Source organism: Sus scrofa, chromosome X, assembly GCF_000003025.6.
Source record: "Sus scrofa isolate TJ Tabasco breed Duroc chromosome X, Sscrofa11.1, whole genome shotgun sequence".
Taxonomy (NCBI): Eukaryota; Metazoa; Chordata; class Mammalia; order Artiodactyla; family Suidae; genus Sus; species Sus scrofa.
In genome coordinates, this window is record NC_010461.5 from 26,630,400 (window position 1) to 26,774,578 (window position 144,179).

The 144,179-nt window shown below is 39.9% G+C and overlaps 1 protein-coding gene and 2 pseudogenes across 3 annotated transcripts; 1 reads left to right on the forward strand and 2 right to left on the reverse strand.

Moving 5' to 3' along the window:
• On the reverse strand, window positions 2,148-98,640 carry TAB3 (TGF-beta activated kinase 1 and MAP3K7 binding protein 3). 3 transcript variants are annotated; one of them, XM_021080830.1, is made up of 11 exons: window positions 98,442-98,574; window positions 59,033-59,105; window positions 58,671-58,783; window positions 57,480-57,576; window positions 38,516-38,707; window positions 32,594-34,055; window positions 31,539-31,699; window positions 25,864-25,957; window positions 22,453-22,536; window positions 16,060-16,161; window positions 2,156-6,287 (listed from the first exon to the last, which is right to left on the reverse strand). In XM_021080830.1, exons 5-11 carry the CDS (start codon window positions 38,615-38,617, stop codon window positions 6,139-6,141), a joined length of 2,154 nt encoding a protein of 717 aa, XP_020936489.1. In that variant the 5' UTR covers window positions 38,618-38,707; window positions 57,480-57,576; window positions 58,671-58,783; window positions 59,033-59,105; window positions 98,442-98,574; the 3' UTR covers window positions 2,156-6,138. The 3 variants fall into 3 exon arrangements, with proteins under 3 accessions (XP_020936488.1, XP_020936489.1, XP_020936490.1); XM_021080829.1 differs by lacking the exon at window positions 57,480-57,576 and having other exon boundaries at window positions 2,148-6,287; window positions 98,442-98,640; XM_021080831.1 differs by lacking the exons at window positions 57,480-57,576; window positions 58,671-58,783; window positions 59,033-59,105 and having other exon boundaries at window positions 98,442-98,640.
• Window positions 115,152-115,904, forward strand: LOC100518166 (annotated as a pseudogene).
• LOC110257667 overlaps window positions 131,079-144,179 on the reverse strand; it is an 18,145-nt pseudogene continuing 5,044 nt past the window's right edge.

Here is a 144,179-nt window from a genome sequence, read left to right on the forward strand (position 1 = left end):
TGTGGCCCAACCAGTTGCATTAAATACCTTCTTACTTATTTAGTCAACTGTGGTGCAAGTGAGACATAAGGCAAATTCCACAGTCTTCATGCTTTCTGCCCTACACAGATCCTTCCATTTGCCTGCTGCTCAGAATTTGGGGGTCTTCATGGGCTCTGTTGAGCAGTTCCATAGACAGGATTTATAGGTTGACCTTCGTGGGCAGCTGGAACTGTCTGCTGTTGTTACTGCCGTCAATACATCCCCCATCTGCATCCTGTCATTTCCTACTCCCTGCGGATATCCTTCCCTGTTCTCTTAAAAAAATGTTTTCACTAGTTATTTTGGTAGAATTTGGGAAGAGAAATGGTAATCTTGAAATAGGAGTACCCCTGCCAGCTATGACCATTTGATTTGTCGTGAAAGTGTATAGAGAATTTAAGCGATTTCAATATGTTAATCCAATTCTTTCCTCCCCCAACCCCAAATGTCTCTGAATTATGTACACCCAAAGCAGACTGTCTTTAGTGATTTAAAAGAAATCATAACTGGGGAATGGGATTTAGAAATGGTCATCTTAGTGGTTCCTACCTCAAAACAGATTCAGTCCCAAGAGAGTAAATAGATAAAGAATTCATGTAAAATACACGAAGTACCATTTCGTTTCCCAAGCACAATGCCAAACTGTAGTAAGTGAGGCTGCATCACCTGACTCTCCCTGCATTGTCTTATTTTTTGACTGGAATGTAGTGAGAAGCTAGTCAAAAGCATATCCAGTGCTCTTCCAGAGGCAGGACAAGTGAGATGGTTTGTCCACTCAGAGTACGGAACTGACAAACCAAAATCTCACCCACATATTATGTACCCTGTGAAACCCTTTGAAACCTCCATCATGAACCACCACCTGGAGTATCCCAAAGGCCAGCAGGTCAAAGGCAAGTCAGGAAGTCACTGGAGGAACTGGGGTGGGAGACAAACACTGGATGCCCTACACCCACCAGCCCCCCACACTTCTGTATGGGAAACTGAGGGGGTCAGTACTTTAAATTACTATCTGGGTAGTGGGGTTACAGGTAGATGCTATAGTGTTCACAGATGCCTCTCTACCAAAATGAGCAGCATAAGGAGTGACTATTATGGTAACCAGATTTAAAATAATTTTCTATTTTAAAATAGGTTGTTTAAAAGGGACAACACAGGTTGTGGGAAATGGTAAGAAGTGGAGGACAAGAATAAAATATACGTACACATGCTATTTTCAAAGTTATCTGTTCTTTCTATGCATGACTTTACACTAAGATGTATTATTGACTTTGCCAGTATTTGCTAAGGCAACGTTTCCTTATTATTTCTGAAAGTGGAAGAAAATATATATGTGGCTTTAATATGTTAAACATCAATTTCAAGTATTTTATTAAGACCACAAAGAAGACATGCTTACAAAAAATTATGAGACCATTTGGGAGATTTAACACTGGATATCTGATATATATTCTTATAAGGTGTGATATATGGTACTTATGTTAAAAAAAAGTTTATTTACGAATGAGTTGCTAGGATGTCTGGGGTTTGTTGCAAAGTAATAGTGGGGGTGGTGAATGAAATAAGATTGTTTATGTGTGGATAACTTTGGAATCTGGGTCATGAGGAAATGGGGGATTGTAGCATTCTTCTGTACCTGTTTACAATTTTTCACATATTAAAACTGTAGCAGAAATGACTTGAAGTATGCTTAATCATTGAAAGGGCTATCTACCATAATTCATCTGTGGTGTTTTCTGTGCACAAGATGGGAAAGCTAACTGCAGACCCTAGCATGAGGAAGGTGATGAGTTCCCTTTGAAAAAATTAGCTACAGATGAGATAAAGGTGAAAAAAGAAAAGCACCCATTCTTTTGTCAGTAACATATGGAATGAAAAATGTAAACTCTTAACATAGCTCACCTTTCATACGAAATTTGCTTACTTCTACCCAATTTTAATGTTAATGTACAAATACTTAATACCCCAAATCTGACATTACTACATTCCTAAAAGAGAAACAGAAATATAATAAAAGATGAGGTTTCTGAGACAGCATATTTTGGTCCAGAGATACAAGGGTGTTGGAACTAAGATGAGTTTGATATCGTAAATCATTTCTAACTACACAGAAAAGATGCAGAATGTAGTGTTTGCTTTTAGTTTATTGATTTATTTTGCAGGAATCTTTGATTTTCCGAGTATGTATTGTTTGGAGGTACGATGCATGCATAGCCTTTTAAAATGCCTTTGTACAATTTCACCTCAAAATAATTTGATTCACAGCATAACACAGCAATCTAAAAGAGACATGGTATTTACAAGATTTAATAAGTTCTTGCTGTTTTAGTGAAGAAACTGATCAATTCTTTTACAGTAGGGAAACATGGATATTGGGTGTCATTATAAATAAGAATTCAGAATTGTTCAGTCTCAAAGCAACTTTTCATGGCTTTAGAACTTAAAACTGAGTCATCGTTCTATTAATCTCTGAATGCCCAAGTCATGCAAAATCTATTTGTATTAAATATTTGGGGATGCAAATAATACAGAAAAAAATGGGTGTCTGGTGAGTGTGAAATCATCATCAGAATTAACTTTTACAATAAGAAAATATTAATTCTTTCAAAAAGATACAGTAGTGGTGCAACAGACAGTGCCCAATTTATTACGATTTTAAAGTAACATTTCAATTGTCATTTTCCTTTCTCTATGGATATATAGACACTATATAATGACTCATTTAAAGTCTAAACAATGATTACGATATTAAAATAAATCAATTTAAACTATAAGGGGACATCTTCACATTCCAGGATACATCATTGATATTTTCGAAGGACAATTTTTCTATGCCTAATATTCTTGCTTTTTGTTTATACTGTCAAAGACATTACAATTACCTTAAAATACTATGTAAAATTGAGTTGCCACAGAAAGTTGGAATATGAACCCTAGATAACTGGGACAAAGCAATGACAAAATTTAAGGAAACACTGATTTCTTATAATAATTATAAGTACTAAAATTGAGACCAGCTCCTTAAAAATTATTAAACTGCTCATCACACTCCTATTTTTTTCAGGGAAATAGACAAATTAGCAACACTTTCCCCACCATCATTAATCTGCTCTAAAACTACCTTTTTACAATGCATTTCCTTTGTATATTTAAAACGCCCTTCCTCTACACTCTCTCAAAACAAGGTCATTACTCTAAACATTTTACAATGCTTAGACAGTTTCTGGCTCCTCCATTACCACTTTAAACATTTAAGACGTGCTCCAAAATTTAAGGGCCAATGTACTTTAAAAAAATGGTAAAGGTGTTTTCTAAAAACCCAGTTAACAAAACGTGAAATAATGTAAAATGTATAGTCAGGTCTATATGTTACCAAATACATCAAACTAGTTGTATTTTAAGAAAAAAATCTTTACTAGAAATGAGAAGTGCACCAACTGATTCAAAAAGTACAGGCACCTCAGCAGGCAGGCATTATCCAATTTCTATCCTACCATTTATATGCCAATTGTTTGTACATATCAGTCCTACCGGGAGATCCTTTTGAAAAGGTATCTTGAAAGTTGACTGAATTCTTGTTCAAACGGATTACAGGCAAGAAGTCTATACATGGGACACAGTTAAATACATCAGATTGATCAGTGTCAAAGAATGTTGGTTATTTTAAAAATGAATACAGCCTATGTCAGCGTATGAAACTTGTGCACAACCAGAAATGAACACATACAAAACTTTCTTAAAAATCAGTCTCTGATGTCTCATACCCCACCCTCCATACCTATCAAATAGACTGGTTTCTCATTTTTCCTGGCAGGTGAAAACAATGATTTACTAGATATATCACCAAAGGACTGGAACCATGCATCTACTGTGTGATAACAGTTCAGTAATCTGGATGTATGTTCATGCAATAGTTCTAAAGTCATCTACATGGTTTTAATAAAGCATCAAACTGCTTTCATACATGCTACTTTCATTCTCAACTGACAACTGCCAAGTTAATTGCTGCCACTTCAGCATATCACTAAGAATACTGGGTAAAAACCTTTAGCTAGAACATCCATCAGTATATATATATACATATATATTTTTCCCTAAATTGTTACTTAATACCAAGTGGGGTTGACCATCACTAAAGAGATATGAAACCATACAAAGGCAAAGGCATTGGCATATTACAGAACAGTAGGACTGATAAGACTTATTGGCGACTGACAGACACCATTGCTATAACAAGCCTTTAAAGAATGAATGTTTTCAGGTCAATGCTTTTAAGCCCATCTGCTTTCTCACCTTTAATTTCACAGTTTTACCACAGTTATTGTGTGAGAGATGTTTTATCAGTGTTATTACACAGCCACGTTGACTTTGTAAGACAAGTGGATATTTTTCAGGACATTTTCTACATCTGAAAAAATGTTTTCAAAGCTGCAGGTACAATGTTAAATTACGATTTTGATGGAAAACTGTGATGAGTTATTATGCCTTTGGTTTCATTATGCTATTAAGTGCAGCTTGTTTTTCCAGGTCTGCCAGAGATGACTGCTAAATTAGCATACAATGACAGCTTGAAGCGCGTGTAGGGGAACACCTAGTTTGGGAGAGTAGATACTCCTCAAGTTATAACCTCAGGTACAATCCTTTAGGATTAGGAAATCTACCAATTATTGCTCTTTATATTTTACCCAAATAAGGTGAAGAGTCAAAAATCCAATTTTGAGCTTGGAAGAAAAGTCAACAATTGTAAAGAGCTTAATTAACGTCCTATTAATAATTTTCCAGTGGCGCACCTTAGTGAGTCAAATGATTTTATATCTCTTCAGTTATTTACACCCTAAAGTTCTAGTTTTATAAAGGAGTGCCTTAGTATCACCTGAACTATTTGAATACAGTATATTTTAAAAGTTCGTAGTTTCACAGTCCTTTGTATTTACCTTTCTCTTAATCATATTTCTTGAGTCGCCTTCTCTTCCTCCCCAAATAATGCAGTGTGCAACTTTATGATATTGGCCAACTATAATTTTTCACACACTGGTTTATTAACATATGTGCAAATACATCTTTATTGAACAGCTAATATTGATTTTTTTCAGCTACATTAGGATTATGGCACAAAATATTATCTGTGCTGTAAACATCATGAACTTGTCACAAACTGGAAGGTGGGGAAAGAAAAAGGCTAATTTATGGACTGCGAACATCTCTTACAGAACCACAGCTGAGCTCAAGATTCCAAGTGGATTTCGGAATGGATTTACATTCAGCATACATTCACTGTGCTATTTGCAAAGCGCAGTTTGATGAGATCATTCATGAAATTTTAATTTGTAAGGACTTGTTGGTTATTTTAAAAACCAGTGGCCTAATAAAAGCATGCAGTAACGTAAAATACATATTATGCAGCGTAATTAGGTCTTGGTTACCAGTGTTGATGTAGCTTGATGAATCACTGTACAAGCAAAAGGGTTCTTATCACCTCCGATTGTACTTTCGAAAAAAGGGCATGATATGCCTAATTCCTGACCTGCTACAAATCACATTTTAAAACATCTTGTTTGTGTGTTGGAAATTACCCCTGAAAAAAGCAGCAATTACAAATACCCTTATTATTTTGCTCCCCCCAAAATCATCCTCTGGTTGCTTTTCCCTGTCCTTCTCTTGAGTAGGAAGCCACTGGAAGAAGCCTGAGGAGCCTGGGTTTTCCAGAGAGCTGTGACCAGGTAAGTCTGCTCTGGCAGTTCACAGTTTGTCTGCATAAACTGTAACATGTTATACCATGATTCAAAGTTATAGTTTATAAAATAAGGGTCACTCAGCAGTAACATTAAGAGCTCTTGACTTCTCCATGTACATTCTTTCAGGAGTGAATCCTTTCCCCATTTCAAGTATCCCTTTCTATCCCTAACTGCTATGAGTTAAGAAAGGGGTGGAAAAAACCCTCCCTATTTTTCCTTAAGTGAGCACAAGCGGCTGCAGTGTCATTCCTCCTCCCCCCTCCCACCCCCACATAATCTGAAATGAAAAGCCTGGGCAGATGGAACAGATTCCCGAGGTTTCCTTTTCTTCTAATGGGTTGCTCAAAGTTTCACTCTCAACCAGGTGCAGACTCCTCAGAATTCAAGTGTACCGTGGCATCTCACACTGCTCACAGCGATTTAGTGCAGGGTGGTTTAGAAAGGTGCAGCTGTCACAATTCCATGGAGCCCCTTCATAGTCTTCATCTCGGGGTTGTGTCCGAGGACTCTGTTTGGAGCCACCTGGATGCTCTAAGAAAAAGAACCAAATAGTAAGTTTATGACGCATACTATATTTTGTTATAAACGATTCACTTCTCAGCTATAAGAATCAGGGAGAAGTCCAACACAGATTACCTTCCTAGTTTATTATCTCTGGGAATAGTTATGGTATATTCCAGCCAAATATTTTACAAAAGGAGAAATGTTACACAGCATGTTAAATTCTACCTCCTAAATTTTCCCTCACAACCTTAATCCATTTGTGACTCCCCCATAGTATTAGTCATACTTATATCAAACATCTGATTAAATGTGTGCCTTCTTCCATGAGATCTTCAGCTCCACAATTTGTGTGCTTTTACTAATAATGATTTTTAAATGGCATGACAGTTCATAAAAAAGTTTCTCCCAGCATGGTTAAAAGAGACTCTAGTTTTGCATAAGGCTAAAAAAAGATACAAAAGATTATCTTTTGATAATAAAAGGTTACTTTGATAGAAAGGCTTATCTTCTATCCTTAATTCTTCTCGACCTTTTGGGCATTAAAAGGTCTTTAAATGTTAGTTATAAAACTTGAAAGATATTCCTCCTTGGTCTTCATTCTTGCTGGCCTTGTGCTCAAAAAGGCTCTTTGCTTTTAGAGTTAGGTTTACTTCTAGAGTTGCCTTTTAGGAACAGTCCCTATTGAAAATAGGGTCAACGACTAGAAAGAAGTCTCAAGAGCTCCAGATGAAATTCACCCTAGCATGTGAAGCAAGGCCAGCAGACTGGGAAAACCTACCTGGAAATCCTACAAACTACAAATGAGATTAAGATCTAAGGTAAGCAGGCTTCCTAAGCAAGTGACAAAAGAAACTGAGACCTGGGGAAGCTTTAATCACTTACCCTGTGGGGTTAAGCACACCTTCCTTTGGAAATGCCCGTTTTATAATTTGGTCTTTAAGACAAATGACTGGTGTGAATATTCCTCCAGAAATGAAGAGAACTGAGTTTGAGACCCTGAACCCTACTGCAGGCATAAGGCTCAAGCTCAGTCAGGAAAGTGCTCTTAGCCTTACAAAAGAGAAAACTCCTAAATTTTTCAGCTTATTCCTATGACTATAAAAAGGAGATGGGCTTGCTATTCTGGATTCAACTATTGCTTTTGACTGCCATTATCATCCACCTTGTATCTTTTGACTTAATGAAATAAAAATTCATATTTTAAGGTAGGGCAAAAAAAATATAAACATGAAAGTATTCACTTCCAGTTTGGGCCTCCTCCCTTCCCTTAGTGTATATGGTGTGACTGTAACAACCAAACCTTCTTAGAAGATAATCTTCCTTCTTAAGCTTGTAAAGGGTCTAGATGACCCACTACTTGCTTTATACATCCAGTTCTGGATTGTGTAAACTGCCAATATGTCATTTAAGCATATCCTTTGTGTCAAAAACCAATAAAACTGTGCTTTGACCTCTATTTTCAGAGCTTTCTGACTAAATCCCAGGTTATAATCCTCAGGCTGGCCCAAATAAAATTTTCCACTTCATTCTCAGAAAGACTGATCAATTTTTTCGCTTAACATATACATGGTGTTGCTGGCAGGACTTCAGAGACACCCACCAGAGGACACCTGGTGTCCACCCCTCGAACCAACACTCGGTACCAGTATGGGGCCACTGAGCAACCCCCTACCCCGGCTTCTTGGTACTTCTCAGGTGTTCCAGTGAGTTCTTTTGATATCTGGATCTCATTGCTTTTAACTGATGGTCCTTTATTTGACTTGGGGTCTCAAGGGACACTGGTGCATTTCCTAGGCAAGGATCTACTGGGACCTGGGCAGAAGACGCAGGGGAACATAGGTGCCTGAGTTTTTGTTAAATTGGCTTAAACTGAAAAAAACACGTTTCTCTATGGTCTTAAAAATAACTTTTGGTGTGAAACAAGAGACAGAATTATTCAGCTCCTAAGAACAAGGGACATTTGCTCCTTCCATCCACGTGCTATTGTTGGCTGACTGAGAACCTAGTGTTAAGGGTCTGAGGATCAATCCTTGTGACATGCAGTAGTCTAACAAGGAAACCCCACTATAAACAATGAAGTAAATAGTGCTGTTGTGGCGATACAGGAGATAAGGACTGATCTGGTGCTTCCATCACCTGTAGCAGTATTAGACTGTCATAGGGAGAAACCAAGACCCATAGAAGAACTAAAACAACTGAAGGGTAACTCACTGGGGAGCTAGACTCAGAAGTAGCACATGTCTGATCAACCACAATGTCCCCAGAAAGTTGTTCAGAACATATCTCATATCCGAATTAGACTACCAAATTAATGAAGGGAAATTGTGCCTCAGGTCAAACAGCTTCAAGATGGACAGCCACCTATTGGGTTTATGCATGCCTGCAAGCCCTTAACATAATTGGGGAGTAAAATGACCAAGATGGGAATCAGTAGCCCTCCAAAACTGCAATTATGCTAAGTCCATAATTGGGCTTACCATGTCAGTCTCCTGGATCCCAGACCACAGGTCTACTGTAAACAAGAGTGGTTTTCCTCTTTTAACATTTTAGACAGCTCTCATCTTAAAATACTGTACCTATTTTAATTAGTATGTACAAGACCCAGAAGCTTTCAAAATTCCCAAAGAGCCTCAATGAAATATTTGTTGACATAACTATTGTTCCCCTCTCTCCTTCCTTTAACACTTATTCCAGCAATCCTGTCTGAATTGTCTTTCCACTCTGAAGAGACTATTAAATGGTTACCTTTAGAAGTGGGACCACTTGAGATGACAGGCGAGCCTTTTCAGATCAAGGCTGAACTGTCATAATTTCTTAAACTCAGGGAGGATCCTCAAATGTTTTTGCAAATGGATGATCAAGATCAGAGGCCACTTTTGACTACTAAACTGACCATATGCTTGATATTCAGAGCCTGATGAATTTCTTTTGCGGGGGGAAGGGCTTCTCTCTAAATTAAATGAGGGAAAGAAAAACATTCCTCCATAGGTGGATGGGTATGTCGGCCCTTTGATATCATTAAGGTGGCCACACAATTCTTTGAGAAATTAAAAAAGAACTATCCTTGTTTTACAAATCTAGTTTACAAATCTAGGACCCCAGGAACAACCCAAAGTTCACAATCCTTTTAACCATTCCCCTAAACCTCCCGTATTTATCTTAAAAAGATTCTAGTATTGGGGGAGGGGGATCTGGCCTTAAGGGAACAAAGTCCTCCTAAGAGGAATTTGGATTTCTCCCACCTATGCCTTTGAGATGCAAAAGTTTTATCAGGTCTTCTCCAGAAATGCTTATCTAGACCATCTTTTCAAAATGCAAATTTCAGGAAGGAATCAGCCTGAGCAATAAAGGGAGGCCAGGTAAGTTGGAAAAAAGACTCCTTAAAAACAAATACAAATCTTGAGATTCTTCTCTATAAATATTAGTAAAAAGGGTTCAACTATCTAAACAGGTGGCCTTTATTTATTTCATCTGCCAGAAATCCAATTTGAATCCAGCCTCTTTGGGCAATGGTGGGTTTTGTATTATTGTACCTAATTCAGGGCTGAAATTTTGGAATGGGAACTACTGGGTCGCTGTTTTTGTATATATGTATGTGTGTGTGTGTGTATTGTAGATGTGTGGTATTGCCAAAATTAACTTGTAAAAGAGCTCTATTTAAGTGGCTTTAATGAAATTAAGTGCTTATATAAATACTCAGAAATATAAAAGAAAACAAACCAGGAGTTCCCTGGTGGCTCAGTAGATTAAGGATTCCATGTTGCTACTGTTGTGGCTCAGCTTCCATCTCTGGCCCAGGGGGAACTTGTGCATGCTGCAGGTGTGGCAAAAAAGAAAAAAAAAAGCAAACCAAACAAAATGAATTTTAGGACCACGTGATCTAACAGTAATTGTAATGAATGAAAACAAGTTTGTTGGTTTAATTAATACAGACTTTAAGAGCCATCAGCATTAACTATAAAATCAAATAAAATCTTATTATTCCTGTTATTTGTGAACAAGAAAACTTATGCTAAAACTTAAGTAAATTAAACAAGATAAGACTTTTTAGGTGAACTCTTTAGGAATAATTATGTTTTAAGACTGTACTTAGAACATTTTCTCCAGATACTTCATAACTGCAAACTGCTAAATGATGGGAATTCACTTAATATCCAGATCATTTCCAAATAAGATACTAGAACAGTAATTGCTGAACAAAGCTAAATTTACCTATTTTTGTCTTCTTATTAGAGAAAAACTAAAGATGTTTGGGTTTGTTGTGCACATCTTACAACCCACTAAGAAAAGAAATTATGGGAATATGTTCATCTTGGGACATACCAGCATTTCCTGACTGGCAAATAGCTCATAATTACTTGCTTTTTCATTTTTGCTAGAAATTAAGGTTCTGAAGGCTAAGAATTCTAATTTTAAAATGTAATTAAAACTACTAAAGAGTAATAAGAAAAATATCTTTATGCAAGGAAAAGGAAGGTATAAGGAATAAAAATGAGTTTTGTTAAGGGACTAAGATAATTTGTTGTAAAGCTGGTCATTTATAAATGGGGAAGAAATAAGGGACCGATTAATATAAAAATACAGGAAGTTGTAGATGTTTTGTGAGAAAAATGTTTTTAGAAAGGAAGTCTAATGGGTGGTCAGGACTAAGATTAGATTAAATTTGAGGAAATGAGTTTTAATATTAAAGGAAAAGAAGTACAAAACCTGAATCTGGTTTTCTGTTAAGAGCATAAAGTTTTCTGAGACTATTAATGTGCTTTTGATAACAGACTGTGGATTCTTTACATTTTAAGCAATCTGTTATAACTTTTTTTTTTGGCTTTTTGCCTTTTCTAGGGCCACTCTCATGGCACATGGAGGTTCCCAGGCTAGGGGTCGAATCGGAGCTGTAGCTGCCAGCCTACGCCAGAACCACAGCAACGCAGGATCCGAGCCGCGTCTGCGACCTACACCACAGCTAATGGCAACTCCGGATCTTTAACCCACTGAGCAAGGGCAGGGACCGAACCCGTAACCTCATGGTTCCTTGTCGGATTCGTCAACCACTGCACCACGACGGGAATTCCTGTTATAACTTTCTAAATTTGGTTTTGAAATCTTTTATTGTCACTTTGGTTAACTGAATAAGTACTGCTCCAGAGTGACCCATGATCCTGTTTCTGACCAAGTGTTTTGAAACCTTTTTGTTATTCTTGACAAAATTCTCAATATTCTAATTGAAATTCATCTGACCTGTAGCTTAACTTTTAGGTTTTCCAAAAGTCCCCTGGAATATGTCAAGAAAAATGTTTTATCTCCTTATTAAAGATATAAAACTTATTTAGTATGTTAAGTTATATGGGCAACTTTGTCAAATGAGTGGTGATAAACCTTTTCAGGTTAATTATATGAATAGATATTTATAATGTAGCTATTCTAGAAATTACATGGAACTCCTAAAAATCTGGTACACACTAGCAAAATTAACAGTCCTAATTCTAGTTATTATTTTAAAATGTTGTATGCCACAGCAATAACCAAATTTCTTTGTCATTTGTATTGTAATCTGATCTTTAACAGTACCTTTTAAAGTCTTTTGTCATTCATAGACAGATACTGTTGTACTAATAAGATCAGAGCCTGTCTAATCACTTCTCTTCAAGAAGATTCATAGAAAGGACTTTTTGATAAGTACAGGTTTCTAATAATTGTTGGATTATGCCACTGAACTGGGTAAGAAATTAAAAAATTCTAATGGAAAACCTCCTGGCTTCTTAAAACTGTTAATGAAAGAATAAGGTCAAGAATTTAGTCACGTAGGACTTAACGATGAATGAATTTTTTTTTTTTTTTTGGTCTGAAATACTACTCTTTTAATCTGTTTTTCAGATGTAAGGAAATCCTTCCCCTTCAAGCTGACTTACAGCAGTTTGGTAAATTTTACCTTGTTAAGTGGAATTGAAACATATTTTCACTCTACCTGATCCCTCTAAGAAATTGGAATCCTATGTTTTCAGCAGGCTTATCAGGTGAATAAGAAAGGCTGCCTCGTGGAAGGTACAGGATTCTTGATATTTTGGGGCCCTTCAGAAGAGGGGAATCTAATCAAATCAATAGCTATCCCAGGCTGAATCTGACAGCAAGCCCTTAGTGTAGCTTTCATGGCCCTGAGAGGCTTTTCAAATGTTGAAATTAAGATTCCTTGTAAAGTATCCAGCACAGTTAACTTAAAAGAGCCTGTCTGATTAATTACACTTACCTAATAATCAGGCCAAGTTTATTGAAACCAGGCTTAGTTTGCAAATAATTAGTCTTAATTTGGCTATATTCAGCAGAAATGAAGGTAATTCTAGAGGGAAAAAAATTGTTTCAGTGGACATGAAGTTCTAGTATTGCTGTCTTTAAGGTTTTTCTATGTACTGCTCTAGACTCACTTCTGAGATGGCTCCTTGTTACTTTGTTAATTATGGTAAGGTTTGTTTCTTTAGCTTATCATAGTAATCTATCTTTGGATGTAGATAGGAGCAACTATGAGCTTTTACGCATACTGGAAAACATACTCGATTTTCACAGCCACGTTGGAAGAGGTCATATGCAACCCCTGTTCCTGACACCTGAAACTGACCAAGACCAGCACTACACAAGATGACAAAAAGACACATTTGAAGTAGACAGCTGATTCAAGATGCTGGACACCAGGCCAGTGTACTAATTACTTTGATAACTGCTTTTCAACCAAATGTATTACTCCTAGGCTATAACTGGATGACCCTTAAGAATTTTTATTTAAGAAAGAAACCAATACCATGCAAGCTAACATTACTGGCATTATCACTAAGCGGGACCTGCTTACCTGGCCAATTAATGACACTTGTTCTTAACGTTTTCACTATGTTATATATTGGGTAGCTCCTAACGAGACTCTATGGATTTTTGGAACAAGTTTATGACCTTGGCTTTCCCCAGGTTGGTTAAGATTCACAACTGGTTTCACTTGGGCTCCAAGGTATCCCTGGAAAGAGCCCCTGCCAATCTGGTTTTAACTCAAGTACACTGAGTTTTAATCAGTTTTCCCATGGTATGACCATTTGGCTGAAATATTCATTCCTTTTCTTGGAATAGAAGAGATCATTAAGTCACATAGAGGCTTTAACAAAATTTACTCTGGAATGATTAAATGACAGTGATCAAGCCATTACCTTACTCAACTCATAGTAACAAAATACTAAATTTGGAGTTCCCGTCGTGGCGCAGTGGTTAACGAATCCGACTAGGAACCATGAGGTTGCGGGTTCGGTCCCTACCCTTGCTCAGTGGGTTAACGATCCGGCGTTGCCGTGAGCTGTGGTGTAGGTTGCAGACGCGGCTCGGATCCCGCGTTGCTGTGGCTCTGGTGTAGGCCGGTGGCTACAGCTCCGATTCAACCCCTAGCCTGGGAACCTCCATATGCCGCGGGAGCGGCCCAAGAAATAGCAACAACAACACAACAACAACAAAAGACAAAAAAAACAAAAAAACAAAAAAACAAAATACTAAATTTGTTCTTTTCTTACTGCTGCTAGTTTTTAATAGGCTCTAAAACCCAATTTTATACTTTGCTAGGGCAGGGGACTTATTATTTTATGAAGAATTTATCAGAGTCAGGTAATTTAAGATGTTAAACTCCTAAATTGTTACATTCCATCTTTCTGTGCTAACTCCAATCATAGCTTTCAATTTTGAGATTGTGGTGGTGCCCATGTTTCATATGAAAAGTTTTTTCAAATTTCTTTTTTCTAACCTTACATAAATAACTGGAAATCCTCTTTTAACCTAACTAATGCCAAGATACCTGGGGACTCTCTTCACTGTTTTACCATAGGGGGGGAAAAATTTTTTTCCTTTACCCTTCTGAGTTCTTGGCTGAGACACCCCTGCAATAAAAAAACAGATTAAAAAGAGAAAAACAAAGTTTATTAACATGTATAGCTCCTGTATACATGAGAGCCAGCCAGGAAAACTGAGTAACTTGCTGAGATAGCCCAACTCACCACCCTAAATACCACCTGCAGCTAAAAACAAAAGGTGTGGGGGAAGGGGGGACCAGTTATAGGAGATTGTGAGTCTCTCTGGTGATTTAGAGTCATTAGAGACCCTTACAAAGGCATTTTGAAATAAAAATGTCTGTTATGAAAAGACAACTGCTAGTCTGCTTTCAGAGCTTTCTAGTGACTGCAGTTTCTCAAAAAATAATCCTGATGCCAAAGAGACATATTTTGGGGTGGTATATTCTGCTACCCTTCAGTACCATAACAGTTTAATTTGGAATAATAATTCACTCTGAAGTAACTTATCAAAAGGCACCTAAATTAGAATTTACTGTTGGTCCTAAAAGAAGACACTGCTGATTTCATCATAGGGAAGTATGGTGTAAATAGAAGCACCTAAAACCCCAAAGACACTTTAGATGTCTGGTTTCATTTTGACTTAAAGATGTGAAACCTTTTGTTTCTTCATTTTTGGCTACCCTGTGGCATATGGAGTTCCTGGGTCAGGGATCAGATCGAAGCCACAGCTTCAGCTGTGCCAATCCTGGATCCTTTAACCCACAGTGTGAACGCCTGAAACTTTTTTTTTTTGTCTTTTTGCCTTTTCTAGGGCCACTCTCACGGCATATGGAGGTTCCCAGGCTAGGGGTCTAATTGGAGCTGTAGCCACCGGCATACACCAGAGCCACAGCATCGTGGGATCTGAGCCGTGTCTGCAACCTACACCACAGCTCACGGCAACACCGGATCCTCAACCCACTACCTGATGGTTCCTAGTCGGATTCATTAACCACTGCGCCACAACGGAAACTCCGAAACCTTTCCTTTTTTATGAAATACTTAAAAAGCAACGATATTTCATGCCTTATGGGAAATATATTTGTACACAAAAAAGAACTGAATTAAATAAATAGGCTTTTCCTTTAAAGCTATATTCGTCATGTTTAGGGCCACACCACGGCATCTGGAGGTTCCCAGGCTAGGGTCAAGTCAGAGCTATAACTGCCAGCCTACCCCACAGCCACACCAGATGCAAACCGCAACTAAACCTACACCATAGCTCATGGCAACGCCAGATCTTTTAACCCCCTGAGTGAGGCCAGGGATCAAACCTGCATCCTCATGGACACTAGTTGGGTTCGTTAACCACTGAGCCATGATGGGAACTCCCATAAATGGATTAATTTTAAAAGGAAATTATCTTATAGGTATGTGTCCAATATTGTTGGCCACTTAAAATGCAGCCACTCTGAGATGTGTTCTAAGTATAAAATTTCAAATATTTAGTATGAAATATAGAATATAAAATAAAACCTCATTTATAATTTTATATTGATTTCACAGTGAATTGATTTCTCCTTTAGAGAAAATTTTAAACTACGTATGTGGCTCTAATTGTATTTCTTCTGGACAGAAAGCCTTAGAAACTCAATAGAGAGTAATTTTTTTTTTTAGGGCCACCACACCTGTGGCATATGGAAGTTCCCAGGCTAGGGTATGAATCAGAGCCATAGCAGCCAGCCTATGCCACAGCCATGCCAGATCTGAGTCGTGTCTGCGACCTACACCACAGCTGACGGAAATGCCGGATCCTCAACCCCCTGAGCAAGGCCAGGGACTGAGCCCACATCCTCATGGATAATAGTCAGATTCGCTACTGCTGAGCCACAACAAGAACTCTGAGAGTAATTTTTTAAAGGAATAAAAAGTTGACTTTTACTTATAACTCGACAGGGGTTAACACATGTGTTGGGACATTTTGCACAAACTCCAGACACACAAATACAAACCATCGGCAGCTGCTGCCTGGGTGTCATGAACGTCCTCCTGTACTTTGGAGGTTACACTAATTCTTCGAGCTTTCCTTTCAATTGTGCAGGGGTCTGACGAGTCTGCATGAGAAGAAGCAAAGCAAGGAAGAAAGGATCAAGCCGATCATTAGAACGGACAGGCTCACAAGGATCTTTCATAGGATATATACACAGTTGAGTATTTATTACTTCATGCTAACTTCAGTCCTCCTATGAAGGCAAGTGCCATATTTAATATGCCTTTACAACCTATACAGAGCAGTAGCTCTTAAAATTTTTTCCATTCTTAATCACTTGGAATACATGCCTGCTTTCACAAGTTTCCTACTTTCTAGCGGGTTAGGGGTATAAACAGTGATAATAATTAAAGGTCAATATGAAAGCAAAATTTGAGAGATTATACTTCAGCAATTCCCTAGTTAAGCAATAATTAAAGAACAAGAAATAGCAGTATTTGAAAAATCAGAACCAACTCAGACTACTATGTATGTACTGATAACACATACTCCCCAATCATTTTGTAAATTCCAGTCGCCTATGTGTGCAAAAGCGTAGTAGATACTTCACAGCATGGACTGCAGGCATACCAGTTTCTTGCTAGAATACTGTTTAAATGAGTAAATAGTGTTTTGTATTAAGCAAAAGCCAAAAACGGCAGACTTTCTATTATTTACCCTTAAGAACCAAAGAAAGATCTTGAATGTTCTCATCAGTTCTGAGCCCATAAGCAGTCCCCTAGTATAACTGACCTTTGGAAATCAATGCTCCACAATCCCAAGATGGTGCTTAGGCATTTAAACACTCCATTAGCACAGTAAACATCTTAGGCTCCAAAGAATAAGGAAAAGTTCTATTTCTTAGATTTGTAAGCACTTCTACAGCATCACATACCTCCTCACTGACTTTTAACACAAACCTGTAAAACATACAAGCTAAATATTTGGACTGATCACCTCTATGGTGCACAAACAGGATCAGGTGGCCAGGACATCCAGGACCAGCATCCAAGTCATAGGATAGCAAAGTCCAAGGTCAGTGCTCTTGCAACTATGAGTTACCAATGTTGGGGATGGGACAGGGTAGGGGAGGTGGAGACTTTCTGAACCAGCTGAGGCCGGTACATGCACACTGTGTTGCTTAACTACAAAGTCTAGTCCAAAACTGTTTCTCTGTCTCCCTTTCTTTTTTTTCTCATTCTCTAACTATCACACTTATTATTCAGATAAACATCTATATTCCACTTGGATTTCTACCGTGTACCTGTAGTAACTCCAAGACATTTACTGTAACCAATAAACCAATTCTTCCAGTTATTTACATTTTACTTACTTTTATAACCTAAGTATATGGTACCACAAGATATATGTGTGTATATATACACACACACAAGAATTCTGATGGCTCTATATCCTAACGTTTCATATCTTCCCTCTTTGGAGTTTTTGCCATTCTGGTGGGTATGAGGTGTTACCTCAGGGTTTTATTTTGCATTTCCTTGATGGCTAGTCAAATTGAGTATTTTCATGTGTTTACTCTCCAATTACATAGACTCTTTTTGTGAAGTGTCTGCTCAAGTGTTTTGCCCCTTTTAAAACTGTGTTGTAAAAGTTCTCTACGTATTCTGTTTACTGGTTCTATACCAGACTTGTTTTGCAAATATTTTCTCCTAGTGTGTAGCTGGCTTTTTACTTTCTTAATAGTGTCTCTTGATGAGCAGAGGTGTTGAATTTTAATGAAAGCTAATTTATCACTTGTTCTTTTCATTGCTTCCTTTGTCCCATCTAAAAATCCTTATCTATACCTAATTTTCAAAGACATTCTATGTTTTGTTCTAGCTTTGTAGTTTAGCTCTTATATTTGTAGTGTGAGGTAACGATCAAAAGTTGTTTTCTTCCATATGGATATTCAGTCCTTCCAGCACTAGTTGTTAAAGACGTTTTCTGCATTGGTGGCTTTGGTGCTTTTGTCAAAAATCAACTGTCAGTGTGAGGGTCTGTGTCTGGGCTCTCTAGTTTGTTCCAATTACCTTACTTTTTTCACCCCCATGCCAGTACCACACTGTGATTACTATAGCTTTATAGAAAGTTCTCTTTTTTTTTTTAAATAAATATTTTATTTAAGATAAGCATGCTACCAAATTTCTACTTGTTAGAAATTAGGTTAATAACATTTCTATACAATATATTTTTAGCCAGAGATTTAGGGTGCTATGGTCAATTTTACTTCATCTTTTAGCAGAAGTAACAGGGGACTTCTCTCAAGATCTGACTTGTTTTTATTCTACTTGGCTGGCTACAGGCCACAACAAAATGTTGGTTATGTAGTTATCTATTAATTACATGTACATTTTGTTTTTGTTGTTGTTTGTCATGCATTGACTTTCCATGGACTCAGCATTTTCCTAGAGTTGTCATTTATACATGTATGAAATAATTCAAGTTTGAAGGAAGTTCTGTTAAAATGATTTGTGTCACATCTGCATGATTTCCACAATTATCAGATGCAGTTACTTACAATTCCACTTTACTCACATAACTCTATGTCTACCTCTAGTACAGCACTTGAATTTTATACTTTAATTTTCAATCAATTTGGATGGAAATGAAGTAGAGCAAATAATTACAGGTTTTTTATCCAGTGGACACCAGCACATCTCTGCAAGTTTATTTCAGAGGTCTGTAAAACCAGGTGTTTTATTGAGAGGTCATAGTTTTTTTCTCTTTCTGACAAAAAGATTGTTTGTTTGGGTTTTTAATGCAAAATTTTAGTAGCTGTAGAAAACCGCTCAATTTTAGAAGCTGAAAAACATCTTTCCATGTTGGTTTCTAGAAGATAAGTGAGAAACAAATTGGAGCAGGATTCTGAGATAATTATGAGCAGGTAGGCATGGTTCTTTGGCAGTACACATCAATGTAGCTTTATAGAAAGTTCTAAAATTGGTTAACATAAGACTCAATTTTGCTCTTCTTTTTCAAGATTGTTTTGGATATTCTAACTCTTCTGCATTTCCCTATGAATTTATAATCAGCTTATTAATTCCTACCAAAAAAAAAAAAAAGCTTAGTGGAGTTGCATTGTGTCTACAAATCAATACGAAAAGAATAGGTATTTTAACAAATACCAATTTAATCACATGGTTTATTATTCTAAGTCCTCTTTAATGTATCTAGCTTAAGTTTTTAAATTTATCTTCCTTTTTCTTTATTTTTAAAAATTTGATTGGAATATAGTTGATTTACAAGGTTGTAGTAATTTCTGCTGTACAACAAAGTGATTCACCAGTTATACATATACCTACATCCATTCTTTTTCAGATTCTTCTCCCCTATAGACTACCATAGAATTCTGGGTAGAGTTCCCTGTGCAGGGCCCCACTGGCCAGTCATTCCATATACCACAGTGTGCATATGCCAATCCCAAAGCCCAGTCCATAACTCCCCTCAAGCTTTCCTCTCTGGGAACCATAAGTTCATTTTCAAAGTCTGTGAGTATGTTTCTGTTTTCCAAGTAAATTCATTTGTATCCCTTTTTTTAGATTCCACAAATAAGTGATAACATATGATATTTGTTTTTCACTGTCTAGGTACACATTCCTGATTAAAGTTATTAATATGTTTTTAGCTATTTTCCATTTTCCAATTGTTTGCTAATATATTAAAAAATATGGTTTTCGGATACTGACCTTATTAAATTTAACTTTGTTAAATTCACTTAATAGTTGCGATACTTGTTTTTAAAATATCCTTAGATTTTATTTGCAAATAATAATGTCATCCAGAAGGGCTGCTGAATTTGTCAGATGTTTTTCCTGTTATCTAACAAAATGATCATATGCTTTTTTCTTCTTTACTTTGTTAATACTGTATTCCTGAGCTAAACCCAATTTGGACATGGTTTACATTGTTAATATTTTATAAGGTCTTTTTTTTGCCTTTGTGTTAATGAGGATTACTGGTCTGTAACTTTGTTTTCTCTTGGGGAGGTAGGTAATACCTGGCCGGTTTTGGAATCAGGGTCCCACTGGCTCCATTTAAAAAAAAAAAGGAAACTTGCCCTCCTATCTTCTCAAAGTTTGTACGATTGGTATTCCCTCTTCCTTAAACATCTGATAGAATTCACCCGCTAGTGGAACTATCTGGGTCCGGAGTTTTCTTTGTGGGAAAACTTTTGATAATGGATTCAATTTCTTTCTTTTTTTTTTTTTTTTTTTGTTCTTTTTGCTATTTCTTGGGCCGCTCCTGCGGCATATGGAAGTTCCCAGGCTAGGGGTCGAATTGGAGCTGGAGCCACCGGCCTACGCCAGAGCCACAGCAGCGCGGGATCCGAGCCGCGTCTGCAACCTACACCACAGCTCACGGCAACGCCGGATCGTTAACCCACTGAGCAAGGGCAGGGACCGAACCCGCAACCTCACGGCGGCAACTCTGGATTCAATTTCTTTACTAGGAAATACTAATAGCTATGTATCTATTTCATCTTGTTTTCAGTTTTGGTAGGCTATATTCTTCAAGGAATGTGTCCATTTCATCTAAGGTGTCAAATTTATTGGCATAAAGATGTTCACTACATTTCCCTTGTTGTTTTAATGGCTAACCCATTTTTCATTTATGATTTTGGTCAATTTGGTTTTCTCTTTTTTTCCCTACATCAGTCAACTTTAGAGTTTATGGATTTTATCTGTCTTTAAAAGATCAAACTTTTGGCTTTGATAACTTTTCTCTGTTATTATTTCCTTTGTTTTATGTATGTTGTTCTTTTCTAGTTTAAGATAGAATTTTAGATCTGACTTTAGATTTTCTTATATGAGCATTGAAAGCTCCAGATTTCCTTCTTCTAAGCATTGCTTTAACTACTATATAGTAAAGAATGTGGCCTTGCCCAAGGAGAGGTCTAGCTTTGTTCTAGCTCCTGTAAGATAACCTCTAAAATCTGGAAATGCCTCAAGTCATAGGAGTGTTTATGGTGGGCCCTTTCAGACAATACTTTAGAGCTTATGCTAATAAGGTGGCTCATAGTGGACATAATGTCCATTATTTCTCATCAATTTGGTCATCTGTTCCCCAGTTAACAACTGTTCAATGCACTCCCTTAAACAGTGATTCCTCAATGACAGCTCTTACATCTATTAACTGGATTACTACAAGGTAATGCTTCCTGAGTAATATACTCAATCAATTTAGAGACTTATATATCTAATCCCAATGGTTAAAATGATCAATGACATAAAACCAGTGACATTCAATTTTGAAACTGCATACATTGTTACCACAGTGCCGAATCTGGTAGTTGGTAGTCATCTACTAGGATTCTTCTTTGTACCATTTTTAGAAATCAGTAGGCTATTTTAAATGCACATCAGTTGAAACATCCATAGTACTATTAAACACTGAAAAGAACAAATACTTAAAACACTCTGTACTGAGTGTTGAACAGAAAAGCTGTTCAACCAAAATTTAAGTAAAGTAGGTCATATAGTATTATTTTTGTAGAATTGATAGATTTGCTGATTATTACACCATTAGGTGATTTTTTTTTTAAAGTAAGGCATTCCCCACTATTGTATCTCTTCATGATCAATCTATGAAAAATGCGTACTTTAGCTCAGTCTTGAATTATAGGAATGGGGAAGAAAATGATTTTTTTTTAACATTCTGAAATGCCAACTGAACATCTGGTACATAAAAATCAAAACATTTAATATTACACAGAAATGATGTAATAGTTATTCAAAAGTGATTCATCCAAATCTTGGCTATAAAGGTTTCACTTTTTCCTTGATGAAAAAACACTCAGTCCCTATCTAATGTTAGGCTCACCTGTTCAGTACACAAGGATTCTTTTGTGGCTTGTCAATTCAATAATCTTAAAACAACTGCAGATCAAACTTCGCATTTTGTAAGAATTATCTTTTACGATTATAGTTTTTATAGCGCTGAGTAAAATTAAAATGTTAAGCAACTGAAATAGTACATTATATAGTTAACTTTTTTTCCCTGCTTTTCAGGGCCCACCCCCAGCATCTGGAGATTCCCAGGCTAGGGGTCCAATCGGAGCTACAGCTGCTGGCCTACACCAGAGCCACAGCCACACAGTATCCAAGCCACGTCTGTGACCTACACCACAGCTCATGGCAACGCCAGATCCTTAACCCACTGAGTGAGGCCAGGGATTGAACCCACCTCCTCATGGTTCCTAGTCGGATTCGTTTCCACTGTGCCATGATGGGAACTCCAGTTTCTTTTTTAAAAAATAAATTTCTACATCCCATTTTAATTTCAATAACCCTAGGAATTAATTTTAGTGCTTTTCTGGTGAACTTTCAAAGAACTTTGCTTTTTATTTCTATGATGTTTGTGACATTTCCCTACTCACCTTTTTTAGATGGTTTGGGTGGTACCACTGGGCCAGGTTCTATGTTGTCATAAAAATTATTCATGGCTTTTGGATCAAAGTTACCTAGAAAGAAAATAAAATCAGCAAGCATTTAGGCCTCTTACTCCTGTTATTTGAATTCTCTGTTAAGGAAAACAGGAAAATAAAACATGTAAGTAGGGAAACTACTTTCCAGGTTTTCAAAATGCATTATACTATCCTACCCTCCTCCCACTGGAACTGTTTTACCATTGTGAGAAAAGACCCAAGCCAACTACCACACCAGTAGCTGTCTCTATCACCTAAAGGGATATTTTTCGAACTATAAAGCTCATCTCTTTACATAGGATTAAGCATGTGGGACATACAGGGAGGTAAATGAGGAAGAGAAATGAAAGGATGACTGAACTGTTTTCTCTATTTGTTTTGATTTTAAGGAACAAACCATGAGAAAGGTCACTTTTATGTTTTTCATAATTTACCTTAAAGTTTAATCCATTATAATTAAACTATGGAAGAAGCGAAACATAGACATTTATAAAGATTAATTGAGTTGTTAGGTTATCAGCAACCCATAGATGAGTCTATCTTCAAGGAAAGGAGAATCTTAAATTATAGGGTCTGTTTCAGCCCCTTCTCCTACCACGACTCCTCCAAGGTCAGTTCTGATCCAGTGCCAGCTTTTGGGTCCTACTTGCACCTATCAGTGCAATGTGCTTGTTCTGCACCATTTCAGTTAAGCTTTTAAACTATATCCATGCTTGGCTATCTTGATTTCTAGACCTAAAACTTTTTTCCCCAAAAAAAGTTTTCCCCACCAAAACCAACAATAAAGCTGCAATTCATCAAATCATGCAATGATTTGCATTAACTTAAATGTCCACAAAATGTCCAGATTCCTTCTCTCACTTAAAAGTTTAGATTGGAAACTCAGTAGAATTTAGTACAAAATGGATATATTTGGACCCCTTATGAAAGGAGATGTAGAAATGCTTAAGCACCAAAAGGAGCTCTTTGTTGCCCAATGGAGACCAAAGCACAGGTTTTCACCTACAAAACCTTAAAAGTGGTTTCCCTTGCAGGTCCGATTACACAAATGCTTTTATCCATTTGGATATATACTATTTTATTTTTTTGTCTTTTGAGGGACGCACTTGTGGCATATGGTGGTTCCCAGAGTAAGGGTCGAATCAGAGCTATAGTTGCCAGCCTACGCCACAGCAACTTGGATTCGAGCCACATCTGCTACCTACACCACAGCTCACAGCAACGCCGGATCCTTAACCCACTGAGTTAAGCCAGAGATCGAACCTGCATCCTCATGGATGCTAGTCAGATTCGTTTCCACTGAGCCACAACAGGAACTCCCTGGCTATATACTATTTTAAAATAATTCCTATGATGGCTCATGAAAGCCACAATACTATTTGACTTATTAAAACTTTTTATACTTTAAGATGCTGCATATGTATTTCTTCAATTACTTTAGTTACACCTGATGAACTAATTTCTAGATCCCATACAACTTACTATATCCTAACCAAATGTTCAGTGTTTAGTTTCAAAGAACATACAAGCAAAAAAAAAATGTATACAACCTTCTAATACAGTAGCAACAGCTGGTATAAACCCCACATGATGCATAGTAATTCTTGCTTGCTTCAAGCTTACAGGCTGTAGAGTGACTCAGCTTCTGAAACTAACTTTAAAGGTACCCAACTAGATCATTCAACTTTCACAGGGAAATTTGTTTCTACCACATACAAGTTGGGTATCTTTTGGGTTCCCTTGCTTCTACCATTAAATCGTGCCTTAAAACAGCAATAGGGTACTTTCAAATACAGTAGAAGCTCTCTTGGCTACCATAATTAAGAAAAGGTAAGTGGTGCTGGTGGGGGGGGGCAATTAAAACACAGAATTGTTAATAAAAATTACACATCTTAACATTTTAAATATAACAAAACATATAGAAATATTTTGTTTTGTCTTTTCTGGGGCTGCACCCGTGGCACATGGAGGTTCCCAGGCTAGGAGTCTAATTGGAGCTGTAGCCCCCGGCCTACACCAGAGCCATAGCAATGGTGGATCCAAGCCGAGTCTGTGACGTACACCAGAGCTCACAGCAACACCAGATCCTTAACCCACTGAGTAAGGCCAGAGGTGGAACCCACATCCTCATGGTTCCTACTCTGAATCATTTCTGCTGAGCGACAATGGTTGGACCAAGACCTTTTCTTATACATCTGCTGGATAGACTTCTATATTGTCTCTCGTAAGTAAACTACACCCATCATTATGACCTAAAGTAGGGGTGGGCAAACTTCTCTGTAAAGGGACAGATAATAAAAATTTTAGGCTTTGTGGACCTGTAATACAGTTGTAAACCCTCAACTGTGCTGCTGAAACACAAAAGCAGCCCCAAACAATATGTAGGCAAATGGGTGTGGCTATGTTCCACTAAACTTTATAAAAACAGGTAGCAGACTAGTTTCTGAACCCCGAACTATAATTTTTTGCTTTGGAGTTTTTGAGAATGGAGCAAAAAGTATACTTTAATAATATTTGAAAATACAATCCTCTTAGATTATGATTTTCTTCCTTAACTCTTTTCAGTTGTATTCACACATATCTAATTCACAGTCTCTATTTTTTTAGTGTTTGCCTTTGTTTTTTATATAAAGAGCAGCTTCTCCTGCATTCATGTCAGTTTAAAAACATTAAATTACAGACTGGCATAAATAGGTTTGGAAACAGGCACAACTTACTCTTGGTAAGCAGACAATTCAACTAAGGGGAGCAATAGTACAAGGACATGCCAGAATGCAATCTCTTGGTCAGGAGTGTGCAGTGGCAGTCACTATATATACAGAGGAAATGAAGAATATCTCTAACCTGGTGAGCTGCATAAATCAAAAAGTCAATTAAGAGAGCTTCTACTGTAGTACACTTCTATAAGAAAGCAAAAAAAAAAAAACCTACTAATAATTGAATGTTTTCATGTAACAAATAATATTAAAACACCATATGGAATTTATTTTTAAACAAATCTAATGTTCTAATGTGGGATCTCTATTGTTACAGTTGACTACACATAATATGAATTTACTAACTTTTAGAATTAAAACCCATCACTTTATAAAATATTCACAGTAAATGAACAAAAGAGGATAAATGCAGAGTAACAACAAAAGTCTAAATGGTAAGACCCTAATGATGAAACTGCCAAAATAAAACTATTTTTTCATCACCCAAATCTGATCTATGACCATGGGGTGGAGGGACTGCTTTACCATGACTGTGATCTTTTTAGAGTTTTTATCCATTTTATCTGTAAAACCAAAATGATTGCTATTTAAGCAGCTTAAAACACCACACTATTACTTATGGTTTACCAAATAATCAAGTCTATACCTCTAGATTGAAGGAGGTCAACTTCTTTCAGTGTACAGTCAACATTTATCTGGAGTTGTCTGTTCATGCTTCTCAATCTTGTCATTTCCTCAGGCTAGTAAGAAAGGACCCAAAATAGCAATTGTGGGAAAGTCATTATCAAGCCCAACATTTAAGAACTGCTATTCATGTTAATTTTTCTGATTGGTTATTACCAAGAATAAGGCCTTAATCCCTAAGAGGGCATGTTTAAGAATTCCCGTATATTATGTTTTTCAAGGAATATTCAGGTAAAATGGTGATTATAAATATGGCCACAATGTTTCTGCATATAATGGTGGTGGGGCTATAATACTATATACTATGGTCTCTCATACAAATACTACAATTTTAATCACAGAGCACTGAGAATTTATTTTACATTTTCATGGTAAGGGAAACTTTAGGAATCAACCTTTTAAACAAGCAATGTTGATTTTATAATCTTATCCACGCTGGTTAAAATTGCAATAGTACTAATTTTAATTAATACTTGAGTGTCAGGCACTATGTTCACCAGAATTCTCTCATTCTTTCCTCTCAACCATCTTTCAAGGTAAGTACTGATATCATCCCCAAGTTATACATGAGGAACATGAGGCATAAACAGGTTACATAATTTTCCCAAGTTAATAAAAACCTGTAATCGGTAGAGCCAGAATTTATAAAGGAGTCTTCTATATAAACTTTTATAGAAATCTTTTTTCTTAGATCAAAGGAAGCAATTAATCCACTACATGAAAATTCCAGGAACAAATGGACTCTATTCTTCCTCCAACTTTGTTTCCTCCTGCCTTGACCTTTCTAATCCATTCTACTCCCTAGGCCGCCTACATGAGACACTGAAATATGAAGAGTTAAATCATGCATTTGGGAAGCCTCTACTTCCCTCAACTTTCCAAATGTCTTTATTATTGCCATATATGTACAGTAAAAAAAAAAATAGTTTAGACTCCAGAGGCATGGGTACTGAAGCTTTCAGCACAGCCCAGCTATCAACTTAATTACTAAGGTGATTTCTCTATCTTGATCCGAGCCGCGTCTGTGACCTACACCACAGCTCACGGCAACGCCGGATCCTCAACCCACTAAACAAGGCCAGGGATTGAACCTGCATCCTCATGGATGCTAGTCAGGTTTGGTAACGGCTGAGCCACAACGGGAATTCCAGTTATTAAGGTAATTTCGATTACATGAAGTAAAACATGTCTGCTCTGATAGGAATACAGAATAAAATCCTATCCTGTTAAAAACTAAATATAAAAGTGAAGGAAAATAAGCAAAAAAAAAAAAAAAAAAAGAGGTTATCGTAATTCCTAATAATGCAAGATGTTATGTTAGGACATATTATCAGAATAACTGGGAATGCCCATTAAATTAGCAGCTGTCTAGTTTTTAAAAAGTGATATAAGACGCAGGATATAATAAAAGCTACAATCCTTTAGAATGCTAGGGGAACAAAAACATCACTGAGAAATACTTATTATGGACTGCTTTTCTTTTTTCAGACGAACCATGTTATGTTAGCATGTAAAATGCCTGCACCCTATCAAATATTATTGTTAAAGGTTCAAAACATTAGTATTTATATTAAAGACAAAGCACTTGTTCAAAGGTTTCAAAGAGTGATGCTGTCTTCCTAAGAGTATAACTGCAAGAACCTATTCTTTGCATAATTTTTGGAAAAGTCGAGCACCTTAGGGAGCAAACCTTTCCTATGCATTTGGAAGGGAGAAGGGAATGTTTCAGCCACTGTGGTCCTGGAATAGTAAAGCTCGGTAACTTAAGTGTGGAAATACTATAATACACTTCATGCTCAAGAGGCTACTGTACATTTGCTTTTAACAATAAGAATAAAAAAGCTCTCATCAACCTGCTCAGTTCCAAAGACAGTAGAACTCCCTAAACTAACAATTTATCTGTAAGATTCCTATGTCCTTCTTCATAGCTTCTGATTAAGGGAAAAAAGCCAAGTTTGGAAATGTTACTATAATTTGTATGCTGTACTTTCAGGGAGAAGGGGTTTCAAGAGTGGCTGTGTATAATTTAGACTTCTTTGTAAAATACCAGGATGTTTATATTCGACATTTCTGAGTTTATAAAAGGTGGCAGAAATACCTAAAGTCAACTGTTCCCACATTTTAAGAAGTTATCTCAGAGACCAAGGTTGAAGACCATTGATATTCTTTCATGCTTGGCCTCCAGTATGCATCTGGGTATATCTCTGACTTTTCACAGACATCTCTTTAAGAGAGGACCTCCTACAGCATTTTATACAATACTTTGCCAATAGCAGATTGAGAAAAATGATGGCTGTTATGCATCTGTCACTTCTGCCCTCCTTGGAAAGATTATTTCACTGCTCCTTTAAGCTTCTGCAACTGCACATATAGATGGTCATAAAAATGCATTCCAGTCTCACGAGAAACATGGGTTTCGAACCAATTTTTTTTGTCTCCTTAGGGCTGCACCCGCAGCATACTGAAGTTCCCAGGCTAGGGACCGAATCAGAGCTACAGCTACCAGCCTAAGCCACAGCCACAGTAATGAGGCATCCAAACTGCAATTGTGCCCTAAACCACAACTCTCAGCAATGCTAGATCCTTAACCCACTGAGTGAGGCCAGGAATCAAACCCGTGTCCTCATGGATAGTAGCCAGGTTCGTTAATCACTGAGCCACGAGGGGAACTCCTCTAACTAATTTTTTATACACTAGTTGGTAATAAATTAATTTAAAACTTAAAGTAGGCAATGTGTGTTTAGTAGCGAAAAAACTCAATTCTCTTGTATAACCCCACACAAGTGGGGCAATGATACGGAAAGCCATTTACTGAGCATCCACTTCACACATATTGCCTCTTTATCTTGACAGTAATATTAAAATGTACTGCTTATAATTTCCTTTTATACATAGGGAAAATCAGAGGCAGAGAAGTTAGAACCAGTGAGTACAGAACTATTCTGGCTTCAGAGCCTATGTGACCACCCTTTTATGTCACGCCCATGAATGGGTCTCTATAAACAAAAAGTGAATTCTGACTAAACGCTTTATTTCTTAATTTCCTACATAATACATACCCTTATATTACAGATGTTCCTAAAGTTAAAAGGAAATAAAAATTGTGCAAAATATTTTAGATTTGTGTTATGTGTATATATCTCAAGCAGGTTTTTCCAGTGTCTTGTAAACAACATTTTGTAAAAATACTATTTGTTGGGCATTGTATAAATTATTTAATGTATATGATCTTATTTAATTCTAACAAAAGTCCCATGAGGTAAATACTGATACATATTATAGATGAGAAAACTAGCATAAAGAAAGTCGCTTATTCAAGGATATGTGAGTGACACAAAAGTAGCAGAAATATGATTCAAATTCACATCTGAATAGAGAGCCCATGTCTTAACCACCATGTATAATTGTTCTTCAGGCATGTAATCCTATTAGTCCTCTATTTTATTCTAGGCCTGGCAGTGGAAATAAAAGGGAGCCACAGACTCAAATTTCTCATCTCTCAAATATTATCACCCATATCTCTAAGGATTATGGCTACATAAGAGTTCACTATAGTATTCTGTCGAGTCTATGCATCTTTGAAATTCTCTAATAAAAAGTGAAAAATAAGTTAAAGCCTAGGTCAGCTGTTTCGCTAACTGCCTTCTTTTTCTAATGAAGTCTCATCAATGAAAGCTCTCATGTAAAATCTGGGGGATTTTGAAGCACTAATCTATCCTACCCTAGACAATTCTCTACTTCCAACAACAAAGAAATCAATCAATAGGGCTTTAGCAGGGGTTATTATATAGCAAGAGGTTGGTTAACAATGTTTATATATATATATGTTTAGAGAAAATGTCTTCTATACTAGGAAGATCTGTTTATAATCTACAAGTATCTAAAGGACTCCAAAATGCCCAATATCCACTGGTGGATTCCCATTTGGGTTATGATCTTCGGTACATTCACTCAATTAGAGGATATAATTTAGATTTCAAGTGGGGTATCGCCTTTCAGTTAGATAGCTTTGTAATTTCTCACATGTTTTAAGTAATGCCTTCCCCTTTCCTCTATGCCTATATAGTAGTACTGTACCATTTAGTATTAAGTTATGTTAAATACTGATTTTCTTAAGGTTATTAGATTGAAGGGAAAAGGAAGTTCTAATAGCCTTATGAAAATCAAATGAACGCTACAGACCTGCTTCCCATATAAACACACATATGAAACTCTGCATATAATTTTAGGGACTCACAGACCTACTTTGAAGCCATGAACCTCAGTTAAAAACTCCTCTATGAGGGTATAGGTACAGACATGCTGTCTGCAAGAGGCCTGACATATATGCTAACTTCTCTAAACTTGTAAACTCAGAAATCACCCTCAGTTTAGACAGAATAGGAGCATGAAGAATGACTCCATGAAAAAGTAGAGATTAAGTTGAACCCTGAAGAAGAGACAATATTTATAAAAGCAGAGCTTCAGAAAACCACTCCAACAGAAGGATAATGTGATAGAACAAAGTGAAGTGAGTATACACGGAGAAACTAGATGTATGAACTCTCATTAACTGAGAGCAGACCCAGCACTTACCATACTATATTTCAGTATTATCTTTTTTTCCTTTTTAGGGCCAAACCTGTGGCATATGGAAGTTCCCAGGCTAGGGGTCGAATTGGAGCTAGAGCTGCTGGCCTATTTACAGCAATGTGGGATCCAAGCCACATCTGCGACCTATACCACAGCTCACGGCAAAGCTGGATCCCTGACCCACTTAGTAAAGACAGGGACTGAACCTGCATCCTCACGGAAACTAGACAGATTTGCTTCCGCTGTGCCACAATGGGAACTCCTACAGTTATCACTTGATGGATCTATTTCTCCCACTATCAGGTATACGCTAAGCACCTAACATAGAACCACACTCATAAACTGTGAACATTGCTTGTTGAATAAATGAATGTTCAAAGGTGAAATGATAATAGGTTGGATCACAGAAAGCTTGTGATGTCACAGTATTTTAGGACACTGGTTTCAAAATTTTCAGAATTTTTCACGAACTTGAGAACTCACAAATATTAACCAACATGTTAAAAAATGTATTACCTGAATCTTTTCATTAGAGTAGTTCCCGTTAGGATCACCGTTAACACTGTTATCTCAGTTTCTACAATTACTTACACTTAACAAAACTGCTCTGCTTTACAATATTCTATTGTCAACACTTTCTCAAAATGTACTTTAATCTTGTTCTAACTTATGTGATTTAATGTACTTAGACAAATAACTTTTAAATGTTTAAATATATATATAATATGCTTAAAAGAATAAATGAATACATGAAAACAATTTATAAAATATTTGGTCAAGGTGTATTTTTCATTTCTATTCTGACAGAAAGCAGTTTATAGTGAAAGAGATGCTAGGCCTTGAGTACAAACTGTCACTATTTGAAAATACCAATGAATCTATGGAATTCACACGAGAAAAAAATAAAACTCAAATTATTTTGACAAGGCGGCAAAAGTCCTTCATCCATTGTTTAAAAAACAAAACCCAAACTCTTCTAGGAACAGAATCTAAAATAAAAACAAATGGCCTGGACAGCCAACATGAACACCTTCCCATCCTTGCATCCTAATCCATCCTACTTACCGTTGGGATCGCAGTGGTGCAGCTGACCCTTCGGAGCCGTCTCTGCATCAGGTCATGCTCCATACCATTAACTTCAGCTTTCAATCGCTCTAGCTCCTCTTTCTCAAGTTTCAATTGCTTTGCTAACCTCTCCATCCTTGCTCGCTGATGTAACAGCAAGGCTACAGCATTACAGATAAAGTTATTGCAGAAAATAACACTGAACAGTGACTGGAAAATTTCTATATGCATTGCTACTATATGGAATACCCTTGAGGAACCCTGTCATCCAACTTCAGTTGACACTGAATCTGTCTTTCTAATGCTATTCTACCTTCATATCTGCTTTAATTTAGCTCTTCCAACATCTGCCAAAATGACATCACCTATACATTCCTCTTGTTCTAATGTCCTTAGTTTCCCTAAGATTCTCTTTAACTATACACCTGCGTGCATTTTAAACAGGCTCAAAACCAGGCATAATGAATTACAATCATAATTACTTCCCTTCTTATATACTAAAAGAGTACTACATTCTTAGATAACTTGAAACAGACTTTTAAAATACTTTATTCTCCTTAAACTTAGTTAGGTTCACTATACACTAATCCAACAATGTTCTTCATTGTCAATCCCACTTCTTACAAACATACAATACTTACAAAGATCATTATACCCTTCAGGCCATCCTCTTAAAAAATATTCAAATTGTTTCACTTTGATAAACTTTGGTCCACCCTCCATGAATCTCTTTTTTCCCACTCTATAGTTTGTATTTTTGATAATACTCATTTCACTTCTCTATATTTTTCTCCCAATGAATGTTCTTCCTAAAAAAAAAAAGGCTTTTGGGTCACTATTATCATCCACATACCTTTATATTTTAAAGTAGTCTGTAGATGATTCGAAGCAATAACCCTATTCTTTTTTTAACCATTTTCTTAATAGTAATGGTACTGCCCAATATTTAATAAATATTAAATATTTAATTAAAATTAAATATAAATTATTTTATTTTGAATAGGAGATTGCCACCTTACCACAAACATTAAATTTCATAAAAGGGCTAAAATTACCTTGTGTATAGGCATAGTCATCTGATCCAGAACTAGAACTTCTCTGATATTTATGGCTTCCCTTTTCTCCCCCAGAGCCTGGTATCACTGAAATGGGCTGAATAGGTTCTGGGGCTGCAGAACGCTCTTCTTGGTCCACTAAATTTAAAAGATTTTCAGTTGTTGCTCGGCCTACAGTAATTTTAAAAACTGTAGTTGGGTTTGGTATCATCCGAGGAGATGGTGACGGAGCACAAGAAGGTCCAGTTGGCTGTGTGTATGTAATATACACGGGATTAACACTAAATGGAGGTTTTGGTTGACTGGATATCCCTCTTGAAGGAGAACTTGAAGGTGGCGTGGTGGCTGTGTACAACGAGTGCTGATTCCGTGGAGACGGCTGATTACTGATAGGTGAAGGACTCCTATTAATTGCTGTCCCAGATCTCTGAGAGGGTTCAACTGTAATTTCTATCTTCTTCATGGATCCTTTGGGTAAGCTAGATGTTGTATATGGGAGATAGGCTACTGAATGGCTTCCCTGTTTCTGATAGCTAGGAGGTCCTTGTTGATATGGATGGGGTGGAGTTGCTGAAGGACTAGGTGGCATAAAGACATGGGAACTAGGGTGGCCCAACTGGGAAGGTTGTACTTGATGCTGTGGAGAGCTGAAGGGTGAAGGACACTGAGAAGGAGGTGGTGAATGGTAAGCAGGTTGAGGGATCTGCTGCTGTTTGGGAGAATACTGAGAAGGCTGATAGTTTTGCTGATGTGGGTAAACAGGTAAAGGACGTTGGCTATAATGAGGCACTGGGCCCTGTGGTGAGGACTGCCATGGAGTACTCTGAGGAGTCTGTCTTCCTGATGAACTCTGAGATGTCTGTCTAATATAAATAGAACCAGGAGACCCATAAAGATTGCTTGGAATTTGTGGAAGAATTTGTAAAGCTCTTGGTACAGTCTGTCCAGAAGGGAGGTTTTGGGATACTGTAACAGTAATTGGATTTGTACTATACCGAGGTATGTGCATGTATGAAGGAGGTGGCGGCGGTGGTGGTGAAGGCCCTTGCATAGCAGATGGAGTCATTCCTGTTTGAATGGAAGACGGCTGTTGAGGTGGCTGTGATGGAGGAGTAGCTGCACTTCTGTTCTGTTCATTCATAAAAAATGGATTGTAGTTGGGAGTAGCAGCCACAACAGCTGGAGCTGAGTGTGGTTCCTGAACTAAGCATATCAGCTGTTTACCTGCTGCATGCTGTGGATCAATATGTCCATCACTTGAGCTATGTACCAGTGTTCGACCACCGTTAAGTTGCACTCCATCTCCTGGGTGGTAGCTACCCGGAGAATGGATACCCAGGTTAATATGCAAAAGGCGATTTCTATTCATTCTGTTGTCATCCGGACTATGATATTCCATGTATAAGTACTTGCTACTCTCCTGGGAAAGGGCTCGGCAACAGGCTTCAAGATTGTTGTTATTCTAGGGGGAAAAATGGTAAAAGTAACATGAGCAAAATTAACAAATCCTAACAGTGGAAGCAAGCTTTGCCAGAGAATTATGTAAATACAACTGTCATAGAGTAAGTAGAGAACAGTATTTTAAACAGAAAAAGCTTTATGGTCATCTATCCTGAAAAGGAGATCCCAAATGATTCACATTATTTTATAAACATTTAGCTCATATAACTAGTACTACCACTACTGCTACAGCTACAGAAATGTAAAGTACCTACTAATGAACATTGTGACTCAACCCCAACTTTTCTGACTCCAAATCCAGGACTCATTTTACACTTGTTGCATCTCAACAAATTAAAATGCTGGGCTAATCTTGGATTCACCACACTTGCTGTAATATACAAGTATAAGTAATATCCATCATTAATATTTAAATTGATAAACATGAAAATAACCAAATGTTAGTTTTCAAAAGGCAATAAAACCCCAAAGAGAAGAAAAGTATAATAAAATTCCTAGAGTCCAAATAATAAAAATTCTAAAGCAGCCTTTACTTTCCTCTTAACCAAAGTCAGGCCTCTATAACTTCAACTGTCTATTTCATCATGAAAGATTAAGTTAAACAAATAAATCAGTCCACTTTTTGAATATGGTTCGGTGACTTTGCCAAACTTACGTTAATTTAACACAAAACCAGGTCCTGACCATTTTAATGAAATTCATTCACACTCAAGCAGTCTCAAAAGTTTTTACCTGCTCAAAGGCAGCTTAGTATACTTTCAAAATCATTTAAAGATGTGAATTTTTTGTTACATACACACACAAAGATACTAAATAGCAAACTGACATTTTACATGTTCTAATGAACAGTAATCAAATAAAAGGTTTCCTCTTTTTAAAATTTTAAGGTACTATAAGGTAGTTTTCCATTAATATATAGAATTCAGAACTATTTTACTGGCCTAAAACACAATTATTCACTGCCTTTGAAATAATCTATTAGTTTCCAATTATCATGACCTCTGTATTTCATAAATATATATACAGATATGCACGTAAATACATATTACTATATATGTATTTTAAGGAAAAGTGCTTTATATAAAAAAAGCAAAAGCAAACACTTTACTTCTGCTGAGAACCAGTAAAGCTAAATGTAGAAGAGAACAAACAGCGTTGTAATTTTGAGCTAAGAGAACTTTTAGGGTTCATCTACTTCAACTCAACTCATTTACAAATAAGGAAAGAGATGCCTGGGAAGTTATATGACTTGACAACAAGCACTTAACTACTTAAAGGGAGAGCAAGTTCTAGATTCTTGGTCTCCTGACTCCCAGTGCTCTTTCCACTACAACACAGTAATTTCAAGGGACAGGATGGTATTAGGCCAGAAAGTACATTACTATACTGAAGCTTTAGGAAGTAAAAGAAAATTCAGTCAAGCAAATCTTTGTAAAATATATTCTCAGAAATTCAAAGAAGTGGAGAATTATCAAAACTCAGTAATTTTTATCCTTTTTCTTACATAAAGCTTTTGATGCTAAAATTCAAATACTTAAAAAAATACTTTCTGAGCCATAGAAAAAAGTAACTGTTAAAATTTAAGAAGAAAACAATTAACTTTGGGCTTTTTATTATCCTGCTTGAAGCCAGGTTGATCAAGGGAGGGAAGTTAGATGTTAAGCAAATGTGGAGCCAAAGAATTCAACTATTTGCCAACTAGAAAATGTTACTGAGAGAAATCTGAAGTGGGGGGGGGAGAAAATAAAGTATTTCCTTCATGTTTTTTTTAAGAAACCTATAGATTACAGGGAGAACAAAAAAAACTAGAGTTTTATTTGAAACCAAAAGCAGTCATAGACACTTTACTATTTGACATTTTTATTCATTATCCTAAAATGCCATGTTTTCTACAATAAATTAGGTAGCCTAATCAGTATTGGCACCAAAAAGATTCACATTCAAATAATGCAAAGTTGGACTTGTCATCCTATTCAAAGGTATGTCTACAGTGACAAATTAAGTACTTTTTCTTAGAAAAAGTTTAAACCACAAATATAAGGTATTTAAGTATTAACTTTACGGAAGTACTTTAAAATAGGGAGAATGGGGAGTTCCCACTGTGGTGCAGCAGAAAATGAATCTGACTAGTATCCATAAGGACGCGGGTTCCATCCCTGACCTCGCTCAATGGGTTAAAGACCCGGCGTAGCCATGAGCTGCGGTGTACATTGCAGCTCTGATTCAACCTCTAGCCTGGGATTTTCCATATGCTGCAGGTGCGGCCCTAAAAAGGCTTTAAAAAAGAGAATAGATTCAATTCAAATATCCTACTTCACCTGCCAAATATCTTAAAAAGAAAAAAAACGATAAAAAATTATCAAACAGTAAATACGAATAAAGAAATCAAAATTGTTTGCGGGATAAAGAAATCAGAATTTTTAGGTATATGAATACTCATGAAAGGACAGAGGCAAAAAAGCATCATAACCCTAAAAAGTGATCCTAAACTGGGGGGTGATGGCCTAGAGAGAGACTTTAAGGCTTGTGTATTAACTGCAAACTGCTGGAAGGAGTCGGAAGGATAAATTAGGAATTTGGAATTAACAGATACACACTACTATACATAACACAGATACACAAGGACCTATTGTATAGCACAGGCAATTGCATTCAAAATCTTCTAATAATCTATAATAGAAAAGAATCTGGAAAAGAATACATATATATGTATAACTGAATCACTTTGCTGTACACCTGAAACACAGTAAATTATATAACTCAGTCAAAAAAAAAAAAAGGCAAACTACTGAGTCAAATATATTTTAATGTAAACAGAGAAAGTTTCTGAAGCCAGTAGGCATTAAAGTCCCCATACTGATAAATAACACTGGTCCTAAAGTAACAAAAAATTAAAAGATTTAGGACAACGTACATTATCAACAAATGTTCAGTGAGTTGAATTTAAAGTACCATTTCTTCAATTTAGTAAGATGAAGACACTAAACCACGAAAAAATACAGGTAACAGAGGGCTAAATAAAAGTAAATTAAAAAAAAAAAAAACCCAAGGTGAGAGGAGTTCCCGTGACTAGGAACCGTGAGGTTGTGGGTTCGATCCCTGGCCTTGCTCAGTGGGTTAAGGATCCAGCATTGCTGTGAGCTGTTGTCCAGTTCGCAGACTCAGCTCAGATCTGGCATTGCTGTGGCTGTGGTGTAGGCTGGCAGCTACAGCTCTGATTAGACCCCTGGCCTGGGAACCTTCATATGCTGCAGGTGCGGCCCTAAGAAGACAAAAAGACAAAAAATAAATAAATAAAATAAATAAACAGATAAATAAAACCAAGGTGAGAGCTAGGTGGGGCCCTTGGATAACTTAGAAAAGTGGTTTAAACTAGAAGCCTCACGCATGCTTGGTTTCACTCCAGCGGGAAGTACATTTGCTCTACTAGAGACCAAATTAGGGTCAAAGAGTGGAAACTTAGACAAGGAATGTATGTTAGAAAAAATAAAGACAAGCTATAGCACAAAAACCAGACAACACAAAGGAAGCACCTCCTTTATCACCACTGATGAGTGATCTTTTATCACCACTGATGTCTCCATTTGCAATTAACTTTAACTGTATACAGGTTTACATTATATCCTGAGCAGCTCACACTGTAAGGGAGAGCTTACATATAATGCAGAAGGTACAGTTTGAACTAACTGTCTGTATGAGAAAGTCCAGTGGGCAGGAGAGAAATGCTGATCCCAAAAGTCAACCAATGAGGGATATGTCATAACCCCAAACACACTGAGATTCTGTAAAGGATGATGCAAAATTCAACTGGGTGAGTGTTAGGTATATTTCTCTGTTGCCCCTTGAGTGGGAAGACAAAGTCTATCAGAGATGAAAGATTTCAACAGACAACAAAAGTAAAGTGATTAAAGAAAGTGGCCTTACACTTAAAATTAGCTCTTTGTAAGCATTTACCCACTAGAAAAATAGTAAGAAAGGGAGAGAACTTTTCTAAAAATTTAAAAAAAATAAGGCTAAAAAAAGTATACAGTCTAGGAAGTTATGATAAATTTGAGATTCAAAATTAAATTCTCAGCATTTAGGGACTGATGAAGCAACCCTCAAAATGACTTTATTCTTTTTTCTAAATCACTGGTTCTCAATAGGGGAGATGTAGGCTACCTTGGGATTTGGAGATTTTGTCTCCCACAGAGACATTTTTGGTTGTCACAACTGCAGGGATACTACTGGCATTTAGTGAGTGAAGCCCAGGGATGCTACTAAACATCCTACAATGCACAAGGCAGATCCCACAACAAATATCCAGCCCAAAATGTCGACAGTGCCAAGGTTGAGAAATGCTGCTCTAAATGTCCCAACATAAATAAGAAAACTTAACTGAGTTCTAGTCACCACAACATAAATCCAACTCTAAGAAGGAAAACTGTAACTTACTATCACTATTATGGGTGGATAATCTACCTGTAACATGTATTGAGACACCACACTCTCTGGAATCTCAGGAAAACGCTGTCGAAGGTCATGGAGAACCTGCATATCGAGCTGTGGACTGCTTTGCGCCATGCCAGGGCAAATGGTGGTCAAGTTTCTCTCAGTAAATCGTTGCTAACCAGCCTTCCAATAGTAATGATCTTCCAATACTCCAGTCATTTTCTATTAAAAGAAATTAAAATATGGTTAAATTTAATTACACATTTCACTTTATTCAAATAGAAACCATCAATACCTTAAAAGAGAAAGATTTGAATTAATTATACCAAATTCTAAAGCTGGAAAACTGAAAAAAATCTACTTAGCCAAAGACTTTTCTGATGTAATATAGCAAATAACTGGTCTAAAAACAACAACAACAAAAAACCTCCCAAAATTTCACTTCCATTTTATTTTATTTATTTTTTTGTCTTTTTGTCATTTCTTGGGCCACTCCCGTGGCATATGGAGGTTCCCAGGCTAGGGGTAGAATGAGAGCTGTAGCTACCGGCCTACACCAGAGCCACAGCAACGTGGGATCCGAACCGCGTCTGCAATCTACACCACAGCTCACGGCAATGCCAGATCCTTAACCCACTGAGCAAGGCCAGGGATGGAACCCGCAACCTCATGGTTCCTAGTCGGATTCGTTAACCACTGCACCACGACGGGAACTCCCTCACTTCCATTTTAATACTTAGAAAAAAGAGCAGCAGCTAAATTAAAAGTACAGAGTATTGTAATTTGGCAACTTATTTTTCTAGTCTTGAGAAATCCTACTTATGTATATCAAATCACTCATGTTTTCCTAAGGGCTATCACATCAGTCCTCTGAAGTAGGCTAGTCATTCTGATGTTTGAAATGAATTTATAAGAACACTACAAATCAAACCTGTCCTATTTGCCTTACATTCTCCCTGCACTGTGAAGCCAAAAGGTTTGAATTTGAAGTCTGAGTAATGGAAACCCAATGTCTAAATGAAACAACTGGGCAAACCAGAGTGGAAATACGGACTCCTTTGTTTTCAAAGATGATGCTGGTGGCCCATCAGTAGCCAGACCTGTCTAGATAGGCTTTCACTTAGTTCTGATACAACTGGCACAGGAGATGCCAGGGTCTGGGGGCAGAGTTTAAGTAGAGGAATGTGACCCCCATCTCAGCGGTACTAGTCAAGTTAGGCATCCATGTAAATAAAGGCACTTAGTGAAATAATAATGAAATCATAAATCAAGTGGCAACGCCAAGGGCCAATTAACTGATCCATTTTTAATCTATACTTCCTATTTTTTATAAGGGGAAAATTTATAGTGTCTATCATAATTTCTTATTTCTGCTGTGATCACTCATGAGATGGTCAAATATTTTTAACACTGAGAAGTAAACACCTGCATCTTCATAAGATGCATAGAAATCATGATTATAAGATACATGTCTAAACCACATGCACACATAAGGGAGGGTCATCCCACACCAAAACTTTAAATCTTGCAGTTCCCGTCGTGGCGTAGTAGTTGATGAATCCGACTAGGAACCATGAGGTTGCGGGTTCCATCCCTGCCCTTGCTCAGTGGGTTAACGATCTGGTGTTGCCGTGAGCTGTGGTGTAGGTTGCAGGCATGGCTCGGATCCCGCACTGCTGTGGCTCTGGCGTAGGCCGGTAGCTACAGCTCCGATTCGACCCCTAGCCTGGGAACCTCCATATGCCGCGGGAGCGGCTCTAGAAAAGGCAAAAGACAAAAAAAAAAAAAAAAAAAAAAAAAGCCATGTAATCTCAAATTTGACTTTTATTATAAGCAAGGAATTTCATTTTGCATGCAATCTGTTGACTTTTACTGGGCATCTAGCTCTCTCTTCTTCCTTCCAAGCCAAGACTGTCAAGAGTTATGTACACTCTTTCTGTCCATAAAGTGGCAACAAAGCTCCTATGTATAAGACTCTAGCCACAGGTAAAACTATCTATTAGGGACTGCTTTAATGACTTCCAAACACCAACATGGAAGGTATCTAGCAAACTTGGAGAAAAAAAATCAAAATATGGGAAGAGAATAAAGACAACTTCCAATATGCACACATATATAGGCTTTCTGGCCAGCTTCCACTATTCTGTTCCCTGCATCTCATTCCTTAGTCTGTTCCTATCTGGCTATATTGCTCTTCGACTAAAATACTCTGTTCAACATCTCTCTGCTAAATCCAAAGGATCTATCTTCTGGTCCCCATGCCCCCTGATCTTTGCAGCATCTGATACTACTCATCATTCCTTCCCTTTTTAAGCATCTGTGACATCACACTAACCTGGTTTTTTCCCACCTCTCCTGTCGCATTAATGCTTGCTTGGTTTTTACCCCAAGCTGCCTCCTCTTCTCATTCTACATCCTTGTGCCCAAAGATGACATCTACTTCTAAGGTTTCAATGACATTAAAAAGTTGATGGTTCCCAAATTACTATCTTTTTTTTTTTTTTTTTGTCTTTTTGCCATTTCTAGGGCCGCTCCTGCGGCATATGGAGGTTCCCGGGCTAGGGGTCTAATCGGAGCTGTAGCTGCCAGCCTACGCCAGAGCCACAGCAACGCAAGATCTAAGCCATGTCTTTGACCTACACCACAGCTCATGGCAACGCCGGAACCTTGACCCACTGAGCAAGGGCAGGGATGGAACCCGCAACCTCATGGTTCCTAGTCGGATTCGTTAACCACTGTGCCACGACGGGAACTCCCCAAATTACTATCTTAGGCATCATACTCTCTCCAAGAATCCAGACACACAGATTCTACTGCCTACTGCACAGCACCATCTAGATATACCCAAAGATATCAGTAAATATGTACAAAAGGGAACTCCTTACCGCAGCCCTTCGCCACACACTGTGTTCTCTCCATGAATGTTACCATTGTTTACTCAGTTAACAAAACTAGAAGCCAGGGTATGCTCCTTAACTTCCCATTCTGGCCCAACCAACTAAACTAGAATATTAAATCAAGTGGGTTATGGCTTACACCCTGGTTCTGCCATTTAATAGTATCTAGGAAATACATTCAACCTTTACTCCTTTGAAGCTTCATGTTTAAAGTGGAAATAACTGTAGAGTTATAGTAAAATTTAAATGGCAAAGAGTATTAAGTCAGAAAGCATTACTATTTTCAGGGCATGTCTGAATACAATTCTTATCAACATTATACCAGCAACTTCCTGCTTTTCTTCATGCCTCAGGGCTTATCTTCCCCGACATCACAGCCAGAGTATTTGTTTTTCTGATCTCAACAAAGCCATGTGAGATCCTGTGCATTAATGCCCCATGCGGTCTCTTCTCAGGGCATTAGCCCATGATCATCCATCTACCTGAGCTACTTCTCTGTCTTCCTCCCTTCTGCTGCTTCCTCAAGCCATAATGATCCTGTATACGTCAATAATGGTGGTACCCCATCCTCTAAGGTTTCCACTGACAGCCATCCCCACCCCCACTCCTCTGTTTGGTCCTGCTACCATAATTCTTTTCCACCTATACTGGGCTCAAGGACCCTCCACTGCTTCCACAGTAGGCTGTGCTTATCCTCATATGAGCACCAAACGTACTATAATGAAGCCACCTGTGTGTCTGAAAGTATTTCATATGGAACTGTAGCTCCACCTAGAATGCGTTATGCCAGAGAGTGGGTAAGTACTCAAAAAATGATGGGAGCTTGTTATAAGGACCTGAGAGTCAGCTTCAGAGGCTCCCACTGGTCAAATGTGTGATAATTTGAGCATCAAAATAATTAAGGACAGTAATGAATTATAGGCCTGTAGAAGAGAGTAACCCATAAATTCTTACACATAATAAATGTCCAATGATATATAGTTAAATACACAAATATACATATAAAGGAGAAGGGAGGGCTTTTGCTTGCAATGGAATTGAATGGGAAAATGTGTGTAGGAAGTGCTGGAGCTGGAAAAATCATCATTTTGGAGCCAATGCAGTACAGACTGCTTCAAAAGAGAATCATCAATGGATGCTAAATCTAGGGGAAGGGAGTTTGCACGGTGGCTCAGCAGGTTAAGGACCTGATGTTGTCTCTGTGAGGACATGCATTCAATCCCTGGCCTCGTGCAGTGCATCAAGGATCCAATGTTGCCACAAGCTATAGCAGAGGTCACAGATGCAGCTTGGGCACTTCCATATGTCACAGGTGCCGCCATAAAAAAAAAAAAATCTAGGGGAAAATTTAAATGAAGAGTAGGCTATATGAATGGACTTAAAGTGTCTCCCCAAAGAACTGCTTATAATTTGCAAGGGGGAAAAATTTACCTACACAATGGATAAATCAAACAATATCTTGACTGACTAATCAAAATAAACATCACCAATGAGGAACAGATGGACAGTATATACCTCCAGATGTGATATCCTAAGAATAACATATCACTTTATATGTTCTTTATATTCCAGCCAGGAATACATAATTTGAAACTCTTCCTGAAAAAAGACAAACCCCTCAATGAGAAATGTTTTATTAAAAATAAAAAGCAGGAAGTGGGAAGGTGAGAATATTGTCTTAAAAATATTGTCTTAAAAATGCCAATGTCAGGAGTTCCTGTCGTGGCTCAGTGGTTAACGAATCGGACTAGGAACCATGAGGTTGCAGGATCCCTGACCTTGCTCAGTGGGTTAAGGATCCGGTGTTGCCGTGAGCTGTAGTGTAGGTCGCAGACGAAGCTTGGATCCCACGTTGCTACGGCTCTGGCGGAGGCCGGCAGCTACAGCTCCGATTCGAACCCAAGCCTGGGAACCTCCATATGCCGCGGGAGCAGCCCCAGAAAAGGCAGAAAGCCAAAAAGCCAAAAAGCCAAAAAAAAAAAAAAAGCCAATGTCATAACATAATACTGTAAATTAACTATACCTAATTTTAAAAAGAACATAGGAAAAGCGTTAATAATACATGAATCTGGTTAAAGGGTATACAGAATTCTTTGTACTATAGTTATTACTGCAAATTCTACAAGTCTGGAATTATTTTCCAAATAGAAGGCCAAAGCAAGACAAAAATCAAATAGAAAGCCTATAGTTCTACTCAGGGATTATCCTTTGTCCACCACTGCATTTCCAGAGCCTCACCTAGTACCTGTTCACATGTTTGTTAAATAATGAAGAATGAATTTCAGTATACTAAACCAATCTATCCAGTAAGATAGAAAATATATCGATGAACCTTTAGACAAGCCTTGCCCCATATATTCTGCACACCCCCGCCCCACAATAAAATGTTGGGGGATCAGAGATCACCTATGTAATGATTTGTAAGTGCTTAGGAAAAATGAAAAATAGGTTTAGGCTACCTAATAAGTGGGTATATTTTTCTAGTTTGCCCCTTTAAAAGCATCCCAATTCTGAAATGCTAAGATATTCTACCATATTAACAATCTAGGAGTTCCCACTGTGGCTCAGCAGTAATGAACCTGACTAGCATCCATGAGGAAGCAGGTTCGATCCCTGGTCTTGCTCAGTGGATTAGGGATCTGACCTTGCCGTGAGCTGTGGTGTAGGTTGCAGACATGGCTGGGACCCAGTGTTACTTTGACTGTGGTGTAGGTTAGCAGCTGCAGCGCCAATTCTACCCCTAACTTGGGAACTTCCATATGCAGTGGGTATAGCCCTAAAAAGCAAAATAAAATAAAATAAAATGTAAACTATTCAAAGTCCTTAGTGTTAATTAACTTTTTTCTCAAACAAGGTTTGAATTATCCACTTTTCCAATCAAAACAAACACTACCTACCTTTTTCACTGTAAGGTGATCTATAATTTGCACTAGACACAGAGGTCCTAACTGGATAAGTAACCTTGCCAAGTCACCAATAAAGCACTGAGGCAGTGCTGTCCAATAAAAAAATAGAAACAGCCTGATAGATCTCAAAATCAAACTTGTGGTTACCAAAGGGGAAATGTAGGGGGAAGAGATAAATTAGGAGTTTAGGATTAACATATACACATTACAAAGTATAAATCAGATAACTAGCAAAGACTTACTATACAGCACAGGGAACTCTATACAAGATTCTATAAAATGGAGTTCCTGCGGTGGTTCAGTGGTTAACGAATCCAACTAGGAACCGTGAGGATGCCGATTCGATCCCTGGCCTCGCTCAGTGGGTTAAGGATCTGGTGTTGCCGTAAGCTGTGGTGTAGGTTACAGATGCAGCTCAGATCCGGCATTGCTCTGCCTGTAGCTGTGGCCAGCAGCTGTAGCTTCAATTAGACCCCGAGCCTGTCCATATGCCACTAGTGTGGCCCTAAAAAGCAAAAAAAAAAAAAAAAAAAAAAAGGATTCTATAAAAACCTATATGGGAAAGGAATCTGAATAAAGTATGTGTATGTGTGGCGTTCCCGTCGTGGCGCAGTGGTTAACGAATCCAACTAGGAACCATGAGGTTGCGGGTTCGGTCCCTGCCCTTGCTCAGTGGGTTAACGATCCGGCATTGTCATGAGCTGTGGTGTAGGTCGCAGACACGGTTTGGATCCCACGTTGCTGTGGCTGCGGTGTAGGCCGGAGACTACAGCTCCGATTTGACCCCTAGCCTGGGAACCTCTATATGCCACGGGAGCGGCCCAAGAAATAGCAAAAAGACAAAAAAAAAAAAAAAAAAAAAGATATGTGTATGTGTACACACACACGGATAACTGATTCACTTTTTTGGTGTACATCTGTAACTGACACAAGACTGTAATTCAACTATACTCCAATAAAATTTTTTTTTAAAGAGAGCAGTTCCCTGGAGGTGCATCGGGTTAAGAATCTAGCACTGTCACTTGCAGTGGCTCAGGTCATGGTTGTGGTGCAGGTTCAATTCATGGCCAGGGGACTTCCACGTGCTGCAAGTGCAGACAAAAAACAAAACCAAACCAGATTTAAACTAACAGACATGAAATATTAAATAATTATCCTGAATATTTTAAAGTCTCCAGAACAGTAGTTCACACCTGCAGGACAATTTTGACCCAGGGAACATCTGACAATACCTGGAGACATTTTTGGTTTCACAGCTGGTAGGGTACCAAAATGTGATTTATAACATTTTAGTAGCTACAGTAAGTAAAAAGAAACAGGTGAAATTAATTCTAATATGTTTGATTTAACCCAAGATATCAAAAATACTATTGTTTTAACATGAATTCAATATAAAAGTCATTGATAAGATACTTTAAATATTTTTTCAAACTAAGTCCTTAAAGTCCAGGGTATTTCATATTTACAGCAAATCTCAATTCAGACTAGCCACATTTCAAGTGCTCAGCAGTCACTTGTAGTTAGTCGTGACTACCACACTGGGGCAACAAGAAAACTACTAGCACTTGTCAATGAATTCGGTAAAGTTACAGGATACAAAATATACAGAAATCTATTGTATTTACATATACTAACAATAAAAGGTCAGAAAGAGAAATCAGGGAAACAATCCCATTTACCATCACATCAAAAAGGATAAAATACTTAGGAATAAACCTACCAAAGGAGGTAAAAGACCTGTACTCTGAAAACTATAAGACGCTCTTGAAAAAAATCAAAGATGACACAAACAGATGGAAAGATGTACCATGTTCTTGGATTGGAAGCATCGGTATTGTCAAAATGACCATACAACCCAAGGCGATCTACAGATTCAATGCAATGTTACCAATGGTATTTTTCACATAATTAGAACAAAAAATTTTTAAATTAGTGTGGAAACACAAAAGACCCTGAATAGCCAAACCAATCCTGAGAAAGTTAAACAGAACTGGAGGAATCAGGCTCCCTGACTTCAGACTATGACAAGCTACAGTATGGTCCTGGCACAAACACAGAAATATAGATCAGTGGAACAGGATAGAAAGCCTAGAAATAAACTGACCCAAGTATGGTCAACTAATCTATGGCAAAGGAGGCAGGAATATAGAGTGGAGAAAAGACAGTTTCTTTAGTAAGTGGTGCTGGCAGGGGGAAAGGGAGTTCCCGTTGTAGCTCAGTGGGTTAAGAACCCAACCTAGTGTCCATGAAGATACAGGTTTCATCCCTGGCCTTTCTCACTGGATTAAGAATCCGGTGTTGCTGCAAGCTGCAGCCTAGGTTGCAGATGTGGCTTGGATCCAGTGGTGCCATGGTGTAGGCCTGCAGCTACAGCTCTGATTCAACACCTAGCCCAGGAACTTCCATGTGCTGCAGGTGTAGTCCTAAAAAGAAAAAAAAAGGAGTTCCTGTCGTGGCGCAGTGGTTAACGAATCCGACTAGGAACCATGAGGTTTCGGGTTTGGTCCCTGCCCTTGCTCAGTGGGTTAATGATCCGGCGTTGCCGTGAGCTGTGGTGTAGGCTGCAGACGCGGCTCGGATCCCACGTTGCTGTGGCTCTGGCGTAGGCCAGTAGCTACAGCTCCAATTAGACCCCTAGCCTGGGAACCTCCATATGCCGCGGGAGCGGCCCAAGAAATAGCTAAAAGACAAAAAAAAAAAAAAAAAAGAAAGAAAAAAAAAGGTGCTGGGAAAACTAGACAGCTACAAATAAAAGAATGAAAGTAGAACACTCTCTAACATCATACACAAAAATAAACTAAAAATGGATTAAAGACCTAAATACAAGACCAAAAACTATAAATCTCTTAGAAGAAAACATAGGCACAATATTTTTTGACATAAACCACAGCAATATCTTTTCAGATCCACTTCCTAGAGTAAGGAAAATAAAAACAAAGGGGACCTAATTAAGCTTAAAAGCTTCTGCACAGCAAAGGAACCCGTAAACAAAAACAAAAAACCCACATAATGGGAGAAAATATCTGCATATGAAGCAACTGACAATGGATTAATCTCCAAAATGCACAAAGAACTCATGCAGCTCAATATTAAAAAAAAAAAAAAGAAAAATGGGCAGAAGATCTAAATAGACATTTCTCCAAAGAAGACATATAGATGGTCCAAAAAACACATGAAAAGATGCTCAGCACTGCTAATTATTAGAGAAATGCAAATTGAAATCCCAAGGTACCACCTCACATGTGTCAGAAAGGCCATCATCAAAAAGTCTACAAACAATAAATGCAAGAAGGAGTTCCCACTGTGGTGTAGCAGGTTAAGGATCCAATGTTGTCTCTGTGGAAGTGAGGGTTTGAACGCCGGTGCAGTGGGTTAAGGATCCAGCATTACCCCAGCTGTAACACAGATCACAGCTGTGGCTCAGATTCGATCCCTGGCCCAGGAACCTCCATATGCTGCAGGTATGGCCAAAAAAAGGAAAAAAAAAAAAAAACAGTAAATGCTGGAGAGGGTGTGGAGTAAAGGGAACCCTCCTACACTGTTGGTGGTAACATAAGCTGATATAACAACTATGGAAAACAGTATGAAGTTTCTCAAAAAACTAATAGAACTACCATATGATCCAGCAATCCCACTCCTGGACATGTATCTGGAGAAAACCATAATTCAAAAAGAAACATGCACCCCAATGTTCACTGCAGCACTACTTATAACATCCGAGACACGGAAGCAACCTAAATGTCTATCAAAAGATGAATAAAGATGTGGTACATACATAAAATGAAATATTAATAAGCCATAAAAAAGAACAAAATAATTCCATTTGCAGCAACATGGATGGACCTAGAGATTATCACACTAAGTGAAGACAAACATCATATGATACCACTTATATGTAAAATCCAGAAAAAGAGAAAAAAGGATACAAATGAACTTCTACACAAAGCAGAAACAGACTCACAGACTTGAAAAACAAAGTTATGGTACTACAGTGGACAAGAGGTACAGAGGGATGGATTGGGGTTTGGGGATTGGCATATGCACACTATTGTATACGGAATGGATGGTCAATGGAAACCTGCTATAGAGCACAGGAAACTCTACCCAATATTCTGCAGTAACCTATATGGGAAAATAATCTGAAAAAAAATGGATATGTGTATATATACAACCGAATCACTCTGCTGTACAGCAAAAATTATCTCACTTGTAATACGATACAAATGTGATATATAATCAATAAATATGTTAAATCAATAAAACTTTTAAAAAATGCAATTCAGGGAGTTTCCATTGTGGCACAATGGAAATGAATCCAACTAGGAACCATGAGGTTACGAGTTTGATCCCTGGCCTCACTCAGTGGGTTAAGGATCTGGCATTGCCGTGAGCTGTGGTGTAGGTCACAGATGCGGCTTGGATCTGGCATTGCTGTGACTCTGGCGTAGGCCAGGAGCAACAGCTCCGATTAGACCCCTAGCCTGGGAACCTCCATATGCCGCGGGTATGGCCCTATAAAGACAAAAAGACAAAAAAAAAAAAAGGCAATTCATTGAATCTAAAGATTAGAATGAACTTAGGTAATCAAATCTGCCTGTATTTATAGAAATAATAACATCTTTGCTACCAGGAAATGATTCCTCAGTATTTGAGGGGCTAACCATAAATACCTGACGGCTATTTATCATTGTCAATAAAGAGCTTCTGAAGCACCCAAAGGCTTAACTCAAGCTTTCCTAGTGGCTTCAAAGAGTGGTTTTTATTCATTTCTCCACCTTAATTTCAAGTCTTTAAAATATAAAGGCAATTCAGTTGTCTTTTTATGAGAAAGAAGAAAAGGTCACAAAGGTCAACAAGAAGAAAGATGTTTCAGGTATCAAGATCCTAGGCTCCACAGGTTACTTCAGAGCTTCTGACAACTGCTAGCTCTCTGCTAGCTTAATCAGCTTTTAGAACCTCCTGCTACTGAGAGAAAAATTACTATTAACTTTATCACTATTATTATTATTATCAGCTACCATTACTGAACAACTATGCCCTGAAAAGTAGCTGTAATCATCTCCATCTTACAAATAAGAAAATAAACTCATAGGATGTGCATATGGCAGAATCCTGACTCAAATCCAAGCCTGCAAAGCCTTTCCTTTCCACTCTGCCATTGGTAGGTATCCAGGACATTCCCAGCAGAGTGATGATGAGCACCCTTCTTTCACTTCTTTCCACCCCTCATCAGTTTATCATCCAAACAGGTGGTTACAGGTGTGTGGGAGTTGAAGGGCTGAGAGGGGAGGAAAGAATCCTTGTACAAATAAGCTTTTTTAGGACATACAAGAAATAGAGCTCAAAGAAAAAAGCTGGCTTTTTTTTTTTTCAATGGTTACAAATACTTGCCTTCGGAAAAACACTAAAAAGCAGCTTTATATACCACATTTCCTGATCCAGTCATCTATCAGTGGACATTTGGGTTGATTCCACATCTTGGCTACTGTGAATAGTGCTGTAATGAACATGCAGGTACACAATGGAATACTACTCAGCCATCAAAAAGAACAAAATCATGCCATTTGTAGCAACATGGATGGAACTAGAGACTCTCATTCTGAGTGAAGTAAGTTCAGAAAGAGAAAGACAAATGCCATACACTATCACTTATATCTGGAATCTAATATATGGCACAAAGGAACCTTTCCACAGAAAAGAAAATCATGGACATGGAGAATAGACTTGTGGTTGCCAAGGGGGAGCGGGAGGGAGTGGGAGGGACTGGGAGCTTGGGGTAAAGAGATGCAGAATGTTGCCTTCGGGATGGATTAGCAATGGGATCCTGCTATGTAGCATTGGGAATTCTCTCTAGTCACTTATGATGGAACACGTAATGTGAGAAAAAAGAATGTATACATGTATGTGTAACTGGGTCACCATGCTGTGCAGTAGAAAAAATATATATATAAAGAAATAAAAATAAAAAAAGAAAGAAAAAAAAACAGCTTTAAAATGAAAGCCAAACACTTACACACACACAAATATGGCTACCACCTGAAAAGATTAATAGTAGACCTACTCTTCACAGCAAGTAGGAATCTAAACTGATAAAAACATATTCTTCTCAAGGGATTATGTCAGCAGTCTTAAAAGTGATGAGCACTCTGCCCCATATAAACATTCAGTCACATAAGCACCAACTGACATGAATAATCATTAAGTACTTCATGATATAAAACACTCTTAAACTTAATCTTCTGATGAGTATAAAATTTTTAAATATCTATTCACAGCAACATAGATGCAACTAGAGCTTATCATACTAAGTGAAATAAGTCAGAAAGAGAAGGACAAATACTATATGGTATCACTTACATGTAGAATCTAAAATATGGCACAAATGAACCTATCTAGAAAACAGGCTCATCCAGACATGGAGAATGAATTCGTGGTTGCCAAGGGGGAAGAGAATGGGGAGGGAACGGGATGGACTGGGAGTTTAGGGTTAGTGGATGCAAACTCTTACATTTAGAATGGATAAGCAATGCAGTCCTACTGTATAGCATGGGGAACTATATCCAATCTTTTGGGACAGACCATAATGGAAGACAACATGAGAAAAAGAATCTATGTGTATATATGACTGGGTCACTATGCTGTACAGCAGAAATTAAAGGAACATTGTAAATCAACTATACTTTAGCAAACTTATGGTTACCAAAAGTGGACAGATGGTGGGGAGGGATGGATTGGGGGGTTGGGATTGGCATATGCACACTACTGTATATAGAATGGATGGTCAATGGGGACCTGCTGTATAGTATAGGAAACTCTACCCAATATTTTATCATAACCTATATGGGAAAAGAATATGAAAAAAATGGATAGTAGATGCAAAGTATTATATTTAGAACGGATAGACAATAAGGTCCTAATGTATTACAGCACAGGAAACTATGTCCAATCCCCTGGGATAGACCATGATGGAAAATAATATAAAAATAAAAGAATGTATATATATGTATAACTGAGTCACTTTGCTATACAGCAGAAGGTGGCACATTGTACACCAACTATAAATAGAAAAAATTAAAATTAAAAAATAAAATACTAAAATACTTTTTAAAAAGCAATTTCTGGCGTTCTCTTGTGGCTCAGTGGGTTAAGGATCTAGCATTGCCACTGCTGTGGTACAGGTTCTATCCTTGGCCCAGGAAATTCCATGTGCTGTGGATGCAGCCAAGAAAAAAAAAAATTCCTTTTTCTGCTTACTGGGAGGCTAAGAAAGACTGTTTATAAACAGAAAATACTCCAGTCAATAAGATGAATCTGCTTCTTCAAAAAAAAAGTTTTACAGTAAAGTAGTACACTGTATTTTTGTATTTAATCCCATAGAATACAAATAAAATGAAACACTGTCATATAGGATCGCACAGATTTGAACGGGAATGTTTGAATAAATCAAAACAATCTATTTTGTCCATATATATTAATGCATTCAACGATTATGCAAAATACATACAGACTTTGTTTCTGAACAATATTATAACTGGCTGCCACTTTTTATATAATATTTAAGTGATGAGTTATGATTTGACACCTTAAAACAGGCAAAGGACTCAAGTAATATCTGAACTGCACTGGCTAAGCTAGGAAGTGACCAAACTCCTGGAACCCCCATGAAACACTACTAAAGCACAAATGGCCACAGCTGTAGATTGTGGACTGTGTGGGCAGTAACCCTAGATCAAGAAGGAAGAAATACTGAAGGCATATACCCTACAATTGCCACACATTTCTGAAGCCACATAAACCAGGAGAATTTGTAAGGCTGAGCCTTTTGTTGCCTGTTAGCTTTGTGGGACTCCTAATTTCTGAAGGCAGTATGGAAACTGGGGGCTGGGACGGTATGCTTAGCAGTGGAGTCACTCTGAGGCTATCTCTAGTGGTGCAGCTACCCTCCTAATTCAGGAGTGTCGGCACCACAAGGCACAGTGAGATCTGTTCCTCAAAATACCAGCACTGGGATTCTTCTCAAAATAATTCCTCTTCCCAACCAGAAAGGAAGCTTACCTAGAGCTCTGCTCTGATGCAACAATGACCTCAACACCTAGTGCTTTGTTTCTAGAGTCTTTCCTGAGCTCAGCAAATACACAGGGCTCTTATGGCCCTGACTGTTAACCTCTGCCAAAATTTTAGCTCACCTCCTAAAATAATTACATCACAGGTTATAAATCAATGGTCTATGGGCCAAAACCAGCCCACCAATCCACTCAGTTTGGCTTTGGCATATTAAAAAAAAGTTGATAAGCAATGAGATCCTGCTGCATAACAAAGGGAACTATATCTAATCACTTGTGATGGAACATGATGAAGGATAATGTGAGAAAAAGAATGTATGTGTGTGTGTATATATATATATATATATATGTATAACTGGGTCACTTTGCTGTGCAGCAGAAATTGACAGGAGTTCCTGTTGTGGCACAGTGGAAACAAATCCAACAAGTATCCATGAGCATATGGGTTCGATCCCTGTGGGTCGGGTATCCAGCACTGCCTTGGACTATGGTGTAGGTGGCAGACGCAGCTCAGACCCCGCACTGCTGTGGCTGTGGCGTAGGCTGGCAGCTGCAGCTCCAATTCGTCCCCCAGGCCGAGAACCTCCATATACCATGGGTGTGGCCCTAAAGTGCAAAAAAAAAAAAAATTGACACAACAGTGTAAATCAACTATAATAAAAATTTTTGTAAGTTGAGCCAAAAAGATTTTAAAAAAGCAAAAAAAAAAAAAAAAAAAAAGCTGAGCCACACTTTAAAATAGGAGAATTTTACATAAAAATCTGAGTATCCAGCTTTTCTCTGACAAATTAGAAGATCTAGCAACAGTAGTCAACAACCAGCTGAAGCTGAAGCATCACTCACCCGTTTAGAAAGGACACATGCCTTCCAGATTGCCTAGTCCTCACACTCCCTCTGGTGTTCCAAATAGTGACACCTGGCCTTGCTTCATTCACTGGTATACTTGCTGGGCCTGTGATACCTGAACTGCGTTCAACAGAGAGGTTTGAAGATAGTACAGTTTGGGGGGTGGGGGGATGTGCTTGGACTGTGGGATGGAAATCCTGTGAAATCAGATTGTTATGATCATTATACAACTACAGATGTGATAAATTCATTTGAGTAATAAAAAAAATTAAAAAAAGATAGTACTGTACGTAATAGTCTAGTCTAGTATGTCTCAACTGTATGCTACTGATGTGGTAATTTGGGGTACAATAATTCATCACACAAGCCTGTTCCCATGTGTGAAAAAGTGTTTAGCATGCTGGTTCCTCCTGTAAAATCTCAGCAGCACCCCCAAGTGGCCCCAGGAGAAGCAACAGTATCTCAGGCTGACAAGCACAGCTAGCATATTAAGTTTGATGAAGTAAGTATTTCCCAGTTTGAAGAAAAGCTAGCCTTGTCTTGAGACAACTTAAAAAATAAAAGAACCATTCATTTTTTCTGATTAGTCTTGTCCAAGTAATAACTATTTAACAGAAACATGTATAATAGCATAAACCTTTGAACTTTCATCCATTTTCTTGTTGCTTTGGAGGTTCTCAGTCAAGGTTTTGATTTTTGATCATATTTATTGAGCCAAATCTGTGTACCAGGCTCTGTGCTAATGGGGATTATCTCATTTACCCCATTATCATCCCATGGGAGAGGTAATACTATCATCCACATTTTACAAGTGGAGGAAATGTAAGGCTCCGAGAGGGTAAATAATTTGCCTGTGGTCACAAAGTTAACAAGCAGCAACACCAGGATACAAACTTGAAGTGTATGCTTTAAACCATTACTCTCCTGTACTGTAAGCTACATGGTAAGATTTTGATATCATAACTCTTAAAGACATTATAAAACAAAATATGCCTTTAAAACAGAAGAGTTTCTGTATCAGACTGTGAATTCTTCAAGGTAAGCAGCAACAAGAAGTGACTGATACTGAAGCATAACAAGTGATATTTTACTGTAGGAGTAAGAATTCTAACTTCAGAATTTTTTGTGCATATGTGTAGGGATGCTACCGAATAAAAATAAGTGAGATATAGGAGTATGATAATTATTATTTCCCCAAATGAGCATTCAAAATAATTTCTAAAACTATTGTTCTACAGGATTTTCCTTACAGTGGAAACCATTTTGAAATAGTCACATAGTCACTGTAGCCATCTCATATTCTATTACCAAAGAGATAGGCTACACACCAAAATACTCATATTAAGTCACCAAAGGCATTTTAACGTTAACTATAATCCCCCAGAAACAAATAAAAGCAAGTTCAGATTAAATTTAAGTTTAATACACTCTCCCCATAAGGGAGTATCCATTTACCAGCTGTCCCCTATACAGGACATAACATTTGTCACTTTCTGCCTTCCCCTACTGACCTCCCGACAAAAATAAAAATAAAGGTACTTGGGATCTCCTCCCAATTCTGAGGTTGGTAACACAGAGGTAGGATATTAAAATATAAACAAAGCTTAGTGACCTTATTAAGTGGTACCTGAAAAAAGAAATGGGGAAGCTTTGATTCTTATTAGAAATATTTTGTTCAATTAAGAATGAGCTGACAGTTGGGAAAAAAATGTTATCTAGGTTAGAGAATTCAAAGGTTTCCTTTAAAAAGTCCCGTCATGGAGTTCCCGTCGTGGCTCAGTGGTTAATGAATCCGACGAGGAACCATGAGGTTGTGGGTTCGACCCCTGGCCTTGCTCAGTGGATTAAGGATCCAATATTGCTATGAGCTGTAGGTCGCAGACATGGCTCAGATCTGGTGTTGCTGTGTGTGTGGTGTAGGCCAGCAGCTGCAGCTCTGATTCAACCCCTAGCCTGGGAACCTCCATATGCCACAGGTGCAGCCCTTTAAAAAAAAAAAAAAGTGACTTTAAAAATGTTCAACATCACTAATTATTAGGGAAATTCAAATAAAAACTATAGTGAGGTATCACCTCAGATGGGTCAGAATGACCATCATTAAAAAGTCTACAAATAATAAATGCTGGAGAGGGTGTAGAGAAAAGGGAACCTCCTACACTGTTGGGAATTTAAGTTAGCACAACGACTATGGAAAACAGTATGGAAGTTCCTCAGAAACCTAAAAATAGAACTACTGTATGATCCAGCAATCCCATTCATGGGCATATATCTAGACAAAACTATAATTCATAAAGATACATATATCCCTATGGTCACAGCAGCACTATTCACAATAGCCAAGACATGGAAACAACCTAAAAGTCCATGGACAGATGAATGGATTTGGAAGATGTGGTGTATATACACAATGGAGTATTACCCAGCCGCAAAAGAGAACAAAAAATGCCATTCACAGCAACATGCATGCAACTAGAGATTATCATACTAAGTGAAGTAGTAAGTCAGAAAGAGAAGGATAAATACCATATGATGTCACTTATACGTGGAATCTAAAATATGGCACAGGAGTTCCCGTCGTGGCTCAGTGGAAACGAATCTGACTAGCATCCATGAGGGTGCAGGTTCGATCCCTGGCCTTGCTCAGTGGGTTAAGGATCCAGTGTTGCCATGAGCTATTGTGTAGGTCACAGACACGACTCAAATCCCATGTTGCCAAGGTTGTGGTGTAGGCTGGCAGCTACAGCTCCAATTCAACCCCTAGCCTGGGAACCTCCATATGCCGTGGGTGTGGCCCTAAAAAGACAAAAAAAATGGCACAAAGGAACCTATGTAAAAAACAGAAACAGACTCAATCACAGAGAACAGACTTGTGGTTGCCAAGGGGGAGGGAGAGGGAATGGGATGGACTGGAAGTTTGGGGTTAGTAGATGCAAACTATCGCATTTAGAATGGATAAACTATACATGTATGTATGTATTACTGAGTCACTTTGCTGTGTAGCAGAAATTGACACAACATTGTAAATCAACTACATTTCAATAACAAAATTTTTAATGTCTCAAGAACATCCTGTCACAGGAAAAACTATAGAGACAGTTAAAAGATCAGTGGTTGCTAGAGGTTTGTGTGGAGGAAGGCGGGGTTCAGTGGTAAAGTAAAGGAGATTTTTAGGGCAGTGAAATTATGCTGTGTAATACTATAATGGTAGATTCATGACATTATACATTTGTCAAAACCCATAGAACTTTATAACACAAAGAGCAAACCTTAAAGTATACAAATTTTAAAAAATCTTTTAGAAGGTCAGGGGATCCCAGGAAGGAATGAGAACAATATGAGAGAATCTAACTGTATTACAAATGTAGGGAACAGTATCACTGAATGAGATAAGGGGGAAAGCTGCTTATCTAAATAACTTTGGAAATGAGTGGAGTCTGTAAGAGTACAGGCAAAAAGAACTGTACATAAGCATTGTACTCTAGTTGATAAACCTGCTTCCCATGGGGTACAGGTTAACAATTCTGATATTACTGGGCATTCCCATGATGGCTCAGTGGAAACGAATCTGCCTAGTATCCATGAGGTTCAATCCCTGGACTTGCTCAGTGGGTTAAGGATCCTGAGTTGCTGTGGCTGTGGTGCAGGCCAGCTGCTGCAGCTCTGATTCAACCCCTAGCCTGGGAACCTCCATATGCTGTAGGTGCCACCCTAAAGAGACAAAGGACAAAAAAAAAAAATTCTGATATTATTACTCATGGGAGATTCAGGTTAATGAAACTCATACAACTATGCATGTACACTGGGACTGAACAATTAAGTAAATGGATGGTGAATGGTGGGAACCAGGTTTCTCACTGTTGAAGTGGGAGGTCACAGACTATCCAGGGGAGAAGGCTAGAATGACCTATGTGGTGACAGATTAGAGTTAGAGACATCAATATGAACTCATGTTTACCCTAATATTGATAGACAGATATACAGAAATGGATGCATAGGAATACTTACAGATATGCATAAATATACAAGATATGCATATATACACAGAATTTCAGCTAAGAGGACTAGAAAAGCTGAAACTCTAGCAGCAACATTCATGCCTAGCACCCAGATCTTGATTTCCAATACCATTCTCTAATAAAAGAAATCTGGGAGTTCCCTGGTAGCCTAGAGGTTAGGGATTCAGCACTGTCATTTCTGTGGCTCGGGTTCAATCCCTGGCCCTTGAACTTCTGAATGCCACAGGTACACTCAAACAAAAAAAATAAGAAAAAAGAAATCTGACCTTTGGGCAGAAATTGCTGATTCTAGAACTGGAACAGGGGATATATAGAATGAGCCTGGAGTATGTTGTACCTTGTATACCACAAAGTAAGAAAATGCTAAAAAATAAAAATAAAAAAAAGATGAGAGTATATCAAAATGACATAGGAGCCAACCAAAAGAGCTCCCAATGGCCAAAACAAAAAATCTGAGCAGGAGTTCCCGTCGTGGCTCAGTAGTAAACGAATCCGACTAGGAACCATGAGGTTGCGGGTTTGATCCCTGGCCTTGCTCAGTGGGTTAAGGACCCAGCATTGCCATGAGCTGTGATGTAGGTTGCAGATGTGGCTTGGATCTCGCCTTGCTGTGGCTCTGGCATAGGCCGGTGGCTACAGCTCCGATTAGACCACTAGCCTGGGAACCTCCATATGCCACAGGAGCGGCCCTAGAGAAGGCAAAAAGGAAAAAAAAAAAATTGAGCAACAAAATAAATAAGGTAGTACTGGATTATGACCCAAAATATAAAACAAATATAAAAAACAATATAAAATAAATATCGATAAGCCCACAAAGAAATGATGAAATAATTAAATAAATGGGGGAGAAGAGACAATCTCCCATGTAGAATTTCCAATAATTTATGTAGAACACCCTCAAAGAGATGAAGCACAACTTCCCACTCCTTAAGTGTGGACTATACTTAGTGACTTATTTTCAAACAACACAGCACAGAATGGAGTTTTTACAAAAAAAGAATGACTTTACAGGGGAGAAACTTGACAAACATGTTCTTAGCCAGGTGACCAGAGTCATCATTAACAGTGATAAATCACAGAGTTCCTATTGTGGCTCAGTGGGTTAAGGACCTGACATTTCTGTGAGGATGCAGGTTTGATCCATGGCCTCACTCAGTGGATTAAGGATCCAGCACTGCCACAAGCTTCAGTGAAGGTTTGGCTCGGATCTGGTGTTGCTGTTGTAGCTGTGACATAGGCCCACAGCTGCAGCTCCAATTTGATCCCTAGCCCAGGAACTTCCAATGCCGCAGGTATGGCCGTAAAAAGAAAAAAAAAATCATGATGATAGTATGTACCCTTGATATAATGTAATGAGAATGGCACTCTATGGTCCTCCTCCCAAAACCCCATAAAACTAGTCTAACCATGAGAAAAACATCAGATAAATTCCAAGTGAGGGACATTCTACAAAATACCTGATCAGTTCTCCTCGAAACTGACAAGGTCATCAAAACAAGGCAAGCCAATCAAAGCCAAGAGGAGCTAAGGAGACATGACGGTAAGTATAATATGGTATCCTGGTGAGATCCTATAAGAGAAAAAATACATTAGGTAAAAACTAAGGAAATCTGAATAAAGTATACATTTTAGTTAATAACAATGTTTTAATATTGGCTCATTAATTGCAGCAAATGTACCATGCTAATGTAAGCTGTTAATAATAAAGGAAACTGGGTGCAAGGTAGAAGGGAACTATCTGTATTATCATCTCAATTTTTTAAAAAAAATTAAAACCATTAAAAAATTACATCTCTTTTCTTAAAATGTTTTAAATTACCTCAAAACTGGCACTGGACTCTTTATTCACATCTCCAGCTCTGAAAGTACATTCTTTTCAGTAGACTGGAAATCTGACAAAATGAAGAGATTAAGTTATCCCTTAATAAACTTCCAAACTCAACATGGAAAAATGACAAAAACTCATAGACTTCTGATGTCTCAAAGTAACAGCAGACAGGATGCTAGACCACACTTTTAGGACAACTGGTTCTTTCCCAAGTATCATCACATTTTTCTTTTCCTTTAGGTCACAAATATCTTCTACAGTAATTAAATTATCCCACAGAAAAGAGTAGCAGTTCAGAAAGACAAACAGTCCACTGCCTGTTTTCTTAAGGCTTCTAAAGCACATCTGGTTGTGACTTATCATCCTGAGTCCCCCTTCTATCTAGAGAAGAAAGGATTAAGCCCAGGCCTACCAAGCATATATAAAATTTTCAACTGCATAGCCAAAATAGTACATAGCTTTAAAAAAAATGTACTGTATAAGTTCCCATCATGGCACATCGGAAAAGAATCCAACTAGGAATCATGAGGCTGCAGGTTTGATCTCTGGCCTCGGTCAGTGGGTTAAGGATCTGGCATTGCCGTGAGCTGTGGTGTAGGTCGCAATGCATCTGACATTGCTGTGGCTGTGGTGTAGGCCAGCAGCTCCAATTCAACCCCTCGGCTGGGAACCTTCATGTGCTGTGGGTGCAGCCCTTAAAAAAACTTAAAAAGACAAAAAAAAAAATACTACTGTATAACCCATTTCTATTCCATGAAGAGCAATCTATATATAGAATTGTGGCCTTACTGGCTTATTTTGACAGATGAGCATTCTATCTCTCCATCATTTAGAAACTATCCTCATTCTTGGTAAACCTAGTACTTCAATGTTAACCTTATCATTTTAGGGCAAAAACTGGCTTCTGTCAGAGCCTTCAGACATACAAGTTACTAATTAATCTACAGACTCAATCTCTTTTTAAAACCACAGTAGAGCTAAAATAATATATCCTATTTAAAATATTTTTAGTTCTTAACCATAATTTTTATTTTTTAATTTCCCACTTAAACAGTACCCTTAAAATGAACTTCAAGTATGAACACCTACATTAATGCTATTTTGAACCATGTGATATAGCTTTTAACAATCTCTGATATGACAATACAAAATCCATCCCACATTAATCTTTTCCCCATCAACTTGAATCAGAACATTTTTCTCCCCTTCCTAAATGCCTATAAAAGTCATTGGTGTGTTTGTTACCACTTTTAGCACCTCAACTAATGTTTATCAACTTTTTGTTTTCCTCTAGGCTTTATAAAATTTACACTTTGGGAAAGAACACCAAACCTGTTCTATGAGCTACAGTGTCTTTGCACACTAAATACTTAGTATAAATGACAAAATATAGGACTTTCAAATAACTGGGCATCTAATTTGCTCTGGCTGAAGTGTTCCAGGGTCTTTACTGGGTCAATTCTTCTTTTTTTTTTTTTTTTTTTTTGCCATTTCTTGGGCCACTCCTGCGGCATATGGAGGTTCCCAGGCTAGGGGTCCAATCGGAGCTGTAGCCGCCAGCCTACGCCAGAGCCACAGCAACACGGGATCCGAGCCACGTCTGCAACCTACACCACAGCTCACAGCAACGCTGGATCCTTAACCCACTGAGCAAGGGCAGGGACTGAACCCGCAACCTCATGGTTCCTAGTTGGATTCGTTAACCACTGAGCCACGACGGGAACTCCTGGGTCAATTCTTAAACGTCATTATCTAAAAAGACAGATAGGCAATCTATTGGTAACATACATGCCAGAGGCAGATCATCTTGACATTTTATTACTTAGAGATTACTTGGAAGAGTGTTTTACAAATGGTGAGGTGTGACCTATTAGTAAACCGTTTAATAAATTTACTGGGTGATGACAAGCATTTAAAAAAAAAGAAACATAAGAGAAAATATCAGGAGTTCCTGTTGTGGCCCAGTGGTTAACGAATCCTACTAGGAACCATGAGGTTGTGGGTTCGATCCCTGGCCTTTCTCAGTGGGTTAAGGATACAGTGTTGCCATGAGCTATGGTGTAGGTCACAGATGCAGCTCGGATCTGGCGTTGCTGTGGCTGTGGTGTAGGCCGGCAGCTACAGCTCTGATTAGATCCCTAGCCTGGGAACCTCCAAATGCCGTGGGTGAGGCCCTAGAGAAAGAACAAAAAAGAAAAAAAAAAGAGAGAAAATATCAGAGTGCCTCACACATAGTATGTTAAATATTGATTCAAAAAACTGAACTGAGGAGTTCCCATTTGCAGTTCAGCAGGTTAAGAACCCAATGTTGTCTCTGTGAGGATGCGGGTTCTATCCCGGGGCTCTCTCAGTGGGTTAAGGATCTAGTGTGGCCCTAAGCTGTGGGCCAGCCAAAAAAAAAAAAAAAGTTTGCAAAAGCTATGACTTATTTAGGAACTAATTTGGAGTTCTCCTATGGCAGGTTAAGGATCCAGTATTGTCATGGCAGTGGTGACTTGGGTCGCTTCTGTGGCATGGGTTCAACCCTTGGCCTGGGAACTTCTGCATGCCATGGGCGTGGCCAAAAAAAATAGGACACACAGATACAGAGATTAACAGTCCTTACCTCCAATGTTTCAAATGGTGAAACTTCAACTAAAACGCCTTGACCAGTTTGACATGCAACAACAATTCAAGGTAAAAAAAAAACAAAGAGGAGTTCCCGTCGTGGCACAGTGGTTAACGAATCCGACTAGGAACCATGAGGTTGCGGGTTCAGTCCCTGCCCTTGCTCAGTGGGTTAACGATCCAGCATTGCCGTGAGCTGTGGTGTAGGTTGCAGACGCGGCTCAGATCCAGCGTTGCTGTGGCTCTGGCATAGGCCGGTGGCTACAGCTCCGATTAGACCCCTAGCCTGGGAACCTCCATATGCCACGGAAGCGGCCCAAGAATAGCAAATAGACAAAAAAAAAAAACAAAAAACAAAAAACAAAAAACAAAAAACAAAGAAAAGGCTGAAGATGCTGCCCTCAATAAACGGAAGACTAAAGAGGTAAGATTGAAACTGTGAATTTATTAATCAGTTCAAGGAGTTTTGGGGTTGAGTCCTTAGGGTTTTCTAGGTATAGTATCATGTCATCTGCATACAGTAACAGTTTGATCTCTTCTCTTCCTATATGGATCCCTTTTATTTCTTTTGCTTGTCTAATTGCTGTGGCTAGGACTTCCAAAACTATGTTGAAGAGCAGTGGTGAGAGTGGGCATCCCTGTCTTGTTCCAGATTTGAGTGAGAAGGCTTTCAGTTTTTCCCATTGAGTATTATATTTGCTGTGGGTTTATCATAAATGGCTTTGATTATATTCAGGAATGTTCCCTCTATACCCACTTTGGCGAGGGTCTTGATCATGAATGTCCACCTCACACCAGTCAGAATGGCCATCATTAATAAATCCACAAATAAGAAGTGCTGGAGGGGCTGTGGAGAAAAGGGAACCCTCCTGCACTGCTGGTGGGAATGTCAACTGGTACAACCACTATGGAGAACAGTTTGGAGATACCTTAGAAATCTATACACAGAACTTCCATATGACCCTGCAATCCCACTCTTGGGCATCTATCCGGACAAAACTCTACTTAAAAAAGACACATGCACCCGCATGTTCATTGCAGCACTATTCACAATAGCCAGGACGTGGAAACAATCCAAATGTCATCAACAGATGATTGGATTCGGAAGATGTGGTATATATACACAATGGAATACTACTAAGCCATAAAAAAGGATGACATAATGCCATTTGCAGCAGCATGGATGGAACTAGAGAATCTCATACTGAGTGAAATGAGCCAGAATGACAAAGACAAATACCATATTATATCACTTCTAACTGGAATCTAATATCCAGCACAAATGAACATCTCCTCAGAAAAGAAAATCATGGACTTGGAGAAGAGACTTGTGGTTGCCTGATGGGAGGGGGAGGGAGTGGGAGGGATCGGGAGCTTGGGCTTATCAGACACAACCTAGAATAGATTTACAAGGAGATCCTGCTGAATAGCATTGAGAACTATGTCTAGATACTCATGTCGCAACAGAAGAAAGGGTGGGGGAAAAAAACTGTAATTGCAATGTATACATCTAAGGATAACCTGACCCCCTTGCTGTACAGTGGGAAAATAAAATTAAAAAAAAAAAGATTGAAACTGTGAAAGGTTTAAGGAAGACCGTAAGAGCAAGAGATACAGTGTACAAATAAAAGATGACCAAAAAAAGAAAGCAGTCATTTGTACACCTTACTATCTGAAATGTCAATAAATGAAGTTTAGATTCAATCACTAATAACAAAAAGTTCACCCGACTGCCTGAATCACCCTATTCCCCTTCGCAATCAGTCACCTCTAGTGCCTAAGGCAGAGCTGGCAACAGCAGAGATGATGGCCAAAGATTTTCTGAGGTTTGTGGCTTCAGGGAAAGTTAACAGGAACTTTAGATGCATCTCTGGCAAAGCATCAGGGGTCCCTGCGGCTTTCCATGATATATTAGACATTAAATTTAATGAGTTTGATTACAAAACAGTGCTGGGACACTTTAAGTACCACAGGTCTTTAAATTTATTTAGGTCTTTAAATTTAAATGACTCTATACTGAGTCTGACTTATTCTCTGGTAAAGTAGAAGAATGTTTAAAATTTCCAAAACAAACTGAGGTGAGTTCCTGCTGTGGCACAGTGAGTTAAGGATCCAACTGCAGTGCCTCCAGTCACTTCTGCAGCTTGGATTCACTCCCTGGCCCAGGAACTTTCATATGCTGCATGTATGGCCAAGAAATAGATGATTAAATTAAAAATTGTAAAGTGATTAAAAACAAAAAATTTCTACATCCCAAGTGAGCACCACACCCTCAGTACAAGGCCCAACATTAAAGGGGATATATGTTTCCTTTCTTTGTCCCACCACACTCCTCTGTACACACTCAAGAGAATTGTAACTGTTCATTCAGGACTGGGAGGCCCTCTCCAGAGCCCAACCCACAAAATCGCTAATCTACCATTCAGGTATAAGTTTAAGTTTCTCAAGAAGGAAGATATGTACTTTATCATAAGCCTTAGTGAAATAATATAAAGAGTCTTAACTTAAAAAAAAAAAAGAAGAAGTAGAGTCTTCTGTTCCCCTGTAGAGGATATTAAAATCAAGAACTGACTAGATATTTCAGTTTAACCAAGTGGCCTTAGTAAATGAGGAAAAAGTTCTTCCAGAGAGAAGTGTCAGATAATAATAGCAGAAGTGACTAAATTAAAACACTCATAATTTTGCAACTTTTAATAACTAACCCATGCAATGGAAATCAATAAATGCTAAAAGCATTGGGTGAAAAGTGGGGTTTCATGAAGGGATGGGGCTGCCACCACCTGAATCCTCTCATGAATCAAACAGACAAAAAAATGTTTTTAGACAACCAAGGAAATTTGAACATGGACTAAGTATTACATATGCAACTGGGCAATCATTATCAGGTGTGTTGTATATGACACTACATTGCAGTTATGTAAAAATATGTGTGGTTTTACATACATGTCATTTAGGGATGAAATAATGTCTTGGATATGCTGTAAATTCTCTGCAAAAAAAATAGGTATGGAGAAGATGAAATAAGTATGGTGAAATATTGATGATGGTGGCATAAAGCTTCACTGAACCTTTTATTTGTATACATTGTTCACAAATAAAAAGTTAAAAATAAAAACAATCAGGAGTTCCCGTCGTGGCGCAGGAGAAACGAATTTGACTAGGAATGATGAGGTCTTGGGTTCTATCCCTGGCCTCGCTCAGTGGGTTAAGGATCAGGCGTTGCCATGAGCTGTGGTGTAGGTCGCAGATGTGGCTCAGGTCCTGAGTTGCTGTGGCTGTGGTGTAGGCCAGCAGCTGTAGCTCTGATTGGACCCCTAGCCTTGGAACTTCTATATGCCACAGATGCGGCCCTAAAAAGCAAAAAAATAAAAATAAATAAGTAAAAACAATCATGGGAGTTCCCACTGTGGCACAGTGGATTAATGATCCAGCTTGTCTCCGTGGTGGTGCTGGTTTAATACCCTGCCCAGTGTTGATGCAGCTGTGGCACAGGTCACTGCTGTGGCTCAGATTCAATCCCCAGTCCAGGAACTTATATATGCTGTGGGTGTGGACAAAAATGAAAAGAATAGGAAAGGACACAATCAACTAGGAGTCACTAAAGAGTCTTTTAAGGAGGAAAAATCAACATTTTCAAAATAATACTTAAAAGCTAATAATTTTCGGATTTCCCGCTGTGGCACAGCAGAAATGAATCCAACTAGAATCCATGAGGATGCCGGCTAGATCCCTGGTCTCGCTCAGTGGGTCCGGGATCCAATGTTGCCATGAGCTGTGGGATAGGTTGCAGACATGGCTTGGATCCTGAGTTGTTCTGGCTGTAGCATAGGCTGGCAGTTACAGCTCTTATTCGACCCCTAGCCTGGGAACTTCTATATGCCATGGGTGCAGCCCTAAAAAGCAAAAAAAACTAATTGTTTTCATTCTTTTGTTCAGAGACCACAGAAAAAGAAGCTGAATATATGAAACTACTCAAAGAGTTCTTAAAGCAGTCCAGGAATAAAATCCTTAAAGAGTCAAAATCATTATATTTAAACATCAATTACTATTACTATTATGATTCAATAACTACATTACTTAGTAATTATCAGCATAATTTCTAACAAATTATAATATTAAATATAACTTAAATATTTAATGAAATCTTATATGCAAGGCCCTGAAATAAGTAATAAAACAAAAGGATAAAGCCCATGTCCTGTTTTTTTTTTTTTTTTTTTTTGTCTTTTGTTGTTGTTGTTGTTGCTATTTCTTGGGCCGCTCCCGAGGCATATGGAGGTTCCCAGGCTAGGGGTTGAATCGGAGCTGTAGCCACCGGCCTACGCCAGAGCCACAGCAACGCGGGATCCGAGCCGCGTCTGCAACCTACACCACAGCTCACGGCAACGCCGGATCGTTAACCCACTGAGCAAGGGCAGGGACCGAACCCGCAACCTCATGGCTCCTAGTCGGATTCGTTAACCACTGCGCCACAACGGGAACTCCCTGTTTTTTTTTTTTTTAATTTCCCATACCCTATCTCAAAGCTTACTCTCGAGCTGCTGAAAAATAACATATACCCTGATAACAAAGAGTTCAGAGAAGAGATGGATTCAAGTAAATTAAGTTTACTGAAGAAAAATAATCAAAGTAGACAAAAGAAAAGATGCAGGATTTTAATGGTAAAGAAGGAGAAAAATGCAAAGATCTGAAAGAGGAAATGCAAAAGATACTGGTACCACTCACGATTTTATCAATATTTTAAAGCATGACAGATTTGTGAGTGAGATGGGGGATAAAACTAATGAATGAACTTCCAAGAAAAGAATGGATAGGGAATTTTTTTTAAAAATTATCAAGAGAAAATGGAGTATTAGCAAATTTGAGGAGGCAGCATCTGCATACCTTTAAACATGCAGTAACTGAATACCAGGTAAGTAAACAAGGGGCTTTTGAGATTCACAGTCCTAATGTAAGATAACTGTTCACGGTTTTCATTACAAAGATGTTGAAAATGAGATGTGAGCACCATTCAGAAGCAAAGGCACCACCAGACATAAAGGGAACACGACTCTACTGCTGGGAACAGACCCTTTTCCTCTCCCTAAGACCAAGATCTGAGCAAACAAGATTTTGGCTAGGATCTTATTTAGAGTGATGAGAAAAGCAAGAACAACAGAATTAAAAAAGATACTTGAGAAAAGAAGCTAGAGAGTGTGAGTTGAACCCTAAGAGTGACAAAAAGATGGACAGTGTATTAGAAAGAGACATCTTTTTTAGAATTAGAAAAACTGAAGCATGTCTAGGAGTTCCCTTATGGCATAGCAGGTTAAGGACCCTGCACTGTCACTGCAGTGGCTTGGATCCCTGCTGTGGCATAAGTTCGATCCCTGGCTTGAGAACTTCTACACGCCCCAAAGGTGCAGCCAAAAAAAGAAAAAGAAAAACTGAGGTATATCTAAAGAGAGGGAAAGGGACTGACTGCACATGTAGGGTGAGAAAGGATTAGTGACAAATCAAGCTTTCCAACAGGGAAGAGGTGGCAAATTCCAGAGCTGGTGTGACCATATTCCAGAAAGGGGGTGTGGTGAGGGGCAGTGAGAATGGGATATGAAGGAGTAATCTCCCAATTTTCTCAAGCTTTAGGATGAGCCATGAGGTGATTATATTATATGGTATACAGGAAGAACAAAGCACAAAATGACAAAATTGGAAGGTCAATGAGTGTCTACAGACAAGCTTAAACTGGCCACAACAACTGAAATAAAACACTGTAATAGTCATAGACAACTTAAGCCACTCACCAGGTGTGGGGCCACAGACAAGTTACCTGACCTCTATTAAGTCCTATTTCCAAATCTTTTGCTTAGCACACTTCACAAGGAATTAATTTGTAAAGAAGGAAAATGTAACCTGTAAAGCACCATATTCATTCAAGAGGTTGTCTAAGAGCTTTCATATGGCAGCAAAAAGGAATCTCAGCAGAACTAACTCCTTTTTTTCTATTTCACAAGGACAGATATATATTATATCTACAAATAGGTACAGTAAGACAAAGTCATGATGTTAACAGTATAACTAGGAAAGCATTCCTTTCTACGAGAGGAAGGAAAAAAACTTAGTTGAGGAGTTTCCTGGTGGCTCAGTGGGTTAAGGATCCAGCTCTGTCACTACTGTGGCTCTGCTTAGTGCTATGGCGAGGGTTCGATCCCTGGCCTGGGAATTACTGCCTGCTGAGGATGTAGGCAAAAAAATTCAATCAGTTCACATTGTACACTCCAATTTCAATAGCAGTTAAGAGGGATTTCATGTTCTAAGAGTCATTCCAGAGACTATTTTTAGCTGAAACTTAAACACAATATATCTGTCCATTATCAAGGCTAGAAGCTGCCCAAGGCTGAAGAGAATAAAATCCTGCTGAGTATTCAGATAACAATTTATTTATAATTACACATATACACTATATAACCTTTTAATTAAAATGTACAAAATTATCCAGGTGAGTACAGCTATATAAAACAAAACTTAAAGAAAACCAGGGGCTGAGTCTGAAGTCCTAGAAAACATGAAAAAATCATATTCTGCCATAAAGAACCAATAGGAAGCACTCTCCTGATTATGCCACATTAGGCAACATGAACAAACTTTCCCACTAAAGACAAATAATAGAGTTGGGCAAAATACAAGAAATGGCTTTCTTAAAGAATCAAAGAACCAACAGGATAGTGCTTTCAGATCCATTAAAAGAGTGGAATTCAGAGAGATGACCCCAGCAATCCAGAAAAAACTAGAAGTTAAATTGTATTTGACAGACAGACCGTGAAGGACAAAATGAAAATCCTCCTTCCAACCCTCAGGTTAGGAACCTAAGGGCTACACCTTAGAAATATGGGTGAACTGGAAATTAAACAGTCCAAACACTGAATGCAATGTGGCCTTGAATCATCCGGTTGGCACACACAAAAAAGCTGAGATTAGACTAAGTAATCCTAGATTCCCTCAAGTAGATGCCACTCCCTGCCACACCCCTGCAAAAATCCTTCCTGGAAGATATCATCCTTGTCTCAAATGATTTCTCAAGTTATTTTTTCAAATCTAACACCCAGTACACAATGAAAGACAACCAAGCACATGGGGAGACAAGAGAATAAGATCAAAAGCCACAGAAAAAAACAAACAATTAAAAGATACTCATAGATGGAGTTCCTGTGTCATGGCTCAGCAATAAGAAACCCAACTCGTATCCATGAGGAGGCAGGTTCAATCCCCAGCCTCACTCAGTGGGTTAAGGATCTGGCATTGCTGTAAACTATGGTGTGGGTCACAGATGCAGCTCGGATCTAGAGTTGCTGTGGCTGTGGCATAGGCTTGCAGCTACAGCTCCAATTCAACCCCTAGCCTGAGAACTTCCATATGCTGCAGGTGCAGCCCTAAAAGGACCAAAAAAAAAAAAAAAAAAAGAGAGAGAGAGAGAAAGAGACTGATACAGATTCCAAAGTTTGGAACTACAAAACATAGATTTTAAATCATACATACGACATTCAAGAAGATGAAAACCAAACTTAAAAATCTCAGCAATGAACTAGAAACCATAAAAATTAATATACCAGATTTTTAAAAAGAAACAAAGAGGAGTTACTGTCATGGCTCAGTGGTTAACGAACCTGCCTAGCATCCATGAGGACGTGGGTTCGATCCCTGGCCTCCCTCAGTGGGTTAAGGATCCAGCATTGCTGTGAGCTGTGGTGTAGGTTGCAGACACAGCTTGGATCTGACATTGCTGCGGCTGTAGCACAGGCTGGCAGCTACAGCTCCGATTCGACCCCTAGCCTGGGAACCTCCATATGCCACAGGTGCAGCTCTCAAAAGACAAAAAAAAGGCAAAAATAAAAATAAAAAAAGAATAATTACGTTACTGAAAAATACAAAAACTGAAATTAACAACTCAATGAACGGGTTTAACAGACAGTGGTCATAGCTGAGACAGTGAATTAGAGACGGGTCGGGGGAAAAGCTCAGAACGAAGAGAGGATAAGAAACATGAGGAGACAGTGAGAAGGTCTAACTCACTTCTTAGAATGCCAGAAGGAAAGGAGAGATGATATGGGCTAGAAGCAATATTCAAATGGCTGAAAAATTCCAAAAATGATGAAAGATGTCAAACCACATTAAGAATCTCAATGAGTTTCTAGCTGAAAACCAACAAAGAAAAATTTAAAAGCATCCCGAGGAAGGAAAAGATAACTTTCAAAGAAGCAACCAGTTACATGGATACCTTAACTCTCAACAAGAAAAACAGAAGCTAAAAAACGTGTAATGGAATCTCTAAGGAACGGAAATAACAACATAGTATTCCACTGCAGAGAAAATAATCACCAAGAATGAGGAGTTCCCAATGTGCAGCAATAGGATTAGATGCATCTAGCAGCACCAGGTCACAGGTTCAATCCCTGGCCAGGCACAGTGGGTTAAAGGCTCTAACGATGCCTCAGGCATTGCAGCAGCAGTGGTGTCAGATCTGATTCCTGGCCAGGGAACTCCATATGCAGCCAGAGAGCCAAAAACAAAAACAAAAAAAGAAATATAGTCTCAAACCAATAAAAGCAGTTTATATACATCCAGCAGAACTCCACTAAAATCATACAAGAAAACTGATGCAAAATGGAAGGTCACAAATGCAAAAAGGCATGAAAAGAACCATTAAAGTTTAAATTAACATGTGAAAAACTTAGTGAAACACTGACTGTATAAAATATGTCTTGTGGGGTTTAAAATATGCACAGAAACTTATCTCCAAACCCATTAAATGATACACATTAAACAAGGAGAGCGTTTTGTAAAAAAAATATATATACAGAATATTAAGCTAGAGGACAAGAGCATGTATGTCAGGAGATGGGTAAATGGAACAATGGTGTTTCAGTTTTCTTACGTCAACCAGGAAGAAGATAAAAGTTATCAATTAACATTAAACTTTGATAACTGACATATACATGCTGTGAGTGCTAGGGCAATCATGAAAAGAATTAAAGTGAAGGTATTCCTATTGTGGCTCAGCAGTAACAAAAGTGACTAGTATCCAAGAGGATGCAGGTTTAATCTCTGGCCTCAATCAGTGCATTAAGGATGCAGCACTGCTGTGAGCTGTGGTGTAGCTCACAGACACAGCTCAGATCTGGCATGGCTGTGGCTGTGGCATAGGCCAGAGGTTATAGCTCCAATTCGACCCCTAGCCTAGGAACGTCCATATGCCCTGGGTGTGGCCCCTAAAAAAAATTAAAATGAATGTGATATTTGAATCAATAAAGGAAAAATGATATAAATATAATCAAATAAACAGAAGAGAAAAAGAAATACAGAACAGGTGGGACAAAAATGTAATGCTATCTGTCATCTCGAAATGTCAGTAATTATATTAAATATAAATGGATTAAATGTTCAAAAGAGAAAGATTACAGAACTTTATTTAAAAAATCTACAAATACGGAGATAGGATTAACATGGCGGAATAGAAGGACTGGAACTCAACTTCTCTCCTAAGAACAACAAAATTCACAAATAAAGGCTGAACAATCTTCACCCAAATGGACTGGAAACCTTAAAAAAGATACCCTATGCCAGAAGACAAAGAGGAGGCCACATCAAGAGGTAGGAGGGGAGGGAGTTCCCGTCGTGGCTCAGTGGTTAATGAATCCGGATAGGAACCAGGAGGTTGCGGGTTCCATCCCTGGCTTTGCTCAGTAGGTTGAGGATCTGGCGTTGCAGTGAGCTGTGGTGTAGGTGGCGGATGTGGCTCGGATCCCACGTTGCTGTGGCTCTGGTGTAAGCCAGCAGCAACAGGTCTGATTTGACCCCTAGCCTGGGAACTTACATATGCTGTGTGTGGCCCTAGAAAAGACAAAAAAAAAAAAAAAAAGAGGTGCGGTGGGGGTTGAATGATATAAAAAACTCCATTCCTCCCAGGTGGGAAGCCCCACAGACAGGAAACTAACTGGTGCACAGAGACTCACCTACAGGAGTGAGAGTTCTGAGCCCCACATCAAACTCCCACGTGTGGGGATCTGGCATGGGGATAAAGAGCCCCTGGAGCATCTGGCATTGAAGGCCAGTGAGGCTTGTGCGCAGGAGCTCCACAGGACTCGGGGAAACAGAGACCCCATTCTTAAAAGGCACACACAGACTTACACATGCACTGGGTCCCAGGACAGAGCAAGGTCTCCATAGGAATCTGGGTCAAAACTCACTGCAGTTCTTAGAGGACCTCCTGGGAAAACAGGGGTGAATGTGGCTTGTTGTGAAGGAAGGACATTAGAAGCAAAGCTCTCATGAATATTCAACAGCATGCCTTTCTCCAGAGGTGGCCATTATGGGAAATCTGGCCCCACCGATCAGCACTGAGAAGTCCCAGGGCAAACAACAATCCAGGTGGGATCACAGCACCACCCCTCACTAAAGAGGCTGCCTAAAGACCCCTCAGGCACACAGTCACCTCTAATCTCACCCAGAGACTAAGCCCCACCCACCAGAGGGATGAGAATCACCTCCACCTACCAGTGGGCAGGCATCAGTTCCTCCCATCAGGTAGACTACAGCAAGCCCCCATACCAACTTCGGCCACAAGGGGGGCAGACACCAGAAGTAAGAGAGGCCACAATGCTATTATCTGTAAAAAGGTCACCACACCAAAAACCTATCAAAATGAAAAGACAGAGAACTATAATTCAGATGAGGGAGAAAGAAAAAAACTGCAGAAAATCAGCTAAGCAAGAGGAGATTGTCAGCCTCTAGGAAAAAGACTTTAGACTGTTGATGCTGAAGATGATGCAAGACATTGGAAAGAAACTGGAGGCAAAGATGGATAACTTACAGGAAACACTGAGCAAAGAGAAACAGGATATAAAACTTAAATAAGAAGAGATGCAAAATAAAATAACTGAAAAAAAAATTGACTGTTAGAAGCAGCTAACAGCAGAATACAGGAGGCAGAAGAACAAATAAGTGAGGTGGAGGACAGATTAGTAGAAACTACAGATGCAGAACAGAAAAGAGAAAAAAGATTGAAAACAAATGAAGAGAGTCTCAGATAACTCTGGACAATGATAAACACACCAACATCCATATTATAGGGGTGCCAGAAGGAGGAGAGAGAGAGAGAAGGGGACAGAAAAAATATTCCAAGAGGTAATAGCCAAAAATTTCCCTAACACAGAAAAGGAACCACTCACTCAAATCCAGGAAGCACAACGAGTACCATATAAAATAAACCCAAGGAGGAATACATCGAGACACATATTAATCAAACTGACCACAATTAAAGACAAAGAGAAAATCTTGAAAGCAGCTAGGGAGAAGAAACAAATAACATACAAGGGAACCCCGATAAGGTTATCAGCAGATTTCTCAGCAGAAACTCTGCAGGCCAAAAGGGAATGGCATGATATACTTAACGTGATGAAAGGAAAAAACCTCCAACCAAGATGACTTTACCCAGCAAGGCTCTCATTCAGATTTGAAGGAGAAATCAAAAGCTTCACAGATAAGCAAAAGCTGAGAGAATTCAGCAACACTCAACCAGCCTTACAACAAATACTGAAAGAACTTCTCTAGGCAGAAAAGAAAAGGCCGCAACAGGAAACAAAAACACCACAAATGACAAGGCTCACCAGTAAAGGTATATATACAGTAGAGATACAAAATCATCCATGCACAATTATGCCACCAAAATCAGAAATCATGAGAAGAGGTGGGTACAAATGCAGGACACTGGAGATGCACTTGCCATTAAGAAACCAACAGCTTAAAACAATCTCATACATATAGATGTATATATAGACTCTTACATCAAAACGTCAGAATAACTGCAGACCAAAAATCTACAATTGATACACAAACAAATAAGAAAAATCAACTCAAATACAACACTAAAGATAGTCATCAAACCAGAAGAGGAGAGAACAAGAGAAGAAGGGAAGAAAAAAGAGCAACAAAAACAAATCCAAAGCAATTAATAAAATGGCAATAAGAACATACATATCAATAGTTGCCTTAAATGTTAATGGAATAAACGGCCCAACCAAAAGGCATAGAGACTGGCTGAATGGATCCAAAAACAAGACCCATACATGTGTGGTCTTCAAGAGACCCACTTCACTGATAGGGACACATACAAATTGAAAGTGAGAGGATGGAAGAAAATATTCCACGCAAACCAGAATCAAAGGAAAGCTGGAGTAGAAATACTCATAGCAGACAAAATATAGACTTTACAATGAAGAATATTTTTAGGGACAAGGAAGGTCACTACCTAATGATCAAAGGATCAATCCACGAAGAAGATATAACAATTTGAAATACTGACACACCCAACATAGGTTCACCACAATATACACGGCAACTGCTAACAACCTTAAAAGGAGAAATCGACAATAACACAATCATAGTGGGGGACTTTAACACCCTGCTTACAACAACAGACAGATCATCCAGGCACAAAATCAATAAGGAAACACAGGCCCTGCATGAAGCGTTAGACCAGATGGACTTAATAGGTATTTATAGGACATTCCATCCAAAAGCAACAGAATACATTCTTCTCAAGTGCACATGGAACATTCTCGAAGACTGATCACAAACTGGGCTTCAAATCAAGCCTCAGTAACTTTAACAAAATTGAAATCACATCAAGCATCTTTTCCGACCACAACGCTATACGACTGGAAATCAACAAGAAAAAAAAACTGCAAAAACCACAAACACGTGGAGACTCAACAACATGCCACTAAACAACCAAGGGATCACTGAAGAAATCAAAGAGGAAGTTTAAAAATACCTAGAAGCAAAGGACAACAAAGATATGATACTCCAAAACCTATGGGCTGCAGCAAAAGCCATTCTGAGAGGAAAGTTTACGGCAACACAAGCCCAAGTCAGGAAACAAGAAAAAGCTCATATAAACAAGCTAACTTGACATCTAAAGCAGCTCGAGAGAGAACAGACAAGACCTAAAGGTAGTAGAAGGAAAGAAATCATAAAGATCAGAGCAGAAATCAATGAAATAGAAAAGAAGAAAACCACAGAAAAGATCAATGAAACGAAAAGCTGGTTCTTTGAAAAGATCAACAAAATTGATAAACCCTTAGCCGGACTTACCAAGAAAAAAAGAGAGAGGACTGAAATCAATAAAATCGGAAATGAAAAAGGAGAAGTAACAACGGACATCACAGAAATACAAAGGATCATAAGAAACTACTGTATGCAACTAGATGCCAATAAAATGGAAAACCTAGAAGAAATGGACAAATTCTTAGAAAAGTACAATCTTCCAAGACTAAACCAAGAAGAAATAGAAAAGATGAACAGACCAATCACAAGAAGTGAAACTGAAACTGTGATTAAAAAATCTCCAACAAACAAAAGTCCAGGACCAGATGGCTTCACAGGCAAATTCTATCAAACATTTAGAGAAGAGCTAACCCGTATCCTTCTGAAACTCTTTCAAAAAACTGCAGAGGAAGGGATACTCCCAAACTCATTTGATGAGGCCACCATCACCCTGATACCAAAACCAGACAAAGATACCACTAAAAGAGAAAGAAAACTACAGGCCAATTTCACTGATGAACAGAGATGCAAAAATCCTCAACATTACACTAGCAAACCACATCCAACAATACATTAAAAGGATTGTACACCATGATCAAGTGGGATTTATCCCAGGCATGCAAGGGTTCTTCAATACCTGCAAGTCCATCAGTATGATACACCGCATTAACAAACTGAAGAATAAAAACCATATGATCCTCTCAATAGGCACAGAAAAAGCCTTTGACAAAATCCAACACCCATTTCTGAGAAAAACCCTTCAGAAAGTGGGCATAGCGGGAACCTACCTCAACATAATCAAGGCCATATATGACAAACCCACAGCAAACATCATTCTCAATGGTGAAAAGCTGAAAGAATTCCCACTGAGATCAGGAACAAGACAAGGATGTCCGCTCTCGCCACTACCCTTCAACATAGTTCTGGAAGTCCTAGCCACAGCAATCAGAGAAGTAAAAGAGGTAAAAGGAATTCAAACTGGAAAGGTAGAAGTAAAACTATCACTATCATCAGATGACATGATACTGTACCCAGAGAATCCTAAAGACTCTACCAGAAAACTGTTAGAGCTCATCCTTGAATTCAGAAAAGTCGCAGGATACAAAATTAATACACTGAAATTGACGGCATTTCTATATAGTAACAATGAAAGAGCAGAAAGAGAAATTAGGGAAGCAATCCCGTTTAGCATCGCATCCAAAAGAGTAAAATACCTAGGAGTAAACCTACCTAAAGAGACAAAAGACCTGTACTCTGAAAACTATAAGACACTGATGAAAGAAATCAAAGATGACACAAATAGATAGAAAGACATACCATGCTCTTGAACTGGAAGAGTTAATACTATCAAAATGACTATACTACCCAAGGCAATCTACAGATTCAATGCAATCCCTATCAAATTACCAAGGACAGTTTTCACAAAACTCGAACAAAATATTTTTTTTTTTGTCTTTTTGCCATTTCTTGGGCCACTCCTGTGGCATATGGAGTTTCCCAGGCTAGGGGGTCTAATCGGAGCTGTAGCTGCCAGCCTACGCCAGAGCCACAGCAATGCGGGATCCGAGCCGCGTGTGCAACCTACACCACAGCTCACGGCAACACCAGATCATTAACCCACTGAGCAAGGGCAGGGATCGAACCCGCAACCTCATGGTTCCTAGTCAGAATTGTTAACCTCTGCACCACGACGGGAATTCCCAAACAAAATATTTTAAAGTTTGTTTGGAAGCACTAAAGACCCAGAATAGCCAAAGACATCCTGAAAAAGAAAAATGCAGCTGGAGGAATCAGGCTCCCTGACTTCAGACTCTACTACAAAGGTACAGTCATCAAAACCATATGGTACTGGCACAAAGGCAGAAATTTAGATCCGTGGAGAAGGATAGAAAGCCCAGAGTTAAACTCACGCACCTACAGCCAACTCATCTATGACAAAGGAGGCAAGAATATACAATGGAGAAAGGACAGCCTGTTCAAGAAGTGGTGCTGGGAAAACTGGACAGCCACATGGAAAAGAAGGAAATTAGAATACTCCCTAACACCATACCCAAAAATAAACTCCAAATGGATTAAAGACCTAGATATAAGACCAGATACTATAAAACTCTTAGAGGAAAACATAGGCCAAACACTCTCTGACATAAATGACAGCAACATCTTCTCAGATCCACCTCTTAGAGTATCGACAGTAAAAACAAAAATAAACAAATAGGACTTAATCAAACTTAAAAGTTTCTGCACAGCAAAGGAAACCCTAAACAAAACGAAAAGACAACCCACAGAATGGGAAAAAAATCTTTGCAAATGAATTGACTGACAAGGGATTCATCTCCAAAATTTATAAACACCTCCTACCGCTCCATATCAAAAAAACAAACAACCCCATCAAAAAATGGGCAGAAAATATAAACAGACAATTCTCCAAGGAAGACATATGGATGGCCAAAAAACACATGAAAAGATGTTCAATATCACTCATTATTAGAGAAATGCAAATCAAAACCACTAGGAGTTACCACCTTACACTGGCCACAATGGCCATCATCCAAAAGTCTACAAACAATAAGTGCTGGAGAGGGTGTCTAGAAAAAGGAACCCTAGTACACTGTTGGTGGGATTGTAAATTGGTGCAACCACTGTGGAAAACACTATGGAGAGTCCTCGGAAAACTAAACATAGAACTACCATTTGATCCAGCAATCCCATTCCTGGGCATCTATCCAGAGAAAACCACAACTTGCAAAGAAACGTTTACCCCGATGTTCACTGCAACACTATTTGCAATAGCCACGATATGGAAACAACCTAAATATCCATCGACAGAGGTGTAGCTAATGATGATATGGTCCACATACATAATGGAGTAATCCTCAGCCATTAAAAGGAAGGAAATACCAACATTTTTAGCAACATGGATGGACCTAGAAATTAGCATGCTAAGGGAAGTCAGCCATACAATGAGACACCAACATCAAATGCTTTCACTGACATGTGGAATCTGAAAAAAGGACAGACTGAACTTCTTTGCAGAACAGATGCTGACTCACAGACATTGAAAAACCTATGGTCTCCAAAGGAGACAGTTTGAGGGGTGGGGGGATGCGCTGGGGTTGTGGGATGGAAATCCTATAGAACTGGATTGTGATGATCATTGTACAACTATAAATGTAATAAATTCATTGAGTAATTAAAAAATAAATAAATAAAATTTAAAAAATCTAAAAATAGGGAGTTCCCGCTGTGGCGCAGCAGAAACAAATTCGACTAGTATCCATGAGGGTGGGGGTTCAGTCCCTGGCCTCACTCAGTGGGTCAGGGATCTGGTGATGCCATTTAGGTTGGCTCGGATCTGGCGTTGCTGTGGCTGTGGCATAGGCTAGCACCCTTAGCTCCAATTTGACTCCTAGTTTGGGAACTTCCATATGCAGTGGGTGTGGCCCTACAAAGCAAAAAAAAAAAAAAAAAAAAAAAATCTACAAATATATGTCGCTTTCAAGAGACTAGTCTAAACACTTAAGATAGGTGGAAAGTAAAAGGATAGAAAAATACATCATGCAAACATTAGCCGAAACAAAGATGGTATAGCTAAATTAGTTTCAGACAAAACAGACATCAAAGAAAAAGCATGACTAGAGTTAAAAGAGTCACTTCAAGAATGAAAAAATGGGGAAGTTCCCTCTGGTACAGCGAGTTAAGGATCTGGTGTTGTCTCTGTAGTGATGCATGTTCAATCCCCGGCTTGGCACAGTGGATTAAAGGATCCAGCATTGCTGCAGCCTGGGAACTTTTATACGCCACGGGCGCAGACCAAAAAAAAAAAAAAAGGAACGATAAAATGTTTAACTCACCAGAACAACATAATTAAATTTATATGCACTTGACATCATGGCCTCAAACTACATTTAGAGGAAAAGTTGACAGAACTACTAGGAGAAATATGCATATGTTAATACCACAGTGGTAGACTTTAAGATATCTCTCAGTAGTTTAAAGAAAAAGCAAAAAGAAAAATCAATAAAGACAATACAACATAATTAACTAACTTGATCAATGGGAATAAACAGAACACTGCGAAATATATTCTTTTCTTTATGTATTTACAAAAACTGAACACATGCTAGGTAATGAAGATCTCAAGAAATTTTTTTATTTTTATTTTTTTTATTTATTTTTTGTCTTTTTGCTATTTCTTGGGCCGCTCCCATGGCACATGGAGGTTCCCAGGCCAGGGGTTGAATCGGAGCTGTAGCCACTGGCCTACGCCAGAGCCACAGCAACACAGGATCCGAGCTGCGTCTGCAACCCACACCACAGCTCACGGCAACTCTGGATCGTTAACCCACTGAGCAAGGGCAGGGACCGAACCCGCAACCTCATGGTTCCTAGTCGGATTCGTTAACCACTGCGCCACGACGGGAATTCCAAGAAACTTTTTTAAAAAGTCACTAAAAGAAAGTTCTCCAAGCCAGAAAACAATTAGAAAATACACAGAAAATTCTTATATTACTGGAAATTAAGAAATACACTTATATACAATGGAATACTACTCCTCCATAAAAAGAATGAAATAATGCTATTTGCAGCAATATAGATAGACCTAGAGATTATCATACTAAGCGAATTTAGACAGTGAAAGATAAACATCATGTACCACTTATAGGTAGAATCTAAAAAAAGGATATGAATGAACTTACTTGCAGAAGAGAAACAGACTCACACACTTTGATAACAAATTTATGGTTACCAAAGGGGAAAGCTTCAGGGGAGGGGTGGACCTGGGGTTTGGGACTGGCATATGTACACTGTGGTATATGGAATGAGTGGCCAACAGGGCCCTGCTGTATAGCACAGGGAACTCTACCTAATATTCTGTGATAATCTGTATGGGAAAAGAATCTGAAAAAGAATGGATGTATGTATATGCATAACTGAATCATTTTATTGTAGAGCAGAAATTACCACAACCTTGTAAATCAACTATATTCCAATAAAACTTTTAAAAATAAAAAAACTCCACATAGTTGAGAAAATTAATATTTCAAGTTAAAAAAAAAAGACATATATATGTGGAGTTTCCATGTGGTTCAGCTAGTTAGGGATCCAGTGTTGTCACTGCAGTAGCTTGGGTTGCTGCTGTCGTGCGGGTTCAATCCTCAGCCCAAGAATTTTCACATGCCACAGGCGCAACCAAAAAAAAAAAAGAGAGAGAGAAATACATGTCTAAATAACCCATTGATCAAAGAAGAAGTTATAATGGATATTAGGAAATGTTGTGAAGTTATAATTAAATTATTACATATCAAAAATTATGGGATACAGGAGTTCCCGTTGTGGCACAGCAGAAACGAATCCGACTAGGAACCAGGATGTTTCGGGTTCGATCCCTAGCCTCACTCAGTGGGTTAGGGATCCAGTGTTGCCGTGAGCTGTGGTGTAGGTTGTAGACGCAGCTCGGATCTGCCATGGCTGTGGCGCAGGCTGGAGGCTATGCGTGAATTAGACCCCTAGCCTGGGAACCTCCATATGTCGCAGGTTAAGCCCTAAAAAAGACACAAAGAAAAAAAAATTATGAAACACAAGTAAAACAATACTTGAAAATGAAATGTATAGTTTTAACTGCATATGTTAGGAAGGAAATAAAGGTGCAAATTAATACCTAACTACCCCCCATTAAGAAGTTAGAAAAATACGAAGTTCCCATGAGGTGCAGAAGGTTAAGGATCTAGCGCTGCCACAGCTGTAGTGCAAGTTGCAGCCAAAAGTAAATAAATAAACAAAACTGACAAGCCCTTAAAACAGATACCACAGAAATACAAAGGATAAGAGACTACAATAAGCAATTATACACCAACAAATTGGACAACCTGGAAGAAATGAATAAATTCCTACAAACATACAAACTTCCAAGAATGAATCATGAAAAATCAGAAAATTTGAACACATCAATTACTATGAAGGAGATTGAATCGGTAACAAAATCACCCAACAAACATGAGTCCAAGACCAAACAGCTTTACCAGTGAATTCTACCAAACATTCAAAGAATTAATACAAATCCTTCCCAAACTCCTCTGAAAATTAGGAGAGGAAACTTTCAAGCTCATTTTATAAGGCCAGCATTAGGCTAATATCACAACTAGACAAGGATAACATAAGGAAAGAAAATTACAGGCCAGTATCCTTGATGAACATAGATGAACTCAACAAAAGACTAGCAAAGCGAGGAGTTCCCATTGTGGCTCAGCAGTAACAAACCCAACCAATATCCATGAGGACACAGGTTCAATCCCTGGCCCCGTTCAGTGAATGGCTCAAGGATCTGGCCATGAGCTATGGTGGAGGTCACAGAGACGGCTCAGATCTGGGGTTGCTGTGGCTGTGGCATAGGCCAGCAGGTGCAGCCCTGACTTGATCCCCTAGCCTGGGAACCTCCATATGTCACAGTTGCTACTGTTAAAAAAAAGAAAAGAAAAACATTAATTTGGAAATATATATGTATTCCCATGTTCACTGCAGCATTATTTATAATAGTTAAAATATGGAAACAACCTAAGTATCCATCAATGGATGAAAGGATAAAGGAAGCTGTGGTATGTATACACAATGGAATTTTATTCAGCCTTAAAAAAGAAAGAAATATTGCCATTTGTGACCAGAAGGATGGACCTCGAGGGCATTATAGTAAGTGAAAAAAGTCAGAGAAAGAAAACATCATATGATCACTCTTATATGCACAATCTTTGAAAAAAAAAGCTTATAGACACAGAAAACAGATTTGTGACTGCAAGAGGTGGAGGTAGAAGAAATGGGTTAATTGGGGATTTTTTTGTTTTTTTTTGTCCATGCCCATGGCATGTGGAAGTTCCTGGGCTAGGGATCAAACCCATGACACAGCAGTGACCCAAGCCACTGAAGTGACACCATTGGATCCTTAAGCTTAAATAAATTTAATAAGAAATAAAAGAAAGAGGAGTTCCCGTCGTGGCAGAGTGGTTAACGAATCTGACTAGGAACCATGAGGTTGCAGGTTCGGTCCCTGCCCTTGTTCAGTGGGTTAACAGTCTGGCGTTGCCGTGAGCTGTGGTGTAGGTTGCAGACTCGGCTCAGATCCTGTGTTGCTGTGGCTCTGGCGTAGGCTGGTGGCTATGGCTCCGATTAGACCCCTAGCCTGGGAACTTCCATATGCCACGGGAGCGGCCCAAGAAATAGCAAAAAGACAAAAATAAATAAATAAATAAATAAATAAATAAATAAAAGAACAGGCATATTCTTTAATTCATTTTACAAGGCCACAAAAACTGGACAAGAAAACAAAATTAGAGGCCAATCTCATTCAAGAACAAAAATACAAAATTCCTATATAAAGGAAAATGTGATAATTACCAATTAGGTTTATTCCTGGAATGTAAAGCTGATTTAGCATTAGGAAATCAATCAATAAAATTTGATTTAAGGAGCAAAATAATATCACATTAAGAGTAGGAGGAGTTCCCGTCGTGGCACAGCGGAAACGAATCTGACTAGGAACTATGAGGTTGCAGGTTCGATCCCTGGCCTCACTCAGTGGGTTAAGGATCCGGCGTTGCCATGAGTTGTGGTGTAGGTCACAGATGCAGCTCGGGTTTGGCATTGCTGTGGCTCTGGTGTAGGCAGAGGCTACAGCTGCAATTAGACCCCTAGCCCGGGAACTTCCATATGCCTCGGGTGCAGCCCTAAAAGGACAAAAGAAAAAAAAAAAAAAAAAGAGTAGGGGAGTTCCCGTCGTGGCGCAGTGGTTAACGAATCCGACTAGGAACCATGAGGTTGTGGGTTCGGTTCCTGCCCTTGCTCAGTGGGTTAACGATCTGGCGTTGCCGTGAGCTGTGGTGTAGGTTGCAGACACAGCTCAGATCCTGCATTGCTGTGGCTGTGGAGTAGGCCAGTGGCTACAGCTCCGATTAGACCCCTGGCCTGGGAACCTCCATATGCCGCGGGAGTGGCCCAAAGAAATAGCAAAAAAAAGACAAAAAAAAAAAAAAGAGTAGGAAAAGCATTTGGTAAAATCCAGTACCATTCATGATATAAGCTCTTACCAAACTAAGAACAGAATGAAACACTTTACTAGAGTAACTGGGAAAAAATTATACCAAGTATCATTTTTAGTGAAAAAATGTCAGAGTTCCCGGTGGCCTAGCAGTTAAGGATTCGGCACTGTCACTGCTGTGGCTTGGGTTCAATCTCTGGTCCGGGAACATGCCAAAGGTGTGGCCAAAAAAGAGAGAAATGTTTAAAGTTTTCCCTTTGAAAACAGAAACAGACAATAAATAGTGCAATCTATTACAACTTCTATTCACTTAGATTACATTATAACCTAAGCACTAGTCAACACAGAAACAAAGGTATAAGAATTTGAAAGGAAAAAGCAAGAGTCTAAACATAAATTACTAAAAGTAATAAACGTTTAGCACAATTGCTAGATACAAGGTTGATATGTAAAAGTCCACTGTAATTTTATAAACAAAATGAAGTCTACAAAAAGTTATGTCAAAAAGTATCAAAACATCCAAATTGGAAGAGAAGAGGTAAAACTGTCACTATATGCAGATAACACGATACTATATACAGAAAACCCTAAGGACTCCACACAAAAACTACTCAAACTGATCAACGAACTCAGCAAAGTAGCAGGATACAAGATTAACACTCAAAAATCAGTTGCATTTCTGTATACTAGCAATGAAATATTAGAAAAGGAATACAAAAACACAATACCTTTTAAAACTGCACCCCCAAAAAATCAAATACCTAGGAATCAACCTGACCAAGCAAGTCAAAGACTTAGATCCTGAGAACTATAAAACATTAATCAAGGAAATTAAAGAGGATTCAAACTGGAAAGATATTCCATGCTCCTAGGTTGGAAAATTAGTATCATAAAAATGGCCACACTACCCAAAGCAATCTACAGATTCAATGCAATCCCTATCAAATTACCCATTATATTTTTCAAAGAACCAGAACCAACAATCCAAAAATTTATATGGAACCACAAAAGACCCAGAATTGCCAAAGCAATCCTGAGAAACAAAAACCAAGCAGGGGGCATAACTCTCCCAGACTTCAGGCAATATTACAAAGCTACAGTAATCAAGACAGCATAGTACTGGTACCAAAACAGACACACAGACCAATGGAGCAGAATAGAGAACCCAGAAATAAAACCAGACAACTACAGTCAATTAATCTTTTTCAAAGGAGGCAAGAATATAAAATGGGAAAAAGACAGTTTTTTCATCAACTGGTGCTGGGAAAACTGGACAGTTTCATGTAAATCAATGAAAGTGGAACACACCCTCACACCATGCACAAAAATAAAGTCAAAATGGCTTAAAGACTTAAACATAAGACACCATAAAACTCCTAGAAGAGAGCATAGGCAGAACATTCTGACATCAACCATGCAAATGTTTTCTTAGATCAGATTCCCAAGGCAACAGAATAAAAGCAAAAATAAACCAATGGGACCTAATCAAACTGACAAGCCTTTGCATAGCAAAGGAAATCATAAAAAAAAACCAAAAAAACAACTTACAGAATGGGAGAAAATAGTTTCAAATGATGCAACTGACAAGGGCTTAATCTCTAAAATATACAAACAACTTACAGAACTCAATAGCAAACAAACAAACAAACAAACAAACCCAACAACCCAATTGAAAAACAGGCAAAAGACCTGAATAGATATTTCTCCAAAGAAGATATACAGATGGCCAACAGGTACATGAAAAAATGCTCAACATCACTAATTATTAGAGAAATGTGAATCAAAAGTACTCTGAGGTACCACTTCACACCTGTCAGAACGGCCACCATTAATAAGTCAACAAATAACAAATGCTAGAGAGGGTGTAGAGAAAAGGGTACCCTCTTACGCTGTTGGTGGGAATGTAAATTGGTACAAACACTATGAAAAAAAGTATGGAGGTATCTCAGAAAACTAAACATAGTACTACCATATGATTCAGCAATCCCATTCCTGGGCATGCATCTGGACAAAACTTTCCTTGAAAAAGATACATGCATCCATGTGTTCACTGCAGCACTATTCACAACAGCCAAGACATGGAAACAACCTAAATGTCCATAGATGGATAAATGGATTAAGAAGTTGTGGTATATATACACAAGGGAATACAACTCAGCCATAAGAAAAAGAACAAAACAATGCCATCTGCACCAAAAGGGATGGAACTAGAGACTCTCATACTAAGTGAAGTCAGTCAGAAAGAGAAAGACAGTAGCTCCTGTCATGGCTCAGTGGTTAACAAATGTGACCAGGAACCATGAGGGTGGGGTTTGATCCCTGGCCTTGCTCAATGGGTTAAGGATCTGGCATTGCCATGTAGGTCACAGATGTGGCTTGGATCTGGCGTTGCTGTGGCGCAGGCTGGCAGCTACGGCTCCAGTTGGACTCCTAGCCTGGGAACCTCCATATGCCACGGGTATGGCCCTAGAAAAGACAAAAAGACCAAAAAAAAAAAAAAAAAAAAAAGTAAAAGGCAAATACCATATGATATCACTTATATCTGGAATCTAATATACTGCATAAATGAACCTTACCACAGAAAAGAAACTCATGGACTTGGAGAACAGACTTGCGGTTGCCAAGGCAGAGGGGGAGGGAGTGGGATGGACTAGGAGTCTGGGGTTAAGAGATGCAACCTATTGGAGTTCCCATCGTGGCTCAGTGGTTAATGAATCTGATAAGTATCCAGGAAGACTCGGTTCGATCCTTGGCCTTGTTCAGTGGGTTAAAGATCTGGCACTGCTGTGAGCTGTGGTGTAGGTTGCAGACGCAGCTCGGATCCCACAATGCTGTGGCTGTGGTGTAAGCTGTCAGCTACAGCTCCAATTCGACCCCCAACCTGGGATCCTCCATATGCCGCAGGTGCGGCCCTTAAAAAAGACAAAAAAAAAAAAAAAAAAAGAGAGAGAGAGAGATGCAAACTATTGCATTTGGAGTGGATAAGCAATGAGATTCTGCTGTATAGCACAAGGAACGATATCTAGTCACTTGTGACTGAACATAATGGAGGATAATGTGAGAAAAAGAATGTATATGTATGTGTGACTGGGTCACTTTGCTGTACAGTAGAAACTGACAAAACACTAAATCAACTATAATGGAAAAAATAAAAATCAGGGGAGTTCCCGTTGTGGCACAGTGGTTAACGAATCCGAGTAGGAACCATGAGGTTGCGGGTTTGGTCCCTGCCCTTGCTCAGTGGGTTAAGGATCCGGTGTTGCCGTGAGCTGTGGTGTAGGTCGCAGACGAGGCTCGGATCCTGTGTTGCTGTGGCTGTGGTGTAGGCTGGCAGCTACAGCTCCGATTGGACCCCAGCCTGGGAACCTCCATATGTCGCAGAAGTGGCCCAAGAAATGGCAAAAAGACCAAAAAAAAAAAAAAAAAAGACGGTTTAAAAAAAATTTAAAAAAATAAATAAAAATCATTAAAAAATAAACAGAATAAGAAAAAAATCAAATATATACGAATAAAACTCTCAAAAGTTATGATGTTTTCGAAGAAAATTACATTCTGAGAAAAATTAAAAAGACCTAAATAAATGGAGTGGTATATCATATTCAAGAATTAGAAAGCAATATGATAAAGATATCAATTCCTCCTAAAATGCAAATTCAATCAAAATCCATCAATATTTTGTGTCATTGTATGTGTGATATGTAAGAAATTCCAAGATGATACTAAAATTCATATAAATGTGCAAAGGGCCAAGAATAGCCAAGATGCTCTCAAAGGTGGAAGAATCTGTTCTACTGACCATCAGGATTTACAATAAAGCTATAGTAAAGGAAACAGTGTGGTATCAGTGCAAAGGCCAGGGCAATAGAACACTCGAGAAACACACCACAGAGAGATAGCTTATTCCTGACAATAGTAGGGAAAAGAGAGTGTGCTGGGAAAATTAGCCCTCCATGTGGGAAAAAATAATACTGCCCTCTTCTTCACACAATGCACAAAAACCAATTTCAGGTTGATGTTGGACCCATATGTAAAAGCCAAAACAATAAGGCTTCTGAAAAATGAGAGACAATATCTTTAATACCTTGGGACAAAAAAGGATATTTTAAACTGAAAGTGATGCCTAGTTTAAACATAAAGGAAAATACTGATAAATCAGATTACATTACAAATAAGAATTCTGATATCAAAAGACACATTAAAAATGAAAAAGCACACCCTTGCTCAAATTTCTAGCATACAGTAAAGAACTACTACAAATCAGCAAGTCAAAATAGGCAAGGAAGGGAGTTCCTTCGTGGCCTAGTGGGTTAGGGATTTGGCTTTGTCACCGCTCACAGGAACACCAACACCAGATCCTTAACCCACTGAGCAAGGCCAGGGAACTTCCACATGTCTGAGGCACAGCCAAAATAAAAGGAAGGAGGGAGGGGGGTGGCAAGGAAGTACATGACATGTTCCTGAAGGAATTCCACCAAAAACAGTTATAAAAGTACAAACTTCAATCACCTAGATCTAGTTATAAATACTGACACTTTCCCTGGATTTACAGAGTAAAAGGTTTTTACTACATATTAACATTTAAAAAAAAGTTTACAGATGACCATATTAAAATAAGGCAGTTTCCTCACTCTAGTCATAACTCTAAAATAATATGTATCATTGAAAAAGTCCTGTTTAACAATCTTTGCCTACTCCAAAGTCCCAAAGACATTCTCCAAAAACTGAGATCTACCTACATATCCATCAACAACAGAATGATACATAGTGATACACTCACACAATAAAATACAAGCAGTAATGAGAATAGTCAAAAACTATATACAATATACATAAATCTCACATTTATAATGCTGTACAAGAGAGTACAGTAGGATTCCATTAATATGAAATACAAAAGTAGGCAAAGGTAATCTTTTCTTTTGTGTCTTTTTTCTTTTCAGGGCCCCATCCTCGGCATATAGTGGTTTTGAGGCTAGGGGTCCAATCAGAGCTGTAGCCGCTGGCCTACACTGCAGCTCACAGCAACGCCAGATCCTTAACCCACTGAGTGAGGTCAGGGATCGAACCCTCGTCCTCATGTACACTAGTCAGGTTCGTTAACCACTGAGCCACAATGGAACTCTGGCAAAGGTAATCTTTGATGTTAAAAGTCAGGGAAATGGTTGGGGGATAGCTAAGTGATCAAAAGGGCACACAAAGGGGCTTCTAAGTGGCTAGTAACGTTCACTTTTTGATTTGGCTGCTGGTACAAAAGTTATGTTCAATGTGTGAAAATCCATTAAACTCTTCGCTACTGATGTGTACTTTTTGCATATACGTTAAATTTTAATACTTTTTTTTTTGTCTTTTTGCCTTTTCTGGGGTTGCTCCTGCAGCATATGGAGGTTCCCAGGCTAGGGGTCCAATCGGAGCTGCAGCTGCCAGCCTACACCACAGCCATAGCAATGTGGGATCTGAGCCACGTTTTGCCACCTACACCACAGCTCACGGCAACGCCAGATCCTTAACCCACTGTGCAAGGCCAGGGATCGAACCTGCGACCTCATGGTTCCTAGTTGGATTCATTAACCACTGAGCCACGACGGGAACTCCTTAATACATTTTTTAAGTGTGAAGGAGTATCTGTTTCTCAAAATTGATTAGGGGATATGAGAGCAAAAAGCCTGAAATCTACTGCTTCAAGTCAAAGCACAGAAATTAAATAACAAAAACTTAAAAAGCAAGTATTAGACAACATGCTAATAACTAAAAAATACTGATAGTTTTGTCAAACAGAGACTCTCAAGCATACAATAACATTCGTTTGAAACTATGTGAACCCCAAAAGATAAACTGATTTACATCTAGATTTAGTGACTAATATTGATACATAAAGATTCAAGACAAGCAGCTTAACACAGAGTTCCATACCACCCTGGGGGCCTATGTTTGACTCTATACTCACAGCCCCGCAGCATCAGGAGGAAGGTGCTTGTCATGGATGCTTCATCCATCATGCAGCACCAATGGAAGCACATTTGTCTTCCAGAATACTGTGCCTTAGGAACGCTTTAGAATCTGAACTTTTTAAGACAGACCTAATGATGGGCCAATTTTATAGATATCACTTTCATTAGTTGCACTGAAAAGGTTTTTGTAAATTTTTTGCTCAAAATTTTTTAAACATAGTTAACTCTGGACTAGGGGTACATTCTTACAGAATAAACAGTTTTCAAAACTTTTTTTTTTTAAAAGACAAGCAGCTTAATCTTATAGGTTTTTATTAAATAAGAAGGTTTTTTCAGGAGTTCCCGTTGTGGCTCAGCAGTTAACGAACCTGACTAGCATCCATGAGAATGCAGGTTCGATCCCTGGCCTCGATCAGTGGGTTAAGGTTCTGACATTGAGTGAGCTGTGGTGTAGGTCGCAGATGCGGCTCGGATCTGGCGTTGCTGTGGCTATGGCTATGGCCATCAGCTACAGCTCTGATTCAACCCCTAGCCTGGGAACCTCCATATGCCGCAGGTGTGGCCTTAAAGAGCAAAAAAAAAAAACCTTTCAAATCTCATAAATGAACAGATCCACACATCTAGTCAAATCTCCTAATTTTACAAAGAAACCAAGGTCCTTTCAGGTTGGGTGATTTGTCCAAGGTCATAAGCAGCTCTTGATAAGCAGAACAATCTAAGTTATTTAATTAAGTTCACACCACTCCCAATTTTCTGTAAGTTCTAGGGGGTTTCCACCCACCAAAAGTGTGTGTTTACTGGCAGTTTCCCTCAATACATACCATATTCAACTGAAACATTTTCATCCAAATGTTACCAACTCAAAATTAATTTCTTTGCCATCCGTTTAATAGCCAAAAGCTATTTCTGGGGCAGAAAAGATAAGATTTTCTAAAGTAAAGTTCATGATATGCAACCTAACAGATAACTTTCTGATGACTAAATGATGACCATGACATCAAACTTAAGGCCTATGTGATAATTTGGAATGACAATGGCACCTGTAGCATATGGCACCCCTGAAAAAGGCAAAAAAAAAAAATCCATGACCACAAACTGAAGACAATACATATAAACAAATGTGCTAAATTAGTAATAAATTATTGTACTAAATTAATATTAACTTCTCCATCAGAATTTTAAGTACTAAAAAACTTTCTCCAATTCATTCAGTTAGCTTCTATATTCCATACAAAGTATGCTTTTTATGCCTTTTTTTTTTTTTTTTTTTTTAAGGGCCGGACCCACGGCGTATGGAGGTTCCCAGGCTAGGGGTCGAATCAGAGCTACAGCTGCCGGCCTACGCCACAGCCACAGCCATACAGGATCCGAGCCACGTCAACAACCTACACCACAGCTCATGGCAATGCCAGATCCTTAACCCACTGAGCAAGGCCAGGGATGGAACCTGCAACCTCATGATTCCTAGTCGGATTCATTTCTACTGTGCCACGATGGGAACTCCTCCTTTTTATATATCTTTAATATTTTGAAAAGAATGTCTTGTCATTCTGAAGCTAAATGCACTGAAAGTGAACAGTACACAAAACAACCCATTTAGTCTTGTTGAAAAATGTTTTTTTCTTTTTTGGTTGAGCCTATGTCATGCGGAAGTTTCCAGGGCCAGGGATCAAACCTGTACCACAGCAGCAACAACAGTGGATCCTTAAATGCTATACCACCAGAGAACTCCAAAACATATTTTTAAATTATAAAAATGCCTTAGTCTCCACCCTATCACCAAAGCATTCTTTCCTCTATCATAGGACTCTCTCTTTTAATTTCAAACTATAAACTTTAGTGCCAAGATGAATCCCTGAACTTGCCATCCACAGGGGAAATACCTGCCCTCATGAGGACCTGCAGAAAGCTTAAACCAGAAAATGGTTTTGTGACCACAGAAACTTATCCACTAAAGATTAAAAAATGACCTAGCAACTAAATGCAACATGGTGTCCTTGATTGGATGCTAGAACTGAAAAGGGCATTAATGGGAAAACTAGTGAAATCAAACAAAATTGTAGTTTGGCTAACAGTAATATGCCAATGTTAACATCTTAGTTTTGACAAATGTACCATGGTTATGTATACGTGGGTGAATGGTATATGGGAACTCTACTAATTTTTGCCTATTTAAAAAGAAATGACTTACAAGGAACTACCGAAAGTCAAAAAGTTTGTACCTCAATTATGACCCAATCAAATGTCCAGTCAGTATCTTCAAGCCATGTGTCTCCACATTCCTAAAAGGCCTAAAAAGAGGATGGAGGCACGTTCACAGAAGGGATTCTTTATTCTTTTTTTAATTTTTTTTTTTGGCCACACGCGAGGCACGTGGATGCTCCCAGGTTAGGGACTGAACCCACACCATAGCTTCGACAACACCAGATCCTTAACCCAATGCACCACAAAGGAACTTCCAGAGGGACTCTTTAAATGCTACCTATTTCTCCAATATTAGTAAATAAAATAAACCCCAGAAAAGCCTCCAAAAAAAAAAAAAGATGCTTACTTTAAGCAGGGATGAAAATGAAAAGTTATAAAGGGAGGAAATTAATCCTTTTCAAGTACAAGAGATATGGGCAGTGGACAGTCAACTAGAGAAGGGTATTCCAGCAGTCTTATAACAGTTACACTTAATATTACATATAAAACAGGAGTTCCCACTGTGGTGCAGCAGGTTAAGGATTTGGCATTGTCTCTGCAGCAGCTCAGGTCACTGCTGAGATGCAAGGTCAATCCCAGCCGGGCACAATGGATTGAAGATCCAGAGTTGCTGCAGCTGTGGCTCAGAATGAATCCCTGGCTTAGGAACTTCCATATGCCACAGATGTGGCTAAAAAAATAAAATAATAATAATATCCATAACATATATTTAATTATTTATTTTGCTTTTTTTTTTTTTTTAGGGCCACAGCTGCAGAAAATGTAAGTTCCCAGGCTAGGGGTCAAATTGGAGCTACAGCTGCTGGCCTACACCACAGTCACATCAACACAGGATCCAGGAGTTCCCGTCATGGCTCAGTGGTTAACAAATCCGACTAGGAACCATGAGGCTGCGGGTTCAATCCCTGGCCTCACTCAGGGGGTTAAGGATCCAGCATTGCTGTGAGCTGTGGTGTAGGTCACAGACGCGGCTCCGATCCCGAGTTGCTGTGGCTCTGGCATAGGCCAGCGGCTACAGCTCTGATTAGACCCCTAGCCTGTAACCTCCATATGCCGAGGGTGCAGCCCTAGAAAAGGCAAAAAAAAAAAAAAAAAAAAAAAAAAAACCCCACAGGATCTGAACCGCAAGCTGCATTTGGGACCTACACTACAGCTCACAGCAATGCCTGATTCCCAACCCACTGAGCGAGGCCAGGGATCGATCTCGCAACCGTATGGACACTAGTCAGAATCATTTCCGCTGTGCCACAATGGGAAATATTATATATATATTACATTTCTTATGCACTTACCAATGGTTCAGGTGCTGTGGTGATTTTATTTGTTTTTGGCTGCATCCATGGCATGCAGAAGTTCCAGGGCCAGGGATCAAACCCATACCATAGCAGTAACCAGAGCCACAGCAGAGACAATGCCAATTCCTTAACCTGCTGAGCCACCATGGAACTCCCAGGTGCTGTTTTAAGTACTTTAAGTGTGTGTAAATATGTGTATAAATATATGTCTTACACACACACACACACACATATATATATACACACACACACACACATGTATATAGAAAACCCTCGCAAGAACCTTACATCTACATTTTAGATATGAGAAGTTCTGTAAGCATTAGAACAGAGATTTGAGGGCAATGACAACACCATACAGCCTTTTGAAGAGCCAAGCCTGGGAAAAGCTCTTGCCTTCTACAGACCAGGTCCTACTACTCACCCTGTCCTTAGCCTCTAGCAGAGAAAAAAGCCCTCTGCCCAAGGCTTGGGAGTCCTTGCTAGAACTGCGAAGGAATGTGACCCCACTACTCCATCTTCAAGATTGTGTTTATAATCTTTCAGTACCTGATGCACTCAGTGCATATTCTCGTTGAAACACTGTTATACATAGAAGCTAGTTTGGTAGTACTATCAGTCTGCAAATTCAGATATGCTGGGCTGGCCTGGGAATCTGAAGGCCATATGTGAAACTATTTCTGTGGAAAAACAGTGCTGACTTCTAAAAAGAAAGTCTTATAATTATTTAGAAATTAAGGCTCCATCTACACAGATTATGGCCTTATAGATGCCAAGATAGTTAACCAAATTTTAATAAAGAACCTGTGGTTACTCGAATAATCCAGTTTTCCTCATAATGTCAAAGTGGCACAATTCCTTAAACCTAACATAATAGAAATGGTGTTATTGAAAACAATTAGCTTAATATTTTATGTACTTCCTACACTATGGCCAATTTTGGATGCATCCAACAACTAATACACTTGTCTCCTTGGCCCTCCCAAAACCTTGCATTTAAAAACTACTACCCGGAGTTCCTGTCATTGCTCAGTGGTTAATGAATCTGACTAGGAACCATGAGGTTGCGGGTGTGATCCCTGGCCCTGCTCAGTGGGTTAAGGATCCGGCATTGCCGTGCGCTGTGGTGTAGGTCACAGACATGGCTCGGATCCCATGTTGCTATGGCTCTGGCGCAGGCCAGCAGCTACGGCTGTGATTAGACCCCTAACCTGGGAACCTCCATATGCTAGGGGTGCGGCCCTAGAAAAGGCAAAAAAACAAAAAGTAAAATAAATAAAATAAAAACTACTACCAAATAAATATATTTTCACACACACATATGAACAGAATAGCTATCATATCAGAACATAGTTAAAGTAGTAATAGCAGCATTAATAATGATGCTGACGAAGTAATAATAATAAAACGAACTACCTCTTTTTGAGCATTTACCATTGCTAGGCATGGTCTATATACTATACATTCTCTGGCTCATTTAGTCTTCATGAAAATCTTATGAGGTAGTCATTACACTATTTCAATTTCAAAAATGAGGAAACAGGTCAGAGATTAAGCAACTTTCCCAAGATCACACAGCTAGTTAGTGTCAAAAGTAAGATTTGAACATTTGAGCATTTTACCCCTGGAGATTATATTTTTAACCAATGCAATCTCCGTGTAATTAAATAATTTGTAAACTGCTAAAATAATCAAAGGGCACTTCCTCAAATTCATTTTTAAGACAAAAGTGGTTTGGAGACCAAAAAAAAAAAAAAAAGGCTTGTCTTGCCTTTTATTAGGAATATGTTCAACCAAGCTAAGACTGAACATATTTATGGATAACAAATTTTAAATGCATTTGCTTCACTTTTATCACTTTGAAATCCCTCACTGAATTGTTTGAACAATACAAACGTTGGTAACAGCTTGTTACTTCAACAAAAACCTAATAAAACTTTATTTTAAAATCTTTTGATAAAAAAATACACTGCCCATTTTAAGTAAACTTGGGTAAAATAGCTGCAAGAATTCCAATACCCTTGAAAAGTTTCAAAACAGCAGCAAGAAGTAGCGGAACAAGATATTCCTTTTGTGACAAAGAAAAACTCTGTTCTTTCCACAACACTGTAACACCTGCTCTAACAACAAACATTAACAGGGGATAGACTGAACTTCAACTGTATTTCAAAACCTGCGCCTAAATTCAGAAATTCTTCACTGACCATCTAAAAAGGCTATCAGTTTATCTCCCAGAAGAGCCATCTGATCCACATAGTACGCATCACTTTGGAAAGCTAAAAGTGTACTCCCTACTATCCCAGTGAGTAACAAAAAGCACTCAACCCCCAAGAGCTTCTGAGGCACAAGCTGGCTTTTTTTTTTTTTTAATCATCTACTAGAACCTCAGAACTTGCCTTCCCAGGAAACAAAGATAGCCAGGTTTCCAACCTGGTCCACTGAAGCTTAAACACTCATAAGTTATTTTATTATAACTCATAAGTTATTTTATTATACAGAAGTATAATAAAATACCGAACCTGCATGGGCAATATTTCTTTGGGAAAACCCATTTAGCATTCGACTTAGAATAAAAGCAACTATCCCTGCTCCACTCTGCTTTGGAAGTAAAAAAAGAATTCTTCACTCCCCTAACTGGGAGTCTGAGCTCCCCTAGGACCACAGGCCTAGGCTTCCATGATCAAAGCCCAGCAGGAGGAAAGGAATGAAAGAGGATGGTGGGCAGCATATTAGGCTTCAAACAAAAAGGCAGAGCTGCAGTGGAGGGAGATCAAGGGATGAAGAAGGCAAGAAAGGATGAAGGATGGGAGGGCAGCTAAAAGGAGCAAGGAAAAAGTGTGGGGGTTGGGGAGGGCTGCAGAAGAAGATAAGGGAACCATGGCTGCTCCTGCAGCAGATGGAGTCTCTTACAAACCTTCCGCCTCAATGCTCAGGAGAGAGGAGGAAAAGAAAGAGAAACAACTGCCTCCCTCACTCTGACTACTTTGCAAGGAAAATCGAAGTGGGTTAGAGGGTCTTGTCTAGGTCCCTCTTGAGCTCCTAGAGCACTTAGAGGAATTTCGGTTGCCTTCCTTGTTGTCATTCACTCTGTCAAAGAATTCAGTGTCAACTAAGAACTAAGGGACGGCTCCAGGTACCAGTAGAACAGTGTCAGAAAGAGAGGACGGAAAGGTGAGACATTTGAAGCAGGAGGGAAGTGGAATGTTGGGGGGTCAAATTAATACAATTGTTAATGAATTAAACTACAGTAAATGTTCTTAAACATTTAGGATTTACTCCTTTTGATAGTTTCAAACATTTCATCGGGGCTATTTCACTTTCAGACAAATTAACATTTCTGGTCATGGTAATAAACCAAGGTTTATTATGCAGAAAGTATGAAAATAAACTTCTAAAAAAACGTGAGACAATTTCCTGGTGCCTTTTTATATAGTGGCAATATAAATCATTTCAAAAAGGCTTTTTTATTTACCTGGTGACCACTCAGTTACATTATCATTTGTTGATTTCTGCATCCCCAACAGCCCAAATATCATAAGTAATTACCTTCACAAATAAGGATATAGTTAACCCCTTCTTGGAAGTATAACTATTAGGAAAAACTTGCTCATTCATCACCAAACATTGCCCATGAGGACTTCAAGGTATTTTATTTCAAGCAAAGCTCCAAACTCTGTAAGACAAATGCAGATGGGTCCTGAAGGAGACAGGACTTTTTCCTCCAGCCCCATATGCCCATGTTTCCAGAACTTCTAGCCAGGCATAATTAATTTGACAGGTAAACCTAACCAAATGACCTGCTAGAGGATGAGTGCACTTAGCATTCTTTCTTTTTTCTTTCTTTAAAGTTCATCTTTCAGTGGCTACTCTTTCAGTTGAACTCTCTTTTGAACAGATATAATGCCCAGATAAGCAAGTTCAGCAGCACATCAAAGATGTAAGAGCTGAGACCAGTGGGGCTCAAAAGGGACCAACTGCCATGGAATGGCAAGACAGTTTCCACTGTTACACCAACATCTCAGATACAGCCTGGAAAGGTCTTTCACTCTCTAGCCCCATGAAAGATTGGATCCCAGAACAGCTGCCATATTTTCTACAAACCACAAACTGGTCCAAAACCTCTGTACTACATTAAAGAAAAGAAAAACAGCATCTGTTATCAAATATTCCACTTGCTGGAGAAGGTAGGTGGGTGAATGAGGAGGTGGGTGGGTATGTGTGTGTAAACCTCCAAGTTATGATAAAGCAAATTAAAATCCATATAGTTTGTATTTTATTTTAGTAATGTAATTTGAAAAACTACTCAGGACCAGAATAAACAAAATGTTTGATCTCTTAAGTGTCCTGGGCATGATGAAAGGAAGGCAAAGTTATTGACAACATCTGAATTTCAGATAGGTCACTACTGGCTATTAGGAATCCTCACTAATCAGCAGATGTTCCTCACTAAAATGTTACCTCTGGCTAGAAGATGGACACATTTGAAAAGAAAAGAAAAAAAAAACCCAGAGACTACCTTCAGCCAAGGACACAGAAAGCTTTCGAGATTACCGAAAGAAATAAAAGATTTCTTTGTAACAAAAATTTCCATTTTCATAAAATTTGTATTCATCGGCACACACACTTAAGCAGAGTATAGTAGAAAAAGCACATATTCTAGAATCAGACACACATGAGTTTGAGCTCTGGCTCCACAACTTCCCAGCTATATGACCTGCTTAGGCAAGTTACTAAAGAATACTGGAGGTTAGTGTCGTTATCTGTACAACAGGGATAACACTATCTTTAGCACAGGGTAGCTATGAGATTAATGCAAACATACATAACCCACCAAGCCCAGTGCCTGAATACTCAACATTAGCTCTTTTTACTCCAACACAAACTGTAGAGAGTGTGCTGACAGTGTGTTAAAAAAAAATGTGGAAAAAAATTCAGAGTGACAGAACACAGATTATTATGTTCTGTCAAATGTTAAGATGAAAATCACTTATGTAATATTTACTTTCATTAAAGTCTTTCCCTTGATTAAGTGGGGTGGGGGAGTTGGGTGGAACTAAAACTGAAAAACTTCACATCACACATTAGTTTAAAATTATGTGTATATGTTTGCATTCTTCCAGTATTCATAAAAAGACGCTATTACAAAACTAAACCATTGGTGATGATGTCTAATAATATGAAAAATTGAATTCTCCTCTCAAAAGCCCTTTCTTAATCAAAATGTTTGTTCCTTCTTACTAATGTTCTATTATTGTAAAACATTTGCAAAGCAAAAAAATAAATCCCCTTATCCTTCCAAAATGAAAAAGTGTGTAAAAGAAGCTAGTCTGTTAAATTGTTCTTTCCCATTCATACCTGTTCTTTTACAAACCACAATACAGCACGTGCCAAAATTACTGTCTGATTGACAAATGTCAATTAAGAACACATGGAATTGACAAGCCCTGTCTGGACGAAAGGTGACAAGTTTTCTCAAGCAACTTAAATAAAATACGTTTCAGTAAAGACAGAAATGCTTTGCATCAAGTTTAAACTTCTGGCTTTATATTCAGCTTACTTAGTAACCCACCTCGAACCGCATCCCAGAACCCCAAATCCTGCTTGCAGGCACTTTAATGAGCTGGCACACAGTACTAACTATAGAACTCCAACTGGAAATAATTCTAATCTGTTGTTGGACCTCAGAGGACAGCTTGTATGATCTTCTTCAAACGAACGACATTTTCGCCTTACTCCACACCTGCCAAAAACCACTTACAAACCTCTTCCAGAGCAATTATTACTATTACTACCACCTTCCCCACGTCACTCAACGCCCTCAACAACCCCAACCTGGGTGTTGGTAATCTTCATTCCCAAACGCTTTGGCAGTCCACAGAGGTTCACTCTTTACAATGCCCAGGGTCCGGCGAGGAAGGACACCATTCCCTCTTCTCGGGGTGCGGAGGGGGGCCCAAAGTCAACCCAGCCCCCGGCCACTCCCTCTCTCCTCGGCCTCCTGGGGCGTCCAGGGCAGGCGCGGGCGCGCCAGGCCCTGCGCAGACCTCCCGCAGCCCCGCAGTTCCCGGAGTCCGCCGCAGCCTCAGCCCCAGACCGATCCAGTACCCCGCGACACCCGCAGTCCGGCACACGCCCACGCCCACGCGCACTGCCCGGGAGCGGGGTCAACGGGACGACCCCAGGGGCCACCCCCGACGCTCCAGCCCGGGCAGGTGCCGGGCCTCCTCGCGGACACTCACCTGGCAGCCGCTGCTTCCCGTCTGCCGCTGCCGCCGCCTAGCCCTCACACCAGACTCTTGCTCCCGCGGGGGGTCCGGGTCCGGCGCCGTTTCCCCGCCCGACCCCCCTTGGGTGCGTGCAGCTCGGGGCCCGAATCCGGTGAGAGCTGCTGCTGCCGCCGCCGCTGCCGCCGTCGCCGCCGCCGCTGCCACCGCCGCCGCCGCCGCCCCCGCCCCCTTTCCTCCCTCCTCCCTCAGTCGGCCCCTCCCACCGAGGCCCGCCTCGTATTTCCTGGATCCGGTCTCAGCAAGAGCTTGGCAAGCGAACCTCCGGCTTCAGGGCTCCCGTCGAGCGCCGTCGCTCGCCAGGCACAAAGATGGCGATCTCGCGAGGCTTCCCCCGACAGCAACCGGAGGGCGGGGCCCACAGGAAAGGCGGTCAATGAGGGTACCCTGAGCTGGCTGCAGAGCAAACGCTATCCCATATCGGAAATGGGCATCATGTTACAGAGAAAGTTACTGCGCCTGCGCGCGGGCGGACGAGTACGCATGCCTGAACAGCCCCTGAAATAGGATCCAGTTCTCCGTGTTTTACCTCTTTCCTTTAGAGGCACGGGGCGGGGAAACCAGGACTGAAACCCGGGAAGGGACTGGGCGGGACCCCGTGACGAAGTGGGAGGTGTCCCTTAAGGCTTGGTCATCCGTCAAGAGCACGAGCTACCCATACACTTTGGAGTCCCTGGGAATTGTCCGACCCTTTTCTTCCTACTCTCCCTGTCACCTAGCAGTCTTTGCAAAATCTTAGCTGCCCCTTCATCCTGTTAGCGGTTCGCTTGCTGTGTCCTGAGAGCTGGGCTCACAGCTGGCAACCACAGCCCTTCTGTTTCTCACATCAACATTTAACTTTCTCTTTCATTTTGGCGCTACTTGAGCCCTCTAAATCTCACACTAAGATAACTGCGTCTGTTCCTGTTGTATTTTTCCTCGCTCGTTAATTTACTCTTTTTCAGAGTTTCCTATGTGCCAGGTACTGGGGAAACAGATGTGCTCTGACCGCAGGGATCTCTTGGCCTAGGATGGAGATGTGTGAGAAAAAAACAGTGATGACAGTTCAGCACAGTAAATTCTAGGATAGAAATTAGTACAGAGAGGAGTGACAGATATTGGGGGCAGGGTGTCTTAAGATACTGTATCAAAGAGACAATTATTGAGAGGAGTCTCACAGTCATGGGATTTAGTCCAATGAATCAGTCCAGGTGATCCTAGAAAACAAACCACCGCAATTATTTTCACAGATAGAATTTAATGTAAAGAATTAATAATTAGATAACTGAAAAGGCAAGAAAAGAACTTTTTTTTTTAATGTTATGGCCACACCTGCGGCATATGGAGGTTCCCTGGCCAGGCATTGAATCCGAGCCACACTACAGTAATGCTGGATCCTTTAACCCACTGCCCACGGCCAGGGATCAAACCTGTACCTCTGCAGTGACCTGAACTGCTGCAGTCAGATTTTTAACCCCCTGTGCCACAGTAGGAAGAGAACTAATATATTGCTGAGGTAGTAACTACAGGAAGCAGCTACTATGCCTAGAGCTAGTGGAACCAAGGAAAGCAGTCGGGATTATTATTGTTATTACGATGTAGTTATTTAGACAAGGAGTCTTGTGGACCCGAAACTCAAACTTCTGAGTACTTCCTCTGAGAAGGAAGCAGTATCTGCTGCTGCTGGTGTCTATGAGGGAGGCTTGAGCTGCTGTGTCTGCAAGTGTGGGGAAAGCTGCAAACTGCATCTGACTGCTGCTATGGGAAGGAACTGCCACTGCCCTGCCGAGAGCTTCCAGACCTCTTGCAGCCTGGGAATGAGAATGAGGCACAGAGCAGACCTGAACTTGACCCATATCCTAAAGCAGAGCAGCTCCAGTGTTGAGAATCATTCATTTTAGAAACTGGATATGGTCAGAAAGGGGGCCATTCACTCTTGTCACACACCCACACATGGTGGGACATTCCAGTCATTAGGAAAAGGAAGGCCTACTGATTTCATTTTAGGGCACTACCCATGGGTTGTTAACATCACTTAATTGTATTATTTTATCTACCTGCAGGGAAGACTGGGAAATGGGGTCCTATTCTAAGCAGTCTTATACCTAGCTAAAAATCCTGTGACTAGAAAAGAAGCTTGGAAGGATAATCGGCAGCCCCATAAAATAATCAAAACTCAGACCTTGATTTGAGATTATTGCTTCTCTCTCCCAGTTCAAAGAAGCTTTCTGTTACTCAGGTTTCTGTTTCTCCTCCCTTGTTTTGCTAACCAGTTTCTTCTCTAGAGAAGTGGGTGGGAATGGAAGTGGGTAAATTGTTGCTTTACACATACAATCATAAGATAGTTTTGTCATCTCTGGACATGACAGATGTCTAAAATCAGCTCTCTCTCTCTCCCGGTTTCATTTGGGGGTTCTTAGGCTCCCACTGGGAAGATTTGATAGCACATCTTAGGACACAAATGATGCTCTTTCTTTCGTCTGGCATCTCTCAGCCCCTTGTCTTTTATACACTTGATGCTGTTTAAGTCCTCTCTAGGCTGTCAATACCTTCTCTGTGACAGGCATCCAAATGCTGGCTTTCTCATCAGGTGAGTGTGATTCTTCAACACCTTCCTCAGGGCATAGTTCTTTGATTTGGAATCAAACTTCTGTAACTTAGTTCCTGCCTCTTGTAGAATACCCAGAACTTCTTGCTTCAGGTATTGCCTCATCCTTTGGCAGGGTACAAGCAAGAAGCTCAAGCTTTTTCACTTTCTCTTAAAGTCAGTCTGTGGGAAACCCACATATCCTGGCCGTGCTGAACAACAGACATGCTACCCTGTCATTGCTGCTCAGCAAGCTTCCTGCCTTCAAATTCTTCTGGCAAGAAGCAAGCAGCAGTGTCTATGTTAGCACAGCTCTACAAAGATACATGGTTGGCCCTCCCTAAAATTCGCTGGGTTCCGCTTCTGGTTCAGCGGGTTAAGAACCCGACTAGTAGCCATGAGGATGCTGGTCTGATTCCTGGCCTCGCTCAGTGGGTTAAGGAGCTGGCATTGCCACAAGCTGTGATGTAGGTCGCAGACACAGCTCAGAATTGGTGTTGCAGTGGCTGTGGTGGAGGCCTGCAGCCACAGCTCCAATTCAACCCCTCGCCTGGGAACTTTGATATGTGGCAGGTGCAGCCTCAAAAAGAAAAAAAAAAAGAAAAGACAATTCTCTCTGTAGGTTGGACCTACAGCAGCAGTTCAGTAATCAAGGATCTGCAAAGGAATACATCTTGAAGACACTCCTCACGCAGCTCTCAGAATCCCCCCTTACTTGGCTTAGCCTTCCCCAATGGGAGAGAAAAATCTACAACACTCTCTCAAAGATGATAACTAATGAAAAGCCTCCCTTTTAGTCTTCTCTTATTTAGGCTGGAGGAAGTGTTGAGTGATAGTCACAGAACCAGTTTTGCCACCTCTTGCCGAACCTTCAGGCAAGGGCCTAGAAGCTTTCTTTAGAATGCGATAGAATGTATTCTCTTCAGCTGTATCAGACACATGTACCATTTCAGATATTATGGACTTCACCTGTTAGCAATCTATTGCCATGTAACAAAACCTCTCTAAAACATAATCATCTAGGAGTTCCCGTCGTGGCTCAGTGGTTAACGAATCTGACTAGGAACCATGAGGTTACTGGATCCCTGGCCTTGCTCAGTGGGTTAAGGATCCAGCTTTGCTGTGATCTATGGTGTAGGTCACAGATGCGGCTCGGATCCCATGTTGCTGTGGCTCTGGCGTAGGCTGGCGGCTACAGCTCCAATTAGACCCCTAGCCTGGGAACCTCCATATGCCTCGGGTGCGGCTCTAGAAAAGGCAAAAAGAAAAAAAAGAAAAACCGTGATTGTCTAAAACAATAACTATTTCATTTGCTCATTATGCAATAAGTTAAGTGATTTGGGTTGGGCTCAGCTGGGCGGCACTTCTGATCTCACCCACGGTCACTTATGGTGATGAGAATAGAGGCAATTCGGAGTTCCTGTTGTGGGTCAGCAGGTTAAGAACCTGACTAGTATCCATGAGGATGTGGGTTTAATCCCTGGCCTCATTCAGTGGATTAAGGATCCAGCCTTGCTGCAAGCTGCGGTGTAGGTCACAGACGCAGCTCAGATCTGGTGTTGTGGCTGTGGTGTAGGCCTGCAGCTACAGTTCTGATTAGACCCCTTGCCTGGGACCTTCCATATGCCACAGGTGCAGCTCTTAAAAAAAAAAAAGAAAAAAGAATAGAGGCAATTCACAGCACCAACTAGGGCTCCCTCTCAGCAAGTCACCCGAACTCTACAGAGTATGGTCTAAAAGCTAAAAAGTTAGCTGGGCCTTTAATGAGCCATTTCACTAGGCTGTCTGCTTATGAGTGATGAGTTATGTGATGAGTCCTGTGATTCTCACAGTCGTGTGCAACTCCTTTGCAGTAACACAAGTCCACCGGTTTTGGGCAATACTGTGTGGGATACCACATCAATAGGTGACATTTTTGTAAACTTGTGAATGGTGGTGCTGCTGGGGGAACTGTGGATAGGAAAAGCAAACTCATAACAAGAGTATGAATCAGTTCTGGAGAGAATGAATTACTGCCCCACAGTCACACACACACCCCATATGGATCGGATCCAAAGTAATCAATTTGTCCAAGTGGCTGGCTGGTCTCCTTGAGAAACGGTGCCATAGTATGGCTCAGTGTTAGTTTCTGTAGGTGGTGGGTTGGTCTAGTAGCTAATCAGTTCTGTTGACAGGATCACTTGCTGTGCCTTCTTGTAGAGCAAGCCTACAAGGAACCTTACTAGGGACAGGCTACTTGGTGCCAGGAAATCTGAATTTGGGGTTCCAGCTATTTCTAGGCATTGTCTGGGCCCCGAGGCTGATGAGATATTACAATCTTCCCATGAGGGAAGGAAGTCCTATGGGAAGTGAGCTTGAGTATAACTCACCACTCTGGAAGAGGGGCAGATCTCCGGTTCCAGTTATCTTTTTGCCTGCAATTCAGCATGAATTTTCAGGACCACTTTCAGATAAATCTGTACTAAAATACAATATTTAAATTATGCTAATTTTCACTTCTTGATTTACTTTTATCTTGCAATTTGGTGATTCTCAATGGGAAAGAGATTCCTCGTAATCTTTTTTTTTTTTTTTTTTTTTTTTTTTTGCTTTTTATGGCCACACCCATGACATATGGAAGTTCCCAGGCTAGGCGTCCAATCGGAGCTACATCCGACGGCCTACACCACAACCACAGCAACGCAGGATCCTAGCCGAGTCTGCCAGCTACACCACAGCTCACGACAACACCAGATCCTTAACCCACTGAGTGAGGCCAGGGATTGAACCCAAATCCTCATAGAACCTAGTCAGGTTTGTTAACCGCTGAACCACAAAGGGAACTCCAATTCCTCATAATCTAAAATTCCCCTATAATCTATTTTGCTTCCCACCTGACCTTTATTTAACACTTTCCCCTGCACTGGCCAGTACCCTAAATAATGAGTGTGTCAGAATGCCTTCTTAGCTTGCTGGAAGAACTAAAGGTAACCTACTCTCACTTTCCCTATCAATCATAACTACAACGAACCATAGAATTGAGCTCTTTTACATAAAGACACTTAAAAGGGGGGGAAATTATTAAGTGCAAAGGACAAAGCAGGAAGAGACAGCAGTTGCCCATCACCCGCATCCTTTACCCCTGGACCCAGGGCAGGACACGCTCACTGTTTGACATCTCAAATTCTTTGACTTGGGAGTTTTGTATCTCGTGATGAATAATGGGTTAGTGCTCCTCCTGGAACGTGACTCACCTATACTCATCAGGACTCCTTCTGGAACAAGCCAGAGGAATAGAGTTGAGTCCCAGGCCATCACCTGAAATCGATGCATATAGTATACCAATCTCAGCAACTCCAGCCAGTGACCAGGATCACTCCTGAGATGACTGCCTTGGTAGAGATGATCCCTTTCTCTGCTAGCCTCCACTCCTCAACACCAATGCCCTTATCCAGTGGTCAGCTCCCCATTGGATCATCTCTACCAAGGCAGTCATCTCAGGAGTGGCTACCTTTCTCTCAGAAGAAAGAGTTTCATTACAATTGATGCAACATTTTTTTCTTCTCTGGAGTCAAAGTTGATTAATAATAGGAATAAAAACATTTAGGGGGCCAGTTCTCTAAACCAGTACAAAATAATCTCTAATTTCTTTTCCTCAAAAGTCCATTTCGAATAGAAAATATGCTCAATATTTACTTCTAAATAAATGTATTATGACTTTTCCTTAATGCTAGATAAGCTCAATTGTGCTGTAGGAGAATCATCATGCACAGGCTGACAGAGCCCACTTTCCTCAACTTGCGAGTTGAAAGAATCACAAATAGATTTTTTTTTCAAAAAATCTCTTCTCTAGAGAGCCAGCAAGGTAGGTTTGATGCAATTCCATTGGGTGGATAATGGTGGATGGGACCCCTCCAAAATGGGAGAGGAAAACACTATTTGTAGCTAGGCAAGTAGAAGAGAATGAGTGAGTAGGTGAATTAGGAAGAGTTCATATGGGGAGTCCCCTTGTGGTTCAGTGGTTTAAGGATCCAGCATTGTTACTGCAGTGGCTCTGGTTGCTGCTGTGGCACGGGTTCAATCCCCGGCCCAGGAATTTCCACATGAGCTGGGCATAGCCAAAAAAAAAAAAAAAAAAAAAAAAGAAGAGGAGTTCCCGTCGTGGCACAGTGGTTAATGAATCCGACTAGGAACCATGAGGTTGTGGGTTCGATCCCTGGCCTTGCTCAGCGGGTTAAGGATCTGGCATTGCCATGAGCTGTGGTGTAGGTTGCAGACGCGGCTAGGATCCTGCATTGCTGTGGCTCTGGCGTAGGCAGGCGGCTACAGCTCTGATTGGACCCCTAGCCTGGGGACCTCCATATGCCACGGGAGCGGCCCTAGAAAAGGCACAAAGAAAAAAAAAAAAAAAAGGAAGCATTCATATCGAGTGACCTCACTGAGATGACAACATGGTACAGAAAATTACCCCCTTCAGGACAAATTACCTATCCCCAAGTTACTGGGGCTATTGGTTCCCAAGAGCTGATATCTATATCCCTTCCTGGGAATTGCCTTTGCCTTCAAGGGTGTGCCTCACAAAAGTTATGTACTCTCCCAGTGGATGGCCCACAACCAATGACTGGCTGATGTGGAAATATAAAGGCTTGGCATCTTTGCATTAATTTGGGTCAACTCTAAAGGACCATTCCAGCTCCAGAGCTCCATGTGAGGCAAGCTGAAGCATTGTTTGCAACCTCATCCTGGATCAGTGTTTCCCTCTGTCCAGTCTCATTTTCCTCACATTCTTACAGGTGTATTTTCCAAGAGAATTTCTCAATAACCTTCTGCACTCAGTTATTCATTTCAAAATCTAGTGCCAGAGAACCTAATCTAAGACCTCTGTATAGTGTATGGTAAACCTATGTATACTAGACTGAGTGGTTTTACTTATCTAGCATCTACCAACCCTTTCTCTAGTAATTGTCTCAGATTTCTCTTGGTGGTAGATGAAGGAAACTGCTCTTCTCTTTAAGTGTACTTGCCTTTAGTGAAGTTGCCTCCACCTCCAGCTCCAAGGATTATCACAGTACTCTGGCTACTTAGAGCCTCACATTCCTCAGGCCACAATAATTTGTTCAAGGGTGCGTACATGACCTAAGCAAAGCCAGTCAGATGCAATGAGGCTCTTAATATCCAGGGAAGACATTTTGACTTTTTTTCTGAGTGTTTAGAGGATCTGGAGTTTCTATAGCTATATCATGACTACAATGGGAACTCCTGTCTAAAGAATGGTACCAACCCAAAGGAAGTGAAATGAGAGATGAAGAAAGAGAAAGATACAGAGAGGAACTAGATTTGGGGGACCTCATTTGAACTCTTGCAACATATAGTACCTAAAACCAGCTCTATCCTCTGTACTATTCAGTTACATGAACTAATACATTTCCTTTTACATAAGCCTGTTTGGGATAAATTTTCTGTTGCTTGCAAACAAAAGAACCTAAACTGATATACTGATATACTGAATGAACGAGTATAAGAAATGAATTGTTTGAACATTCAAGACCATGACTGAATATAGGGAAAGCAAAGTGACCAAAAATATTTATACTCTGTATTAATAAAATGAATCCTATCTTTGCCTAGTGCTTAGTGCTCAACACAAAATAAATGCTCAAGGCTTAAGGGCTCAAGAAGCATCTCAAATTAATTTGATTCTACAAAAAGAAACAAACCTGAAGAACCTTAGTGACACAATGAGTATGCACCAAGGGAAAATTTAAATACCTTCTCACCAAAAGTAAATGATTTATTGATTAATAATTCTCACAAAATATCATAACTGAGAATCTTTGCTATTGGGAAGATTATAACCAACACCTCAAAACACATAAACAATGGGCTTCTTGGAATTCCCTGGTGGCTCAGCAGGATAAGGATCTGGCATTGTCACCACAGTGGCTCAGGTCACTGCTGTGGCACGAGTTTGATCCCTGGCCCCAAAACTTCCATATGCAGCAGTTGCAGCCCCCCCCCCAAAAATGACTTTTGTTTTAGACATTTTCTCTCCCAGAAAGTCTTGAGGTCTTGCTGAACCACACAGTTTCCTTTTCAGAGTAAACATGGAATAGTAAAAAGAGATATTTGACAGATAAAACTTGAGATTAAGTGAATTGCCCAAGGTAATAATAGGTCCAGCCAAGATGGGAATTTGGGCCTTCCCTTCCCCAATACAATGGACCTTCTGCAAGGAACACCAGAAACAGCCAGTGTCCTTTATTCATAGCTGTAGGAATTCATTCCTTGTTCCACATAAGTTTACTGAGCCAGGTTCTGAGAATACAGAGATGAATAAGACAAAGTCCCTGGCTTTAAGGTATTTCCCAGTCTTTTGGAGAAAAATGTCATATAAACAAATAAGCATAATGGAGCATAGCAAATGAAGTCATAGTGCATGGCTTTGGTGTTCTACAAACTATGGGTCTGAACAAGGTGTTTGGGGGAGTGAAAGCTGGAAAAAGTTATAGGAAGGAGACAGTTGTCTGAGGAGATTGTCCTGAAGAAGGTCCTGTATAAACTCATAATGAAAAGGAGTAACTATATGGAGTTCCTATCATGGCGCAGCGGAAACAAATCTGACTAGGAACCATGAGGTTGCAGGTTCAATCCCTGACCTCGCTCAGTGGGTTAAGGATCCGGCATTGCTGTGAGCTGTGGTAAAGGTCACAGACACGGCTCGGAACTGGCGTTGCTGTGGTGTAGACTGGCGGCTACAGCTCTGATTGGACCCCTAGCCTGGGAACCTCCATATGTTTCAGGTGCGGCCCTAAAAAGACAAGAGACAAAAAAACAAAAAGGAGTGAATATATGTTGTTATAAATGAAACAATAAATATTCAAATTTTATCATTATTTCAATTTTACCAAGGAGAAATTATGTGGAGAATTAAAAATATTTATCCTTTTCATATCTAAAAAGATCAATTGTTGACTCTCAAATCCTGTGCTCCCAATCAGAGGGTGCTTTTCCTTAACTTCTCACTGTAAAATCTTCTGACTCATTGTCATCAGCCTATACAATTGGGAGGGAATAGCTGGGAAATGGCAAATCAGAGTACATGAGAGTGAGTCCTTGTGACATTGTGATTGTTAAAAAGGAGACAACATGCCCAAAATGAAGTCACTTGTGCTAAGCCCAGGGCACTAAACCAAAATTTCATATCTAACCTAACTGCAATTTCAACCGCTCTCAAAAATAGAATTTCAACCTAGTCAATCTGGAATTACCTGGTCACCACTAGTGAGGTAATCTGCCTGATAGACCCCTGCTGTCCCCCAAAGAAAGGTGACCTTGCCTGAAACAATCAGCTCTTGGGAGACAATAACTTCCTTTTCCCGCCTCCTTCTGCCTGTGAAAGTCTTCCATTTTGTACAGGTCTTTGGAGCTCCTTTCTATCTGCTAAATGGGATGCTGCCCAATCTGTGAATCATTGAATAAAGCCCTAAGATCTTTAAATTTTACTCAGTTGAATTTTGTTTTTTAACATGATTTATAAATAAGAAATATATTTGGTTTTTTCCCCTATTCTAGGCAAGGAGCTCTAAAACCCTGGGAATTTCTTAAATGATAAGAACGCGAAAAAAGTGTCTTTTGTTAATCATAATAAGCCCCTTTCACCTACACCTGAGTTTATGCTAATAAGGTGACTTTTGGAAAGCCCCTAAGAGTGGAGGCTGGTCGCCAAGGTAACCAACCACAGGGATTAGAGGGCTGTAATTTTCAGTCCCATCCCCCACACTGTGGGGAGGGGAGAGGAGCTGGAGGTTGAATTAATCACCAATGGCCAGCTTAATCAATTGTGCCAACTTAATAAGGTCTCCATAAAAACCCAAAAGGACAGGGTTGGGAGAGCTTCCAGGTTGGTAAAACAGGTGAAGGTTCTAAAAGGATGACATGTCCTGGAAGGGTATATAAAGTCTGTGCCTTTTCCCCATACCTTGCACTTGGACAGCTCTCCCATTTGGCTGTTCTGAGTTACATCCTTTGAGAATACACCGGTAATCTACTAAGTAAATAATACGCTGGTAATCTAGTAAGTAATCTGTTTCCTTAAATTCTGTGAGCTGCTCTAGCAAAATCAATCAAACCCAAGGAGGGTGTCACAGGGACCTCCAAATTATAGCCAGTTGTTCAGAAGCACAGATAACAACCTGGACTTGAGATTGGCAAATGAAGTGGAGAGGAAAGGAACAGTCCTATGGGACTGAGTCCTCAGCTTGTGGGATCTAACTCTACTGTAAGTGAACTATTGACTGAAATCACCCACCTTGGTCAGGCCAGACCATAGCTGCTTGCATGAGTTGTCTCACAACAGGAGGCTCTGATAAGGAATGTGGTGCTGCCCTGAAGACTAACCAGGAGGATTTGGGAGAGGCCAATAGGAGACAGGAGACAACCAGCCTCCTAGGTTGGTGCTGGAATCCATTTTAGCTGAGAAGTGCACATGCCACCAGGAAGGACCTTGAGCCAGATCAAGTACGGACTGGGCAAGATGAATGCTGGGCCAGAGACAACCCGGAAGCTAACCCCATTCTCATAAAACCTGATAGTGGGAACCACATGGCAGAGAAGTTTTCCTGGATTCCCTCACCCTGCTGCTCTCCACCGGAGCACCCTTTCCCGATAAAGTTTCTCGCTTTGTCAGCTCTTGTGTCTCCTTTGACAGTTCTTTTCCAAGTGTTAAAGAACCCATGCTCAGGCTCTGCAAGGGGTCCCACTTACTGCAACACTATCTCCTGATATATAGTGTCATGCATTAGAACTTCATCCTATGACCCCGTCTAAACTTGATATGCCCTGGAAGCAGGTTAAAATGGATTTAGTATATATAAAGTCTTTTTGTATGTTTTTACTTATCATTATATCAAATACCTGCCATGTTATCCTCATAGTCTTCATTATGGAAGATTTTACTATTGTTGAAAATATTTGCTGTCCCTTTCCTCTCAAGCTGTCTCTACAGAACCAATTCCTGGTGGGCCTCCCTACAGAAGTGGTGTCTGTCCCATTGGTATCAGGCTTGGTCATGTGACTTCCCTGGGTCAGTGGAATTTGAGAAGAAATGACATATTTCACATCAAAGAATAAGCTTTAAGAGCTTTCTATTACTCTGTCCTTGCTCTTAATTCACTGCCTTGAGCCCAACATGGAGCTAGTCCTTCCAGCTGGGTCCTGGGATGAAGCAGAATTGCAGCTGAACTGCAAAAGATAGGTAATGAATGAGAAATAAACCTATAACAAATCAGTGAAATCTAGGGCTTATTTGCTACTGCAGCATAATCTAGCAGAAGCTGACTGGTACAATAATTATAACAGCTGTATATTATTCCATTGTGTTATGTACCCCAATTTTTTAGTCTATTCTTCCAATATTGGACCTTTAGGTGGTTTCCAATTTCTTATAAATAATGCTGAAAGAGACACCAATGCACAATTTTTTTTCTGTTAAATTATTCCCTTAGGATACACTTTTCAGCATAGAAAACTCAGTCAACATATATGATCATCATTATTGTTCTTAATCCCCAGAAGGGAGTATTGTAAGTCGGGTTCCAGCAAAAACCATGAAAACAACTCTCGTATTTTTAGCAGAGTGAAAATAAAACAGGAAACTGACTTCGCAAGAAATAGAAGAAGCTAAGAAGTCGGCATGAAATAACCCAGAGATTGGCAGCAGCAGAATGATTCTGCCACCCTTGGGGATTGAGGGGCACTTGGATGAGGTGGTATTATCAGAATGCAGAAACCAGGGCCACCTGAAAGGAATTAGAACCATAATTGGGTCTGCCTGGTTAGAACTCTCCAGTAGTAGCTGGGATCATCAAGGAAGATTTTTGGTCTGAGACAAGTTTGATCCATGGAAGAGATGCCATAGGAAACAGAAAAAGAGAGGGAGAAAAACATTTTGGACTCTTCCATCTTCTGCGCTCCAATCTTCTCCAAGTACTGTCCATTGGGAAAAACTACCCAGAAGCCAGAGAACAAAGGAAATGGGAAAATTTATTTTTTATTTTTATTTTTGCTTTTCATGGCCGCACCCATGGCATATGGAAGTTCCCAGGCTAGGGGTCGAATCAGAGCTATAGCTGCTGGCCTACACCACAGCCACAGCAACTGCCAAATCCAAGTCACGTCTGTGACCCACCCCACAGCTGACGGCAATGCAGGATCGCTGACCCACTGAGCAAGGGCAGGGATTGAACCCGCATCCTCGTGGATACTAGTCGGATTCGTTTCTGCTGCACCACGGCGGGAACTCCTGAACTGAGAAAATTTAGTTTCCTGTGACACGAAGGGTGAGAAAAGGGTAGTGAGGTTCCCGAGGGCCAATCAGACAGTAATGGATGAGAAAATCACTTTACCAGTCTTTCCAGCATTGTGTGTTAACAGTGTTGCTCTTTTGGCATGAGAGGCCATGTAGTTGAGTAGTTGAGAGTACTGACTAATGTCAGACACCCTTGGATTTGAAATCTTGCTCAGAGGTCTTTCTAGTTATGTGATCTTGTCGAGTTGTTTCTCCTATATAAAACGCTGTGAAGACGAAACACGTAAATATAAAACACTTAGCATAGTGCCTAGCATGAAGTAGTTCCACAAAAAAACATTAGCTTATGTAATTATTATCTGTAAAATGAAATTTCTAGATTAGTTTAATTTTCACTTTTTAAAAAATTTTTGGCGCAGGTGAAAGTTCCTGGGCCAGGGATTGAATCCAAGTCGCAGCTGTGGCAACTCCAGGTCCTTTAACCCCACTGTGCCAGGCTGAGGATTGAACCTGGACCTCTGCAGTGACCTGAGCCACTGCAGTGGGATTTTTAACCTCCTGTGCCATAGTGGGAACTCCTAAGGGCCTTCCTTTAAATGGCGTAATCTGGAAGTTGCACACATCACTCCCTCTCGCATACCAGTGGCCAGAACTTAGTTCCATGACCACATCTAATTATAAAAGAGACTAGGAAATGACATTTTTATTTTAGGTGGCCATGGGCTCAACTCAAAAATCTATTATGATAATAGAAGAAGAATAGTTTTCTGGGGAAAACTATTGGGCTCTGCCATTCTGCTATTCTGGCTACACAATCTATGTGTGTTTCTCTTTTCATACAGAAAACGTATGTATTGCCATAGGAGAGAACTCTCAAGTACAATCCCATTACCACTGAAGGGGAGCAAAATTTTCCATCCAAAATATGATTATTTTGAGCTGATCATGTTCAAGAAACAAAAGAGAAGCTCAGAAAACAGAGGTTACTCTTTTGTAAGAGATATTTAAATGTATAAGGCAAATCTCCATTTGTAAGGGTGTCTCCCTCTCTGTACCAGGAAAAGGAAGATGACTAAAACTCTAGAAAGTTATCAATGGAGAAACCAAAGACTTACAGCTGCGTAACAACCTTCCTCTTGTTTCCTGCGTTTTTCCTGGTCACCTCCCACTACTGACCTCCCCGCTCTCCCAATATCCTTCTTTGGTCTTGAACTGAAGATGGTAGTGGATCAGGGCCATTTTGGTGAATTAGTTTCCCTGGATCTTTTCCATGTGTACAAGAGGTATTCATGTTATTAAAACTTCTGCAGGAGAGAGAGGGAAAATGATTTTTCCTCCCCTAAACTACATACATTTCAAAGTCCAGGATCTCTGAGTGATGTGTGATATCCCACATTAAGTTCAGCTGTGTCTCCTTGGGATCCTGAAATGTATAAAAAATAAGGCAAGTGATGTGCCTGATCCACGGCATAATAGTGGAGTAGGAGCAAGGGGATAAGAATAGAAACATCGATACTGGAAAGGGAGAAGTGAAACCACTCAGCAGTCATCAGTTCATGGCAATTATAGAGTCCTACTGGCTTGGAAATGCCAAAGCTCCTGATCCTAGGGTTGCATTAAATTCATTAGCTCATGTGAGATTCTTTGGCTCTTCTCTCTTAAAGGAACCCCTTGTCCATTTTCCTCTATGCCACTAGTATTTTACTCTCTGGAAGTTTCATTTCTATTGATTATTATGGCCACATCTGCAGTGGGCCTTTCTTGGGGATTGTTCAGCTTTCACAGGCTGTTTCCTGCTGAGCAGTTTAGGGAGCTTAACACTGTTTAGAGGTAAATGGGAGCAGAACTTGCCACTCTAAAATATGTCTCTTTGGCATAAGGATCATTTTGAGCTGATGATTTTTAAGAAACTGCAGACACAGGAGAAGCTCTGAAAACCAAGTAGAAGTTACCATTTTGTAAGAGACATTTACAAGGGAAATCTGTATTTGTAAAGATGTCTCCCTCTGTACCAGGAAGAGGATAACTCTAAATATCTGGAAACTGGCATCAATGGAGAAGGTAATCACCTAAATGACCTAACGGACCTAAATGACATGAATCTGTATTAACAACCATACCCTTGTTTATTTATTTATTTATTTTTTTTGTCTTTTGTCCTTTTAGGGCCGCATTCGAGGCGTATGGAGTTTCCCAGGATAGGGGTCCAATCAGAGCTACAGCTGCCGGCCTACACCACAGCCATGGCAACACAGGATCCAAGCCACATCTGTGACCTACACCACAGCCCATGACAGTGCCATATCCTTAACCCACTGAGCGAGGCCAGGGATCTAACCCGAAACCTCATGGTTCCTAGTCAGATTCATTTCCGCTGCACCATGACAGGAACTCCATAACCATACACTTGTTTACTGTGCTTTGCCTAGTAACCTGCCATAACTGATTGCCCCTGCTCCCCACCCTCACTCCCAGCCCCATCTTTTTATTTAGCTGAAGGTGGTGTGAACTGGAGATTGGCACTTGCCACCTGTGTCTATCAAGGTTTGAATCATGAGCCACTGCAGCTGCTGACCCTCAATACCAGTTGAAAGTAGCTCAGAATGGAGATCAGGAGTTAGGCACTCTGTGCTCTGGAAAAACTGGCAGAACAGGTCCTCACATTGATATTTTCAGGAGAAGTTTTTTTTTAATGGCTGCACCCATGGCATACGGAAGTTCCCAGGCCAGGGACTGAATCCAAGCCGTAGATGCAACCCATGCCATAGCTGCAGCAACGCTAGGTCCTTTAACCCCCTGCACCAGGGCAGAGATCCAATATGGACCTCCAAAGCGATCCGGGCCACTGCAGTTGGATTCTTAACCCATGCACCACAGTGGGAACGCCAGGAGAAGATTTTACAAGTCCAATTCTTATATCTCCTCATATCTAGAAAATCACTAAAATCCTTCAGGAGGAGATCTGCTACTCATGACTAGAAGAAACTTTCACGAGACTAGCAACAACCTTCTGTGAAAAGGTGTGCTTGGTGGCATGTACCCCCCTTCACAAAAATCACACATATACTAACATTCCTCGCTACTTTGGAGAGGTTTTTCAGAGCTATCTGAATTGCTGCCTCCTGGGCTATAGTTCTCATTTTGCCCTAAATAAAACTTAACTCTCAACTTTTAGGTTGTGCATATTTTTAAGTGAACCATGGGTATTTAAGGGACAATTGGGGTCATTTGGGGGAGTTAGTTTTCCTGTGTATCTCCCATACATACAGGGAAGTACATGTTATTAAACTTGTTATCGTGTTAACTGATCTTTTATTACATGGGTGTCTCAGCCAAGAACTCAGAAAGTTAAAGGGAAAATTGGAGTTCTTGTCGTGGCACAGCAGAAATGAATCCAACTAGGAACCTTGAGGTTGCACGTTCGATCCCTGGCCTTGCTCAGTGGGTTAAGGATCCAGCTGTGGTGTAAGTCAGAGTCGTGGCTCAGATCTGGCATTGCTGTGGCTCTGGCGTAGGCTGGCAGCAACAGCTCCAATTTGAACCCTAGCCTGGGAACCTCCATACGCTGTGGGTGTGGCCCTAAAAAAAAAAAAAGACAAAAACAAAACACACACACACACAAAAGGAAGTTAAAGGGAAAATTAATTTTCCTCTCCTACAGAGAATCTAATAATTATAGGCATTTGCCAGGCTTTTGGTTTCTTTGGCTTTCAGATTCCCTGTAACACTTAATAATAGGCTTCTGTTCTATTTGCTGCTTGTCAATTACGTAGAGAGGTAATGAGCAGCCAGGCAGGAGGAGTCTGTCTTGGCCATGAACATATCTGGAGGAAGGCAACTGGAAGTGGCAGAGCCCAGGAATATTAGATCTCTGGGACCCCACAAACCAGATCAAGATGTGCAAGTGCACAAGGCTTGGTCCTATATCCTTTCTTGGAGTCCTGGAGCTGAGGCTACCCATGAGGCCCAAAGCCTTCCTGCCCCTGTGCACCCTTCTGCAGCTGTCCCAGCTGTTCTAGTCACACAGCTCTTCAGCTGAAGATGTGCAGAAAGTGGTAGACACCAATGGGAAGCAGTCGGGGGACCCCAGCATGTGCCCTCTCACCTGGGCCCATCTGAGTCATTCCCTGCAAGTACTTGAGTTGGAAGTGATGCCATTGGAGACCCCACAGACCCTACACATAATGCTCATTCATGGCACATACTGGTAGCACTGGCCATCCATCCTGCTCAGAGGTCTGTCCTGCTGGGGAAGGATGCACATCCACCTGGCCTCAGGACTGCCTGGGGACCATGATGTTATCAGTGGCATGCAGCCAAATTGCAAGGTGGCCGTGTTCATCAATGGGCCCCAGGCCCTGGCAGATGAAACCCCCTTCTTCTATTCTGTCAGTGGGGTGATCCTGATTCCAGAGAATGCTGATGGTTTCCTACTTCCCAAGTCCTTCAAGAAGGTCTGCAGCTATGCCTTACCTGAAAGCCCCTCTCCTTGGCTGGTAATGAAGAGACAGATTGTTAGAGTAACCCTAAGCATGGCTCCAGAGGGTGAAGGATGATCCAACAATAAAATAGTCATTTTAAAAAAAGAGAAGTTCTCTTGTGGCTCAGCGGGTTAAGGATCCAGTGTTGTCACTGCAGCAGCTCAGGTCACTGCTGTGACTTGGGTTCAATCCCTGGTCTGGGAAATTCGGCATGCCGTGGGATCAGCAAAAAATAAAAATAAAAAAAAATAAAAAGAGAGAAAGAGAGAGAGAAAAATGTAAAAAGACATCAACAACAAAAAGAAACTCAAGTTTTTTTTAAAAAAAAAATCGAAGTCATCACAGCCCAAGATCTCTTCCAGGCAAACTCTTACTGTTTCTCTGTTCTCTGTGCTGACTCGTCTTCCTCTCATTCAACTTGATGGCTGCTCCCCTAAGCTTTTCTTAATAGATTTAGGTGGGAGGTTGACGTCCTTAATGGAGTTGTCCCTCAGTATCTGAGGGGGATTCGTTTCAGGACCCCCCAGGATACCAAAATCTATGATGTTCAAGTCCCTTATATAAAATGGCATAGTTGGAGTTCCCACTGTGGTACTTATTTATTTTTTTATTTACTTTTCTCTTTAGGGCCACACCTGTGGCTTATGTAAGTTCCCAGGCTAGGGGTTGAATCTGAGCCTGCCTACACCACAGCCAGATCAAAGTTACACCCGAATTGCATCTGTAAACTACACCGCGTCTTGAAGCAAAGCTGTATCCTTAATCCACTGAGGGAGGCCAGGGATCAAACTCGAATCCTCATGGATACTAGTCAGATTCCTTTTTGTTTTGGCCACCCCACAGCATATGGAGTTCCTGGGCCAGGGATCAGATTCGAGATGTAGTTTCTACCTAAGCCACAGCTGTGGCATTGCAGGATCCTTAACCCACTGTGCTGGGCTGGGAATAGAATCTATGTCCCAGTGCTCCCTAGGTGCTGCCAATTCCATTGGGCCACAGTGGGAACTCCTATTTAGTTTTTAATGAGAGTGGATTTTTGTTTTTGTTTTTGTCTTTTTTTTTTTTTAAGGCCGCACCTGCGGCATATGGAGATTCCCAGGCTAGGGATTGAATCAGAGCTGTAGCCGCCGGCCTACACCAGAGCCACAGAAACGCCAGATCTGAGCTGCATCTGTGACCTACACCACAGCTCACGGCAACGCCGGATCCTTAACCCACTGAGCAAGGCCAGGGATCAAACCTGCAACCTCATGGTTCCTAGTTGGATTCGTTAACCACTGAGCCATGACGGGAACTCCTAATGAGAGTAATTTTTTAAGTTTTATTTTTATTTTTTATTTTTTTTCCTTTTTTGGCTGCCCCACAGCATGTGGCATTCCCAAACCAGGGATCAGGTCTGAACTGCAGTTGTGACCTACACTGCAGCTGCTGCAGTGCCAGATCCTTTAACCTACTGTGCTGGGCCAGGGATGGAACCTGTGTCCTGGTGCTGCAGAGACACTGCTGATCTCATTGCACTGCAGTGGGAACTGCTCTCTCATATACTTTAAATCATCTCTAGATTACTTTTAATACCTAATACAACATAAATGCTATGTAAATAGTTATAACTACAATGTAAATGCTACATAAATGTTTGTCAGTGCAGTAAATCAAATTTTGCTGTTTGGAACTTCCCAGAATTTTTTTTCCCAAAATATTTTCTATCTGAGGTTTATTGAATCCACAGATGCAGAACCTGTAGATACAAAGGGTTGACTCTCTGCTCTTTACCTCTGCTCATTTACTGGTTGAGAAGAAAGGTCCTTGAGGAGCCACAGTATTATCTCTCACTAAGTCTTCCTTTTTGTGCTGCCTCTTTAAACTGCTTCATCGTGGAGCTGCAGAAAGCAAAATTGTGTGGGACTCTCAAATCACAGGCCATAGACAAAGAATGATTCTTGACAGAGCTGTGCTCTCTTCCATTTATGGTTGCTGTCTGGCTAGCTCTGACTGGGGTCCATCCCTCTGTAGGATTAGCTAAAAGTAGCAAGAAGCGGCAGACACTCCTAATCTAGTACATCTGTCTTATTTACCCCAGTGCTATTGCTTGCAATACCCATGAGCTGCTTTTCAAGATTTTGCTGACCTTTGAAAAGGCTGTGTCTAGCTAAGATTCTATTTAGAAGAAAGAGAAAGTAGATGTTGGGGGAAAACTAGCACTTTCTGCCGCAAATGCTTATTGATTCAGACAGGTTCTTAATTCCACTCCATAAAGTGAGCCAGCGACTTAAAGAAGGCAGAGGGCCAGCAAAATAGAAAACTGACACCCTCAGATTGCTGTATCATACGGTATCAAAGGACTCATTTTCAAAAAGGAATCGGACATCTCTTCCCATGAAAAAAATTGCAGCTGAACTTTTGCTAGTATTTTTGTTTTGTTTTTGAAAGTGCCTTCACTTGAACCTGTGCCACAGCAGTGACAACACCTGATCCTTAACCCACTGAGCCACCAGGGAACTAAATCCCTTGCTAGTTTTGATACCATTGGTATAAATGCTCCAAGAGTATTCATAACTAGCAATGAAGCAGAATTTCTGTGCCCTGTCAAAAACTTGATTTTGAAAGTTGATTAAAACAACTACACAGTGACTTTAATAACTGAAAATATGAGAAAACTCATGCACCATTATAATTTTTAATATGGTTGTTTTATTGCTGATGTTACTTCCAAATTCTTTTATTCTCTTTCAGATATATTTAATGCGAATTTAGAGCTCATAATATATTCTAAATACCTGATAATATTTCCTCTCTTCTTACCTTATAAAATGAACTTTTTTTGCCGGGGGTGGGGGGGTAGGGGATGCTGTACCTGTGGTATGTGGAAGTTCCCAGGCCAGAGATGGAACCCATGTCACAGCAGCAACCCAAGCCGCTGCAGTGACAATACCATATCCTTAACCTGCTGCGCCACAAAGGAACACCTCGAATAAACCCTAAAAGAGAATGAAAAATTAGTGATTATCACAAAGATTTTTCTTTCTCTGCTCAGAATGTTCATTTTATTGTGATTTTATGCACAGTTTTTTAAAACTTTTTTTTTCTGTGGCATGCAAAGGCTTGATGTGGGATCTCAGTTCCCAGACCAGCAATTGAACCCAGGTTGCAGTGCTGAAAGCACCCAGTCCTAACCATCAGAGAATAATTATGTTATTTTCTTGATGTTCATTTCAAGTGACAAATCTATCCCAGATTCTGCTATCTCTAGCACTAAAGATACCTTCATTCATTTGTATTGTCTAAATACAAATTAAACATCAATTTCTTTAAAAAATATTTTTAGTTTGTGCTCGAGGCATGTATATGTTCCCGAGCCAGGGATCAAACTTGTGCCATAGCAGCAACCCAAGCTGCTGCAGTGACAATGCAGATCCTTAAACCCCCACACCATAAGAGAATTCCTAATTTGGACAATGGACATGATGACCTTTCAAAAAAGAAGTTCTGGGACAAGTCAAACAGATTTAAGAAATTTATATTTTTATAGTTATTTATACTGGCATGAAATTTAAGGGTCTTTTGGTCTATTTTGTTCACTGCTCTATACTTGGTACCTATAACAGTATTCAGTGGATGTTCAATAAATATTTATTTGATTAGTGAATTAATGTATTTTTCTCTTTAACAATCCTAAAATATACCGGAAAATATTTAACCAAAATAGCTGGAAGAGAGTTGTATCTTTTCTAGTCTTAGCAAGGAGAAGGCATGGTGGGATTATATAATTCAGATTATTAAAATTCATGAAAGCAGTCGTAATGGGTAAAAAGACATTTAACCTCAGTTCAATGTCTCTAAATATTCAACCAAGAGAGAGAAGGAAGGGTAAAAACTGTGGGAACACAATTCTGTGATACAGTGTCTCAGCTACCTATCTCTGTTGGGAGATAATGGCCGAGAAAACACTGGTCCAAATGATTGGCAACATTAGTTTTTTTTTTTTTTTTTTTTTTTTTTTTTTTTTTTTATAGGGCAGCACCTGCGGCATATGGAGGTTCCCAGGCTAGGGGTGGAATCAGAGCTGCATCTACTGGCCTATGCCACAGCCATGGCAACATGGAATCTGAGCCATGTCGCCAACCTTCACCACAGCTCATGGCAATGCTGGATCCTTAACACACTGAGTGAGGAGGGATTAAACCTGTGTCTTCATGGATACTAGTCAGATTCATTTCCGCTGAGCCATAACAGGAACTCCAGGCATCATTAGTCTTAAAAAAAAATGTTTTCATGTGTTCTTCATATAGTCTCCTGGTCTCACAACAAATTTGAGAAGTGGTTTCTACTGCAATTCTCACTTTACAAATGTGGAAATCGAGCTTCAGAGAGCTCAGTAACTTGTCCAAAGTCCCACAGCTGATGATTTATAGAGCCAAGATCTGAAGGTCTTTGACAATCAAGTTCACGTTGGAGATAAGAAGTCATGCTTTTGCTTCACCGACACTCAGCTACTCTGGTTCTCTCTCTGCCCTTCACCACCTTCTGCAGCAAATCTTCCTTTCTTCTTGTTAAGGATATTGTACTAATGTTGTAACATCATTATGTGCTCTGCATTATAAAGGCCTTTTTTTCTGAGGATTTCAAAGATTGTTACAAGTTCTATACATATTTATTTTGTATTTCAAGCTTTTAAAAATTCTTTATTGTTTGTGGGTACATGTAATGTGTTATGAAAGTGTTGTATATATATATGTTATGTATATATATATATTTATACTGGAGACCGTGATCAAAAATCTTTTTATTAAAAAAACTTTTCATTGATAGGGTAAATAATCAAAAATCTGCGGAGACCATGGCTTTAAGGACAATGTGAGCAAGAGACCAATCTTCATTTCAGGTGAACAGAAAGAGAACTGGAGCATGAGGAGTTCCCATTGTGGCTCAGTGGAAACGAATCTGACTAGTATCCATGAGGACGCAGGTTCTCATCCCTGGCCTTGCTTAGTGGGTTAAGGATCTGGTGTGGCCGTGAGCTGTGGTGTAGGTCAAAGATTCCGCTTGGATCCTGTGTTGCCGTGGCTGTGGTGTAAGCTGGCAGCTGTAGCTCTGATTCGAACCCTAGCCTGGGAACCTCCATATGCCATGGGTATGACCCCCCCCTCCCCCCCAAAAAAAAGAACTGGAGTGTGATACAGGACCTAGACATCATACAACTCTAATTGAATGGCGCCCCTTGTATGTGAATGTTGCTCCCCGGAATTGGGTTAAGCTATGGCTTTTGCTAGTGGATACAGTTGGAGTGAAGAATTAGAGTCACATGTGTAAAGCTGTGAGTGGTCAGTTCCCAGGTGGACACAGGCCAAGCAAACTGTCCTAATCCACATCATTGCCCATGTAGAGGAGGAAAACTAATTTTCCCTCTACCTTTTAGGTTCTTGGCTGAGAACCCCCCTGTTATAAAAGATTAACAAGAGGAACACAAACATAAGTTTAATAACATGGGTACCACCTGTATACATTGGAGGGACCCAGGAAGACTAACTCCCTGAAATGGCCCAAGCCACCATGTCCAAGTTAAGACAAGGGAGGATGTTATAGGCGTTGGGTTGGTGGGGGGGGGGGAATTGGAAGGCAGCCAGTTATGAGAGACTAGCAGGAAAAGCACAATAAACGAGGGTAAGGTTGTTACATAGATTCAAGTCCCTGTCTTCTCTACTGATGACAGGTTCTAGAGACTTCCTAGAGTCATCTTACCCTTACTGCTGGAGACTGACATCCTTACAAATGGAGATTTCCCTTATAAATGTAAATGTGTCTCACAAAAAGGCAGCTTCTATTCTGTTTTCAGAGCTTCTCCTGCGTCTGAAGTCTCTCAAAAGTGATCAGCCCCAAATAATCAATATGCCAAATATTTGGGGGTGGCAAATTCTGTTCCCCTTCACACATGAATCCAGAGAGATTGTCCAGTGGAGGGAAATGTGCCTGATGTGCAGAGTACTGGAAGGGACCAGACAGAAATGACCTGTAAACCTGAATGGGGTCCCTTTGAGGTCAGCGTCTGTGTGCATGCAGGATTTAAATACAAAGTGTGTCAAAAAGTTATGAAGGCAAAAGTTTAAAGTATTGCCTCTGAAAAGGAGATATTCTATAAAAGCTAATCCTTACCAAACACACCCTGCAAATAGTTTACTTGGGTAAAAAGTACATTGTGCTGTAGGATATTGGTAATCATCTATTTTAAAATGATAGTTTTAAAGACTAAATGTGTATGTATGTAAAGATTACATCACTTGATATCAGGCTTCTGGAATTTAGTGTACTTCCAAAAGCAATCTAAAGCCTGGTATTTTGCAATCTGTGGATTGAAGGTGTGAATTTCCTTCGGCCCTTGTAGGGAAGCCATTTTGAAATCATTTCCCTGACATGAGATTGCTCTCCCCCAAAGCAATTTTGGAGGGAACATTAAGTGCTACAGAATTGGAACTGGAGAAATGTGCCCCAGCAAATGTTTTTAATCAGGGCGGTGTGGGAGCCTCTTTAATCACTGAGCAATAGAAGACATTAAAGGAACAATACCTTGTTTAAGGGACTTAACTGACTGAGAAGTTCATTTAAACTGGGTCCTCTCTTCTCTGGCTTGTCATTTTGGAAATGTTTGGCCAAGACTGAGCTCAATATTTCTGGTAGCGATTTTGCAGCCTACCCCTAGCACCCACATCTAGGATGTTCATCCTTTGAACTATAAATGGAAGTTCACATGTTTTGGTTTTTGTCCTTGCAAGTTATAGTTGTCTCTGACAATTCCCTTTGCATTTGAGAAAAGCCAGAGTGGTGCTGTGTATTTTCAGTCATATTCTCTCTGGTATCAAATGTCACAGCTGGGTTGCATGAAGGTTTATATGTATTATAATAGCATTTCCTTTAGATCTCAAGGGGCCTCTATCTCTACAATCACTTGTCTACAGGAACTTCAGGGAGAATAACTTGACCTTTTTAAAAGTAAACTTTCCAACTGAATATCTCCCTCTGGATCTAGGTTCAGATGGTTCTCTCTGTGTGTGAGCTCTCTCTGTGTGTGTGTGTGTGTGTGTGTGTGTGTGTGACCTGAGCTTTAAGTTAATGTAGATTCTGACTTTTAAAATGATGTAGTGTGCCTTTGATGGCCCGAACAGAGATCTTTTGTCGATTATGGGGTTGAGTAAACTGCAGGTATTGTGGGGGAATAATTTATTGACAGCATAATGTATGTTCTTCCTCCCCCCATTCGAGAAAAATGAGTTAATACTTTGCATTCTCCTTCTCAAATTTATATAATATTTGTAGACAGAAATGGGCTGACCAACTCTCCCAGTCTGTCTAGGACTTGGGAAGGGGGAGTTCCTGGCATGTGGAAGGACTTTCAGTACAAAAACTGGGAAAGTCCCGGACAAACTGGAACAAGTTTGGCACCGTGGGCACAAGTCAGTCCAGGATACCTCCCATCCTGGAATTTTTTCTAAACTCAGTTCACTGAAGAGAAGTGGCCCTAATGGCAAAGGGAGAGCAGGATACCATATTAATGTAAACTTTTTTTTTTTCTTTTCTTTTTACTGCCATACCTGCGGCATATGGAAATTCCTAGGCTGGGGTCGGAGCTGCAGCTGCCTGCCTATACTAGAGCCATAGGAACACCAGGTTCCAACCACATCTGCAACCTATGCCACAGCTTATGGCAAGGCCGGACCCTTAACCCACTGAGTGAGGCCAGGGATCGAACCTGCATCCTCACAGAGATAATCTCAGGTCCCTAACCTGCTGAGCCACAGCAGGAACTCCTATTAATGTAAACTTAGTTGAAATATATAAAATGCACGAATCATAAGCGTGTAGTTCTACAAAATTTCACCAAGTGAACACACATGCAACTAGTATCCAGATCAAGAAGGAGACTATTTCCAGAGTCCCAGAAGGCTTCCTTCACATTCTTTCAGTGACTTTCAGTCACTACCCCTTGAATAACCATTTAAGGGAGGAAAAATAAATTTCCCTTTACCCTTCTGAGCTCTCGGCTGAGACTCCCTGTAATAAAAGACAGATTAACAAGAAAAAAAATTAATAAAAACAGTTTATGAGTTCCCACTGTGGCACAGTGGGTTAAGAATCTGACTTTAAGAGTTCCCATTGTGGCTCAGCAGGTTAAGAACCTGATGTAGTCTCTGTGAACATGTGGGTTTCATCCCTTGCCTCCCTCAGTGGGTTAAGGATCTGGTGTTGTTATAAGCTGAGGCATAGGTTGCAGATATGGCTCGGATCCCAGGTTGCTGTGGCTGTGGTGTAAGCTGGCAGCTGCAGCTCAGATTCAACCCCTAGCCTGGGAACCTCCATATGCCACAGCTGTGACTATTAAAAGAAAAAAAAAAAAGAAAAAAAAAGAAAGAAAAAAAAAACAGAATCTGATTGTAGCAGCTGAGGTTTTTGTGGAGGCACAGGTTCTATTCTTGGCCCAGAGCAGTGAGTTAAGGATATGGTTTTGCCACAGCTGTGTTGTAGGTCACCGCTGTGGCTGGGATTCAATACCTGGCCCAGGATCTTCCATATGCCACCGGTGTGGCTATTAAAAAAAAAGTTTATAATATGTATCCCTCCTGTGTAAATGGGAGATATCCAGGAAAACTGAGTAAAGCTCACTAAAATTGCCCAAGATACCACCTCAGATACCATCTTCAAGAGGGGATAAGGAGACCAGTTATGGAAGGTTACCAGAAAAACACAGGTTGTTAGCAAATATACATTCCTGCCTTTTGCATGATGAAAATTCCTTGTGATGTAGAGTCATCCTCCTCTTCCCAGTACAAAAAGAGAGAGAGACACTTTAGAAATGGAGATTAAACTGGTAAATGTAAATTTCCCTCCCAAAAGAGTAAATTCTGATTTTAGAGCTTCTCCCTTATCTACTTTTTCTCAAAAATATGCCACCTCAAAATAATCCTGATGCTAAAGAGGCATATCTTGGGCACACAAATTCTGCTATAATTCAACTACTGTCCTTACTTAAATACTTTAGATTAGTTTTACCTGTTTTTAAAATTTATGTACATGAAACCATACAGTTTGTACTTATTGTGAAGGAACATGTTTTCCTTTACCCTACTAGGTTCTTCTGAATGGTCTAAAAGTTATATTGACATGAGACAGTTTAACAAGAGACAATCAAACAAAAATTTATTAACACGTAGACACGAGAGAGACCCTGGAAAACTGAGTAATTCACCAAAATGGCTGAAGCCCTTCCCTTAAATACTATCCTCACCTAAACACAAAAGAGGATGCTGAGAGTCAGTTATGGGAGGTTCCCAGAAAAAGCACAATAAACAAGGGTGCTTGTGATACGGATTTATTTATTTATTTATTTTGCCATTTCTAGGGCTGCCCCCACGACATATGGAGGTTCCCAGGCTAGGAGTCTAGCCACAGCAACGTGGGATCCGAGCCGTGTCCACGATCTACACCACAGCTCACAGCAATGTCGGATCCTTAACCCACTGAGCAAGGCCAGGGATTGAACCCACAACCTCATGGTTCCTAGTCGGATTCATTAACAACCGCGCCGTGACTGAAACTCCTGTGATACAGATTTAAATCATTGCCTTCTCCAATGATAGGTCTCTATAGATATTTGGTCATCCTCCTCTTTCAGGTACAGAGTTGGAGACGTGCTTACAAATGGAGATTTCCCTTACAAATGTTAATGTCTCTTACAAAAGGGCAACTGCTCCTTGGTTTTTAGAACCCTTTCCAGGTCCGCTATTTCTCAGAAAATAACTCACTGAACATAATTGATATCCCAAGGATACATTTTAGGGTGGCAAATCCTCCTCCATATGCTCATTTCTAGTTTCTTTCATTCAACACTGTGAGATTCATCCATCTGGTCATGTATCATGTAGTTGGTTCATTCTTGGTGCTGTATAATATCCCATTGTATGACTATACAATTGACTTATCTGTTCCACATTTTATGGATATTTGCATTGTTTCCAGTTTGAGGCTATTAGGAATAGTGTTACCATGAATACTTTTGGAGATGAAGAGAGAAAGGAGGCAGTGATTTTGGAACCAAAACACCTCTGATTTGAACCTGGCTAGAACCGAGACTGGAACTTGAACCCACAGTTTTTAAATTAGAATCACTCACTGGGCCTACTGAGGCTCAAGTTCTTTGTGTCCTCGGGATGCTAAAAATATTCAATGCATACTGTCAATCTAGGAAGCTCACTCAAGCTTTATTTATTCAGTTTTTATTGGGGCTTCATTATGTATGTATAATTAATTGACATGAGGCTGAATGGAATCCCCCTCCACCAAGCTCCCTATCACCTCTCTAGTTAGTCTTTCCAGTGTGGCTGGCCCCAGAGTCACCTCATTAACATAAAATATCAAGTGTGGTCCAAGGCACTCACTATGCATGACAAAGACACTCCTATCACAGGGAATATCCAAGTATTTAGAAACACCTCTGAAAGCCAGGACAATGACGAGACCACTCTTTTGGCAAGATCAAATTCCTCATTGCATAGGCTTTTCCCCCTTTTCTCCCTAAGACTCTTGGATTCTGATGTAACAGTAAGAGAGGAGTTGTCCCAATAATGATTGAGATCATCTGTCCAGTGGGAATGAAGACTCAAAAGAGAACTTAAGGTGATTTACAGAAAACAAAAATATACCATATCTCCTGTAGCAGAAGAGTGTTTTGAAGTTTAAACTAATGTGATTTTCATTATTCCTTTATAACCCCACATCACTCCCCTTAGGAAAAGGAGCAGAAAGAAAAGAATCATTTACTTTTGTGTTCCAAAATACATTTTTGAAACCCTTTGCAGAACGGGTATTTATGTGAGAAAAGATTTTGGATCACAAGAGCCTGAGTGGTTTTGAAACTGACAACACTTATGACTAGAATGTATCCAGAACCCAGACCCAGATTGGGACTTGAACCCATGGTTTTTCACTCACGCAGTGTCTGGGTTTACTGAGGTTCAGGTTCTTTGTGCCTCAGTACAGAAGGAATTCAGTGAGACAAAGTGACAGGCAGGAAATACATTTATTAAGACACATGTGAGAGATGCAAGCGGGCAGGCAAGGAGGCTCTGCCCCAAGGATTAGGTGGGCTACATTTTTATAATCCAAGGGAAGTGGGGAGTGGTAAAAGACCACCTCTTCCTCTTTCTTTCTTCACTAGCTCCTCTTTGGTATCCAGTAACAGAATATTTGACCCTGTGAGGTCAAACTATGACTGTCAAGATGCTTATTCAAGCATTGGGAACTTTGTCTAGATACTCATGTTGCAACAGAAGAAAGGGTGGGGGAAAATGTAATTGTAATGTATACGTGTAAGGATAACCTGACCCCCTTGCTGTACAGTGGGAAAATAAAAAAAATTATTAAAAAAAAAAAGAAAATTGAGAGGAATACAAAAAAAAAAAAAAAAGATGCTTATTCACATCAGCAGAAGGGCAGTCCTTAAACCCCTGCCTTTGGTCCTAATGGTAATGACCTGAGGTATATTTTGTGCTTTTATTTTTGGTAAACTGCTTCATTCTGACGGCTTGAGTGATTATTAACTTACAATAATCTCCCAAAGTTCCCTAGGTTTCCCTCTCTGGTCCCCTGTTGGGACTTTTTTTTTCCGCGGCATATGGAGGTTCCCAGGCTAGGGGTCGAATCAGAGCTGTAGCTGCTGGCCTACACCAGAGCCACAGCAACGCTGGATCCAAGCCGCGTCTGCAACCTACACCACAGCTCATGGCAATGCCTGATCCTTAACCCACTGAGCAAGGCCAGGGATCGAAACCGCAACCTCATAGTTCCTAGTCGGATTTGCTAACCACTGAGCCACAACGGGAACTCCAGGGTTCCTTTTTAATAGGCTCATTAAGAATAAGGGGAAAGGAGAGGATGATTCACCTACACCTATTAGATTTCTCTGTGGTTCCTTGCAGATGACTTCTTTATCTGCATCACTCAGAAAAGACCCTCTGGGCAGAGAATGTCCTCATGTACTTTGTAATTGTTTTGCTGTGAGCTCATTTTCAGTGGGAATTATCTTCCATGAGGGTCCTCTGTGTTCCTGGATGAGAAGGTGTTGCAATTGGATGGTTTAATGTTTGTCTCTGCTCTGGCCTTGCAAAATTCACAGATTCAAGCTCAGTTTCCACTAAGTTTCTCAGCAGAGAAGGCTCTAAGGTTGTTCAAACTTGTACCCACGCCCAGGCAGAGATAAAGGTTAGGGTTTCAGTTTCTTGCAGTAGCTCTATTTTCTCCCGTGTCCCAAGATGGGCATCCTGCTTCTATACATTCCACTTCTACTCTCTAAGGCCAAGGACACCTCTTTCTAGTGCTCACCTTTATTTAGAAAGCCTAGGTTTGGTTTCTTTTTCTTTTTCTTTTTCTTTTTTTTTTTGCTTTTTAGGGCCACACCCAGGGCATATGGAAGTTCCCAGGCTAGGGGTCAAATTGGAGCTGTAGCTGGCGGCCTACACCACAGCCAGAGCAACTCAGGATCCAAGCTGTCTCTGGAACCTACCCCACAGCTCTCGGCAGCGCTGGATCCCCGGCGCACTGAGCAAGGCCAGGGATGGAACCCGCATCCTCATGGATCCTAGTTGGATTTGTTTCCACTGTGCCACAATGGGAACTCCCTAGGTCTGGTTTCTTGATTTGACTGACTCTAATCTAGACTGCAGTTCTGTTCTTGTGTCCATAGCACAGCCTTTGAATTGTCTTCAGGCCTAATACTCCAAAAGTTCCTGGCTTCAATTCCTCCTTACTGCTTTTTTTTTTTTTCCCCTGCCACACCTGTGGCTTGTGGAAGTTGCCGGGCCAGGGATTAAACTGGCACAGCATCGATCCAAACCATTGCAGTCAAAATGCCAGGTCCTTAATCTGCTATACCACAAGGGAACTCCTCCTTCTCACTGCTTTGATTCTAACATTCCTTGTTCTTCTGACACACAGAGATTTGCTTTTGAGGTCAAGTATGTTTCATTTTCTTTTCCCATATTTATCTAGCACTTCTATGTGTTGGAAGTAGAAGGTGTCCAGTGTCTTGCAAGGCAACAATAGTTACCATGACATAAAGTAGCATAAACTCAGAGTGTCACCCTCTACACAAGGAAGACACATTTTTGGATGATGCAGAGTAGATTCGCTCTTCATAATCCATTCCAGAATAAGATCTTGGATTTGCTTTTAGGTCTCCCAAAGGCTTCCCAAAGCAAAAGAGCCCTCATAGAGGATTCCAAACCTCTGCTTCAAATGCTAAGGCTTTGTTTCAAGGTTTCAAAAATCTCAGGAACAGTTTTTTAGGCCGATCTCACGGTCCATGTGCCTGAGCTATTCTTTCCCTCAGAAATCACTAGGAAAACTCTTCTTAAACATATGGCCCAAGATGGGGGCCTATCCTTGACATGAGCAGAGGTAAGCAGCGTAAGATCTCTCTCATTTCTAGAGAAAATTAACCTCATAGGGTCACAGTTCTTTTCCTCTTCCTATATATATTGGCATACCCTTCTTGAAAGGTCATCTAATGTAGGGAAAGAACAAGGACTTTGAAGTCAAACATCATGTGTCAAAGAGTGATTTTCCAAAATTAAAAACATGCTTCTCAGAGTTCCCAGGTGGTGCAGTGGGTTAAGGAGCTGGTGGTGTCACTACTGTGGCTTTGGTCGCTGCTGTGGCATGGGTTCAGTCCCCGGCCTGGGAACTTCCACTTGCCATGAATGTGGCCAATAAACAAACAAAAACACAGCTCTCATACAAATACAGGACGGACATATGTTAATGATTTTATTCAATTCATTAATGAGGGGTTCAATAAGATGGTAACACTGGTTCGAAGAACATTTTGAGGACTGGCATATTTGTTGTCCACAAGGAAAGGCAGTGTGAAATAAGTTAGAGACAAAACTGGTTAATGTCCAAAGGACAGCAAAACTGTAACTTTGGGGTTGTAATTTCTATTGTACATAAAAGTTACCATATAACTTCAGAGTCTGAGCCCTTAATTAGTAGTAAATGACAATTGCATACAGATACATCTCCCAGATAATCCCCAGGTGATCCTGTCACCATTCCAAGATGGCATTGAAAAGTCAGGTAATCCAATTTTCCCCTTATTTCCCAAGTTTTAAATAATGTCTCTTAGCAACAGCTGGGACACCTGACTGTGCAATATAGCAGATTTTGGCAATTACCTAAATTCTCTGGGCCTCAGTTTCTTCATCTGTAAATTGGAGTAACAATATCTGTCTTGCCTGGTTATTGTATCTTTTCTTGCTCCCTCACTGAAGGAGACCAAGCAGAGATAACCGCTGTGTAGACTGAAGATGGGGTTTTACTCTCATGACTGGGAGCAGAGACCTGAGGGTACCAGGGTATGGGTCGGGAAATGGACCAAGGTCTGGATCACTGTATCTGAGGGATGGGAGCCAAGAAGGAAAACCAGCTGAAAATGAGCAGCAAATTTAAGGTGTAGCCAGAAACACAAGAAACCCAGAGATGAAGTCAGAACCTGTATCAGCCAAAGTCACACACAATTTGTTTTTTCATTTTAAACAAGAAGTTTATTTAAACGAGATGCTTGACTTGAAGGGAAAATTATCTATGATTCATTTCTTTTAAATTGATCCCTACTTAAAGACAGATCGCCCTACATGTAATAGCTATGTACAAAAAAGTTATAAAATTGTCCTTGGTTTTACAATGATAAATGAAAAACACTGAAATTCTCCAATAGAAAAAATATGCCAGGATGTTTATGTTGTTCATTTTTTTCCACTTTTTGTTTGTTTTGTTGTTGAGGAGGGGTGGTTGGCTGCACCCATGGCATATATAGTAAGTTCCCCAGCCAGGGATTGAATCCACATCACAGCAGGGACTCAAGCCACAGCAGTGACAATGTTGAATCTTTAACCCACTGAGCCACCAGGAAACTCCTTTATGTTGGTTTTTTTTAAACAGTGAGAGTAAAATAACTTGCTAGAATATAAAGATAAAATTGAATGAGCCTGCCACTAATGGAGAAAGGGGGTATTTTCACAGAACCAGTATTTTTTCCCCATCCCATCTGCATTTCATGTTGATCGAAATAGACCCTTGGCCATTCAGGTAAAAAAATTCAGTGTTCTTGTGCACATACACCAGTCGCTTTAGTATAATAAAGGAATGGGGAAGGGGAAAATGAAAAAAGAGAGAAAACTATACTGTACCTGTCAGATGTGGTGGAACCAAATTGTGGTTTTCTAATTAAGACTGTCTTCTTGGTCTGGAGGAACAGAATTCTGGAGTAAAGTAGCAGGTTCCCTTTTTAGCAGACACCTCCTGTCTGCTGCTGGAACACATCAATTGTATCTTCATCCTCCATTTCCAACTGTGCAGGTGTGTCTGCTCCGTTGATTGGCTGCCCATCAAATCAGAATCTGATCTGCCTAATTGACAAATCCTGTGGTTCACAAAAGGCTTTCATTAGTGCACTAAGAGGTGCCTCTTAGACTGTGCGACAGAAGCACCCAGCCTCGTCATCTTCAAATTAATACGACCGTTCTTCTCAGTGTTGACTCCTTTATTGGGCTTTTCCATTGCCAAGGGTGTGTGCCAGAGTCGCCTCAGCTGCTCCTTCACTGAAAAGGTACCACGTCCGCACCCAGTGAGCACTTAAGCAGAACCAGGAGTGGGAGAAGCCACACATAAATTCAGAAAAACACAGTTGGGGGAGAAAGGTGACTAGAGTGAATCTGAACCTGAGCCAGAGAAGGTAGTAGCATTTGTTCTGTTCAGTTTTGTCAGTAGTGTGGGATGGTCCACCCGTGGGGATGAGTATAGCCATGGGCAATGATTGGTGTAAATGTTAAGGAAAATTGCTACTGGGCACCTTGTTTAGCATCTAAAAATAGGTGCTTAATAATATTGATTATATACTTTTTTTCTACTTTTCTTTCTGTGGAGGTTGTAGGCAGAGCACTTTTGTTTAAAAAACCACGACGATAGAAGTCTCTATAATTTACTCGTTTAGCCTAGAAGATATTCTTATTACTGATGAAAACGAAGTAGACATCTGTTGTTTTCCACTGCTATGGAAAACAAGATGTGCCACTTGTATCTTCATTTAAGAGAGAACTTGTTCATCATTTGCATACAGCTCAGTCAGCTGACAGCCTCCAAATTCAATGTCTTCAGAAGGTGCCTCAGAACATAGTTGTGTGGCCCTGCTCTTGTGACTGAGCATCCTGTGACCATAAAGTCCTAGCCATTTCTGCCCAACATAGGTATTCACTAACAGGCAGTCTTTGTTCTGAGGTCCCTACTGGGTTGGCGGAGACTTTGTCAGATCTGCATCACAGCCTGAGGCACTCTCTGTCTGCTTCTCCTTTCTCCTCCATTTTTTTCATAGGGGTCTAATCTGCATCACAGTTTAAAGGCTTGCTCTTTTGCTTTTGCTTCCTCTTTTTTCATTTCCTCCAAGTGTCAAATAATCCCAATGAACTTTTAAGCACTACTTGCTTCCCAGGGGACCTGAACTGATACAGTTGTTACCAGAAGTGGTTTGAGAAAGCAGCAGACAGGTTGGGAATTGGTGACTGGTCACTTACCACCTGTTTGGCAATGAGGATGCCATCCTGGGTATTATGTAGGATATGGACAATGCCTGGCCTAATCTTGTGGTCTGATTGTTAAAACTTACACTGGTGGTGATTTGGGAGAAGGTTCTGATGGGAGGGGAATGTTCAGCCTGGTACGAGGATTTGAAAAGTCTGGGTATATTGAGTGGGAGTGATGTGACGGCGGTGAGGTGTGTGTGTGTAGGTGGGGTGGATGTATGGAGGGTGATGGGGGAATTGGCAGTACATATAAGAATAATGGAATTGTGGAATTTTATGATTGCTAATAAGTTTCAGTGACACCCTACAGAGAGATAATGAAAAACTGAGGACAGTTTGTAAACAATTGAAAAACGGGTGAGAAGACCAGAAGGCCTCTTTGGTAGTTTACAAAGAAGCCCTTATCTCCTGCAGTGGAAAAGCCAAAAAAGCTGAAGACAAAACTCAAGATTTAATCAATATATTCATAGACCTTCAAAAATGATTGAATGTTCAACTGGGACAATTTATTATGCCAAGGTCAGAGTCCTCTTTTGGGCTACCTGGGAATCTGACACATGGGATGAGGATGTGTGGGGGATGCACCCAAAAGATTTTGGCCTCCCAGTGTTAGAGAAACCAGATTTGGCCCAAGATGGAGTTGCTCATGCTAAGCCCATGTCAGCAAACCTAAACTTGATGAAGTTTCTATTAGTATGGCTCTAGAAAAGGAAGATCTGAGTTAACCAATAAGCATTTGTCTGCTCAGTACAAGTTACCTGACTTTGCTCCAGGACTTCCCTTTGCTCTGTGTAAGGGAAATAACTTGTGCTTTACCTATACAACAAATGCTCAGTATAACTTCCTTGATCTTGTTCTCTTTGGTCTTCAAGGGGAGCAGAATCTTCAATCCCCAAAATATGCCTCTTTAGCATAAGGATTATCTTGAGCTGATTATTTTTAAGAAACATGGGTGGGATGGGGAGGCATAGGAGAATCTCTGAAAGCAAAAGAAGTTATCCTTTGGTAACAGACATTTACAAGGGAAATCTTCATTTATAGTTTCTCTGTTCCAGGAAGAGCAGGATGACTAAATCTCTGGGAACTCTTATCAATGGAAAAGGCAACAGCTTACATCTACGTAACAATCTTACCCTTGTTTGCTGTGCTTTTCCTGGTCACCTCCCATAAGTGGCTCCCCCACTGCCAACATCTTTTGTCTTTAGCAGAAGATGGTATGTAAGGTGGTGGCTTGGGCCATCTAGGGGAGTTATTCATTCTTCCTGGCTAGCTCCCATATGTACAGGAGGTATACGTGTTATTAAACTTCTGCTTGTGTTTCTCCTATTTATCTGTCTCTTATTACGGTGTGGTCCAGGCAAGAACCTAGAAGGACAGAAGAAAAATTAGGTTAGCTTCCCTATAGTTGAGAAGGGAAAATATGCAGACATTTGTAGATGATTGGACAAAGGCTCTTAGATGATACTGATATGCAGGAACTCAGGGCATTATCACAGCCTGTTATTAGACTAGAGGTGTGTGTGGGGGGCAAAGTCTAGCTTACTATGTCTCCACTTTTAAATTTTTTTTTTTTTTGCACTGCCTGTGGCATGCAGAAGTTCCTGGACCTGGGATCAAGCTTGAGCCATAGCTGTGACCCTCGCCACAGCAGTGACAATGCTGGATCCTTAACCCACTGATCCATCAGGGAACTCCTATCTCTACTTTTTTAGTGGACCCACTTGGTAATCATTTTCCTTTTTTTTTTTTTTTTGGTCCTTTTTTTTAGGGCCGCACCTGTAGCATATGGAGGTTCCCAGGCCGGGGGTCCAATAGGAGCCATAGCCGCCGGCCTACACCACAGCCACAGCAATGCAGGATCTGAGCCGCGTCTGCAACCTGCACCACAGCTCACGGCAACACCGGATCCTTAACCCCCTGAGCAAGGCCAGGGCTTGAACCCGAAACCTCATGGTTCCTAGTGGGATTTGTTAACCACTGATCCATGACGGGAACTCCCAATTTTCCTAATCTTTGACTATCTAATTGTGATAGGCATACCTGGCGATTGATTTAACCTCCACACTGATGCTAGGCCTATGTGTAGGCTAAGAATTATTATAATGGGGAAGACCAAGTGGATGAAATACAATCCTTCTTCTACTCTTTACTCCCTCACCTTCATCCCCAGGAGCCAAAGTAGTAACTCAAAAGCAATATTGTATCCTAGGGGATGGTGTAGATTATTGCTATTAAGGATCTAAAAGGATGTCATGAATCCTTTAATTTGCTAGTCTGGCCCCTGGAGAAAGTGGATGGATCCTGAGGCATGATCATAGACCATCCACTCCATGATAGACCCATCCACAGAGCCATGCCAGACCTGATATCTGTGTTAGAGCAGATTAATATGTTGTCAGGTACATGATACGCAGCCATTGATTTGACAAATATGTTTCTTTCTATCCCAGTCAGTAAAGAGGATCAGAAACAGCCCTAGGAGTTCCCGTCATGTTGCAGTGGAAACGAATCTGATTAGGAACCATGAGATTGTGGGTTCCATCCCTGGCCTTGCTCGGTGGGTTAAGGATCCAGCATTGCTGTGAGCTGTGGTGTAGGTTGAAGACACAGCTTGGATCTGGTGTTGCTGTGTCTCTGGCGTAGGCAGATGGCTACAGCTTCTGTTAGACCCCTAGCCTGGGAACCTCCATATGCCACGGGAGCGGCCCTATAAAGACAAAAAGACAAATGAAAGAAAAAGAAAGAAAGAGCCCTAATTTGGCTGAAATAGGCAAACATATGTATTTACAGATATGCCACAAAGTTATGTTAACTTGCCTGTCTTCTGTAATATGACACTCCTAACAGATATGGGCAGTCCCACAGAATACCACATTGACCCATCACATTGGTGACATTATGCTGATTGGGAAAGATGAGGAATAAAATGGCTAGTAAGCTGGAGGCCAAGATAAGTCATACACACTTCAGAGTGTGAGAGATAAGCCCTATATTTTAGTATGTAAGAGAGACATTAACTTCAATTGGGTTTAAGCAATGTTTTTTGAGTTGCTGTCATATGTAGGTAAGCCTAATAGTGATACAGGATCACCTGCCTGAAATGATGTTTTAGAATAATTGATCTTAAGAAGTATTTCTCATGATAATTAGATAACAGAACTAATTAATTGTCTATCAATATCACTGTAAGTTCATGTCAATTAAAAAAATATGATTGGAGTTCCTGCTGTGACATAGCAAATTAAGGATTCAGTGTTGTCTCTCTGGCAGCTCGGATTTGATCCCTGGCCTGGGAACTTCCATATGTTTCGGTGTGGCCAAAAAATGAGAAAAAAAACTTCTACAGTATGAGTTAAAGGACATATTTTATTTATGTAATTTTTGTGCTTACAGTATTTTAAAATTATTTTACTTAAGCAATCTCTTAGGCAATAAGAAATTAGTAATAAGGGTTAACTTTAATATGATCCTCCAAGGCCACCTCTTCTGTATCTTATTTCGCATGGCACAATGTTGACCTGGTTAAAGTTTTGTTTTGTTTTGTTGCATCCCAACAGTACTTGTCAAACCAGAAACTGGAAGGGTGAGGCCCACATTTACCAAAACCTAGAACACAATTTTAATTTTCACTGGTCTGTTGTTAGAAATGAAAGGGGAAGTGGCACTCAAGCACTCAAGGCAATTTCAAGTAACAGCAGGAAATTACCAGTGGAATAAAGAAACTTCTGCTCCGGATTACTTTTCTCAACCTTTTAATCTCCCTCTCCAATTAGACTAATTAGACTTTAGGACAAGTCACTGTACACTTTTTTTTTTTTTTTTGTCCATCCCCATGGTGAGCGGAAGTTCCCAGGCTAGGGATCGAATCCATGCCACCCCTAGCCAGAGCCACAGCAGTGACAACTCCGTGTGTACTTTCTACAGAGCTCAAAATACCTGTAGTAAAATATATAGCACTGGCCTCAAGGGTATAGTCAATATTTTCCTAAGATATGTCACATTTCTTAACCACTCACAAAATGCAATTTATAATTAGTTTGTTGAGAAATTTTACATTTAAGCAAACATAGCTCTCTTAGGACAATGAGTTTGTGGAAAACAGCCCTGGCTGCCATCTGTCAGTTGAGAAGTTAAGGTTTCCAAAATGGATCTTTGAATAATAAAGATTGTTAAAACTGGTAAATACTAAAACAGAGAAAAACACAACCTCAGGCATACATAAAGTTTAAACTGAAATAGATTTTTCTGGAGGACAACTTAGGCAATATGTATTGAAGCTTAAAAAAGTACATTTATTTTATCTAAGCATCTTGAATTTTTATAAGTGTAATCACATAATTGAACAGATATTTATTAAATAAGATTTACTGTAGTTTTGATTATGACAGTTGAAATATTGGAAACAAATATATGACAGTAAAAGACTGGTTTAAAATTATGATACAAATGTATAATGAAATATTATAAGCAATTAAAGCATTTATTTAAAATATATAATGCATTAACATAAAAGCTGTCTATGATACTTGGACTGAAAATTCGATGTAACAAAGTACCATAGAGTCAATGAGCTCAATATTGTTTATTTTTTAGTTTTTTTTGTCTTTTTAGGGCCGCACCTGCAGCGTACGGAGCTTCCCAGGCTAGGGGTTGAGTCGGAGCTGTAGTCACTGGCTTACACCACAACCACAGCAATGCCAGATCAGAGCTGCATCTGCGACTTACACCACAGCTCACAGTAATGCAGGACCCTTAACCCACCGAGCAGCGCCAGGGTTTGAACCTGTGTCCTCATGGATACTAGTCAGATTCCTTTCCACTGAGCCACCACGGGAACTCCTCAATATTGTTTAAAACACAAACTTAGGAATTCCCGTTATGGCTTAGCAGGTTAAGGAACTGACGTTTCTGTGAGAATGCAGGTTTGATTCCTGGCTTCCGTCAGTGGATTAAGGATCCAGTGCTGCTGCAAGCTGCAGAGTAGGTCACAGAGGCAGCTCAGATTTGTGTTGCCATGGCTGTGTGGCTGTGATGTTTGCTGGCAGCTGAAGCTCCAATTCGACCCCTAGCTTGGGAATTTCCATATGCTGCATGAGTGGCCTAAAAAAGAAGAAAAGCCCCACAAACTTGTATATTTGTATGTATATGCATAGTAGATGTCTGGACATATATATACAGCAGAGAATATTAAATGACTATTTGCTAGGTGCTAGAAATATTTTATTCTTAAATATTGTAAACATACAAAGTTATGGAAACTAAAATAACAATACTTGTGAACCTAACACTTGGCTTTATCAAATGTTAACATTTTGCCATATTTGCTTCAGATACATTCTAAGTAATGAAATATCAGAGGCAAATGAAGCTGTCTGTATTGACCCCACCAGCCCATCTCTCTCTCTCCCTCCTCAAGTTAACCACTATCCTGAATTTGCCAAAATGTTATATCTTCCAGAATTATATATTATACATAATATAAATATTACAACTCCATACATGTATAAACATAACTAATATAGGTATTAATATATGTAATATGTCTTAGTTCTTGCATTTAAAAAACTTTATATAAATGTTACTATTAAGTGTGGATCCTGCAACTTCCTTTTTTCTATTTATAGTATGTTTTTGACATTTATACATATTGATAAATGCAGCTCTGGGTCTTTTTTTTTTCTTTTTCTTTTTGTCTTTTCTAGGGCCGCACCCATGGCATATGGAGGTTCCAAGGCTAGGGGTCAAATCGGAGCTGTAGCCGGCGGCCTACGCCAGAGCCACAGCAACTCGGGATCTGAGCCAAGTCTGCAGCCTACACCACAGCTCACGGCAACGCTGGATCCCCAACCCACTGAGCGAGGCCAGGGATTAAACCTGCAACCTCGTGGTTCCTAGTCAGATTCGTTTACCACTGAGCCACGATGGGAACTCCGTCTGGGTCACTTAAATACTTAATAGCATTCTAGTTTTTTCTTTTTTGACTGCACCTAGGCATATGGAATTCCCAGGCCAGGGATCAAATCCCATCCACAGCTGTGACCTACACCACTGCTGCAGCAATGCTGGATCATTAACCCACTGCACTGGGCCAGGGATTGAACCTACGCCTCAGCAGTGACCTGAGCTCCTGCAAAGACAATGCTGGATCCTTAACCCGCTCAGCCACAGAGGGAACGCCTAGCCTTCTCCTTTTTGATGTACCACAAATTATTCATTCATTAAACTATTTATGCAATATGGATTATTTCCAATTTTATATTGTTACAAGTAGTGTAATTCAAATCACAGATAGAAATTCTTTAGCATCTCTTTGTAACCATCTATGTAATATCTTTACACTATATTCCTAGAAGTAAAATTGCTGAGTCTACTTCTGTCCCATTGTCCCAATCTCATGGTTTATATAGTTTTATAATGAGGAGGGGTATTTCATAAAGAAAATCTCCTTTCCTTGATTGTCTTTTTTAAAATGGCTTTTGGCAATTGTTGGTTCTGTGTACCATGATAAGAACTTTAGAATCAGTTTCAGTTTCTGCAAAAATCACAGCAGATGAGAGAAACCAAAGCTGAGTATTTATACAAACATAAATCCCCCCACCTCCCACCTCCAACAGCAGCAATAAACATGTTAGAATTTTTTTAAGAATTGCATCAAGTTAACTGGTCTATTTTGGAAAAATTGTCATCTTTTCAATATTGTTTTCATATCTGTGGTAGATGACATAATTATTCAAAATATCTACTTCCTCTTTATAGGAGAACATCATATATCTACACACATTTGAGGTAAATTTTTGCCCTATGATTTCATTTAACCAAGTTGATGTGGAAAGCAACCTGCACTACTTTTTTATTACTTTTTTTTTCAGCCTCTACAAGATTATTTTTTTTGTATTATTATTTTTTTATTACTCAAATGAATTTATCACATCTGCAAATTGTATAATGATCATAACAATCCAATTTCACAGGATTTCTATCCCATAACCCAAGCACATCCCCCCACCCCCCAAACTGTCTCCTCTGGAGACGTAAGTGTTTCAATGTCTGTGAGTCAGCATCTGTTCTGCAAAGAAGTTCAGTCTGTCCTTTTTTCAGATTCCACATGTCAGTGAAAGCATTTGATGTTGGTGTCTCATTGACTGACTTCACTTAGCATGATAATTTCTGGGTCCATCCATGTTGCAAAAAATGCCAGTGTTTCTTTCATTTTAATGGCTGAGTAATATTCCATTGTGTATATGTACCACCTCTTCTGGATCCACTCCTTTGTCGATGGACATTTAGGTTGTTTCCATGTCTTGGCTATTGCAAATAGTGCTGCAATGAACATCGGAGTACATGTGTCTTTGCGAGTCATGGTTTTCTCTGAATAGATGCCCAGGAGTGGGATTGCTGGATCAAATGGTAGTTCTATGTTTAGTTTTCCGAGGACTCTCCATACTGTTTTCCACAGTGGTTGCACCAATTTACAATCCCACCAACAGTGTACTAGGGTTCCTTCTTCTAGACACCCTCTGCAGCACTTATTATTTGTAGACTTTTGGAGGATAGCCATTCTGGCTGGTGTAAGGTGGTACCTCAGAGTGGTTTTTATTTGCATTTCTCTAATAATAAGTGATGTTGAACATCTTTTCATGTGTTTTTTGGCCATCCGTATGTCTTCTTTGGAGAACTGTCTGTTTATATTTTCTGCCCATTTTTTTGATGGGGTTGTTTGTTTTTTTGATAATAAGATACAGAAGGTGTTTATAAATTTTGGAGATGAATCCCTTGTCAGTCGATTCGCTGGCAACGATTTTCTCCCCTTCTGTGGGTTGTCTTTTCATTTTGTTTAGGATTTCCTTTGCTGTGCAGAAACTTTTAAGTTTGATTAGGTCCCATTTGTTTATTTTTGTTTTTACTGTCAATACTCTAAGAGGTGGATCTGAGAAGATGTTGCTGTCATTTATGTCAGAGAATGTATGGCCTACGTTTTCCTGTAAGAGTTTTATAGTGTCTGGTCTTATATCTATGTCTTTAATCCATTTGGAGTTTATTTTTGGGTATGGTGTTAGGGAGTATTCTAATTTCCTTCTTTTCCATGTGGCTGTCCAGTTTTCCCAGCACCACTTCTTGAACAGGCTGTCCTTTCTCCATTGTATATTCTTGCCTCCTTTGTCATAGATGAGTTGGCTGTAGGTGCGTGAGTTTAACTCTGGGCTTTCTATCCTGTTCCACTGATCTATATGTCTGTCTTCGTGCCAGTACCATATGGTTTTGATGACTGTTGCTTTGTAGTGTAGTCTGAAGTCAGGGAGCCTGATTCCTCCAGCTGCATTTTTCTTTTTCAGGATGTCTTTGGCTATTCTGGGTCTTTAGTGCTTCCAAACAAACTTGAAAGTATTTTGTTCGAGTTCTGTGAAAATGTCCTTGGTAATTTGATAGGGATTGCATTGAATCTGTAGATTGCCTTGGGTAGTATAGTCATTTTGATAATATTGACTCTTCCAATCCATGAGCATGGTATGTCTTTCTATCTATTTGTGTCATCTTTGATTTCTTTCATCAGTGTCTTATAGTTTTCAGAGTACAGGTCTTTTGTCTCTTTAGGTAGGTTTACTCCTAGGTATTTTACTCTTTTGGATGCGATGCTAAACGGGATTGCTTCCCTAATTTCTCTTTCTGCTCTTTCATTGTTACTATATAGAAATGCCGTCAATTTCAGTGTATTAATTTTGTATCCTGCGACTTTTCTGAATTCAAGGATGAGCTCTAACAGTTTTCTGGTAGAGTCTTTAGGATTCTCTGGGTACAGTATCATGTCATCTGATGATAGTGATAGTTTTACTTCTACCTTTCCAATTTGGATTCCTTTTACCTCTTTTACTTCTCTGATTGCTGTGGCTAGGACTTCCAGAACTATGTTGAAGGGTAGTGGCGAGAGCGGACATCCTTGTCTTGTTCCTGATCTCAGTGGGAATTCTTTCAGCTTTTCACCATTGAGAATGATGTTTGCTGTGGGTTTGTCATATATGGCCTTGATTATGTTGAGGTAGGTTCCCGCTATGCCCACTTTCTGAAGGGTTTTTCTCAGAAATGGGTGTTGGATTTTGTCAAAGGCTTTTTCTGTGTCTATTGAGAGGATCATATGGTTTTTATTCTTCAGTTTGTTAATGCGGTGTATCATACTGATGGACTTGCAGGTATTGAAGAACCCTTGCATGCCTGGGATAAATCCCACTTGATCATGGTGTACAATCCTTTTAATGTATTGTTGGATGTGGTTTGCTAGTGTAATGTTGAGGATTTTTGCATCTCTGTTCATCAGTGAAATTGGCCTGTAGTTTTCTTTCTCTTTTAGTGGTATCTTTGTCTGGTTTTGGTATCAGGGTGATGGTGGCCTCATCAAATGAGTTTGGGAGTATCCCTTCCTCTGCAGTTTTTTGAAAGAGTTTCAGAAGGATACGGGTTAGCTCTTCTCTAAATGTTTGATAGAATTTGCCTGTGAAGCCATCTGGTCCTGGACTTTTGTTTGTTGGAGATTTTTTAATCACAGTTTCAGTTTCACTTCTTGTGATTGGTCTGTTCATCTTTTCTATTTCTTCTTGGTTTAGTCTTAGAAGATTGTACTTTTCTAAGAATTTGTCCATTTCTTCTAGGTTTTCCATTTTATTGGCATCTAGTTGCATACAGTAGTTTCTTATGATCCTTTGTATTTCTGTGATGTCCGTTGTTACTTCTCCTTTTTCATTTCCGATTTAATTGATTTGAGTCCTCTCTTTTTTTCTTGGTAAGTCCGGCTAAGGGTTTATCAATTTTGTTGATCTTTTCAAAGAACCAGCTTTTCGTTTCATTGATCTTTTCTGTGGTTTTCTTCCTTTCTAGTTCATTGATTTCTGCTCTGATCTTTATGATTTCTTTCCTTCTACTACCTTTAGGTCTTGTCTGTTCTTCTCTCTCGAGCTGCTTTAGAAGTCAAGTTAGCTTGTTTATATGAGCTTTTTCTTGTTTCCTGAGGTGGGCTTGTGTTGCTATAAACTTTCCTCTCAGAATGGCTTTTGCTGCAGCCCATAGGTTTTGGAGTGTTGTGTCTTCGTTGTCCTTTGCTTTCAGGTATTTTTAAACTTCCTCTTTGATTTCTTCAGTGATCCATTGTTTGTTTGGTAGCATGTTGTTGAGTCTCCACGTGTTTGTGGTTTTCGCAGTTTTTTTCTTGTTGTTGATTTCCAGTCGTATAGCGTTGTGGTCGGAGAAGATGCCTGATATGATTTCAGTTTTCTTAAAGTTACCATGGTTGGATTTGTAGCCCAGGATGTGATCAATCTTCGAGAATGTTCCATGTGCACTTGAGAAGAATGTGTATTCTGTTGCTTTTGGATGGAATGTCCTATAAATACCTATTAGGTCCATCTGGTCTAATGCTTCATTCAGGGCCTGTGTTTCCTTATTGACTTTGTGTCTGGATGATCTGTCCATTGCTGTAAGTGGGGTGTTAAAATCTCCCACTATGATTGCATTATTGTTGATTTCTCCTTTTAAGGTTCTTAGCATCAGATAAGATAAATGGGATTGGCAGCATCTTGGGAGCCCTCGAACACGGGTTTGATCCCCAGCCCGATACAGTGGGTTAAGGATCCCGTGTTTCCGCAGCTGTGGCTTGGGTCACAACTGCAGCTCGGATCTGATTCCTGGCCCAGCAACTCCATATGCTGTGGGGCAGCCAAAAAAATATTTTTTTTTATTGACAAAAATGCTGTCACCCGAGCCTTCAGCAGCATAATCTCTTTGCAGTAGTAACAGCAAAGATCACTGATCATAGATCACCATAACAAATATAATAATGAAAAAGTTTGAAATATTGCAAGAATTACCAAAATGTGACACAGAAGTGGTATGAGCAAATGCTCTTAGAAACAAGGCACCAATAGTTGTGCTCAATTGAAAGTTGCCACATACCTTTAATTAGTAAAAACACAAATGCAAAGTGCAGTAAAGCAAAGCAAAGTACAATGAGATATGCATGTATCTGGTTGGTGATTTATCTTTATTCTGCCTGGTACTCAGTGTACCCTTTTTTAAAAAGTGGGAACTTGGAGTTCTCTTGTGGTGCAGTAGATTAACGATCCAATGTTGTCACTGCAAAAAAAAAAAAAAAAGAAAGAAAAGTGAGGACTCAATTCTTTAAATACAGGAAAATTCTCAGATGTTACTTCCTCACATATTGCCCTTTTTGCTATTTTCCCCTTTCTCCTCTCTTCTTCTCTAAGTCTATCAGACATATTATGTAACTTCACAATCTATTTTCTATGTCTCTCATCTTCTCGCTGACCCTATTGTAGGAAAATGTACGTAACAAAAAATTTACTTACCATTTTAACTACTTTTATTTCTTTTCTTTTTTTTTTTTTTTTGTCTTTTTGCCATTTCTTGGGCTGCTCCCATGGCATATGGAGGTTCCCAGGCTAGGGGTCTAATCGGAGCTGTAGCTGCCAGCCTATGCCAGAGCCACAGCAACTCGGGATCCGAGTTGCATCTGCAACCTGCACCACAGCTCACGGCAACGCCGGATCGTTAACCCACTGAGCAAGGGCAGGGATCAAACCCGCAACCTCATGGTTCCTAGTCGGATTCGTTAACCACTGCGCCACAACGGGAACTCCTATTTTTCTTTTTATGGTCATACCCATGGCATATGGAAGTTCCTGGGCCAGGGATTGAGCCTGCACCTCTGTAGCTTCCCGACCTGTTACAGGCAGATTC

Bases quoted from the DNA above. Each gene is read 5' to 3' on its own strand.
- TAB3 (XM_021080829.1), bottom strand. From the start codon at position 38,617: ATGGCGCAAAGCAGTCCACAGCTCGATATGCAGGTTCTCCATGACCTT. The intron at 34,056-38,515 runs GTAGATTATCCA...TTTTCCCCCTAG, and splicing joins TGTCTCAATACATGTTACAG to AATAACAACAATCTTGAAGC. The intron at 16,162-22,452 runs GTGAGTAGGGAA...CTTCTCATGCAG, and splicing joins ACCCAAACCATCTAAAAAAG to ACTCGTCAGACCCCTGCACA.